Genomic DNA, 144,179 nt, shown 5'->3' with positions numbered 1-144,179 from the left:
ACCCTTTTAGGGATAGATTTCAAATAGCTCTGATATAGCAGAAACCACTAAATTATGAAATTGCTAAATTGGGAATTGTACTTCAACCCAGAACAAAAAATGTGCTTTGACGGACACTAAATATCTTGCCCAGCAACAACAGTACAGCGGTGGGTAACGAGAGATTTAGAGGGATTTAAATTTGAGGCCTAGTATTTAGGCGCTGGGTCACCGGTATGGATTTAGTGACAGAATTAGACTTGGAAATGCACAGAAGCGTGTGTGTGAAGTTATTCTGAATGACCCAATGTGCACCTTCAATATTATATACCCTTTTTGGGATAGATTTCAAATAGCTCTGATATAGCAGGAACCACTAAATTATGAAATTGCTAAATTGGGAATTGTACTTCAACCCAGAACAAAAAATGTGCTTTGACGGGCACTAAATAACTTTCCCAGCTACAACAGGACAGCGGTAACGAGAGATTTAGAGGGATTTAAATTTGAGGCCTAGTATTTAGGCGCTGGGTCACCGGTATGGATTTAGTGACAGAATTAGACTTGGAAATGCACAGAAGCGTGTGTGTGAAGTTATTCTGAATGACCCTATGTGCACCTTCAATATTATATACCCTTTTAGGGATAGATTTCAAATAGCTCTGATATAGCAGAAACCACTAAATTATGAAATTGCTAAATTGGGAATTGTACTTCAACCCAGAACAAAAAATGTGCTTTGACGGACACTAAATATCTTGCCCAGCAACAACAGTACAGCGGTGGGTAACGAGAGATTTAGAGGGATTTAAATTTGAGGCCTAGTATTTAGGCGCTGGGTCACCGGTATGGATTTAGTGACAGAATTAGACTTGGAAATGCACAGAAGCGTGTGTGTGAAGTTATTCTGAATGACCCAATGTGCACCTTCAATATTATATACCCTTTTAGGGATAGATTTCAAATAGCTCTGATATAGCAGAAACCACTAAATTATGAAATTGCTAAATTGGGAATTGTACTTCAACCCAGAACAAAAAATGTGCTTTGACGGACACTAAATATCTTGCCCAGCAACAACAGTACAGCGGTAACGAGAGATTTAGAGGGATTTAAATTTGAGGCCTAGTATTTAGGCGCTGGGTGACAGGTATGGGTTTAGTGACAGAATTAGACTTGGAAATACACAGTAGCGGGTGTGTGTGAAGTTATTCTGAATGACCCTATGTGCACCTTCAATATTATATACCCTTTTAGGGATAGATTTCAAATAGCTCTGATATAGCAGAAACCACTAAATTATGAAATTGCTAAATTGGGAATTGTACTTCAACCCAGAACAAAAAATGTGCTTTGACGGACACTAAATATCTTGCCCAGCAACAACAGTACAGCGGTGGGTAACGAGAGATTTAGAGGGATTTAAATTTGAGGCCTAGTATTTAGGCGCTGGGTCACCGGTATGGATTTAGTGACAGAATTAGACTTGGAAATGCACAGAAGCGTGTGTGTGAAGTTATTCTGAATGACCCAAAGTGCACCTTCAATATTATATACCCTTTTAGGGATAGATTTCAAATAGCTCTGATATAGCAGAAACCACTAAATTATGAAATTGCTAAATTGGGAATTGTACTTCAACCCAGAACAAAAAATGTGCTTTGACGGACACTAAATATCTTGCCCAGCAACAACAGTACAGCGGTAACGAGAGATTTAGAGGGATTTAAATTTGAGGCCTAGTATTTAGGCGCTGGGTGACAGGTATGGGTTTAGTGACAGAATTAGACTTGGAAATACACAGTAGCGGGTGTGTGTGAAGTTATTCTGAATGACCCAATGTGCACCTTCAATATTATATACCCTTTTAGGGATAGATTCCAAATAGCTCTGATATAGCAGGAACCACTAAATTATGAAATTGCTAAATTGGGAATTGTACTTCAACCCAGAACAAAAAATGTGCTTTGACGGACACTAAATATCTTGCCCAGCAACAACAGTACAGCGGTAACGAGAGATTTAGAGGGATTTAAATTTGAGGCCTAGTATTTAGGCGCTGGGTGACAGGTATGGGTTTAGTGACAGAATTAGACTTGGAAATACACAGTAGCGGGTGTGTGTGAAGTTATTCTGAATGACCCAATGTGCACCTTCAATATTATATACCCTTTTAGGGATAGATTCCAAATAGCTCTGATATAGCAGGAACCACTAAATTATGAAATTGCTAAATTGGGAATTGTACTTCAACCCAGAACAAAAAATGTGCTTTGACGGACACTAAATATCTTGCCCAGCAACAACAGTACAGCGGTAACGAGAGATTTAGAGGGATTTAAATTTGAGGCCTAGTATTTAGGCGCTGGGTGACAGGTATGGGTTTAGTGACAGAATTAGACTTGGAAATACACAGTAGCGGGTGTGTGTGAAGTTATTCTGAATGACCCAATGTGCACCTTCAATATTATATACCCTTTTTGGGATAGATTTCAAATAGCTCTGATATAGCAGGAACCACTAAATTATGAAATTGCTAAATTGGGAATTGTATTTCAACCCAGAACAAGAAATGTGCTTGAACGGACACTAAATAACTCGCCCAGCTACAGCACTAGGGACAGATTTAGCTGGATATAAATTTGAGGCCTAGTATTTAGGCGCTGGGTGACCGGTATGGATTTAGTGACAGAATTAGACTGGGATATGGCCAAAAAATAAACAGACTATTGCTGGTTAAATGCACTTGGTGTGACAGCTTCACCCTGATGTAGGCTTTAGCCAAAAAACAACCACACCATTGAGGGTTAAATGCACTTGGTGACAGGCGCAGCTTGCCCCTGATTTTGTATATGGCCAAAAAATGAACAGACTATTGCTGGTTAAATGCACTTGGTGTGACAGCTTCACCCTGATGTAGGCTTTAGCCAAAAAACAACCACACCATTGAGGGTTAAATGCACTTGGTGACAGGCGCAGCTTGCCCCTGATTTTGTATATGGCCAAAAAATGAACAGACTATTGCTGGTTAAATGCACTTGGTGTCACAGCTTCACCCTGATGTAGGCTTTAGCCAAAAAACAACCACACCATTGAGGGTTAAATGCACTTGGTGACAGGCGCAGCTTGCCCCTGATTTTGTATATGGCCAAAAAATGAACAGACTATTGCTGGTTAAATGCACTTGGTGTGACAGCTTCACCCTGATGTAGGCTTTAGCCAAAAAACAACCACACCATTGAGGGTTAAATGCACTTGGTCGCAGCTTGTGCTGGCGCACCACAAGACACAAAATGGCCGCCGATCACCCCAGAAAAATGAGACTGACAAACGGTCTGTGCAGCCTAAAAACAGTGAGCAATTGAGGATCAGCAGCTCAATGATCCACAGCTGCAGATCGATCAGTTAATCAAGTCCTTTGGAGGAGTTAATCTGCCTAATCTCGCCCTACTGTCGCAGCCGCAACCTCTCCCTACGCTAATCAGAGCAGAGTGACGGGCGGCGCTATGTGACTCCAGCTTAAATAGAGGCTGGGTCACATGGTGCTCTGGCCAATCACAGCCATGCCAATAGTAGGCATGGCTGTGATGGCCTCTTGGGGCAAGTAGTATGACGCTTGTTGATTGGCTGCTTTGCAGCCTTTCAAAAAGCGCCAAGAAAGCGTCACAAAAGCGCCAAGAAAGCGACGAACACCGAACCCGAACCCGGACTTTTACGAAAATGTCCGGGTTCGGGTCCGTGTCACGGACACCCCAAAATTCGGTACGAACCCGAACTATACAGTTCGAGTTCGCTCATCCCTAGTTAAGACGTATAACACTCACATAGTACAGTTCTTTCTTTCCTTCCTTTCTTATCTTAAATAAATTGTGTAATCCACAAGCATAATATATATTCAATCGTGACTTAATGTGCTGTCAGTAAAAATGATGAAAACTTAAAAATGTCTTAGTACCCAGATATCTCTCTCATATACTATAAAAATAGCTGAACTTCTTCAATACAAATTCATATTTAAAGGGGTTATCCTATGGTTAACTCATTAGTGACCACCCATACATGTTTTTATGGCGTGTTTTTATGGCCGCTTTTTTACGGCCAACCAGTCTAAGCACTCCTCGGGTCCGCTATGCAGCGGGGAGCGGGGACCTGTCTCTCCCATGAGATCCGCGGCCCTGCTCTAACAGCCTGGACTTCCGATTTGGGCTGTTTAACACTTTACATGCCGTGGGCAATTACTCCCACCGCATGTAACAGCGGACTCCCTCTGTCTCCCATTGGCAGTCCGCAAATGCGATTGTGGGGTGCCGATGTGTGTGAAGGCTGCCTGGGGTCTGATGTAGACCCCAGACCAGCTTTCAGTAATTTCAAGCCAGGCACAGCCTGCTGGTCAATGTTAGAATAGCATTGTCAATAAAATGCAATTCACTATAGGGATAATATAAAAGCAATCAAAAAGCTGTCTCTTATAGTCCCCTTGTGGGACTATTAAGTGGTAAATAAAAGCAAAAAATAAATACAAATTGTTTGTTCTATTAAAAAAATCCCATAAAAAATATGCTTTTTTTTTCTTATGAAAATACGCTTTTCCCTGAAAAAATAGCAAAAAAATAATCTTCCCTGTATGTTTGGTATTGCAGCATCTGTAATGACCCGGACTACATAAATATAATGTAAATTATTCCCTACGATTAATGCCGTAAAAGATTTTTTTTTGAACAAAAGACAGAATTGCTAATTTATTCTTAGTTGCCATCGAAAAAATGTAACAAGTGATCAAAAAGCACAATTTACTCCCAAATGATACAAAAGTCACACAACTGCATAGAAATAAAATTTATAAAGTTATGGGTCTTTGAAAAAAGGCGTTTTATTGCAAAAAAGTAGTAAACCGTAAAATAAACACTATGTATTTGGTATCACTGTAATCGTACTGACCCAGAGAATAAAGATATTATATTATTTATACCAAAAATGAACACCGTAAAAAGTTATAACTCTAGGAACGCGACAATGAAAAAAGGAAGAAAAACGCTTGGTCAGTAAGGCCCAAAACAGGCTGGTAACTAAGGGGTTAATGTAACAATGAAAATCCTATAAAATCTAGTAAATGACAACCTTTTTCTAACAAAGATAGTACCAGCCCTGTACCTCATATGGATCCAGAGATATCCTCATTCATTGCTCCAATGGCTGTGCTAGATTTATTTTAATTTGTCAGTTTAGGGGTTGTGTCCCTTCTCGGGGATGTGTCCTTTCTGTTGCAGCTGGTTGCAGATAAGGGATGGAATGAAGCATGTCCTTTCGTATCAGTCTCAGGACAGAGAAGACAGAGAAATTATAAAAAGAGCAAACAGCAGGTGGCGCTATAGAGAGAGAGTTCATTGAATAACTCAGAAGCTATAATACATTTTTAATTACATGTAATTGTGAAAGTATTCAGATCCAGGCGCTGACTTAAAAACTGTAGATTATTTTTCGTGGGACAACCCTGTTAAGCCTATAATTTCTTTGTATCTGTTTTATTTGTTTTTCAATTTTTTTTGGGAGGTATATGGATAGTCTTTGTGGTATAGAGAGCATTAGTACATGATGCACTATATCACTAGACTATTTTTTTTACATAAAACTGCAGTACCCCAGTATAAGAAAAAAGAAAAAAAATCAGCTTCCAAAAAGTGACAGCCTTTATTCCAAGTGCTCAGTAAAAACCAGTTCAGACTCCACGTCTACGTGTTTCGGATCATGTGACTGTGAACCTTACTCATGACAAAGTGGAAATGCTAACCTGGGCTTATGTACTTAGTACCACCAATCATGTGTGGCCAGAAGGGATACGCCAATAAATAAGTGCAAAGAGTATTCATGAAATAACATATTTAAATAATCCATAAAGAATGAGGGGATCCATAGTGTAATATCAGATCATGTTTGCGATTTAAACCTGCAGGCATACAGGATCCCATTTGAAAAATCCAAAAGGACTACCTGTTCAAAAGCTTGCGTTTATAATCCCTATTGGGTGGATTAACTATCTTCAAGCCTTGGTGGACAACAGCATAATGTAAACTAACAGCTACATTCCTGCTTTTTGTATGCTGTATGTCAGACAGATGCTTGCAAATTCTTACTTTAAGATCATTTGTAGTGCATCCAACATATTTAGGACGACATATAGAAAATATACACTGAACAAAAATAGAAACACAGCACTTTCAGTTTTGCTCCCATTTTGCATGAGCTGTACTTAAAGATCTGAAACATTTTCTACACACACAAAAGACCCATTACTCCCAAATATTGTTCACAAATCTGTCTAAATCTGTGTTAGCGAGCACTTTTCCTTTGCTGAGATAATCCATCCCACCTCACAGGTGGCATATCAAGGTGCTGATTAGACAGTATGGATATTGCACAGGTGTGCCTTTACACTATAAAAGTCCACTCAGAAATGTGCAGTTTGATCACACAGCACAATGACACAGATGTTGCAACGTTTGAGGATTGGCATCTGATTGCAGGAATGTCTACCAGAGCTGTTGCCCATGCAATGAATGTTCATGTCTCTACCATAAGCCATCTCTAAAGGTGTTTCAGAGAATTTGGCAATACATCCAACCGGCCTCACAACTGCAGACCACATGTAACCACACCAGCCATGGACCACATCCAGTATGTTCACCTCCAAGCCACCCGAACAGCTGCAGCAAGAATCGGTTTGCATAACTAAAGAATTTCTGCACAAACTGTCAGAAACCGTCTCAGGGAAGCTCATGTGCATGCTCGTCGTCCTCATCGGGGTCTGTACCTAACTGCAGTTCATCATCGTAACCGACTTGAGTGGGCAAATGCTCACATTCAATGGCATCTGGCAGGTTGGAGAGGTGTTCTGTTCATGGATGAGTCCCGGTTTTCACTGTTCAGGGCAGACAGCGTGTGTGGGGTCGTGTCGGTGAGCGGTTTGCTGACGTCAACATTGTGGATAGAGTGGCCCATGGTGGCGGTGGGGTTATGGTATGGGCAGGCATATGTTATGAACAACGAACACAGGTGCATTTTATTGATGGCATTTTGAATGCACAGAGATACCATGACGAGATCCTGAGGCCCATTGTTGTGCCATTCATCCACGACAATCACCTCATTTTGCAGCATGATAATGCACGGCTCCATATTGCAAGGATCTGTACACAATTCCTGGAAGCTGAAAACATCCCAGTACTTGCATGGCCAGCATACTCACCGGACATGTCACCCATTGAGCATGTTTGGGATGCTCTGGATTGGCGTATATGGACCAACATTCTACAGGCCACAATCAACAACCTGATCAACTCTATAAGACGGAGATGTGTTGCATTGCGTAAGGCAAATGGTGGCCACAGCAGATGCTGACTGATTTTCTGCCCCCTTCAGTAAGGCAAAACTGTGCACATTTCAGAGTGGCATTTTATTGTGGGCAGTCTAAGGCACACCTGTGCAATATTCATGCTGTCTAATCAGCACCTTGATATGCCACACCTGTGAGGTGGAATGGATTATCTCGGCAAAGGAGAAGAGCTCACTAACACAGATTTAGACATATTTGTGAACAATATTTGAGAGTAATGGGTCTTTTGTGTATGTAGAAAATGTTTCAGATCTTTGAGTAAAGCTCATGCAAAATGGGAGCAAAATCAAAAGTGTTGCGTTTATATTCTTGTTCAGTGTAATAGAATTCACTACTAGGGTTGAGCAAACCCGAACTGTAAAGTTTGAGTTTGTGCCGAACTTTAGAATTTTTGGACCCCGGACCCGAACCCAAACATTTTCGTAAAAGTCTGGGTTCGGTGTTCGGCGCTTTCTTGGCGCTTTTTGAAAGGCTGCACAGCAGCCAATCAACAAGCGTCATACTACTTGCCCCAAGATGCCATCACAGCCATGCGTACTAATGGCATGGCTGTGATTGGCCAGTGCAGCATGTGACCCAGGCTCTATATAAGCTTGGGTCACGTAGCGCTGCACGTCATTCTGCTGTTACAAGTGTAGGGAGAGGATGCTGCTGGACTTGTGATTTCAGGGAGAGCATAGGAGAGAATCTAACTCAGCGATCTACAGACAAATAGTTGTGTTGGTGCAGGGCACTATCGTTTTATCCTGCTCTGAGCTTATTGACCAAAAATACTAACTTTTAGAATTCTGTTAGATAGGTGGGTGGCAGCGGCGGCCATTTTATGCATGCTCAGTGCACCAGCACTGCATCTGAGCTTTTGGGACATTGCAAATCACCATTTTTGGGGGGCAAACTACAACATCTGGATTAGTCAGTGTGCAATTTAAGGTAGAAATACACCCATCATTTTCTGGGGTTTGAAAAACACACTATTTTTTCTTCAAAAAACAGTATTTGCCAGATCTGCAAGTGTTAAATTCAAGTTTAATATATACAGCATACATATTCTGTTAGCAAAATAAAGATGTTTTGGGCAATCTACAAAATCTGTATTTTTGTGTGCAATTTGTGTGCAATTTAAGAAAGAAATACACCCATCACTTTCTGGGGTTTGAAAAACACACTTTTTTTCTTCAAAAAACAGTATTTGCCAGATCTGCAAGTGTTAAATTCAAGTTAAATATATACAGCATTCATATTCTGTTAGCCAAAAAAAACTTTTTGGGCAATATACAACATCTGTATTGTGATTTAAGCTAGAAATACACCCATCATTTTCTGGGGTTTGAAAAACACACTTATTTGACAAAAAACTCTATTTTCTTGCCTTGCAGTATCAGCACGTGTGAAATTATAGGCTTATATACTGCTGTCAAATTCAGTTGCTAAACAAACAGTTGTTTGGGCTCCAAAAATTTAGTTGGCAGCCTTTGATGCAGATGTCATTGTTAGATACACCCTTAGGGTTACATTCAGAGATTTTAAATACCACAGCCATTTGAAATACAGCCTTTTTGTGCAAAGATATATTTACTTCAGGCCTACACTGATTCAGGGAGTGTGAGATCCCCTCTACATACAGGGGTTTGAATTAGGCATTTGAAATACAGCCATTTGAAATACAGCCTTTTTGTGCAAAGATATATTTACTTCAGGCCTACACTGATTCAGGGCGTGTGAGAGCCCCTCTATACATACAGGGGTTTGAATTAGGCATTTGAAATACAGCATTTGAAATAGAGCTTTTTTGTGCAAAGATATATTTACTGCAGGCCTACACAGGTTCAGACGGTGTGAGATATCCCCCTACATACAGGGGTTTGAATTAGGTATTTGAAATACAGCCATTTAAAAATACAGCCTTTTTGTGCAAAGATATATTTACTTCAGGCCTACACAGGTTCAGACGGTGTGAGATATCCCCCTACATACAGGGGTTTGAATTTGGCATTTGAAATACAGCCATTTTGTGCAAAGAACTCTTTAATTGAGGCCGTGTGAGCTACACCCTTTACATACTGTCATTCTTTTTTACTATTAATTAAACACCCATTTAGGGCAAGATCCTAAATTCGAAAAATATGAGGAGAGCGTCTAATAAGGGACGTGGCCCAGGTCATGGTGCTGCTGGTGGAGCTCCTGTTGCTGGGAGAGGATGTGGTAGATCTGTGCAAGCTACAAGCAAAAATGAAACCCCTTCCTCAGGTGCAAGTAGGCGACAAAACCTGCAGCGGTATTTGGTCGGGCCTAATGCTGCTCTACAAATGGTGAGGCCTGAACAAGTACAGGCGATAGTAGATTGGGTTGCTGACAGTGGATCCAGTTCCTTCACATTGTCTCCCACCCAGTCTCCCGCTGAAAGACCACAGTAGGCACCTGCAGCCGATGTCCATCAGTCTTTCACCTCACCTCCTTGCAAATCAGCCAAGCAGTCTGAGCCCCAAATCATGCAGCAGTCTCTTCTGCTTTTTGATCACTCTGTTATCAGGGTTTCCCAGGGCCACCCACTTAGCCCTGCCCCAGAAGTAGAAGAGATTGAGTTCACCGATGTCCAACCACTTATTTTTCAAGATGAGTACATGGGAGGACCATCACAGCACGTCTCGGATGATGACGAAACACAGCTGCCAACTGCTGGGGCTTTCGAAAACGTGCAGACAGACAAGGAAGTCAGGGGTGAAGACTGGGTGGAAGATGATGTGGAGGACGATGAGGTCCTCGACCCCACATGGAATCAAGGTCATGCGAGTGACCGATGTAGTTCGAAGGAAGAGTCGGTGGTCACACAGAGCCACCAGCACAGCAGAAGAGGGAGTAGGGTGCAAAAGCGGAGCAGCCGTCCTCTAGACAGTACGCCTCCTACTGCCCACCGCAGCAAAAGACCGAGCACACCAAAGCCAGCTCCAAGGAGTTCCCTAGCGTGGCAGTTCTCCAGACAATGTGCTGATGACAAGACACAAGTTGTTTGCACGCTGTGCAATCAGAGCCTGAAGCGAGGCATAAACGTTCTCAACTTGAGCTCAACCTGCATGACCAGGCATTTAAGTGCAAAGCACGAGCTGCAGTGGAGTAGACACCTCAAAAACCAGGTCTCTGGCTCCTCCTGCTTCCTCTTCTGCTGCAGTTGCGACCTCTTCATCCACCTCTGGAGTGACAGTGCCACCTGGCACCCCACAAACAGAGGATCTGCCAGCAACACCAACACCTGGGTCACCAAGCATCTCCACAATGTCACACGGAACTGTTCAGCTCTCCATATCTCAAAAGCTGGAGAGGAAGTACCCCCCTACCCAACCGCGATCCCTAGCCCTGAATGCCAGCATTTCGAAATTACTTGCCTTTGAAATGCTGTCATTCCGTCTGGTGGAGACGGATAGTTTTAAAGGCCTTATGGCGGTGGCTGTCGCACAGTACGTCGTGCCCAGCCGCCACAACTTTTCCAGACGAACCATCACTTCACTTCACAACCAAGTAGGGGACAAAATCAGGTGTGCACTGCACAACTCCATCTGTGGCAAGGTGCACCTGACTATTAATACGTGGACCAGTAAGCACAGTCAGGGCCGTTATATCTCCTTAACAGCACACTGGGTAAATGCAGTGGCGGCTGGGCCTGAGGCGGATAACAGTTTGGCACATGTCCTGCCACCACCGAGGATTGCAGGGCGCTTCAGTTTGCCTCCTGTTGCTTCCTCCTCCTAATCCGCTTCCTCATCCTCTACCATCCCCTCATCCGGTCAGCGTAGCACCTTCACCACCAACTTCAGCACAGCCAGGTGTAAACGACAGCAGGCAGTTTCAAAACTTATCTGTTTGGGGGACAAACCACAAACCACGCAGGAGCTGCGGACAGGCCTTGAACAACAGACCAATGAGTGGTTTGTGCCAGTCAGCCTCTAACCTGGCCTGATGGTGTGCGATAATGGGCGAAATCGCGTAGCAGCTCTGGGACTAGCCGGTTTGACGCACATCCCTTGCCTGGTGCATGTGCTGAATTTGGTGGTGCAGAGATTCCTTAAAAATTACCTCGACATGTGGGTTCCGGCTACCAATGTTAATGCTAGCAGCCTTGTCAATGCCTTTCACAGGGCACACCCGGATAAAGTTGAACCTGGGTGTCCGGAGGGTCACCCGTAGAGGGGGGGTACTGTCACGCCCTGCCCTGTGGGTGTTCTGAGGAGATTTGTCAGAGTTGCTGCACGTGACTCGATCTGACAGTTTGTTTTGTTGTGGGTTTGAACTGAATCCCACCTCCTCCAAGGTGTTGTTCTTTAGGTAATTGGTGAGGCAATTTATTACTCCCTCTTCCAATAGCCTCTGTGGGTTATAGTTCTGCCTTGTGTGAGCTCTGGAAGTTTGGTGGATCATCTGCTCCAACACATCTCTAGATAAGTCCTTTTCCCCTTTTTCCTTCTGTGTCTGTTTTTACTAGTCCCCTAGGGTGACGCTAGCTCCTTTGGTTGTTGAAAGAGCTGGTTGTCTCTTTCCCTCTTCCCTACAGCTGAGGGTTTGGTGCAGTTATAGTCTTAGGTATGTGGGCATGTGTGTATCTACCATCAAGATTAGAGTTGAGCGAACACCTGGATGTTCGGGTTCGAGAAGTTCGGTTGAAGTCAATGGGGACCCGAACTTTTCGGCACTAAAAAGGCGGTAAAACAGCCCAGGAAAGGGCTAGAGGGCTGCAAAAGGCAGCAAAATGTAGTTAAATCCCCTGCAAACAAATGTGGATAGGAAAATGAATAAAAATAAAAATAAATAAAAATTAACCAATATCAATTGGAGAGAGGTCCCATAGCAGACAATCAGGCTTCATGTCACCCACCACTGGAACAGGCCAACGTCAGATATTTAGACCCCAGCACCCAGACAGAGGAGAGAGGTTCCATAACAGAGATTCAGGCTTCATGTCAGCAGAGAATCAGTCTTCATGTCATAGCAGAGAATCAGGCTTCACGTCACCCAACACTGGAACAGTCCATTGTCATATATTTAGGCCCCGGCACCCAGACAGAGGAGAGAGGTCTCATAACAGAGATTCAGGCTTCATGTCAGCAGAGAATCAGTCTTCATGTCATAGCAGAGAATCAGGCTTCACGTCACCCAACACTGGTACAGTCCATTGTCATATATTTAGGCCCCGGCACCCAGACAGAGGAGAGAGGTCCCATAACAGAGATTCAGGCTTCATGTCATAGCAGAGAATCATGCTTCATGTCACCTAACACTGGAACAGGCCACTGTCAGATATTTTTAGGCCCCGGCACCCAGACAGAGGAGAGGTTCATTCAACTTTTGGTTGCCCCGCAATATAATGGTAAAATGAAAATAAAAATAGGATTGAATGAGGAAGTGCCCTGGAGTACAATAATATATGGTTAAGGGGAGGTAGTTAATGTCTAATCTGCACAAGGGATGGACAGGTCCTGTGGGATCCATGCCTGGTTTATTTTTATGAACGTCAGCTTGCCCACATTGGCTGTAGACAGGCGGCTGCGTTTGTCTGTAATGACGCCCCCTGCCGTGCTGAATACACGTTCAGACAAAACGCTGGCCGCCGGGCAGGCCAGCACCTCCAAGGCATAAAAGGCTAGCTCTGGCCACGTGGACAATTTTGAGACCCAGAAGTTGAATGGGGCCGAACCATCAGTCAGTACGTGGAGGGGTCTGCACACGTACTGTTCCACCATGTTAGTGAAATGTTGCCTCCTGCTAACACGTTCCGTATCAGGTGGTGGTGCAGTTAGCTGTGGGGTGTTGACAAAACTTTTACACATCTCTGCCATGCTAACCCTGCCCTCAGAGGAGCTGGCCGTGACACAGCTGCGTTGGCGACCTCTTGCTCCTCCTCTGCCTTCGCCTTGGGCTTCCACTTGTTCCCCTGTGACATTTGGGAATGCTCTCAGTAGCGCGTCTACCAATGTGCGCTTGTACTCGCGCATCTTCCTATCACGCTCCAGTGCAGGAAGTAAGGTGGGCACATGTACCTTTGTACCATGGATCCAGCAGGGTGGCAACCCAGTAGTCCGCACACGTTAAAATTTGGGCAACTCTGCTGTCGTTACGCAGGCACTGCAGCATGTAGTCTCTCATGTGTGCCAGGCTGCCCAGAGGTAAGTACAAGCTGTCCTCTGTGTGAGGCGTATCGTTATCGTCCTGCGTTTCCCCCCAGCCATGCACCAGTGATGGGCCCGTGCTGCGTTGGGTGCCACCCCGCTGTGACCATGGTTCATCCTCATTCTCCTCCACCTCCTCCTCGTCCTCCTCATCCTCGTCCTCCTCATCCTCCAGTAGTGGGCCCTGGCTGGCCACATTTGTACCTGGCCTCTGCTGTTGCAAAAAAACCTCCCTCCTTCACTTCTAAGAGACTGGCCTGAAAGTGCTAAAAATGACCCCTCTTCCTCCTCCTCCTCCTCCTGGGCCACCTCCTCTTCCATCATCGCCCTAAGTGTTTTCTCTAGGAGACATGGAAGTAGTATTGTAACGCTGATAACGGCATCATCGCCACTGGCCATGTTGGTGGAGTACTCGAAACAGCGCAACAGGGCACACAGGTCTCGCATGGAGGCCCAGTCATTGGTGGTGAAGTGGTGCTGTTCCGCAGTGCGACTGACCCGTGCGTGCTGCAGCTGAAACTCCACTATGGCCTGCTGCTGCTCGCACAGTCTGTCCAGCATGTGCAAGGTGGAGTTCCACCTGGTAGGTACGTCGCATATGAGGCGGAGAGCGGGAAGGCCGAAGTTACGCTGTAGCGCAGACAGGCGAGCAGCGGCAGGATGTGAACGCCGGAAGCGCGAACAGACGGCCCGCACTTTATGCAGCAGCTCTGACATGATTTTATCGGATACTTGGTTGTGCAGGGAAGGCACGGTTCTCTTGGAGAAGTAGTGGCGGCTGGGAACAACATACTGTGTAACAGCAAGCGACTTGAGCAGTTTGAAGCTGTCTGTGTCCACCAGCCTGAATGACAGCATTTCATAGGCCAGTAGTTTAGAAATGCTGGCATTCAGTGCCAGGGATCGAGGGTGGCTAGGTGGGAATTTACGCTTTCTCTCAAATGTTTGTGAGATGGAGAGCTGAACGCTGCCGTGTGACATGGTTGATATGCTTGGTGACGGAGGTGGTGGTGTTGGTGGTACATCCCCTGTTTGCTGGGCGGCAGGTGCCAACGTTCCTCCAGAGGCGGAGGAAGAGGCCGAGGCGGCAGCAGCAGAAGAGGTAGCAGGGGGAGCCTGAGTGAGTTCCTTGTTTTTAAGGTGTTTACTCCACTGCAGTTCATGCTTTGCATGCAGGTGCCTGGTCATGCAGGTTGTGCTAAGGTTCAGAACGTTAATGCCTCGCTTCAGGCTCTGATGGCACAGCGTGCGAACCTCTCGGGTCTTGTCGTCAGCATACTGTTTGAAGAAGTGCCATGCCAGGGAACTCCTTGAAGCTGCCTTTGGGGTGCTCGGTCCCAGATGGCGGTGGTCAGTAGCAGGCGGAGTCTCTTGGCGGCAGGTGTTCTGCTTTTGCCCACTGCTCCCTCTTTTGCTACGCTGTTGGTTCGGTCTCACCACTGCCTTTTCCTCTGAACTGTGAAAGTCAGTGGCACGACCTTCATTCCATGTGGGGTCTAGGACCTCATTGTCCCCTGCATCGTCTTCCACCCAGTCTTCCTCCCTGACCTCCTGTTCAGTCTGCACACTGCAGAAAGAAGCAGCAGTTGGCACCTGTGTTTCGTCATCATCAGAGACGTGCTGAGGTGGTATTCCCATGTCCTCATCATCAGGAAACATAGGTGGTTGTGCGTCAGTGCATTCTATGTCTTCCACCGCTGGGGAAGGGCTAGGTGGATGCCCTTGGGAAACCCTGCCAGCAGAGTCTTCAAACAGCATAAGAGACTGCTGCATAACTTGAGGCTCAGACAGTTTCCCTGATATGCATGGGGGTGATGTGACAGACTGATGGGCTTGGTTTTCAGGCGCCATCTGTGCGCTTTCTGCAGAAGACTGGGTGGGAGATAATGTGAACATGCTGGATACACTGTCGGCCACCCAATTGACTAATGCATGTACCTGCTCAGGCCTTACCATCCTTAGTATGGCATTGGGCCCCACCAAATATCGCTGTGGCAGAACGGCCACGTCCTCTCCCAGCACCAGAGGGTCCACTAACACCACCATGACCATGTCCCCATCCGCGTTCCTTACTAGATGTTTTCCTCATTGTTACCGTTCACCACAATAAGAAAAAAATTATTTGGCCCAATGTATTAAATTCAAATTCAGGCCTTTTTTTTACAGACACCTAACACTATCTGGCTATCTATTTAGGTACCATATTACACTAATACAGGCACAGCAGTAACGACAGATTTAGCAGATTATAAATTGTAGGCCTAGTATTTAGGCGCTGGATGACAGGTATACGTTTACGGACAGAATTAGACTTGGAAATGCACGGTAGCGTGTGAAGTTATTGAGAATGACCCTATCTGCACCTTCAATCTAATATACCCTTTTATGGATAGATTTAAAGTAGGCGTGATACAGCAGAAACCACTGATTTAGGGAATTGCTAAGTTGGGAATTGTATTTTAACCCAGAACAAAAACTGTGCTTTGACGGACACAAAATACCTAGAACAGCTACAGCAATAACCACAGATTTAGCTGAATATAAATTTTAGGCCTGATATTTAGGCGCTGGATGACAGGTATATGTTTACGGACAGAATTAGACTTGGAAATGCACGGTAGCGTGTGAAGTTATTGAGGATGACACTATCCGCACCTTCAATCTAATATACCCTTTTATGGATAGATTTAAAGCAGGCCTGATACAGCAGAAACCACTGATTTACGGAATTGCTAAGTTGGGAATTGTATTTTAACCCAGAACAAAAACTGTGCTTTGACGGACACAAAATAACTAGAACAGCTACAGTAATAACCACAGATTTAGCTGATTATAAATTGTAGGCCTAGTATTTAGGCACTGGATGACAGGTATACGTTAACGGACAGAATTAGACTTGGAAATGCACGGTAGCGTGTGAAGTTATAGAGAATGACCCTATCCGCACCTTCAATCTAATATACCCTTTTATGGATAGATTTAAAGTAGGCCTGATACAGCAGAAACCACTGATTTAGGGAATTGCTAAGTTGGGAATTATATTTCAACCCAGAACAAAAACTGTGCTTTGACGGACACAAAATAACTTGACCAGCTACAGCAATAACCACAGATTTAGCTGAATATAAATTGTAGGCCTATTATTTAGGCGCTGGATGACAGGTATACGTTTACAGACAGAATTAGACTTCGAAATGCACGGTAGCGTGTGAAGTTATTGAGGATGACACTATCCGCACCTTCAATCTAATATACCCTTTTATGGATAGATTTAAAGTTGGCCTGATACAGCAGAAACCACTGATTTAGGGAATTGCTAAGTTGGGAATTGTATTTTAACCCAGAACAAAAACTGTGCTTTGACGGACACAAAATAATTTGACCAGCTACAGCAATAACCACAGATTTAGCTGAATATAAATTTTAGGCCTATTATTTAGGCGCTGGATGACAGGTATATGTTTACGGACAGAATTAGACTTGGAAATGCACGGTAGATTGTGAAGTTATTGAGGATGACCCTATCCGCACCTTCAATCTAATATACCCTTTTATGGATAGATTTAAATTTGGCCTGATACAGCAGAAACCACTGATTTAGGGAATTGCTAAGTTGGGAATTGTATTTCAACCCAGAACAAAAATATATCCTTTGCCAGACAGCAGACAGTATTACAATTGGCTAGCCACAGCTGAAACACCAGATTTAGGGTACTGCTATTTTGGCAATTGTATTTCACCCCTCCATAAAATAGCAAGCACAGCCAAGCCCCTGATGTAGGATATAGCAAAAAAAATAACCACACTATTGATGGTTAAATGGACTTGGTGGCAGCTTGTGCTGGCGCACCACAAGACACAAAATGGCCGCCGCTCATCCCAGAAAAAAGTGACTGAAAAACGCTCTGGGCAGCCTAAAAACAGTGAGCAATTAAATAGCAGCAGTTCAATGATCCACAGCTGTAGATCGATCACTGAATTGTGTTTTTGATGAGTTAATCACTGCCTAATCTCGCCCTAACAGTCGCAGCTGCAACCTCTCCCTACACTGATCAGAGCAGAGTGACGTGCGGCGCTACGTGACTCCAGCTTAAATAGAGGCTGGGTCACATGCTGCACTGGCCAATCACAGCCATGCCAATAGTAGGCATGGCTGTGTGTCATGGTCTTACCTCCTTGCTGTTCCCTTCGTTTGACATGTGCTGGCGGCCATCTTGGTTTCTGGGTTTTCTTGTAGCCTCCCACCCTGCGGCTCCTCCTTCCCACTGGGAGGAGCTGGATGCCTAGCTCATATATATAGGAGGTCTGTGGCTTCAGTTCCTTGCTTGGTCCTCCTGTGTTCACATGCTTCCAAGACTGCTGCTGCTTCTGGTTCCTGATCCTGGCCTCGTCTGACTACCCCGTTGGTTCCTGATTCCGGCTTCGTCTGACTACCCCGTTGGTTCCTGATCCTGGCTTCGTCTGACTACCCTTCTGGTTCCTGACCTCTGTCTCCGCAAGACCCTGCTTCGGTTTAGCCATCCGTTTGGACTTTGCTTACGGCTTGCTCTTCAATAAAACCTTCTTATTTTCCACTTATCTCTTGTTGTACGTCTGGTTCATGGTTCCATGACATTAGGACCAAGCCATGAATTCTGACGGTACAGGGCCACCCTCGCTACCTACGCTGGTTGCCAGACTTGATCAGCAGGATCACCTGTTGGGTCGGTTCGCTGTGGCGTTGCAAACCCTGCTTGAACGCACGGCTCATTTAGCTTCCGTTGCCGATGGGTCGGTTGTCGCTCCTGGGCCCGCTCCTACTGCCGCTCCGGTTGTTGCGCCAGAGTCTACCCTGACACCTGTTGCTGCGCCTGTGGTGTTTCAGGGTATGACCGGTTCTGCCCCCCTTCCACAGCGCTTTGGGGGAGAGCCAACTCAGTGCCAAGGTTTCCTTAACCAGGTGGGCATTTACTTTGAGTTGCTGCCACATGCCTTTCCTACTGAGAGATCAAAGGTGGGCTTCTTGATCTCGCTGCTCTCGGACAAGGCCTTGGCCTGGGCCAGCCCTTTATGGGAGAACAACAATCCGGTGGTTGCCGAGTTTTCCGGTTTTGTTGCTTCTCTTCGGAAGGTATTCGATGTGCCGGCTCGTGCTGCCTCTGCTGCGAAGCTCCTTATGTCCATCAGACAGGGTTCACGATCCGTAGCTGAATACGCCATTGAGTTTCGTACCCTGGCAGCAGAGGTGGGCTGGAATAATGAGGCTCTGGTCGCTGCTTTCTCTCATGGTCTCTCGGATGCCTTGAAGGATGAGGTTGCAGCTAAGGACCTACCAGTGGAGCTCGAGTCTCTTATTTCTTTCCTGATTTTGATTGACACCAGACTCAGGGAGAGACCTTCCTTTAAGGAGAGCCTGCGGAGGCCTTCTAACAGATTGGCGCCTACGTTTGCTGTCCCACCCGTGCCTCCCTCTCCTCCCACGCCTCCTGGGGATGACTTGTCTGGGGGTGAACCCATGCAGCTGGGGTTTTCTCGCCTGTCCGAGGGGGAGAGGGTACTCCGGAGACGCGAAGGCCGATGCATGTACTGTGGTCTCGGTGGGCATTTTCGGTTGGCATGCCCGAACCGTCCGGGAAACGCTCGCACCTGAGATCCTGTCGGGGGCAGATCTTGGGTGGAGTCTCCTCGTCCCCGGTTTCCCGTGTTGACAAACCACTGATTACTGTTGTCCTCTCCTGGGTCGGGGGCTCGGTGACGACCCAGGCGTTGGTGGACTCTGGTGCTGGTGGTTTGTTCATTGATAGTGTGTTCGCTGCCGCCAATTCCATTCCTCTGCAGCCTCGAGGTTCCCCACTGGCTCTTGAGGCGATAGACGGCAGACCCCTTCTGCCGCCACACGTGACTCATGAGACTCTTCCAGTGGGGATGGCCATTGGTGCCGTTCACAGAGAGTCGGTCTGTCTCCAGGTTATTTCGTCTCCACACTACTCGGTGGTCTTGGGGTACCCCTGGCTCCAGAAGCATAATCCGACTTTCAATTGGAAATCGGCCGAGATCCTCTCGTGGTCACCGCAGTGTGGGGCTAGTTGCATCCATGGGCCTGTCAAGTTGCTGAGTACTTCCTCGGACTCTCTGTTGCCTCCTGAATACGAGGAGTACCGGGATGTATTCGATAAGGTGCGTGCGGTTGCCCTACCTCCGCACCGCCCATACGATTGTGCCATAGAGTTACAATCTGGTGCCGTTCCTCCTCGTGGCAAAGTCTATCCACTGTCGGTAGCGGAGAATGAGGCCATGGAGGAGTACGTGAGGGAGGCGCTTTCACGCGGACACATTCGCAAATCCTCGTCCCCGGCAGGGGCTGGATTTTTCTTTGTGAAAAAGAAGGGCGGTGAATTGAGGCCTTGCATCGATTACAGGGGTCTCAATCGCATCACGATAAAGAACGCTTACCCGATACCCTTGATTTCCGAGCTGTTCGATCGCCTCAAAGGGGCCACGGTCTTTACCAAACTCGACCTGAGGGTGGCATATAACCTGGTAAGGATCAAGGCGGGCGATGAGTGGAAGACCGCGTTTAACACCAGGACCGGTCATTATGAATCCTTGGTTATGCCCTTTGGGTTGTGCAATGCGCCCGCAGTCTTCCAGGAATTCATCAACGATGTTTTCCGTGACCTGTTGCAGCAGTGTGTGGTGGTCTATTTGGATGACATCTTGGTATATTCTGAATCCATGGAGGCCCACATTCTGGATGTCAGACGAGTGTTGCAACGGTTACGAGACAACAAGCTGTTCGGTAAGCTTGAGAAATGCGAATTTCACCGATCCCAGGTAACCTTCTTAGGTTACATCATTTCCGCTGAGGGGTTCTCCATGGATCCTGAGAAGGTTTCGGCTGTCTTACAGTGGTCCCAGCCCAGTGGTCTTCGTGCCCTGCAGCGCTTTTTGGGCTTCGCCAATTATTATCGGAAGTTCATCAGGGACTTTTCCATGCTAGCCAAGCCTCTCACGGATCTGACCAGGAAGGGCAGCAATCCCCAGGTCTGGCCGCCCGAGGCCATCCGAGCTTTTGAGGCTCTAAAGTCCGCCTTTGTGTCGGCTCCGATTCTGTCGCATCCCAACCCTGGGTTGCCGTTTGTCCTTGAGGTGGACGCGTCTGAGACGGGAGTAGGCGCCCTCCTGTCTCAGCGTAGAACACCGGAGGGTCCTCTGCTTCCTTGTGGGTTTTACTCCCGGAAACTGTCTTCCGCGGAGTGCAACTATCAGATTGGTGACAGGGAGTTATTGGCCATCGTGCAGGCCCTTAAAGAATGGAGGCACTTGCTCGAGGGCTCGGTGGTTCCGGTTCTCATCCTGACGGACCACAAGAATCTGACCTACCTCTCTGAGGCCAAGAGATTGACACCACGTCAGGCCAGATGGGCTCTGTTCTTGTCACGTTTTAATTACGTGGTCTCCTACCTACCCGGTTCCAAGAACATCAGAGCGGATGCCTTATCACGGCAGTACTCCGAGCTGTCCGGGGAGGAGTCGATTCCGACTTCGGTCATACCTCCGAATCAGATCCTGGCCGCCATTCGCACCAGCCTGACCTCTCCCCTGGTTGAGCAGATTTTGGCGGCTCAATCTGGTGCTCCCTCTGGGAGACCCAACGGCAGGTGTTTTGTGCCTGAGGAGTTGCGCACTCGGTTGTTGCGAACCTACCATAACTCCAAGGCCTCGGGGCATCCTGGAAAGAATCAGCTGTCCTGGGCTGTTTCACGTCTGTTCTGGTGGCCTTCCCTACGTTCCGACATCGCCGCATATGTAGCGGCATGCTCCGTTTGTGCCCAGAGTAAGTCCCCTCGGCACCTTCCGTTGGGCCTTTTGCAACCCATAGCCACCGGGGAGCGTCCATGGTCACACCTGGGGATGGATTTCATTGTGGACCTCCCTGCATCCCGAGGCCATACGGTCATTCTCATGATAGTGGATCGGTTTTCCAAAATGTGCCACTGTGTTCCTCTCAAGAAGTTACCCTCTGCACAAGAGTTGGCCTCGATTTTTGCCAGGGAGGTCTTCCGGTTGCACGGTTTGCCCAAGGAGATTGTGTCGGATCGGGGGAGTCAGTTTGTGTCCAGGTTCTGGCGCGCCTTTTGCTCCCAGTTGGGGATTCATCTCTCTTTCTCCTCGGCCTACCACCCTCAGTCCAATGGGGCCGCAGAACGATCCAATCAGGCCTTGGAGCAATTCCTTCGTTGCTATGTCTCCGATCACCAAGACAATTGGGTTGACCTCCTGCCTTGGGCTGAGTTTGCCAGGAACACGGCGGTGAACTCTTCCTCTTGGACGTCTCCCTTCATGGCCAATTATGGGTTCCAACCTGCCGTGTTACCGGAGGTATTCTCTCCCCAGGATATTCCGGCTGTGGAGGATCACCTTTCCGTCCTACGTGCTTCTTGGGTACAGATCCAGAGGTCCCTTGAGGTCTCTGCGCAGCGCCAGAAACTCCAGGCTGATCGCAGACGAGCGCCCGCTCCTTCCTACCAGGTCGGAGACCGCGTATGGTTGTCCACCCGCAACCTCAACCTTCGAGTGCCCACTCCCAAGCTGGCGCCTCGCTTTGTTGGTCCCTTCCGAGTGCTTCGCAGGGTAAACCCGGTAGCCTATGCCCTTGCGCTTCCTCCTGGCATGCGGATCTCCAACGTGTTTCATGTCTCCCTGTTGAAGCCACTGGTGTGTAATCGTTTCACTTCCTCGATTCCTCGGCCTCGTCCGGTCCAAGTGGGCAATCGTGAGGAGTATGAGGTGAGCAATATCCTGGACTCACGCCTGGTCCGCGGCCGGGTGCAGTTTTTGGTCCATTGGCGTGGTTATGGTCCAGAGGAGCGTTCCTGGGTTCCCTCCGCAGATGTCCATGCTCCTGTCTTGCTCCGAGCCTTCCACGCACGCTTCCCTCAGAAACCGTTCCTTACTCCGCGGAGGAGGGGCCCTTGAGGGGGAGGTACTGTCATGGTCTTACCTCCTTGCTGTTCCCTTCGTTTGACATGTGCTGGCGGCCATCTTGGTTTCTGGGTTTTCTTGTAGCCTCCCACCCTGCGGCTCCTCCTTCCCACTGGGAGGAGCTGGATGCCTAGCTCATATATATAGGAGGTCTGTGGCTTCAGTTCCTTGCTTGGTCCTCCTTTGTTCACATGCTTCCAAGACTGCTGCTGCTTCTGGTTCCTGATCCTGGCCTCGTCTGACTACCCCGTTGGTTCCTGATTCCGGCTTCGTCTGACTACCCCGTTGGTTCCTGATCCTGGCTTCGTCTGACTACCCTTCTGGTTCCTGACCTCTGTCTCCGCAAGACCCTGCTTCGGTTTAGCCATCCGTTTGGACTTTGCTTACGGCTTGCTCTTCAATAAAACCTTCTTATTTTCCACTTATCTCTTGTTGTACGTCTGGTTCATGGTTCCATGACACTGTGATGGCCTCTTGGGGCAAGTAGTATGACGCTTGTTGATTGGCTGCTTTGCAGCCATTCAAAAAGCGCCAAGAAAGCGACGAACACCGAACCCGAACCCGGACTTTTACGAAAATTTTCGGGTTCGGGTCTATGTCATGGACACCCCAAACAGTTCAGGTTCGCTCATCCCTAATCAAGATATGTACATGGACATAGCAGCTTAGGGAAAGTTCTTTAGGGATTGCTAGGACCCCTTTGTTCCCTAGCATTTGGGGCCTAGTCAGTTGTTTTGTTTGCCTTGTCGTGTTCTGTTTCCTTCCCTTATCTTACCGACAGTGACAACAAGGTATTGCAGCGCAGATCTGCCAATTCACGGATTGCACCGTTGACAGCAAAATTGTGGATAGATTATGGGAAATAAAATAGTGTATTCTTTATTCTAATTTTTCCCCTATATATGGCAACCACACAAGGTATTGCAGCGCAGATCTGACAACTCACAGATGACACCGTTTACAGCAAAAATGTGGATAGATTATAGGGGGAAAAAATAGTTTTCACTAATATTCTTCTTATCTCTGACCCTGACACACCAAACGTATTGCACAGATGTCACAAGTCATTGCAGACACCCTCTATATAGAAAAATAATCGCTATTTTGCAAAGATCAAATAAATTGCTGCCAACCACACAAAATAGTCCTTAAAAGGACTTTTGGGTCTTTGAAATGTTATTTACTTGAATAAAATACGATCACAAACTCCCTGCACTATCTGTCCCTTCCTAAGCGCATCTCTCCTTGGCTCGCAATGAGCCAAACCAACGTCATCGGGTGCTATATAGCACCCGATGACACGTTCCGGCCAGCCAATCACTGTAATGCCAGCAGCCAACATAGCTACTGGCATTACAGTGATGGCAGTACTTACCTGCACGTTAATTGGCTGCTTAGCAGCAGCAAAACATGCGGGGAGGAGAGTACAAGTATTCGGCCGAGCATGCTCGCTCATCACTAGTGTGTGTGTGTGTGTGTGTGTGTGTAAGGCCCAGATATTGGTAAAACTATTAGCGAAAACAATTATACTTTTTCCATAATTTATCCATAATTTTCCTATAAATGGTCCGGGCAGTGAATTTTCACATCTGTGCTGCAATAGCGTGTGTGTGTCAGGGCCAGATATTGGGAAAAATATTAGAGAAAACAATTATATTTTTTCCATAATGTATCCACATTTTTCCTATAAATCGTCTCTGCAGTAAATTGTCACATCTGTGCTGCAATAGTGTTTGTCAGGCCCAGATATTGGGGAAAATATTAGAGAAAACAATTATACTTTTTCCATAATTTATCCATAATTTTCCTATAAATCGTCTCTGCAGTAAATTGTCACATCTGTGCTGCAATAGTGTTTGTCAGGCCCAGATATTGGGGAAAATATTAGAGAAAACAATTATATTTTTTCCATAATTTATCCACATTTTTCCTATAAATGGTCTCTGCAGTGAATTGTCACATCTGTGCTGCAATAGCGTCTGTGTGTCAGGGCCAGATATTGGGAAAAATATTAGTGACAACAAATATATTTTTCCATAATGTATCCACACTTTGCCTATAAACGATGTCTGCAGTGAATTGTCATATCTGAGCTGCAATAGCGTGTGTATGTCAGGAGACGAGATAATAAAAATATAAGTGAAATCTATTTTCCTTTTTCCATAATTTTATGTACTTTTTTCATATACTGTGCTTGCTGTGAACTGTGACATCAATGCCACATGTTGTGTGTCAAGCGAGCATATAACATTTAATATGAAGAAGGCGAGCATTAAGGGACGGGGAAGTCGCTGTGATGCTGATGCCGTAACCCTGGGCACGGTGAAACTGTGCCTGCTGCCAGAGCACAGGCAAAACAATCATCCAAGATACCTAGCTTCATGTTTAAGTTTGCAGGGCGGTGCAGGACACCACTCTTGAAGTCAGCCCAGTGAGAGCAGGTGGTGGGTTGGATTGCAGCAGATAGTGCTTCTAGTCAGTTAAGCACCACCCTGTCTTCCACAAAGTCCAGTCTCAGTAGCTAGGAGTCTGGTTCACACAATCCTCATCCCGAACCTCCTTCCTCCCACCCATCTACAGTCTAGCCAAACAAGTGATCCCACACTCGGATATTCTGAGGACCTCTTTTCTTGCCAGTAATTGATTTGGCCCTATCACCAAGCATGCTGGAAGAGGGACCTGAGATCTTGTGCCCCGATTCCAAACCTCTTGAGCATTCAGAGTAACAAGAACATGACGCTGGGAAACGGCAATTCGTGTTTAATGAGGTGGATGATGATGAGACACAGTTGCCAATGACTCAACCGCAATTACTATCTCAAGAGGTTGAGGAAGACACATAGTTGTCAATCACTGATGCTGTGGTTAGGTCAACAAATCAGGAGGATGATCAGAGTGAGAAAGTGGAAGAGGAGGTGCTGGACGACGAGGTCACTGACCCAAACTGGGAAGGTGGCAACAAGCCGAGTAGTGTTGCGCGTGAATATTCAAATAGCGAATATTAATCGAGAATATCGCAACTTCGCTAATTTGCGAATATTTCGAACATAGTGCTATACTGTATATTTGCTATATCAAATATTTGTCATTTTATAATATATAGGGAACATATTCCTTATTTAGAATATTTGCATGTTTTTTTCCAATCTGTACAGTTGTTCACAAACTCCTCCCCGACAAACAATCCAGTCACCATAGGAACGCCTGTGGGTTAGAAAATACCATCGGATCTGAGTTTTCCCCTGAGATTGTGAAAACTCAGATCCGATGGTATAATTTAACCCACAGGCGTTCCCATGGTGAAGGGGACGCTTGTCGGGGAGGAGTATGCTGAAGTGGAATAACAGTACAGATTGAAAAAAAAAATAAGACAAATATTCTAAATAACGAATATATTCGCTATATTGCTATAACTTAGTTTTTTAGAATATTCGTCATATTCTAGAACAAGAATATATAGCAATATAGCAAATATTCATAAAATACACATATAGACTGGAATTTAGCTAATATAGTGCTATTATATTTTTTTTTATAGTATACATTTTTTCCAAATCTGAAGTTCAGAAGAGACAAAAAAAAATTAGACTATAAAAAAAATATAGCACTATATTAGCTAGATTACAGTCTATTTGTGCATTTTATGAATATTCGCTATATTGCTATAACTTAGTTTTTTAGAATATTCATAATGTTCTAAAAAACTAAGTTATAGCAATATAGCGAATATTCGTAAAATACACATATAGACTGCAATTTAGCTAATATAGTGCTATAGTATTTTTTCAACAGTGTAATTTATTTCCAAATCTGAAGTTCAGAATAGACAAAAAAAATTCACTATAAAAAAAAGATTATAGCACTATAGTAGCTAAATTGCAGTCTATATGTGTATTTTACGAATATTCACTATATTGCTATAACTTCGTTTTTTTGACTATTTGTCATATTCTAAAACAAGAATATATAGCAATATAGTGAATATTTGTAAAATACACATATTAGCCATAGCCAACCAATAGGAAAGTTGCCTTATACAGTTAAAATCACAATACACAAATAAATAAATCACATATTATTAGCGACAAATAGAATAATGAAGAATATTCAATTTCGACGAATATAAGACGCAAAATCGAATATGGCACCTCCCGTTCATCACTAAAGCTGAGCAAGGAGAGCAGTACAGAGGGAGGTGGATCTGCAGCACTGCAACAGGCTGGGAGAGGAAGTGGGGTGGCAAAAGGCAGAAGGCGGGCACCACCAAACAGGCCCGCAACTGTCCCACGGAGCACCCTCTTGCGTAAATCTCCCTAGCCAAGGGGTAGGTGTTCGGCAATATGGCACTTTTTTAAGGAAAGTGTGGACAACAAAAGAAGAGTAGTTTGCAACCTGTGCCACACCAAAATGGGCCGGGGCGTTAACACTAGCAACCTCTCCAGCACCAGCATGATCCGCCACATGGCATCAAAGCAACCTAATAGGTGAGCCGAATGCCTGGGTCCACAATCTGTGTCTGCGGGTCACACCACTGCCTAATCTTCCCCTGTGTTACGTGCTGGTCCAATCCCTTGTCAAAGACACAGGCTCGGATGCCACCCTCTCTGCACCTGGACATTTGCCTTCTGCCCTGAACCATCAGCGACCACATCCACTTCCCAGTCCCAAATGTCATTACCCCAGGCATTTGAACGCATGTGCAAGCACCCAGCCACCCACCCACAGGCCATAGCACTAAATGTGCAGCTTTCCAAATTACTGGCCCTGGAAATGTTGCCATTTAGGCTTGTGGACACTGAGGCCTTCCGCAGCCTGATGTCGGTGGCCGCCCCTCGTTACGCAGTCCCCAGCCATCACAATTTTTCAATGTTTCAGCCTTACACATATATGTGTCCCTTAACATCACACGTGCCCTGAGAAATGCAGTTACTGGAAAGGTCCACTTAACCATGGACACATGGACAAGTGCTTTCAGCCAAAGGCACTAAATTTCCCTGACGGGACACTGGGTGAATGTTGTGGAGGCCAGGAGCGACTCATATCCTGGGATGGCACAGGTGCTAACGACGTCAAGGATTGAGGGCCTCAATTCCATCAAGGTCTCTGCCACCATCTACGTTAGTGGCTCCAACCCCAACTTCTCCTCCTCTGCCTGCTCCTCCTCCACTTCCACCTCCGAATTATCCACATGCAGCATCAGTCAGTCAGCAGTTGGATAAGGGGCATAAGAGACCAGACTGAGCTGTGTTTCTCGCCACTCAACCTAGAACCATGCATGGTTTTGTCTGATATTGGTCGCAACTTGGTGGTGGCTTTGGATCAGGGCAACCTTAGACACATCCCATGCCTTGCCCACGTATGCAATCTTGTGGTTCAGCGGTTTCTAAAGCATACACCAATTTGCCTGAGCTACTGGTGAAGGTGTGCCGTGTATGTGCACATTTCCGCAAGTCACCGACAGCTTCAGCCGATCTGTCAAAGCTGAAGCAGCGCTTGAAATTGCCACCTCTCCGGCTGTTGTGCGACGTGACAACATACTGCACCTCAATTTTCCACATATTGGCCAGGCTTTGTGAGCAGCAGAGGGCAGTTGTGGAATACCAGCTACAACATGGTCATCGCCTTTCCAGTCAGCTTCCGCTATTCACAAGCGAGGCGTGGGCATGGATGTCTGACCTCTGTGAGGTTTTGCGCAACTTTGAGGAATCAACACAGATGGTGAGCGGCGATAAAGCTATTATCAGCGTCACCATCCCACTTCTGTGTCTTCTCAAACGCTCGCTGCTCACAATTAAGGACGATGCTGTGCATGTGGAAGAGGTGGAAATGGGGGAAGACATTACACAGGTTGATAATAGCCAGACCATCCTCAGTTCGTCTTCTCAGCACGAATTGGAGGCTGAAGAGGAGGAGGAGCAGGAGACAGTTGCCTCAGATACAGAGGGAAGTACCCATGGAAGTTTAATTCCATCTGTTCTGTGTGGGTGGGCAGAAGAGGAGGAAGAGGAGATTGGGAGTGATCCTCCTGACGATGACAGCAAAGTCTCGCCTGTTGGTTCTCTGGCACACATGGCTGACTTCATGTTAGGCTGCCTTTCCCGCGACCCGCTCATTATATGCATTTTAAACAACACGGATTACTGGGTGTTCACCCTTCTCGACCCCGCTACAAAGAGAACTTCTCAAATCTCATTCCTGTAGTGGAGAGGACGAGCAAAATGGTGCTCCATACTTCCTTGGCCAACCAATAAAGGAACACACAGCAGTTCCACCAGAGGCAGAGCAACACAAAGCCTGGGACAGTTTCATGACACCCGGCCAGCACCCTCACCCTGATGTGCAGCCTACTGCCACACGGAGAGAAAATTTTTGGAAGAAGGTAAAGGAATACATAGCAGACCATGTCAGTGTCCTCAATGATCCCTCAGTGCCTTACAACTACTGGATGTCCAAGCTGGACACATGACACGAACTGGTGCTCTACGATTTGGAGGTGCTGGCCTGCCCTGCTGTCAGCTTTTTGTCTGAGCCCGTATTTAGTGCTGCTGTTGGCATCATAACAGATAAGCATATCCGCCTGGCAGCTGAAAATGCTGACAGGTTGACTCATATAAAAATGAACAAGGCCTGGATTGACCATGACTTCTTGACTCCCCCAGAGGAATGCTGGTGAACATAAAGGCACTTTATATGTGTTGATTTTAATTTAGTTAATAGACTTTATTCCCATGCACCTCTTCCACTACAAACAAAAGTATATGGTTGAATCTTCCTTTTCTCCTGCTCCTCCTCTTTCTTCATATCAACATGCATTGCTTATTTGTCACATATAATGCCCTCGCATATATGGCTCACCAGCAGGCCCTCACATCAAATTTTTTACAGCGTCCTCTCACCAGCAGGCCCTGACATATCATTTTTTAGGGGGTCCACTCACCAGCATGCCCTCACATCTAATTTTTTATATGGTCTGCTCACCAGCAGGCCCTTACATATAATTTTTTAGAGGGTCCGCTCACCTGCAGGCTCGCAACTCAAATCTTTTACAGGATCAGCTCACCCACAGGCCAAAACCTAAAATCTTTTACCGAGTCAGCTCACCTGCAGGCCCGCAACTCAAATCTTTTACAGGGTCAGCTCACCTGCAGGCCAGCAAATTAAATCTTATACAGGGTCAGCTCACCTACAGGCCCAAACCTAAAATCTTTGACAGGGTCAGCTCACCTGCAGGCCCGCAACTCAAATCTTTTACAGGGTCACCTCACCTACAGACCCAAACCTAAAATCTTTTACAGGGTCAGCTCACACGCAGGCCTGCAAATCAAATCTTTTACAGGGTCAGCTCACCTGCAGGCCCGCAACTCAAATCTTTTACAGGGTCAGCTTATCTGCAGGCCCACAAATGTGAATGAGGCCCTCATTTATGTGATATACAGGTTGTATCGGAGTGCGTCTTCCTTGTAATTTTTAGCAGCACTTGCATTTTATATACAAGTAAAGATACAGCAAAGAATGTTTTCAATCAATTTTTTCTATAAAATCTATTTTTTACTTTGGTTTTGTGTGTAAAACCTTAATTAGATTGTGGGCCTGGTGATCAGTTTAAGGCCTTTTAAGCAGCATCAGCAGCAGCATAGTGATAAAAATGAGTGGCAAGGTGACATACTGTGGAGATGGCAGCATGAGGAGACCACATAGTGGCACAATGACTGGATAAAAGACTAAGGCTACAGATTGTTTAGAAAGATGCAGATGGAAACAAATCTGTGGAACTGTATGACGGTCACCTGCAGATTAATGCTATACAGTGACAGTATAGACAGTGTATAAAACGGATAAAAAAAAGCTGCTGGCCCTGGTCTGAGAGAACGATCTTTACTAGCCACAGGAATGGTGCGGCATGAATGGAAGGGGTCGCTAAAAAATTACTGTGGGATGGAGCCCCATTTAAAAATTTGCTGTGGGGCCCAGACATTTCTAGCCAAGCAACTTATACAGCCCACAATTACAAAACCTTAATTAAATTGTGGGCCTGGTGATCACTTTAAGGCCATTTAAGCAACATCAGCAGCAGCATGGTGATAAAAATGAGTGTCAAGGTGACATGGTGTGGAGATGGTAGCATGAGGAGGCCACATAGTGACACAATTACAGAGTCTGGATAAAAGACTGAGGCCACAGATTGTTGAGAAAGATGCAGATGGAAACAAATCTCTAGAGCTTAATGACAGTCATCTGCAGATTAATGCAGCCATCAAAATCAAGTTGGGTTTGTCGGTTCTACCTCAGCTCAACAGCAGGTCTGCAACTCAAATCTTTCACTGGGTCAGCTCACATGCAAACCCGCATCTAAAAATTTTTTAAGGGTCAGCTCACCTGCAGGCCCATAACTCATATCTTTTACTGGGTCAACTCACATGCAGGCTCACACTTAAAATCTTTTAAGGGGTCAGCTCAACTGCAGGCCTGCTACTCAAATCTTTTACAGGGTCAGCTCACCTGCAGGCCCGCAACTGAAAGCTTTTACTGGGTCAACTCAAATGCAGGCCCGCAACTCATGCTGCCTTGCTTTGAAGTAGTATCCGTAGCCGTTTATCAGGCTCTCTCTCCGAAACCGAACAATGATTCCCTGTTTCCGGTGGTCACCATGTTAGGCGCATGAAAGAACTTTGAAAGTTGATAGGGAAGATATCCAAATGGATCGTGGAAGTCACAGGGAAATGCAATCAGGCAGAAATTATCAACAGGGCAGCAGGGCCTCTCCTGTATAACGTTTCCTCATCCAAAATACCGCAGTGACATTCCCTATAATTTTTTATTACTCATTCCAATAACAGGGCATCTTAAGAGTCCTGTATTGGTATTTATCGTCACTACCTCCACGAGTCGGGAGTGTGTGATCTGCGCGCCACCCGCTTGCCTTCCTTGGATGTGTTAGCCATTTTTCAGACTCCCTCTCTGGAATCAAACACCGATTCCCCGTTACCTGTAGTTTACAATGGTTTTGAGCTGACAATTAAATCGAAAGTTGATAGGCCAGACAGTGGATCGTCACCGTCACGAGGATGTACCATTGGCCCCAGGTTAACTACAGTCACCAAAGCGGCAGCAGGCCACCGCCCATAATGTTTTAGATGGTAAGATCAGCAGGCCCTTGCTCCTAATGCTTTTGAGGGTCACCAGCAGGCCAACAATCATAATTTTTAAAGGTTGTGCATGATGCCTTCCTTTATTTGTAACTAAGGGTGTATCGGAGTGCCTCTTTCTTGAAATTTTTTGCAGCACTTGCACTTTATATACAAGTAAATGTTCAGGAAAGAATGTTTTCTATAAATTTTTCCTCTAAAATCTATTTTTCCCTTGGTTTTGTGCATATTATTGTCATTATGTAAAAGTGGCATACTATTTGGATAACATACCGTATTTTTCGCCCTATAAGATGCACCGGCCCATAAGAAGCACCTAGGTTTTTGAGAAGGAAAATAAGAAAAAAAATGTTTTGACCAAATGGTGTGCTTTTGGTGAGCTTTGAACTAATGGTAGCCTGTGAGACACTGTTATGAGGGGTCTGTGGATGACACTGTAATGGTGGTCTGTGGATGACACTATTATGGGGAATCTGTGGCTGACACTGTTATGGGGGTCTGTGGTTGGCACTGCTATGGGCGTTTGTGGATGGCACTGTAATAGGCGTCTGTGGATGGCACTGTTATGGGTGCATCTGTGGATGGCATGACACTGCTATGGGGGGATCTGTGGATGACAGATAAATAGCATCTTATGCTATGTGTCATCCACAGATCCCCCCATAACAGTGTCCCTGTGTATTGTGAATGACCCCCAATACAGGGGGTGGGGGCTGGCATCTACACTAGTTTTTTAATGGCAGCAGGGCCCAGTGCAGTCATTGTATTCTATTGCACCGGGCCCCGCTCACTGTACTAATCGTATCTAACTGCAGGCAATGTTTAACTATAGAATATCTTCAATCCAGCAGCCTGTACTTACGTCCGTAGTAGGCAGGAGGCTAGGCAGGAGGCAGGGCGGGTGGGCGGGCAACTGGCAACGTAACTCACTAGTTACATGCTTGCGCCACTTGCTTCATTCATAAAGTGGGCAGAGCAGCCGCGTGACGTAGTGAGTTGCGCTGCCAGTGCCAAGCCTCCTGCCTGCTATGGACATAAGTACAGGCTGCTGGATTGAAGATATTCTATAGTTAAACGTTGCCTGCAGTTAGATACGATTAGTACAGTGAGTGGGGCCCGGTGCAATAGAATACAATGACTGCACCGGGCCCATTACAAAACTAGATGCAAGGCCCCAGCCACTCCTCCCTCCTTGCTGATACACCGCCGACCGCGCTGTGCAGCATGCGGTCGGCGGTGTATCAGTGCAAACTACAGCATTCGCCCCATAAGGCGCACTGCCATTTCCCCCCACTTTTTTGGGGGGGAAGGGGAAGTGCGTCTTATAGGGCAAAAAATACGGTAGTTCCCAGCAGTGACCAGCGAGTATATAATGTACCGTAGGATTCATACTGACCTGTAGAATAAAAGTAAATGGTCAGTTTTATCGCACATCGAACGTCGTAAATAAAAAACCTGCAAAACTGTGTTGGAATTTTATTTTTTGGGCAATTTTACCCCTACTTGATTTTTGGAGGATCCACGGACATGAAAAAAAAAAATATTTTGGTGTCCGCCTGGCCGTGCGGAGCCAAACGGATCCGTCCTGAATTACAATGCAAGTCAATGGGGACGGATCCGTTTGATGTTGACACAATATGGTGCCATTTCAAACGGATCCGTCCCCATTGACTTTCAATGTAAAGTCTGGAGTTCTGTTATACCATCGGATTGGAGTTTTCTCCAATCCGATGGTATATTTTAACTTGTAGCGTCCCCATCACCATGGGAACGCCTCTATGTTAGAATATACTGTCGGATATGAGCTACATCGTGAAACTCATTTCCGACAGTATATTCTAACACAGAGGTGTTCCCATGGTGATGGAGACGCTTCAGGTTAGAATATACAAAAAAACTGTGTACATGACTGTCCCCTGCTGCCTGGCAGGTGCTGCCAGGCAGCAGGGGGCAGACCCCCCCCCCCTGTTTTTAACTCATTGGTGGCCAGTGGGCCCCCCCTCCCCTATTGTTAACTCGTTGGTGGCCAGTGTGCGCACCCCCCCCCTCCCTCCCTCTATTGTAATAATAGCATTGGGGCCAGTGTGCGCGCCCCCCCCAACCCCCCCCCTCCCTCCCTCTATTGTAATAATAGCATTGGGGCCAGTGTGCGCGCCCCCCCAACCCCCCCCCCCCTCCCTCTATTGTAATAATAGCATTGGGGCCAGTGTGCCCCCCCCCGATCATCGGTGGCAGCGGAGTAGAAGATTCATACTTACCTGGCTGCTGGCTGCTGCGATCTCTGTGTCCGGCCGGGAGCTCCTCCTACTGGTAAGTGACAGGTCTGTGCGGCGCATTGCTGTCACTTACCAGTAGGAGGAGCTCCCGGCCGGACGCAGACATCGCAGCAGCCAGCAGCCAGGTAAGTATGAAAATCTTCTACTCCGCTGCCACCGATGATCGGGGTGGGGGGGGGGGGGGCACACTGGCCCCAATGCTATTATTACAATAGAGGGAGGGGGGGGGGGGGTTGGGGGGTGCGCACACTGGCCCCAATGTATTAAAACAATAGAGGGAGGGAGGGGGGGGGTTGGGGGGGCGCGCGCACACTGGCCCCAATGTATTAAAACAATAGAGGGAGGGAGGCACTGGCCACCAACGAGTTAACAACAGGGGAGGGGGGGGGGGCCGCACAATGATATTCAAACTGGGGAGGGGGGGGGGGGTCTGCCCCCTGCTGCCTGGCAGCCCTGATCTCTTACAGGGGGATATGATAGTACAATTAACCCCTTCAGGTGCCGCACTATCATATCCCCCTGTAAGAGATCGGGTGCTGCCAGGCAGCAGGGGGCAGTCTTGTACACAGTTTGTAGTGTATTCTAACTAGAAGCGTCCCATCACCATGGGAACGCTTCTGTGTTAGAATATACTGTCGGATCTGAGTTTTCACGAAGTGAAAACTCAGCTCTGAAAAAGCTTTTATGCAGACGGATCTTCGGATCCGTCTGTATGAAACTAACCTACGGCCACGGATCACGGACACGGATGCCAATCTTGTGTGCATCCGTGTTCTTTCACGGACCCATTGACTTGAATGGGCCCGTGAACCGTTGGCCGTGAAAAAAATAGGACAGGTCATATTTTTTTCACGGCCAGGAAACACGGCTCACGGATGCGGCTGCCAAACGGTGCATTTTCCGATTTTTCCACGGACCCATTGAAAGTCAATGTGTACGTGAAAAAAAACGGAAAACGGCACAACGGCCACGGATGCACACAACGTTCGTGTGCAGGAGGCCTTAGTTGCACTTTACACCAGTCTGATAAATCTCCTGCCTACATCCTGGACAGTGCTCTTCACTTGGGTGGTTTTCCATGGAAGTCTAGGCTTTTTTGAGTTCCCAAGCTCACCAGTGGACTCTTTTTTTACCAGAATGTACCAAACTGTTGATTTGGCCACTCCTAACATTTCTGCTATCTCTCTGATGGATTTCTTCTCTTCTTTTTTACCTAATGATGGTCTGTATCAATTCCATTGAGACCTACTTTTGACCATATGTTGTGGGTTCACAGCAGCAGCTTTCAAATTCAAATGTCATATCTGGAATCAACCTTTTACCCGTTTAATTGATGATAGATTAACAAGGAAAAAGCAAATGCAGCCCATTAAATATCTTTTGAGATAATTGTCAAATTATCATTGGCCCATTAAAGAGATGTAATTCCTAAACTCCTCCTCAAATTAGGGTGTGAATACCTCCAAATTAAAGCTGATAGTCTGTATATAAGCCCATATTGATTATATAACAGCATCTTGCATATTTTTTTGTAAAAAGCTAAAATGCGAAAACTTGTCTCACACATATTTTTGGACCGAACTGCATTTAACGCCTGGTTTATGTAAAAGAATACAATAATTTTCAAAGAATAAATACTTTACCCATGGTGTAACAAAAGTGTAAGGATATTGTTGTACCATTTTCCGGATTGTTATAAAAGGAATGTGTCATCAGAAAATTACTTTTTTTAAATCACTTTTTATGTTCAACATATTTATACAGATAACACAGGATCCACAAATCACAGTTGATCTACTCCATCCAGACCCATGCATAGGTCACATAGCATGCCTAGAAAACTGTCACATAGAAGTCAATGAGGTCATCTCTTATCCGTTATGTATATTCCTCATGTGGCTGCTCTCAAAGAAAGAGAAGTCGTGAAATGCTGTATTTATGTTATAATTATAAAGATAGTGGCTTATTTACATATGGATACTGCCAGGCAAAACGGGATTAGGCTACTTTCACACTGGCGTTTTGGTTTCCGATTGTGAGATCCGTTTCAGGGCTCTCACAAGCGGTCCAAAACGGGTCAGTTTTGCCCTAATGCATTCAGAATAGATAAGGATCCATTCAGAATGCATCAGTTTGCCTCAGTTCCGCTGCTTGCAGCGTTTTGGTGTCTGCCTGACGATGCGGAGGCAAACGGATCCGCCCTGGCACACAATGTAAGTCAATGGGGACGGATCCATTTTCTTTGACACAATGCAAAACGGATACGCCCCCCATTGACTTTCAATGGTGTCCAAGACGGATCCGTTTTGGCAATGTAAAAGATAATACTTGACGGATCCGCACGAAACGCAAGTGTGAAAATAGCCTTACTTTTGCAAGATTACGAAACAGGGAATGGGGTTGTCATAAACAAAAGCATGTATTATATTACATCAAATAAAGATTTTTAAACAAGTTTGAGTTCGCAAATTCTGGCCACTTTGCAAGTTCAGCAAACCATGGCAAAAACCACATTATGGAAACCAAAGTGGCCACAAAGTGCGAACCCAGCCTTATAGTTGCACTCAATGGCCGCTGTGATTAGTAAACTGAAATATGAGTACCCATGGACTTCAATGCAATTAGTTGTTAAGGAAGGATGACCCTGCAGTTCTCTGATGGGGATCTTGAACATGTTAATTATCATGCACTAAAAGGCCCTTTTAAAGGAATAGCTCTTTAAATCTATCGTCAAATCAGTTGCACAAAAAGGAACAGATATTATTTGTAATTAAGGCTACTTTCACACTAGCGCTTGATCGGATCCGTTCTGAACGGATCCGATCATATTAATGCAGACGGAGGCTCCGTTCAGTACGGATCCGTCTGCATTAATAACTTAAAAAAATTTCTAAGTGCGCAAGATGCCTGAGCGGATCCGTTCAGACTTTCAATGTAAAGTCAATGGGGGACAGATCCGCTTGAAGATTGAGCCATATGGTGTCATCTTCAAGCGGATCCGTTCCCATTGACTTACATTGTAAGTCTGAACGGATCCGCTCGCCTCCGCACGGCCAGGCGGACAGCTGAACGCTGCAAGCAGCGTTCAGCTGTCCGCCTGGCCATGCGGAGGCGAGCGGAGGCTGAACGACGCCAGACTGATGCAGTCTGAGCAGATCCGCTCCATTCAGACTGCATCAGGGCTGGACGGAGGCGTTCGGGTCCGCTCATGAGCTCCTTCAAACGGAGCTCACGAGCGGACCGACGAACGCTAGTGTGAAAGTAGCTTCAGATGATGTGGTTAAACTCTTATTAGTTAGTAGATAAACCAAATTATGGCGGGCTCAGGGTACTTTCACTCTAGCGTTATTCTTTTCGGGTATTGAGTTCCGTCCTAGGGGCTCAATACCAGAAAAGAACTCAACTGAGTTTTATCCTAATGCATTCTGAATGGAGAGCAATCCATTCAGGATGTCTGCAGTTCAGTCTTTTTGCCTTTTCAGGACGGAGATAATACCGCAGCATGCTGCGGTTTTATCTCCCTTCAAAATTTCGGAACAGATTGCCGGATCTGGCATTTTTTCCCATTGAAATGCATAAATGCCCGATCTGGCCATGAGTATTCCGGCAAAACTGATCCGTTTTTGCCGCCTGCGCATACTCCGACTGCAAAAAAATTGAAAAAAATGAATGCCACATCCGTTTTTTCCGTATGACACCAGAGAGACGGATCCGGAATTTCAATGTATTTGTCATACGGATCAGGATCATGATCCATCTGACAAATGTCATCAGTTTGCATACATTTTGATGGGTCCGGCAGGCAGTTCTGGCGATGGAACTGCCTGCCGGAATCCTCTGCCGCAAGTGTGAAAGTACCCTTACACGGGGCAATTTGTTTGAGCAATGATCTGGAACGAACGTTTATTTAATCTGACGGTAATCACCCTGTGTAAAGGTGCTGCAAATCACCCGAAGAACAAGCAAAACACTCGTTCATCAGGTAAAGTTTATAGTTCATGCAGACACCTAAATCATCATTTACGGGCAGCAGATCGTGCTCTGTAAACATTAATCTGCTGCCCAGAAACAATAAATCTATATGAGGACGAGTAACTGCAGTAGCCATCACTCACCCCTCTACATTGGGCTGATTACTGCATGTAAATGCAGCTCTTTCCTCCACTGATGAGCAAGCAGTTATAGGAAAGGAAAGGTCCCTTCTCAACAATTGCCTACTTGGTCGTCACATGTAAAGTGTCCTTTAGTCTAGAATGGCTGAAGTCTTAGTTTTGTTTGGAAAGTGGAAGTAAAAGGCGCCGTGTTCCATAGGAGCTAGCCCCTCTCTAAGCAATGATGGGCACTGCACACAAGCACCTGAAAGTTTTGTTCACATTTTTTAATAACATGGCACAATTTACATAACACAAGTCTTCGCCGATGAGGAACATGCTGAAGATTGAGTCGCTTCATTTTTATGCTTGTTTTTTCCTTTTCAGTTGTCTTTTTTTCCTCTTTACATATGTACTAAAAAGGAATTTCTTACATACAAGATAAACAGCAAAAGGTTTGTATATAACAATCTCTTTACAATACTGAAAGCTACCACTACTGTTCCAGTGTACATATTCTTTTGGGAGAGTTTGCTCCTTAAAAAACACTGCACAACATCTGGAGTTCACAAAATCTGAAGCTCACAACTAAACCTTCAGTTGACTACTAAAATAGATCTCTGCTTATTAGAAACAACTGTTGGGAGTTTTGTTCATTGTTTTGCTTTTGTCAAAACAGGGTAACAACTTAAGATCACTTTAATACACTAGAAGACCAATGAACTATGTTTATTTCATACATATAATTTACAACCCAGTAAACCAAATGTCTATGGTATTTCTTCAGGTAAAGTCATATCCTCTCCAATCAAGGAAATGTAAACAATATCTACGCTGAATAAGTGACAATGGACTATGGATTATGTTACAAAATCTTGGTAAATGTTAATATTTCATAGATCAGCTTGGCCAATAACTGTCATTATACTTGGGTAGGCACAACAGGTGGACGCAAGTAGACAAGTCTACCAGTTGACAGTAACCACTGTAATCTATGCTATGACCTAGCATGTATTGATATTGTTTTCAATGTCAAATGTGTTAAATGAGCCTTATATTGATAGGAAGATTTATGTTAATCAAAGATATATAATTTCATAGATCAGCTTGGTCAATGACTGTCAATATACTTGGGTAAACACAACAGGTAGATACAATTTGACCAGTCTACCAGTTGACAGTAATCACTGCAATCTATGCCTTGATCTAGCTCTTACTGACATTGTTTTCAATGTGACATGTGTTGATAGGTAGATGTATCTTAATGTATAATTGTATTCATTGATACAGTGATGGTACAGGAGAACCAAAATAATAAAATAAGGGATGAGTGAAAAAAAAAATTGAATATGTCAAAACAAAAGCTTCTTAGGGACAATATGACTTTAGTTGTGTAAGTGTGGCAAATGTTCCATTTGTGTTACAGTGGCTTTATAGTAAAAGCCTCCACAATAATTGCATAGTTGAAGGGGTTTAGTTGTCTCTAATAATATACACTGCACAGTATGAACAGACTGTGTTTTAAATAGTAACATTGTAAACTGCACAGTTTAAGAAGTATTATTGTATTATGTTATGTCTATTTACATTTGTACACAGTAAAGCTTTCATCCTATCCTTTTGCATATATGAACCAATACCCAATGAAACAAATTGTTTTTACATTAATATTTACATGTTCTTTCAATATCCTCAGTCTGATACAGTCCATATGAATGTAATGAATTATTTCCTTCAGTTCCAACCAAATGCTTTACATTAGTAAAATAAACCAGTTAAAGAGAAACATTTGAATTGGCCAAAAGATCTGGAAATTTGCAATATATCATATACAAAAAGTGAAAATCATTGCTCTTAGAGATTTTACATTTGTACAAATATTGTATCTCAAGTCTTGCACTGATTGAACTCTAATCAGGCTATTTGTCCATAATCATATTTTGTTTATCGTGCTTCAATATCCTTCAGTGTGTGAGAAGGAGGTCTATCCCTTATCTCTGAGGTCAATGGAGTAGTCCTCCTGGGAGAACCTGGTCGCCCTCCCAGTGTAGAAATAAGTGGAGGTGGGGCACTTAGTGCTGCTGTTGGAGGAGTCTTATTTAGAAGTCCATTTTGATGTCCTGCTGTAGGACTGACCCTGGGAAAATGCATGTTAGGAAGTCCTGGTGTGATTAAACTTGGATGGGGCAGGTGACCATCTAGTGCAGCTGGATGAACTGCATGTAGGCGAGCATGTTCATAGTCCTCTCGAAGCATATGTAACCTCTCCCTCTCTTCCAACTGGCTTACTCTTTCATGCTCCCTTCGAGGGTCAACAGAAAGATGATGATGGTGGTGATGGTTATAGTCATGGGGTTCTCTGTCCCTGAAAGACCTGTCTGATTCATATAGTCTTGGTGTGGTAAAACGGTGAAGTGGATCATTTCGCAACAAAAAATCTCGCCCAAGGGGATCCCGCCTATGAATATCTAGTCCTCTGTATGGGTCTCTTAATGGATCTCGCATAGGATCCCAGTGAAATGATGGGTAAGGAAAACGTTCACCTCCTGGAATGGGGCTTATGCCCATAAAAGGATTCATCATGCGAGTCCTATCTAGACCACCAATACTGTTCATTGGGTGCATTCCTGTGACACCCACAGCCATTGGCATGGAAGCTAAATGACTTGGATGAACATTTGAAGTAGATATTGGAGGAGCTTGTTCAGAGGATCTATGTACAGTAGGTACTTCGGAGACCAAAACATCATGATCTTCCTTCCTTTCTTCTTTTACTTTCACATCATTATTTTTCTTTTGAGTATCATAAGTCTCACTTTTTCTTTCATTTTCTCGATTAGAAGTGCTATTGGGTCTCGTGCTCTCCACCACTGGTGCTCTGACATAAGGTGAAGGCACCCTTGATAACTGTTTAGGGTCCTCCACAGCTCTTTCATGTACAATATTTTCTTTCTCTGAAATGTGGTTATCCTTTGCTTTGTGCTCTTCCATATTATTTTCTTTCCATGAGTCAGAGTGTTCCCTTTCTCGTTCTTTAGGCTTTTCCTTATCACGTAACTCATTATTTATGTGGCTTCTACCTTGTTCAGATAAACTGCGGTTATGTCCTAATGAATTTACTTGGCTAGCAGGTGCTGGGGAAGGATGACTAGAGTGCCTTTTGTCCAGACTTTCCCTAAAAAAAAAAAAAAAGTTTATTGCAATTGCAAAAAGAAAAATATTTTTAAAATGTAAACACCCTCATTGTGTATTCTGTTACAGCCAAAACTAAAGTGATGTTGAGATATTGCATCAAGACTCAATTATCATTATTTAGAATATTACAGGCCTTGTCCCATCTGGTCTTCTGCTGTTGATAACAGCTAATAATTGGAATTACAGATACCAGTAACAAACTGATCACCTGGTCTAATTCTGATAAGTGTCTGTCAGAACACCATCTTTAACTATCATATTAACTAAAAATGGTTCTTTGATCAATATATATATATATATATATATATATATATATATATATAACAGAAAAAGGGATTTGGCGGCACCAGTCTGTTGGCTCAGGTGCTGTATCCAAAGGAATGAGCTTTCACCTTCTTATATATGTAGAGAATCGGACAGCACTCCAAGACTTGAAAAAAGTAGAAATCTTTATTCACCCATGTGAAAAATAATTGCAACGTTTCAGCTCACAAATAAAATATATATATATATATATATATATATATATATCTTGCCCAAAAAAAAAAAAAATATATATATATATATATATATATACAGTGGATATAAAAAATCCTATATACACCCCTGTTAAAATGTCAGGTTTCTGTGATGTAAAAAAATGAGACAAAGACAAATCCTTTCAGAACTTTTTCCACCTTTAATGTGACCTATAAACTGTACCACTCAATTGAAAAACAAACTGAAATCTTTTAGGTGCAGGGAAGAAAACTAAAAAAAACTAAAATAATGTGGTTATAACTGGGGATGTAGCTGTGTTCACAATTAAGCAATCACATTCAAAATCATGTTAAATAGGAGTCAGCATACACCTGCCATCATTTAAAGTGCCGCTGATTAACACCACATGAAGTTCAGCTGCTCTAGTTGGTCTTTCCTGAAAATTTTCTTAGTCACATCCCACAGCAAAAGCCATGGTCCACAGAGAGCTTCCAAAGCATCAGAGGAATCTCACTGTTAAAATGTATCAGTCAGGAGAAGGGTATAAAAGAATTTCCAAGGCATTAGATATACCATGGAACACAGTGAAGACAGTCATCATCAAGTGGAGAAAATATGGCACAACAGTGACATTACCAAGAACTGGACGTCCCTCCAAAATTGATGAAAGAAGAGAAGAAAACTGGTCTGGGAGGCTACCAAGAGGTCTACAGCAACATTAAAGGAATATTTGGCAAGTACTGGCTGTGTGGTACATGTAACAACAATCTCCCATATTCTTCATATGTCTGGGCTATGGGGTAGAGTGGCAAGACAAAAGCCTTTTCTTACGAAGAAAAATATCTAAGCCAGGCTACATTTTGCAAAAACACATCTGGAGTCTCCCAAAAGCATGTGGGAAAAGGTGTTATGGTCTGATGAAACCAAGGTTGAACTTTTTGTCCATAATTCCAAAAGATATGTTTGGCACAAAAACAACACTGCACATCACCAAAAGGACACCATACCCACAGTGAAGCATGGTGGTGGCAGCATCATGCTTTGGGGCTGTTTTTTTTTTCAGCTAGAACTTGGGCCTTAGTTAAGCTAGAGGGAATTATGAACAGTTCCAAATACCAGTCAATATTGGCACAAAACCTTCAGGCATCTGCTAGAAAGCTGAACATGAAGAGGAATTTCACCTTTCAGCATGACAGCGACCCAAAGCATACATCCAAATCAACAAAGGAATGGCTTTACCAGAAGAAGAGTAAAGTTTTGGAATGGCCCATCCAGAGCACAGACCTAAATCCAATTGAAAATCTGTGGGGTGATATGAAGAGGGCTGTGCACAGGAGATGTCCTCGCAATCTGACAGATATTTTGTGTTTTTGCAAAGAAGAGTGGGCAAATCTTGCCAAGTCAAAATGTGCCATGCTGATAGACTCATACCCAAAAAGACTGAGTGCTGTAATAAAATCAAAAGGTGCTTCAACAAAGTATTAGTTTAAGGGTGTGCACACTTATGCAACCATATTATTTTTTCAATTAAGTTGTACAGTTTATAGGTCACATTAAAGGTGGAAAAAGTTCTGAAATTATTTATCTTTGTCTCATTTTTTTACATCACAGAAACCTGACATTTTAACAGGGGTATGTAGACTTTTTATATCCATTGTATATATATATATATACAATGGAGACAATGGAGATATATATATAATAAAGAAAAATGGACAGCACTCCAAAGACTATAAAAATATGAAAAATGTATTTACCCATGTGGAACAATTCAGTAGCAACGTTTCGGCTAATCCATAGAGCCTTTCTCAAGCAAAAAACACATGTGACTTGTGGCAAATATATAATCCAACCAATCTAGATGGTGATTGTGATAAATATTACATAAAAACATAATTTTTTTTTTTATTAGATGACATAAAAGCAAGTGATATTCACATACTTTCATCATATTAGAGACATAACATGGGTGAAAATATAACTGTGTTTTAAGTACACTATATCCATGATACATAATTAATGTGAAACCTTGAGCAGGTCTTTGTGACCATTTCCTGTTTGAAGGTTTGACGGCACTTGGCGCAGGCGCAGTAGAATTCACAGAACGCCTAGATTTCGGCTCTTGAATACATGAGGTCGTTGTTGCACCTGTCGGTATGTACACATGTTAGTCCTCTCTTATATCCCGGCTCTTCACGTCGTTGCTTTAATTCACATCACCTGGTAACAATTATGCATATGCAAGGTTGCACATTAATTATGTATCATGGAAATAGTGTACTTGAAACCCAGTTATATTTTCACCGATGTTATGTCTCTAATATGATGAAAGTATGTGAATATCACTTGTTATTATGTCATCTAATCAATTTTTTTTATATGTTTTTATCTAATATTTATCACAATCACCATTTATGTATTTATGAGATTGATTGATTGGATTGTTGTATTATATATTTGCCACATGTCACATGTGTTTTTTGCTTGAAAAAGGCTCTATGGATGAGCCGAAACGTTGCTACTGAACTGTTCCACATAGGTAAATCAATTTTTCATATTTTTATAGCCTTTGGAGTGCTGTCCATTTTTCTTTATTATTTTCTTGGGTTATTCGCCTATACCCTGGGACATAGCACCCATCCTTTTTACTGTCAATTTCTCTCTCTCTCTCTATCTCTTTATATATATATATATATATATATATATATATATATATATATAGATTTATATTCTTCTAATTGGTTATAATACCAATGTCAACCTAAAGTAATCAGTGTCTTGAAGGGAATCTATCATAATATATGACCCCATAAAGGCACTAACAATGTTAAATGGCACCAGTGGAGGGTAGTTCAAACATCCAAATGTTTGCTATGGTAATGCAAGTGTAGCCTTAAGTGTACTCTGAATGTTCATACTTCATTGAGATGCCCTGGTTTATTGAGGTGCCCTGGATTATTGGCAGCTACCACTCCCAAACCAACTATACTCTGGATTTACATTTTTGCATCACCTGAAGAGGCATAAAATAGTGCATTGGCACATCAATGAAGACTGAACACCTAGCCAGAACTTTAGGCTTTATTAGCACATGGTACCTGCATCAGTTTTTCAGGCATGCTTACTTTTTAACAGCAAACATGGAACTATTTTTCCAAAGACCTATGTTGTTAATGCCTTGTGGGGTTCAAATCTGCTGATGAACTCCCTTTAACAAAATAAGTTGTACTCTATTACATGGAATTAGATAACTCTAGGGCATGATGTTTGAATGTCATGTCTGTATGTGAATGTCTAAATGTACTAACATACAAACCTTTCTTTATCATCCTTAGATGAGGATTCTCTTTTCTCAGAATCTCTGTCATGAGCTGTAGCAGAAGAACTGCGTTCCGGTTCACCTGGTTTTAGCCAAGGTGGAGGTGTAGGGAAAGATGGTGGTGTCCGGTGAAGTCGATTCCATGGTTCATGAGGATTGTTGAAGCTCTGCATATTTGGCCCTTCCTTATGGCTGAACATTGAGTTGGAGGCTATGAAAAGACACAGTTAAAGTGTTAATGTGTTTGCATGGACACTAAAATTTGCAAAACCCCAACCACATATTTAAAAGGCAGCAGAAAGTGTAAATGTTAATGGTACTAACCCATAATGAGGGGGTGGTTGAAGGGTCTGGTTGTTTCTTAGGAGAAAAGACAAAGAAAAATGACAGCTTTCCTATATTTTGTCCCCATTCACATATGCACTTAGACAACTATAAGGAATATTCTATAAAGTTTGGGAAAATATTTAAAGGTTTTTTTCAGGTTCAGCATATTAATAGACTATCCATATAAGATAGGTGAAGGTCTGACTTTTGTCTCCCCTGCCAATTACTTGTTTGAAGGTATTGTGGTGCTCATGCCAGAGTTGCAGCCTCTTCAGTCTTTACCTTGGCCCATCTACTTGTACACCATCTTCTTAGTAGCAGCAGTGCAGGATATTTTACCTTCATCCCATTCACTTGAATGGGATGAAACTGGAATATGTTGCAGCGTGAAGGTAGATGAACCAAGATAAATAATGAAGAGGTGCTTGCACAATCACTTTAGTCCCTTCAAACTGTTATTTGGAGGGGGTGGAAAGAGTCAAACCCCCACTGATCTGATATACTGTTCCAGTAAAACCCCTTTAAATGAAAAATTAAGGGAACACAATTTAATACATTCAGAAGATTATGTGGGGAGAACAAACAATAGTGGTGACCTCCAATTTTCTATTACTCTGACCGTTTAGTGATTTTTTAAAATGTTATTTTTCCTTTTACATGAATGTCAATATTTTTCTAAAATCTATTATTTACTGTCTTTAAATTGAGGTTGTAGTTTTCAAGATGTTTGGCCTCAATATCATCTAAAAAGTAGATTATATTTTTGTTGGAAAACTTTTTACTTTATAGTAGTGTTTGCTTAGGTAGTAAGTGTATATGTGACTTTCTCCAACTTTTTTTATATTTTCCTAGCAATAAATGGTTTTTGCACAGATTTCTTGTGATAGTCAAAAACACCTCTATATACACATGAAAAATGTGACAGCATGCAAAATGTCACAGATAGTGCAATACATTTGAAGGTAATGTACTCCACGAGATTATGATCTTTCAATAACATTTTTTTTCCTTATACATTGAGTCACAGCCAACAAAATGCACTTCTCAATATGATGAGCTAATCAGGAGTTCTCTGAAAAGGGAGAAACACTACTTTATTCAGAAACACCACTTATCAAAGGTCTGTTACACAGATCTTTTGTTGGAAAAAGAAAACTACTGTTTTATGGCAGTTTTGGGGCCAAAAGTAAAAGGGAATATAAAGGATAGACATATACTTCTCCCTCCTGCCAGAATTACTTCTAGCTTTGGCTCACAAAACTGAATGAAATTTGGGAAAACTTAGAAAAAAAGCAAAAAAATGTGTTTATAATTCAGTTTAGCTTAAATGTGAATGAGTTTAACATTTTTATTTTTTTATTTTTTACTAATCCTAGGCGTGGTAACCATACATGATAATGGTGAGCTTGCACATTACATTACACAAGTATATTTTATCGCATATCGAAAATTCCCCTGGTGATTATCCAAACTACACAAAACAGAAAGGGAAGACCCCATGGTGCCATCACAACTTCATATACATGGTTATTTATTCTCAACTACAAATGGAATTATAACATGCTATACTTACTAACTGAAGGATTACCAAGGCCCCCAAAGGCATTTCCACCCACAGAGCCAAGACCACTGAATGTTGAAGGACGATTAAAGGGTTCTATAACAACAAATGTTTGATTTAGTTTCAGCATACGGAAATAGTAATCATATCTACCTTATATATAACATAAGGTAATATAATAAAATATAGCATGATAAAATCAATATACACTTTTCAACATTGAAACTGCAACATCAAGAAGGACAAACCTTCTGGTTAGTCAAATCGAGAAAGTAGCAGGTGTTTCTAAGATTTGCAAATGATCCAATTTTCAAGCACCTAACTCCAATCTGTAGCATGTCAGAGGGGCATAAAAGCAAGATTGAAAGAAATTTTTTAGGCCACATGAAACCTCAAAAATCATATCATATGATTGTGTGATGCCTCCTTTTTATTGATGTGCCAGTCATTAACACGTCTCATGAACTGAGAGGGACAGAACCCTTGAACTTAGAGACCTTGGTTTATCACTTCAGCAAATCACTACACTCCTAGGCTGAGATGTCAGAGATGTTAAACGTTATGTTTCCAGGTGAACCTCTTAAAGACAAATCATCTGATTATAAGAGTGGTGCATAGTGATCCATTCTGTACTGCAAATGAAATTGGACATTACATCTCAAGCTTAGGGTGGTAAACAATATCTACACAAACCATCATAAGTCATTTGGATAGCATTAGTCTATGAGCCAGACATCCAGCTACAGTTCCATTGACCTCCCGCCACTGCTGTCAAAGGCTATCAAGGTGCACAGCAAGATGGTAATAGAGGCTGGAATTTAAGTTTAATTTCTTAAGCAATGAGTCTTGCTTTTGTCTTGGACACAATCATAGCCAGAGATTGGTCTGAAGACCACGTGGGCAATGGCATGAAGGGGCCTTCATAAGGGAACGTCCTACTACCAGGATTATGGTGTGGGGTGGCATAATGTACGGTAGCCAGACCCCTCTTGTCTTCCGTTCAGGTACACTAACAACCTGGAATTACATTGAATGGTCATGGAACCAGTGATACAGCCATTTCTCCAAAGTGTCCCAGGAACCATTTTTCAACAAGACAATGCCAAGCAACATGTTGCGTTTACTACTGTGAGCAATCTGTATGGCCTAAATGTGCTACCATGGCCTGCATCTAAATGTGCTACCATAGCCTACAGTGTCTCTGGACTCTGCACTCCTATTGAGCACTTTAGTGGCCAGCAATTGCAAAAGGAGGTGCCAGCAGTGCAACCTGACGATTTGCGAGCCCAAATGAATTCACTGTGGCATAACATTCCTTAGACAACCTTTATAACCTCATTGATAGCATGCCAAGGCATGTAAGTGCATGTATTTTAGCATTTGGAACTCATACTAGACACTGACTATATAGAGATGCTTTGAATATTTTCTTTCCATTTTTTACCATTTGCATATTATTAACATGTCTATTGATCGTGTGGTTTCCAAAATTCCATTACTTTTCCTTCCTGATGTTGCAATTTCTATGTTAAAGACATTACACATAAGTTGATAAAATAATATCAAATGCACATTTTTTATTGAGTAAATGAGCACTTACCAAGATGAGCAGATGGATTGAGAAAATTGCTGTGATGATGTGGAGGACCAAAAGGTGCTCCTGCAGGATGTGCACCACCTACAAGTTAACAAAAAAAAAAATTGTGGGTGAAGACATCTTTGCCACTTTGGATATCGAAAGCAAATCATACCCATACAATGTTTTTCCAAATCCCTTACATTCTATTTTCGTAAATTTTGAAAAACTTTTTAAAAAGTTTCCCCATTGTTTTTGTAAGACACTCTCCTGTTTTGTGGACCACTGGAGCACCCAGGAATTATTGTGGGGCTCTGCCTTCAGGGAACCCCATTGGAGTGCGCAGGGCAGGTCACGCATGTGCCTGTGGAATCTTCGGTTCTGACTCCTTTGCGGTCGGACGCGGTTACCATGCTGGTCCGCTTGAGTGTCGCACTCATGCACGTTTGAGAAGAGGTTCAGAAAGGGTTACGCGGCCGAATGTACGCACATGTTATTCGCTACGCTGGCCGCTAACGGGGAATATACTTGTACATAAACTCTAGTAGATTAGAGGGCAGGCATGGGTTAAGTGATCAATGACAAGCCAAGGCTGCACAAGTGTCAGGGATTAGGATAATCATATGGCCTATGAGGAATTGACATATGGCACTCTGTGATTGGCTAGCAGGTGTTTAAGAGGTGATCTCCCTGGCTGGTCAGTGCCCACTGTTGTTTGACACCAGGTGTATGTTGCTGTTCACATTCTTCCAGACTACCTGTGCATGACCTCTGACTTCCTCAATCCATCTATAGAGACTGCCTGTGGGAAACTTCTATGGGTAACAAAATCGTAAATCGAATACAGCGGCTAGTCCTACACCAAGAATATTTTTACATTTTTATATAAAAATCTTCTATATATATATGTCTACAAATATATTCTTATATTTTTTTATATATATGTCTATAAATATGTTTTACAATGAATTAATGAATGGGGAGTAAATATTCACTTTGTATTTATTAAGTATCTTTTTAACCATGTTTTAAACTTGAATTCAATATTGAAAAGCAGCAGTAATTAAATCCATCCCACATATTGAAACAAGCAGAAGAAAGTGCTATTGTGGGAGGGTACACACCATATATAAGGAGTGAGAATCCACTCACTCGGTGGCCACTGAGGAAGGGGCGTAAGACCCCGAAACGCGTCTGGCATTGTGGAGTGAGCGTGGATTCAAGGAAAGCAAAAGAATAAAGAATAAAGAAACTGAATATCAAGTCGCCAGCACAAGAGATCCGCTATCAGATTTGAAATTACCGCCGCATAGCAGTGACGTCATCTAAGCGTCCGCCCGGAACCCCAGAGCATCAGGTCACGTGGGACGCCACAGACGGCCGTGTTCGGCTACCTGGAAAATCAGCGCTACAGCCGTGCAACAAGGAGGGGTGAGACCGGGTGAGACCGGGAGACTGCAAGCGGCTGGACACTGTGAGTAATCTGAGGATCTGTGCAAATATTCACATATGCAATTCTTAATACTGGACATTGCTATATAGTCAGCAGTATTGTTCCATCGCATTTGAATTGAATACACCCGTTGGTGCCATCTTCTGGATACTCCGTACTATTTTGTGCTATCATACATCTACATAGCACCGTACGAATTGGGACATTATTTGGATGAACTTTATTTTATTGTACCCACAGCAGTATCCAGAGCACTGCAGCTGAACAGTGGACATTATTATCCATACCAGTGGATTTATATGCACATGAATTATAGGTTGCTATCAATACATTTTATGTATGTTTTATATATATCTTTTTAGGGGAGTGTTTTTAGAGTAATAAATATTAATTATTCATCCATCAATTGTTTCCCTGGTGTGTGTGCCCCCTCATCTCACCTATTACCTTTTGAATTCTATGGGTAACAGTTTGTCTCGTGTTGGACCCCGGATCGGACCCTGGAAATGTCTCGTCCCTAGATACTACGTTACACGGACTATTTCTGTGCATATGAACTTTGGCATGGTCTGGCTGTCCCTTGTGAGTTTTCCTGCACCAGTTATTATTTGGATTGATTACCTGCATATGATTTCTGGTCTGGACTGTACTGCCATCATTTAATAAATCCACCATTGTTTAAACTCTGTCTGGTTGTTTGGCGTTCTGCACCATTACAGTATTATTCATTATTCTCTATAATATTGTATATAATGGACCGATTAGTTTATTTGTTTAGTAAGCAAATGAACTCTTTACTTCATTTCATTACATAATGATCACATAATGGCAATTATATTAAGCTATTATCTACAGATAACATAAAAGTTATTATAAATTAGTATTTTCAATCTACCTAATCACACATTGGTATTATAGTAAAACTAATGGGTAACCAAATCCTAGCCTGGATATAAGTGACAAGAGGTTAAATCAAGAGTCAAGCAATCCTTATTCAAGGATTTGCCTTCATATATAAATGGACTAACTGGGCACAAAGCTCCAAGAACTTTATACTTAGCGATCCAATTTCAGATAAAAGATGACCACACAGTGCCATACGTTATGATCAGTTGTCATTTCAGTAAGGGTGTTCAACCCAGTGTGATAATTGTTTCTCCAAATAAAAAAAATATAGTATACATTGTGCATATTCTTAGTGATGACACTCTAGAACAGGGTTTCTCTAACTGTTTTTTACTTCCTAAATCATGGTGGTTCCTGTGCCTTGATCAAAACTTAAAGGGGTTTTCTGAGAATACTGTGGCTTTAAAGAGATCTGATCATGTAGTTGTCTACCTCATTTACATCTTCCCCATGCTTTTTTTCTAAATTGTAATTCTCCTAACTAGTTTCTACGATGTACACAAATCACTCTGGTTTGTTTCCATCCTGTATATAGCACTTCCTGTTGCTGTATCCAACGAAATTAATGGTGTACTTCTCCTTTCTCCAACACCCCTATTAACAATGTCCAGCTAGTTTATAGGTCCTCCAAGCTAATTACAGAGAGACTCATGTTACTGCTCTTGTTGAGGCTTTGACACATCCATGGACATAACAGTACAGAAAAAAGGAAAGAGCTACATGGTAAGGTGACCACAGCCCAGAATGGGAGATATTAGCAAAAAAAGTTAAAGAAATACATTACAAAATTACAGCTACCTTCATAAATGATTATTTTAAAGGATGTTGATGCAAACCAGAAAACCCCTTTAAGCTAAAATAAAAAAAAAAACACTTTTGAACACACTATATAATATTATAATAAGCAGAAAAGGAATCAGTTCTTATTTTAAACCAAAGAGTAGCTTGGATAACATCTAATTACTTCAAATCTGCCTCCCTTGCTGTGTCTCACCAATACCTGAGGAAATAAAGGTACAGTCCATGCAACTGTAACATCACTTATTGAAAAGTAAATGTTTGTATCACTGCTATACATAACAGAACATTGTTTTCCTTCTAGTAAGTAACTAAAAATATATGATAAATACCCACCAGCAGCAGAGAACAGAGTTGAAGGGCGTGCCAAATCATGAGGGTGCGGATGGTGATGGATTGCTCCAAAGAGGCTCGGACCTGGTGGCCTGCTCAAAAACTCAGGCTTTAGGCCAAAATCAAGCTTGTGTGGATCTGTCTGCATCTGTTTCTGAAATATAAAGCATTACTGGAATTGAGATTTCCCCCGTGGGTAGATAAGAAAAGAGGCTTCAAAGACCGTACAAAATGCCACATTCACACCTTGAAATTGCAAAACTGATCTTTGTATGTGCTGTAATTGAAATTACACTTTTTTTAAATCTGATGTTATCAGAAGTGACAGACAGAGCTTAGTCTGGATAAATGGGAAAGACATGACTTGTAGGCAAAATTACAAAATACATCTTACAAAAACTGATCCTCTGCACCAAAACTGGAATACAAGGAAGTCCTAACACTAGACAATGCTATTAGGTAATTATAACATTAGCTGTTAATGCCTGCAAAATGGCTCAAATAATTAAAGAAACCATTATCCATTTCCAAAGTACAACCTTCATCCAGAGGCCATTGTAATTAAATGTGTAATTACTGAAAATAATTGCATATTTATCCTTCTAAAGTCAATGGCCTGTAATTCAGTAATGTCTTAAAAACACACCAGTGACTCCTTAGTGGCAGATTTTATCTATCTATCTATCTATCTATCTATCTATCTATCTATCTATCATCTAATCTATCTATGTTCATAGTTTTTCTTTAGTTTTTTTATGCTTATTGTGTGCCTGGTAAATATAGCGTGAATAAACTTTGAAGAGGAATACAAACTGAAAAGAATGATGTGGTATTAAACAAGCAGGAAGTGCTCAAACCCACATGCAGTTGTGCATATATATAGGGGAGCAAAAATGCATACAGTGGAGGATGCTCGCAGCGAACCACAAGTATCACAATAGGCATCCTACACAAGATAGCAATTGTGTGGATGTGATAATCAATATAGCAATATAACAAAATAATAGCAAAGACAGGTGCACTCTGCGGTCTTACTAAACCCTCAAACTGATTTTAAAATTGAGAGATTAGCCAACATGTCCTACGGTGTAGGACATGTCTGAGCCCGAGCACCGCGCCAAGGTTTCTCAATTAGCTCGGGGACCTAACACTCACCTACCTGTGCCGTATAGGCATTACCAGGAGCCAGTGGGCAAATTACAGGAGCATGAGGCCGACTCACAAACAACTCACTAGTTACCTCCAGCGTGTAACCATGCTAGCAGACTCCTCCCTCCTCCCATTGCAAGCATGGTTACATGCTGGAGGTAACTGGTGAGTTGTTTGTGAGTCGGCTTCATGCTCCTGTAATTTGCCCACTGGCTCCTGGTAATGCCCATATGGCACAGGTAGGTGAGTGTTAGGTCCCCGAGCTACTTGAGAAACCTTGGCGCGGTGCTCGGGCTCAGACATGTCCTACACCGTAGGACATGTTGGCTAATCTCTCAATTTAAAAATCAGTTTGAGGGTTTAGTAAGACCGCAGAGCGCACCTGTCTTTGAAGAGGCTCCAAAGATCGTACAGCATGCCATAGTCACACATTGAAATTGCAAAACATATTTTTCTCTGTGCTATAATTGAAATTACACTTTTTTTAAAAAAAATCTGATATTTTTATAAGGGATCTTTTTATTGAGTGATGACTGTATCTTTTTGAGTTATGTTCCTGGACTTAGTGGTGTGGTATTCAGGGGCACTACTATGTCCTGTCACAATGGCTAATAGCAAAAATGATTAATCTCTCAGCTGTGAACTAAAAATACAGGACACCGGCATCAGTGCATGACCAGGAAGAGCCTGACACTGACAGGGGCATAAAGTAGCTAGACAGGTTGGACTGACATGGGCATGAGTTGTGATGCTGGAGTGCTATGCCTCAAAACTGATTAGTGGTGCACAAAGAAACCAAGGGGCAAAGTCAGTGGATTGTCTGCATGTGGAATCAATTTGACCTATTGTTAGCCTGCAAGATTAATTAGGCTTGTCTTTTGAGTTTTAGTGAACTGGAGGCAGGTGTAGGCTTATATGCTAAATAGAGTGTGGTTGGACTGAGAGTTTGTTGTGGTATTTCCATTACATAAAATGTAATGAACTACATTGTGGTATTCATTATCCCATTTTATCTGTAATAGGCAGTGGGTTTGGACCCACTGTACTAGCTAACTTTATTTTTTGTGAAACTAGTCCGAGATCAGGGCAGTCAGAAATTATTCAAAATGGTAGTCAGGCTATAGTCAGGATAGGCAGCAGATAAGCAGTCAAAGAACAGGCAGAGAAGCCATACAAAGGGCAGACAAACAAATAAGCACACCTTCACTGGAACACCAGGATGCTAGGCACCTAAGCTCAGAAACCCTCCCACTAGGGAAGGTACATTATATATATATATATCCAGGGACAGCCAGCCATAGGCTGGGAAAGAATTTGAACAAGTGCATGCTGGCCCTTTAAGAGGCCAGTAGGAAGCATGCATGTGCCCTAAGAGAAAGGCCAGGAAGAAGAGGCAGGCCCTTCGACAATGGCGTGGGGCAGCAAAGGGCACCTGGAACATTGGCAGCTGGACCTGTTACAGGTGGCAAATGAGAACACATGGGTCTGGGGCACCAGCCAGGCAAGATTCAGGACAGGGTAAGAGATGTTGCACCCATTCCCCCTCAGGGGTGCAGGACAGCGTCAGGCATAGGCCACGATCATAACATTGTCAGACAAAATAGCCGAGCATGCTGCATTATTTTAGTTGGCATTGTTGATAGTTTCTGTGGAGACACATAATGTAGCCTTCCATAGCAGTCGGCCAAATGAGCTGACAACTATTCTTTCCAACCTCCCAAACGCATGCATCTTTTTAATTGAGATTAGGGAATCTTCTGTTGTCATATTCCTCTGGCAGTGACCAGCAGTTTCCTGCTTTTCCTGCTGGTACAAGGGATCTAGTAAGTAGAAATACAGCCATCTGAGGAGAGCCAGGACACCCCTGCATACATTAGATAATAGCCACGTCTAGATAGTCACCAACACATTTGTCTTACAGTATACGTCATAAGATTTTGGGAGTGTGTTTGCCAAGGAGGAAGTAATACCTATTGAGCCCTACTGAGAAACATGTCTTATCAATGGTATGTTCTGTGCTTTAAGGTGCAAATTCTCATTATGCTGCAGCTTAATAGTTTCATTGGACAGATAAATGAATGGAAACATTCAGATCTGGTAACAAGTGATAAATCATTACAATCTAAACATCACATGGTTCTTAGAAAACACATGTCAAATGTAAAAATAAGCAATAAATACAAACTGAACCTTGAATTTGTCCACTCCTGACATGCCTATTTCAATTGTTCCATGCATTCTGCACATACTAACAATTTTGGAGCGTCTAATCGTATGTCTCTATGTTGTGCCATTCCTTTATTATTTGCACTAGAAGTTATGAATGAATTGATATTAGCCTTCAGCAAGGGTACAGAGGGGAGGTAACCAGTTGGGGGTGTGTACCCTGCACAGTCTGAAAATGGCAGCACTGATTGGATAGAGTCAGTCTGTGAAGGTACACCCCCCCCCCCAACTGGTTACCTCCCCTCTGTACTCTTACTGAAATAGTAGAAATAAGAAAGAAAACAGCACATCATAGAGCCATAAGAATTGATGCTCCAGAATTGTTAGTACGTGGGGAATGCATGAAGCTAATAAAACAGGAATGTCAGGAGTGGTGAAAGGTCCCCTTTAAGCACCGAGAGGCATTTGCTCAGGTATGTGATACCATTTATGAAACAATGTTTATTTTATTAAAAGCAGGTAGCTGGCTTAATTTCTTGCTTCAGGGAAAACATCATAGTGATCATTGGAGTCTATTTACAATGCCTCATGTGGATTAGCAGTTATTCTAATAGTTTTTCTCATTTGGTTACTATAGTCTCTAAGGTAAAATTCTCCTCACTTAAAATAACAACTTGCATTGCGGTGTTGGGCAATCAAACATTACATGAGATTAATTCAAATACAATGAAGTTCAACAAGGAATGTAAAAAAATTAGGGGCTGAGAATACAACTATTATGAGATATGGACCACATTCAGGGGCGTAACTACCATAGCGCAGACCATGCGACTGCTATGGGGACCAGTCTTAGTTGGGATTATCTCCTCTTCTACTCTATCTTCTAAAGCAGGGATACCCAAAATGTGGCCCTCCAGCTGTTGCAAAACTACAACTCCCAGCATTCCTGTACAGCCTACTGCTATCAGACTGCAGCAGGGGATTGTGGGAGTTGTAGTTTTCCAACAGCTGGATGGCCGCAGGTTGAGCACCCCTGCTCTAAAAGAAAAACTTTTAGCAAATGAGTCAATGGAAAAATGTCCCAGGGGTCATTGAAAAGGGTTTAGGCAGAAACCCTTCTGTCCTGTCCTTACTTCTCTATGTAAGCCACTGACCACATTTATTAAATGCAGTTTTTTTGTTTTTTTTGGTGTGTCTAAATTGGGATTAGAGTTTGGAACAAGGTAAAATTAAGCAGTCTACAAAGATATCCTATCTTTGTGTTGCATGGATATGAGGTGTTTTCCAGTAAGAGATGCTCTCTGTGTAGAGCACACTTGGTGTTGTCTTCATCAAGGGCCATACTAATAATTCATAGGGAGAAATATTAGTGGTGCTCAAGTATTAAATAAGTTTATGCATGTCATACAATGAAAACTGTATTGTATAAATAAACTACACAATGTCTAAAGACATCTCGGTTTGTTGGTGGTTTGAAGTATAGTCAAGCTTTGGGTCTACTAATTCATAGCTTTCATAACCCCTCTTTGAAAGTCAGAACTGACTGATATTTTATTATGTTGGTTTGGTTCTCTGATGCTGACATCAGCCAATAAACATGCAAGTAAGTACTGCCACTCACTGTAATGCCTGTAACCCACATGGCTAAGGCATTACAGTGAGTGGCAGTACAGTAATTGGCTGGCCGAAACGCATCATCGGGTGCTATAAAGCACCCGATGACATGTGGTTCGGCCAGTCTTTGTCAGGGAGAGCTGTGCTGTAGAAGGGACAGATAGTGTAGGGAATTGAATTTTATTTTTTTGTTAGGCAGGGTTGGTGTTAGAGACCCAAAAGTCATTTTAAGGACTATTGTTGTGTCTGGCAGCAATATATATTTTTAGCGCAACCTGCACTAAATTGTGTGCAATTGTTTGGCTGCTGCATTACTGCTGCAACATTACCTGCGATACATCTCCAGCATAACGTTAGCACATGCAAAATATCTGTGACATTCAGTGTAATTTTTTCGCCGCTGGTGACAGCGACATTTGCTGTGCTGCATCTTCTATATAACATTAGCGCATCCGAAATATCAGTGACACTCAGTGTACTTTTTTCGCTGCTGGTTTCAGCGACACTACCTGTGATACATCACCAGTATAACGTTAGCACATCCGAAATATCAATGAAGTTCAGTGTAATTGTTTTGCTGCTGGTGGCAGCGACATTACCTAAGCTACATCTCCTGTATAACGTTTTCCCATCCTAAATATCAGTGACATTCAGTCAAATGTTTTCATTGCTGGTTGCAGTGACATTACCTGCACTGCATCTCCAGTATAATGTTTGCGCCAATCAGTGACATTCAGTCTAATTTATTTGCGCAAAACCTGCGCTACTGTACGTGTGACATACTTGCAAGCATATATGCCATTTGATATGCGGAAGGCGAGCAGTAAGGGATGGAAGTGGCCGTGCTGCTGATGGTGCACGCAGATGCTGTGACCCTGTGCCTGCTGCCAAAACACAAGAAACACACTCATTCACGATACACAGCTTCATGTCCCAGTTTGCAGGGCGGCGCAGGACACCATTCTCGACGTCACACCAGTGCGACCAGGTGGTCGGTTGGATTGCAGCAGATAATGCTTCTAGTCGGTTAAGCACCACACTGTCTTCCACAAAGTCCAGTCTCAGTAGCCAAGAGTCTGGTCAACAGAATCCTTGCCCTGATTCTCCTTCCTCCCACCATGGAGACTCTTTGCAAAAAAGTGATCCCACACTCGGATGTTCCGAGGAGCTCTTTTCATCGCCATTCCTTAATTTGGGCCTCTCGCCAAGCCCGCTTGAAGAAGAACATGAGGAGATCTTGTGTCCTGATTCCCAAACTCTTGAGCATCCACAGTCAAAATAAGATGGCGGTGGGGAATGGCAAATAGTGTTTCACGAGGTGGATGATGATGATGAGACACAGTTGCCAATAAGTAAACCGCAATTAGTGTCTCAAGGGGTTGATGATGAGGATGAGACACAGTTGTCAATAAGTGAGATTGTTGTTAGGCCAACAAGTCAGGAGGATGACCAGAGTGAGTAAGTGGAAAAGAAGGTGGTGGACGATTAAATCACTGACCCAACCTGGGAAGGTGGCAAGCCAAGCGAGGACAACAGTATAGAGGTGGAGGGATCCGCAGCAGCGCAACAGGCTGGAAGAGGCAGTGGGGTAGCAAAATGCCAGCCACACCAAACAGGCCCGCAACTGTTCCCTGGAGCACCCCCTTGAGAAAATCTCCCTTATCAAGAGGTAGGTGTTCCACAGAGACAGGGCAACACTCTCCAAGGCCTGGGACAGTTTCATGACACCCCGCCAGCACCCTCACCCTGATTCGCGGCCTACTGTTACACGGAGGGAAAAATTTTGGAAGATAGTGAAGGAGTACGTAGCAGACAGTGTCTGCGTTCTAAGTGATTCCTCAGTGCCTTACAACTATTGGGTGTCCAAGCTAGACACATGACACGAATTCGCGCTCAACGCCTTGGAGGTGCTGGCCTTCCCTGCCGCCAGCATTTTGTCAAAGCTGGTATTTAGTGCTGTTTGGGGCATAATAACTGATAAGCGCATCCGCCTGTCAACTGAAAATGCTGACCGGTTGACTCTTATAAAAATGAACAAGACCTGGATTGCCCCTGCCTTCTCTACTCCACCAGAGGAAAGCGGCTGAACATAAAGACACTTTAAATGAGTCTTTTATGGTGTATTGAATACACTGTATTCCCATGCACCTCTTCCACCACAAAAAAAGGTTTGGCAGGCTTCCGTTACTGATAATACAACCATCTACATCCGTTATGAACAGATCCGGTTATATTATCTTTAACATTGCCAAAACATATCCGTCGTGACCCCAATGCAAGTCAATGTGGATGGATCTGTTTTCTCTGACACAATTTGACACAATAGAAAACGTATGCAGATGGTTGCATTATCAGTAACGGAAGCCTGCCGGATCCAGTAAAAACACTAATGTGAAAGTAGCCTAAGCCCCATGTAGCCATATTAATTATATTTTTGTCATGCCATTGATACAGTCATTTAATGAGTGTACCTGCAAACTGCAGGTAATAATTTTAATTTTGTACTTACCTTGACTTTTTGTTGATGATGATATATTTGCCAGGCGATATGAACATGCATAGCGCACCATTTTCCAGGTTTCTAGGTGAAATAAAATAATAAGATTTAAAACATTGCACAGTATAGCTACAATGAACTAGTAAATGGCTAGGGGGCTATTTACGAAAGGCTGATGCAGCACTCTGAACTACTAAAACTACTCTGATTTTGTATTGATTACTACTGTGAAATGTTGTGCATCTCTGCATAGGATGTTGAGAAATCGGTAATGATTTTTTAGTACAACAAAAGCACTTTGGGAAGAGAATTTATCAGTCTGAACTGGCGCACTTTGCACCGAGTCATATATTGTGTGATGTTTGTTAAATTGGATGCATCTTTAACCCTAATTCTTTTGTTTAGAAATGCTACACCAGTTTGTCTATACCCCCCTTACTAGAGTGAGTTAGCAACTTTTTGGTGACTCACCGTGATAATTCTAGACTGGGGTGAAACTCAATAACACAGTTAATCATGCCCACCCACTTAAAACTGAAGTGAGTGGTGTAAAAAAGGCAAAATGTTACTCGATTTTTGAGCAGGTATGCCCAAAAAGCCAGAAATTATATTTCTGCAACTTTTCGAAGACAGAATTCTGGAGTGTAGAGCTTGATTAATCCCCCCTTTGCATTATTGTTCCTTAAGACAGTAGACATGAGCTAAGAGTAGAGTTAGTTTGTTGAATAGTATAGGTTGACTTCTGTATAAAAGATAAGACACCTAAACGGTTCTCGCTGAATTTTCTTTAGGGGTCTGCTGATCATCAAAAGGGAAACAGATTCCACTAGCATCCATTTCTGTGCAATTTGGCAGTAGATTAATCCTAAGTCAATCTGTGTATTTAACCAACACGGGCAGGGAGTAGCTGGAGGGGAGACAACTAGACTATTTTCCACATTTCTTGCTAATTTTAAATCCATGTTTTCTCTTAAAAGTTGAATCCTTTTAAAGTAAAGCATAGCTGTTTGTAAAGATAGTGTCTGTCAGTATTTCGTGATGTCTGTGGTTAAGGCTGCAAGAAGCTCCTGACAGGCTTCCTCTATTGTAGGTTTGTAAATTATGAGTCCTGTCCGATTCTTGTCCGTTTTGCGGACAAGAATAGGCATTTCTATAATGGGCCTCCTGTTCTGTTCCGCAAATTGGGGAAGGCACACAGGCGGCATCCGCTTTTTGCGGATCCGCAATTTGCGGACCACAAAAAATGGCACGGTCGTGTGAACAGACCCAAGTGTCAAGTAAATGACAAAACAAAAAGTCAGTTTCAAGGAATACATTCACCTTGTGATTTTGGTGTTTGTTCACACCATGCAGTAAAGAAGAAATCCTTGGAAAAAGAAGAATCCACCTGATTTTACATCAAACAAGGTAGCAGGCCTTAATACAGGTCCCAGCACAGAGACTGACAGAGCTCCACTGTCAGAGAGGAGTAATCCACTCTCAGCTGACACTGCTTGCTGGGTTTTTATAGGCCAGTCAAGACTCAGCCTGGGACGTGGGGAGTAGTCACCCACCCATCACTATGGCTACTCCCAGTAAGAGCCGTCCCGTATCAGCTATACAGCCATACTAAAATAGCCAAGTGTCAATCGGTATTAGCTGCCGCTGACACCTGAAAATACCGGCTCTTACTTCAACGAGGCCAGGAACGTCGGTGACACATACCTTCCGTCAACGACGGACCCTACATACCCTACCTAATAATTGTCAATTATGCCCTTGGCTATTCAACAAATATTATAAGAATAAATATAATCCCATATTAACAGATGATCAGAAAATATATTGTTAGCAAATGCTTTTACACTGTTTTATAATCTACATGACAAATCAATCAAGCTATTATGTTGGCTTCATATGCTTAGAAACATTAAAATAGACTCTTACCCTCAGCATAGGCCTGAAAGGATCAGTCAACTGTGAAGAGAAAATGACAACCCAGTTACATGCCTGTCACTCAGACAATCAAATTAATTAACACATGCTTATTGGTTTTTAATGAAAAGGTACTGAAATGTAGAAATTTTACTTTCAAATTAAGTCCTTTTATAAAATAATTAGTCAATTTGTGCATCATCACAACCAATATAAATCCATTTTGTAACATATACAGTACATATGCCAGTATATATACACGCCCAACTATGTTGAATACTCTTTTAAAGCACTCATCCTGATTTCCCATTGTCCTCTATTCTATTCTGCCTTTGTATGACAGCCAAGGCCACTTGCTTGTTTTCTACAACACATCTTTTTTTTTTTTCTAAAATACAATGTGGGATATTTTGGCATTGACAAGTATGACACTTCGCATTGCCAACATTTGACAGCTGCTGTTTTGATATAGTAAAATGCTTCTTCTTTTTTATTGGGATTTAGCTGTTCAATGTCTTAGACAAGGCCAAGCTTTCTTGTATGAAACACAAAGCTTTGCAAGGGAAAAAACTGATTAGCAAAAAAAATAAAAAGTTCTAAAACGTAAGTAACACAATGTATATAAGTTAATAAATGTGTTGAGGCGTTTTATTCAGACACAAGTGGTTCTGGGTATAATCATTGTTTCTGAGTCTTATTTATAAAAAAAAAAAGAAGGTAAGAATAAAAATGTATTTGTCCTTAAACTTATAATAACCTGAGTTTTGCTGATGCAGTCCAATGAAAAGAACACGAGCTCTGCTAAATCTGTGTATGATAAGTGTGTACATAGTAGGGAGGCATTTATACCTCCTCCATATGCCTCTAATATCATATGCTGTATTGCACGGTATCTACTGTGGCACATATCATACCGTAATACACAGAAGCCCTTGCAGCCCTGTAGGAGGCAGCTTCACTGGGCAGCCTTCTGCTACCCAGCTCTGCCATGTGAACAAAGCCTAGAGGCATTATCTGCAAAGCATCAGTTGACAGAAGTAACAGATATCCATGTAAAAGGGTTTCAACATTAAAAAAACATTTATGGTAGATAGTAAAAACTGAACTCATTTGAGTTGAGTGTCATTTGAGTGCATTTTTTGTGTTATGTCTGCTGGAAATAATATCCCATACATGTGCCATTTAACTTTTAGCCTTTGATTTAAAGCATAATGCCTTCTGACTATTCCCACTGATATCATTTACTATAAAGGTATTATTTGAGATTATCTCTGCACTTGCCTGACAGGGTGTGTCACCCATGGTGAAAATGTAATTGGTAACAATATGACGACAAAAGCAATTCAAAATTCCGACAATGCTACTGCCAACAGATTCCGGATTTTACATTCCCACACTGGTTACCGATTAAACAGTGCAACCAGATATCTGGCTATGAAATATATGCATAGGGGGAAGGGGGGCTCCTTGTGGATAACACACCCATCACAGTATCTTGTATTATACTCTAAGTGTATCAGGGTTAAGGATACCTGGAAACCTAAAGAACATGGAGCTCTTTTGTAGTGTATTGGAAAATGGATGTAAATATCACATGCCGTTGTCTGGTCTGCATTGCTAAAGCTTTCGATATGAGTTCCTGTTTGTTCAACCCTGACTTGGAAATCAAGAGACTCCAATCCACCAATTACATCAATATTTCATCAGCGCACTCAATAATACAGCAGCTCGGGGAATATGGGACTGTATTGTTATAACAACAAATGCCTACATTTCATGCACAAACCCTCTCCACCACATCGCCACAGGGAAAGCTGTATTGCTTTGAAGAGGGAATTGGCTGCTACCTTAAAGACAGTGGATGTGCTCTCCCAATCTAGATTTTAAACATAACTTTTTTTTTTCTCGTACAAATAAAGATTTCTTTGTTACCCTAATACTGATCATAAACTGACACAATTATGACGGCTCTCCTTCCTAGCTAATGAACTGACATCCATGCCGAGACAATCCCAGGATTAGTCTAATACATGTGGCACAAAGCATATATCTTGGTGCGTGAAACGGAAGGTTAGAAAAATATTACTTTAATTAACTTACAATTTAAAATCTGTGCAAAAAGAATAAAATGCAGCATAAAGTATGGCAATAAGAAAAATCATAGTTGATCATAGTAACATACAAATAAGAGAGGAGAGAAATAAAATTAAAAATTGCATAAAAATTGTCGGAGACTGACAAAAAATAAATGAATATTTGTGTTGTAGTTTTACCCTACTTAAAGTGAATCTGTCAATAGATCTAACAATGAAAAACTGCTGACAGATATACTGTAGGTAGAGGCAGGATGGGGTGATGCATACCTCTGTCAATGCAATCAATGGAGTGCTGAAAAAATGGGTTATGAAACCCATGAGTACTGTTCACACAAGTGCATCGGGGAGGGGGAGGTCCGCAGGTTGCAGTGGTTCAGGCTTAGTGTACGAGCCACTCTAAGCCCCACATCACTGTGGTGATAGCTGGTGTGCCCAACAAGGAGACTGCTGCAATTGTCACTCATAGCAGAGAGGAAGGGATTTGCAATGGATCATACACTGAGCCTGAAGCACTGCAGCCTGCGGACCTGCCTTCTGTGCACTACCAGTACAATTGTAGGAGCAGTGCCCATAGCAATCAAAGCTAAGGTTTTAAGAACTATGTTGAATAAAAGCAGGGACAGAGGTATGCATTACCTCCTGTTCCCTGATCCTAACTATACCAGTCAGCAGTTTTGCATTGACAAAACTGCTTACAGACTCCATTTTAATATTTAAATGATCTATCCAAAGGTAGGTCATCAGTAAGAAAAAGGCCAACAACCCCTTTAAATATTATTTGCTTATTCTATAGAATTGCATTCTTCTCAATGCATAGAATGAAGCCACAAGACAGAGAGTAGATTTCAGGAATCACTTCCTAGAAGTTACGATGAATCACACTCTGTAAATACTACATATTTTATAACAATGTGGTTTTCTTTAGTATAATAAATCAGCATTGTCGACTAATATTGAATTAATCTTGACTTAAACTCAAGAAGAGCATAATATTACAATCAAATAGGGGCCTGACTTGAATACATTTAGATAGTAGATGTTTAATATAATTGTAAAATTGTTGAATTTCCAGCTCCTCATGGGATTAATGGGGAAAAATTTTGAATATATCTGATCATAAGGGTAGGAATGTAAATTCAGACTCAAGAGGGAAAGTGGAGTGATAGAAAGAATAGAGAGAACATAGGAAGAAAATGACCAAGTATGCTAAAATTTGTCTTTTCTATCTAGGTTTATTTACCATATACCAGGATTCAGGGTATAGGAGGTGATTATATTGGGGATGCTCAATTCAAGGGATAGAGAACTCATTTGCATTGATAGGCAAAGCCGACTGGAATCATTTGTGCCTCTAGGCCATTACCAACCACTCTAGCTATTAATACTTAATTTTGGTTAGTAAACTGTACCTTAGGAGAATTTATTGCATGACTATCTTTATTTTGGTAGACTTAGACTAAAATTAGAGAGATTATGGATCTTCTCTATCCACGGATCGGGGTCTGCTCAAATAACCAAATAGTTAGGCTGCTCCCAACTGTTAAATTATGAGATTTTATGAGGACATTTTAAAAATCATTAAATTCACTTATACATTCAAAAATGTATAGTTACCACATTAAAATATGCTGCTTTTGGCACTGGCTCAGCTTGCCCAAATTTCTTATACTGTATGGATTTCTATTACATGTCTACATGGTTTCTGGAACTAGAACACAACAACGTGCATATTGCATCTTATTATGCCCTTCAAAACATCTCACATCCACTTTCTTCACGTGTAATCATTTTAACATAACGTGACATCTTGGGGACATGATCTGATGGCAAGTGACAGGCCTGATTTTTGGGTTTCTGACAGCTGACAAAAGGGCAACAAACAAATCACAACATTTTGCTGCAAACTATCTTCTGAGATAACTAATGCAGATTTTCTGGCAATAACGATTCTTCAGTGATGATATTTTTAGAAATTAAAGCGTCTTTCAAGTTAAACATTCCCTCTGTAATAATGTCATTGCCTTCAAATGTTTTATTATACACTTTTTGAAATGGTTGAAAGCTGTCTATAGAAGATCCCTTTATATGGCTCATATGATTATTGGATGAAACTCTTCCCAGTAGGGATGAGATGTCAACCTTTTCATTTAGTGATAAATGCTTGTTTTTGCACAAGGAGATATTTGTCCTTCTCCCCTCACATAGGAAAAGATAAGGGAGGTGGTGTTCACACCTCAAGGACAGCCTCAGTGTTCTAGAGTAATAAGATATGTACCCATTATAGTCAACACTGCAAAGCAGTTGAGTAAACCAGTTATTTAAAGGGTTATTCCAGTTATATTAAGTTATCCCCTATCCACAAGATAGGGATTAACTATTGGATCAGTGGGGGACCTACTCCGTACTCCATGGATCTACCTGAAATGAATGGTTAATCCAGTCAGGTTGCTCCATTAATTTCTATACATCTGTGTTGCCACCAGTCACAGATATTAAGTTCTGGCTGCCATACATTCGTTGGCTATGGTGCCCGTTCCGCTCATGAGTGGAGCGGGCATCATCTTCAAAGTCCTAGCCAGCACCATACATGTACACCGCTGGTCAGGAAGGGGTTAAAGCATGCCATGAAAACAATATGAGGCACCATTCAGATCACTCTTATTTATTTCCATTGTTCTGCTCCATTCTAGGGGTCCCACATAGCTGACCAGAACCACACAAATCTAGAACTATAATGGATTGTCTGTGGTTTCCTTTTCAGGGTCCTGAATTAACTGCATAAAAAGTCCTGCATGCATGAATAATATTATAACTGGTTTTATATGTATTGTCCCTTTTCTAAATAGAACATGTAATAACTGTTCCTAAGATAATGTAGTCTTACAAAATGCTTATTCAAATGAGTAGTTGGCCATGTAATACATAACTGTGTCAAGTCTGCCAGGTTGGAGCTTCTCTTAGCAGCTGTTTTTTACTCAAAGAGGGAAGTCTGAATCTCTGGACTCCCACTTTGATGTTGTATCAATAAAGTCCCATGGTCCAGATACATTTAGGTATAGACGAGCATCTATACCTAAATGTACCAGCAACCCCAAAAAAAAGCTATTAGATGCATTTATTTTGTAGGGACCACAAAAAGTGGGTGTTTGAGAAACATACAAAAGAACAGTGACCACTATATTGGATTTCCGTATTTGCAAATAAACAAAGTGGAACACATTTTAGGATCAGAGGGAGGCCAGAAGCTGTGTCACTATGACAGCTGTATTTTCTATACCATTCACCTAACAAGCCTACTGTATCCGATAGTAATGACATGCAATTTACAAGCGCCATCTCTTTAGTGAATCTAATTCAATGCCTGCCATCAGTATGAAGTTATTTACCATACCAATCCTTGTGGATAAGCTCTAAATTTAGAGGGATGCTTGTCCTTTGAACATGGATATAACATTATATCAGGGTATGTCAGGCAGCCTGTAGGAGCTCCCTTCTGAGATCTGGGACTAATATGACAGGTTCTGAAATATGAGTTTGTCCTGCAGCACATAACAAGAATGCTATGGAGAATGACAATACAAATGATCAAGAAAAAAATAGTTAAGATTCCATGCACTATAGCATGAGGAAATGTCCCTTAAGCAACAAAATGACATCATAGTCCAGAGAAAGCATAAGGTGTAAGATTAACTAGCTTTTTGTGACAAGGGCATTTATCACTCCCAGGAGGGTTAGAAACATGTTGACATAATGGTGACACTGTGGACTGTGGAGTTGTTCTTCTTCCACTTACCCTTGGGTCCTTCTGCAACAGAGTGTGAGGGACAGTTCCAGGTCTGGCTGCAACATCAATAGGATTGGAAGTCTGAGAAGAAGACAACGTTTGAAATTAATTGGATGTGACAAAAGAGTTTTCTTCTCTGTGCTACTTTGTATCTTTTTTAGCTTTGTGTTTGACAAGCCTCTGTGCCTGGCCGTTTCTTTTTCATTTTCAGGCAGCTTAGGCCTAATGGCCTGTGACTTCCCTTGATAAGTGAAGCTAAACATCATCAACTACGACAGTGGAAACAAGGGGCTATATTAGCAGGAATCTTTCTAGTGTTCACCCTTTTGTCAACCTTTAAGTTGTAACTTAAAACCTTGTCCTTCTAAAAAGTAGGGTATAAGCAGGTTAGTATTACCATTCTACAGGTTGTAGGCCAGTGTCACAGTGCAATTCTTTATTTCAAGTGTCAGTAGGCTGAGTGTCTTAGACAATATTCCCCTAGGGACAGTGATAATGAGAAAAGCTCCCATCTCTAACTTGGATGAAATTACACACGGATTCTTCGGCGATACCACAAAGTTATCAGTAGAGCCTGCTCTGCTTCTGAGCTGCCCTGTGTTGGCAATTATGTCTAGATTGTATGCTCAGTTGCATGTTCCTCTGGTTAACTGTCATTCATTTTTCTTTTATAAAATGGAACTTTAATCCTGCCAGTCATTATACAAAATGCTCCGTCAATAGTATCTGTACACATACAATGCAAGGAGCTAATGTATCATTAAACATGTGTACACTGGTTCCTCTTCACAGTTACACTTTAGAATAAAGGAGAAAACAATACCTTCCCATATGCTGCATAATTTATGATGAACTTTGACCACCAAGCTTAACAGGCTGCTATTACATTCACAAACCATTAAGGATGCACACTGACTTCAAATATCACATCACAGAAGCAGGTTAAGTCAGTTACAATGACCTTGGGTCAGAACTATATTAGATTGCAAGTGCAGATTATCCTTCCAGAGCCACTTAACTATCTTACGATAGTGCAATGAAGAAAAGAAACCACTTGAGCTATAATGCACTCAACAATTAGGAAAAAAGTAATTAGTGTATGGATGGGCAACCGCTAATAAAAAGCCATTCCGGGAAAGGATGTTATGTTACACTATTACAGAAGAAGCCACCGGGGACCATCTATGGAAAAGAGAAAATTCTTTGTACCATAGCGTTGTACAAGAAATTAAAAAGTAAGCTATTCATTCAAAATTTTGTACCATGTAAATTTATTGCTACAGTGTAGCATATTTATTAAAGTGTACAAAAACATGTCTTAATTGTAAATTTTTGTCACAGTGCATTTGGAAAGTCTTCAGAGCCTTTAACTTTTTTCTCATTTTGTTATGTTGCGGCCTTGTGCTAAAATAAAAATGTTTCCTCATCATTCTGCACTCAATATTCCATAATGACAAAGTGAAAGCACAATATTCAAAATCTTTGTTAATTTATTGAAAAGTAAAAACTAAAATATTGCATTGACATAAGTATTCAGACCTTTTAATTAGTACTTAGTTAAAGCACCTTTGGCAGTGATTACAGCCTGTCATCTTGGGTATGATGCCACAAAGTTTACACACCTGGATTTAGGGACTTTCTGCCATTCTTAGGCCTCATGCACACAACCGTTGTTTGGGTCTGCATCCGAGCCGCCGTTTATTTCAATGGGACAGCAAAAGATGCAAACAGCACTCTGTGTGCTGTCCGTATCTGTGCCTCCGTTCCGCGGCCCAGTTAAAAATAATAATATGTCCTATTCTTGTCCGCGCTTTGCGGACAAGAATAGGCATTTATATTGCCGACGCCTGTTCCGCAAATTGCGGTTTGCGGACCGCAATAAATGGCACTGATCATGTGCATGAAGCCTTATGTGCAGATCCTGTGAAGTTATCTCAGATTAAATTTGGACTGTTGGTAGACAGCCATTTTTCAGGTCTCCCCAGAGATATTTGATTGGATTCAAGTCAAGGCTCTGGCTGGGCCACTCAAGGACATTCACAAAGATGTCTCTAAACAAGCCCTGTATTGTCTTGGCTGTGTGCTCAGAGTCATTGTCTTCTTGGAAGGTGAACCTTCAGCCAAGCCTGAGTTTCAGAGCAATCTGGATCAAGTTTTCATTAAGAATATCTCTGTACTTTGCTGTACTCTTTTCTCTTCAGCCTTCCTTCAATCTGACCATAAAAAACACCACCACAGCATGATGCTGTCACCATTATGCTTCACTGCTGGGATGGTATTGGGTAGTTGATAAGTTCAAAGTTCAATTTTGGTTTCATTAGACCAGATAATCCTGTTTCTCACAGTCTGAAAGTCATCTTTGTGCAAACTGCAAGCAGGCTTTCATGTGTATTTTACTGCTGCAGTGATGATTGACCTTCTGGAAGTTTCTCCCATCTGCACACAGCATCTTTAGAGCTCATCCAGACTGACCACTGGATTCTTGGTCACCTCTCCTACCAAGCCCCTTCTCCCAATGATTATTTAGTTTGATGGGGCAGCCAGCTCTAGGAAAAGTCCTTCTCCAGAACTTTGCCTCCACACAATCTGTCTCTCAGCTCCACAGGCAGGTATTTTCTTCATAAGGCTTGGTTTTTTATATAATATCATTGTCAGCTGTAATACCTTATATAGAAAGACAGCGTTTTCCTAATGTTGTCTAATAAACTGAATTTACCATCAATTGACTCTGCTCAAGCTGTATAAACACCTCAAAGATTGTCAAGAGAAAGATAACTTTCAGGTGTTATATTATAGGGTCTGAATATTTATATCCAGTTGAAAATTTAGTTTTTCCTTTTTAATTAATTTGCAAAAATGTCTACAATTCTGTTTTTATCTTCTCATTATCGAGTATTGAGTGCAGATTTATGAAGGATTTTATTTTAGTACAATGTTGCAACATGACCAAAAAAAGAAAGAGTAAGAAAAACAGTGCAGTTTGCCTCAATCAAATAGTGATGGACGAACATCGACGGGGACGGTTTGCGAACGCGTGTTCGCGATCAAATGTTTGTGAACCTCGTGTTCGCGGCGGGCCCAATTCAGTTTAATGGCAGGCGAACCTGAAAAACCTTCAGGTAATATTTGCAGGCAGCAAACACTTACTAGAAGTACACAAATAGTCCCACAACATGGACAGTGATATACCAGAGGGGGATCATTGGCAAAAATTCCCACAAAAAATATGTATTTAAATCATTGGCCATTGTGGCCGGAGCCTAGTGGAATTTTATTTTAGGCCACTGGAGTACGGGCCCCAAAAATTAGGCATTCACCTGACAGAAAAGAACTTGTGATTATGTGGCTGGAGGTACATTAGCTGGTCACTGGCTAAAAATTTTACTGTCGGCAAATACAGGCCCCAAAAATTAGGCATTCACCTGACAGAAAAAAGAACTTGTGATGATGTGGCTGGAGGTACATTAAGCGGTCACTGGATAAAAAATAGAACTGTAGGCCACTGGAATGGAGGCCCCAAAAATTTGACATTCAACTGACACAAAAGAACTTGTAATTCTGTGATCGGAGGTACATTAGGTGGTCACTGAATCAAAATTTTACTGTATGCCACTGGAGTACAGGCCCCAAAATTTGGGCATTCACCAGACAGAAAAGAACTTTGACTGATGTGGCTAGAGGTACATTAGGCGTTCACGGGATAAAAATTTTACTAGTAGGCCACTGGAGTACAGGCCCCAAAAATGAGGCATTCACCTGACACCAAAGAACTTGTGATCCTGTGGCTTGAGGTACATTAGGCGGTCACTGGATAAAAATTTTACTGTAGGCCACTGGAATAGAGGCCCCGAAAATTAGGCATTCACCTGACAAAAAAAAACTTGTGATTCTGTGGCTGGAGGTACATAAGGTGGTCACTTGATAAAAATTGCACTGTAGGCCACTGGAGTAGAGGCCCCAAAAATTAGGCATTCACCTGACAGAAAAGGCCTTTTATGCCGCTGTATATACATAAGACAAGGACCATTTTTTGTTCTGAGTGGTGGCGAATATGTGTGGGCTGGCATGAGGAAATTCAATTGCACGTGGTCATCACAGGTGTTGAATTCCTCCAAAAACCATGCCTCATTAATTTTTATGAATGTGAGGTAGTCCACACTTTCGTGAGCTTGGCGAGTGTGCTTATCGGTCACGATCCCCCCTGCTGCGCTGAAAGTCCTTTTGGACAGGACACTTGACGAGGGGCAAGCCAAGAGTTCCATGGCAAATTGTGCCATCTCTGGCCACAGGTCAAGCCTGCCCATCCAGTAGTCCAGGGGTTCCTCACTTCTTAGAGCATCCACATCGGTCATTTACCCAATGTAGTCAGGCACCTGTCGGTCTAGGCGTTCCCTGTGGCTTGATCTGGAGTGCGGCTGTTGATGGGTTGGCTGCAAGAATGATCTCATATCCGTTATGACCAACACATCTTCAAACTGCCCTCTTCTTGCAGGTGCTGTAGGATAGGTACCCGCACTTGTTTCAGCTGTGGGTATGCAGAATCTCTTGTAGCAAGGCCTGGAAATGCTGAATTCTGCCAGGCCTCTGTGATGCTGGTGACATGTCTGCCATTTTGTGTTTGTACCGAGGGTCTAATTACGTTGCCACCCAGTACTGGTCTTTGCCCTTTATGCTTTTTATACGGGGGTCCCTCTGCAGACATTGGAGCATGAAGGCCCCCATTTGCACTAAATTGAAAGTGGTGAAGTACCCTGGCTCCTGCTCATCGCCCAGGAGAATGTCGTCTTCGGTCTCCTCCCCCCAGCCACGGACAACACCAGGGATCCCCGTAAGTTTGAAGTCCCCCTCAAAGCCTGCTCTTCTTGCTTCTCCTCCTCCCCCCAGCCACCATCCTCCATTGACTCCTCTTAAGACTCCTGCTGACTTGTCTCTGATGGAGTAGCCCCCCCCGGTAATTCATTCAGCATTGCGACTTCCTCATCTTCTTGCTCCTGCTCCTCGAAGGCTTGATTAATGACACAACGCAATGCACGCTCCAGAAAGAAGGCGTAAGGCACGATGTCACTGATGGTGCCCTGGCTGAGAGTGACCAGTTTGGCCGCAGAAGTCTGCATGTGTCGTGCATGAGCAGCCACTGGCATGGTGAAAAGAAACCAAGCTCCCCAAAACCTGTCCTGCTGCAGAGTTCATACAGGTAGTCGTTAAAAGCACGTTGATTCTGGAGCAGCCTATGAAGCATATAGAAGGTCACGTTCCAGCGCGTTGTTCTGTCACAAACCAGATCTCTGATGGGAAAATGGTGTCGGCGCTGAACGTTAGCAAGGCGAGCCATGGCAGTGTAAGATCTTCTAAAATGGCCAGGCATGCTGCAAGATGTCTTGGACCCCAGGGTATTTGGCAACGAATCGCTGCACGACTAAGTACAGGACGTTTGCCATCCACGGCAAGTGTGTCATTTTGCCCTGTTTCAGCGTGCTCAGCAGATTAGCACTGTTGTCGCACACCACCTTACCAACTGTAAAATTGAGCGGGGTTAGCCACTGATCGGCCTGTGACCGCAGAGCTGAAAGGAGTGCAAGACCAGTGTGGCTCTTGGCTTCCAGGCACAACAGGTTCTGGGGAGCTTGGAGGGGCACAGTGGAAGAGACGGTAGCAGTGAAAAAGGAGGAGCCAGCCGATGAGGAGACAGAGGATGCATGCAATGCGTGGCAGTAACACCAAATCCACATGGGAGCCAAAGGTTGCATGCTTGACAACCGTCAGAAGGATCACCCAGTGGGCAGTAAATGTTATGTACCTTCTCTGCCCATGCTAGACCATGTGTGTGTGGTTAGATGTATCTTGGCACTGACATTGTGTGCCAGAGATATATTTACTTGCCACTGAACGTGTCTATATATAGCTCTGGGATGCCCTTCTGGGAGAAATATTTCCTTCCGGGAACTTTTCATTGCAGTATGCCAATAGCCAGAAATTTTCTAAAGGCCTCCGAGTCACCAGTTTATATGGCAGTAGTTGGCGGGCTAGCAGTTCTGACAAGCCAGCGGTCAGCCGTTGGGCAAGAGAGTTATCCGGCGTCATCATCTTTTTACACTCAAACATTTGGGCCAGGGAAGCCTGCCTTATGCCAGATGAACGCGACAATGGCATGGTGGAAGGTGGAGTGGAGGACAAATGGGAGGAGAGAGGAAAATGAGAAGAGGCAGGACGTGGGGCGCCAGGAGAGTGGATTTGTGGGTTCTGATGCCGTTGCTCCCACTGGGCTCAGTGATGGGAGGCCAGGTGCCTTCTTAAGGCGGTCGTCCCTAGGTGAGTGATAGGCTTACCGCGACTTATGCGTTGACAGCACAGGCTACAGATGGCAACACTATTGTCAGCAGCTGACACGTTAAAAAAATAAAACACACTGCGGAGCCATGTGACAGCGTCCTGGAAGCGCCAGAAGTGACCGTGCATGGTGGATGGCTAGCTCCAGATACATTTGCAGTTTGTTGCCTCCTGTGCCCTGCAAGCTGTCTGCTTCTCCTCCTTCTCCTCCCTCTCTGCTGCTCCGTCTCTCTCTCTGAACTCCCCTCCTCTTCCTCTCTAGTGGGCACCCGCGTGACGTCCATCGACACGTCATCATCCTCACCTTCACCACCACTGACATTTAAGATCTCGGAGTAGGCAGCAACAGCAGGGACCTCCCTCCTTGGGCTGTTCTGGGTACTGTCGTCAGACCGCTGGGTGACAGCTTTTGCTACCTCCTCTTCCTCATCCGATGTCAAGTATGGCTGTGCCTCTGTAATTTCTGGGAATGGATGGGAAAATAATTCCTCTGACTCGTGTGGAGGGGCTATGGTGGTGGTGGTGTTGGTGGTGGATTTGGGGGTGCACACAGCTAAGAGTGAGGAGGTTGCAGATACAGAGGATGAGGAGGGTGCAGAAGCGGAAGGATGAGTGAGCCACTCAACCAACTCTGGTGCACCCTTTGAAGTAATTGCACGTGCCTTCTCCAAGTTCCCACTTAGGCTTTGGCCTGGTGCACCTGCCCGACCCCTACCACCCCTGAAAAATGGCCTGCCTCTTCCTCTGCCTGTCATTTTCAAAATGACCCTGTGCCTAAGTCCCTAGAGAAGAACAGTATTTGTGGAAGCAGGTATATTGCAGGCCTCAATCAATATTTGGTGGAAGCAGGTATATCTAACCCCTTAATCAGTCTTTTGTGGAAGCAGGTATAACACACCACTCAATAAGATTTTTTGGGGGGCAACTGGTATATCACAGCTGTTGCAATTAGTTGTTGCAATAGCCTTTGTCCCTATATATAGCTGCGGTATCACAGCAGAACCGCACACAAGTGCTACACATTTTAAATGCACTATATAGAAAGTATATTAAAGGTATATCACACCCCTGCCTAAATCTGTTTTTTTGAGGGGCAACTGGTATATCACACCCGTTGCAATTAGTTGTTCCAATAGTGTTTGTCCCTCTATATAGCTGCGGTATCTCAGCGGAACCGCACACAACTGCTGCACAGTTTAAATGCACTATATAGAAAGTATATTAAAGGTATATCACACCCCTGCCTCAATCAGTTTTTTTGGGGGGGCAACTGGTATATCACACCTATTGCAATTAGTTGTTCCAATAGCGTTTGTCCCTCTATATAGCTGCGTTATCTCAGTAGAACCTCACACAACTGCTGCACAGTTATTAGCCAGTGTTTGGTGTCCCTAACAGCCTGTCCCTTCTCCACAAAGCAACCTCTCCCTACACTGACAAAATACAGAATGTAAAATAGCAGCCAGATCAGGTTCTGTTATAGGGTGGGGGTGTGTCCTTGTACTGAAAATTCTCAATTGGCTGCCCTGTCCCACCTGATAGATGTGTCATGGGTCAAAGTTCAGCGCAATGAAAAAGTATATGGCGCGCACAAACATAGCCATATGTTTGCATTTTCAGCAAATTGTGAACGCTCAAAGTTCGCTGCGAACCGACCACCGGGCAATTCGCAAGGCCATCACTACAATCAAACACCAACAGAGAATATTATGGAAAGAACAATGTGTGAGCAGAGCCTTATGATCTTATTTTTACTCAGATCTTTTGTACTTTATGCCAAAACCTTTGGGCAACTAATGTGCTCATAAAATGGATTATAATTATATTTTCCGATTTGTCTGTGATAGAACCCTATGCCGCTACTTCTAACTATAACATATTTTCATTGAGAGGGGTCAAATGTTATATATTGAAACTGAATTATTCAAAACGTTCTTACCTTAGGCTGGAATGCCCCTTGAAGTGATCCAAAGGGGCCAGTAGGAGGGATCATGGGAGGAATACCCGATACAGCTGGAGGATATGAATGGAATAACTGCAAAAAAACAAAAATCAATTAATGGATAGAAGAGTAACTCAAACAGCACGACACAAAACCACACCACAAGTACAAAGCCAAAAGCAGACATTGATGCGGGTAGACTAATCGGTTCTCACTGTCAAATCAGTTGTGGTTTAATGTATGTGGAAAGGAGAACTTTAAGGGCGTTCAACATTAATTAGCACAGAAATGATACCCTTGATGAATTCCTTTATTCCAAAATAAAAGGTGATTTTGTAATTATGAATTATTAAACTGGATTGAATGCCTAAGTGGTTTCAGAATTTAGAGTACATCAAAAGCAGGAGGGATGTTAAGCCAAATAAGTCCAAGGGAAATACAGCAAGCTAATTAAAAAATGAAGCTTTAAGAGTGCCAGGATTTCACTCCATTAAAACTCAATTACTTTGTTAAAAGGTTTAATGGTGTTGTGTAAGAAATTAAAGAATATGCACAATTATGACTTCATTACTCTGCTTTACTGGCTATGCTATCATTCCTAATGCTAATCTATTGGTCATTTAATAAGCAGATATAGCTGTATGATCTTACTACTAGTAAACAATAAGAAATGTAAGCTAATATAGTTTTATCCATTTTAAATGAAAAATAGATACCAAGAATCCAGTTTCTAGAAAAGTGATATATACATGGAGCCTAGCTCTTCAACTTACCAAAAATTACATTTTATTACAATTATCTATTATTATATGTATCATTTGGGTACACATACTGTCCGCTATAGTGGTTTACTGCCCGTTTACTTGGAAAATCACAAACTTTGATAAGGTTTTTTAGGCATATGAGGCATATGCTATACTCTATACATGTAGTAGGGCTGAGAACATTGCCATGAAATTAGCACAGACAAAAAACTATGTTTCAGAAATTAAGATAAATATGTGCATCTTTGAATATGTTACTTTGAACCTTTATTTCTTCATTTTAGCAGACAGGTATGGAAGTTTGAATATCTATGGAAGCTATTAAAGGAACACTTATAGCAAAACCCATATACTGTGTTATGCTTATTGCAGTGTCGCAGGGGTGGTGCTTAAATCAGGGATTCATATTATCATAAAAGAAACTCTGTGTTATACACCACTGCATCAGACCCAGCACTAGATATAATGCAGTGTTCTTGTGTTGCCCAGTGTGTTCCTTTCACTTAGCATATTACAGGTGACAAGAGCTGTTATAGCTACAAATTATTGGAAAGACAAGGAAAATGAATCGTGACATAATTAAATGTCTTGTCCTCTCTTGGCAATGCCATTTTGTTACAGAGGTCACCTGAAAATTAGTTGACTGAGGAAGTGTCCTCAGGACCATTGTCCTGTAGCGACACACCAGGGCAAATGAAGTGTAACATAATACTTACTAAAATCAATGGGCTGTCCATGTAATAAAAAAAATAGGGAAAACACTCCAGAGAGCCTTTAGAGATTTTAAAAAGGGAAGCATTATAAACTCAAGGCCCAACAAGGAAATTATTGCCCAAACCCAATATCATCAATAAAGTCTAATCAATGTTGATTCAAAGAAATAGACCCTATTGGTAAATTACTACCTTCAAAGGCAGTTCCAAAGCTTCTTTTTTTTCCTGGACCTTTGGGACCCACTATGGTTTCAGAACCTGGGCCCATCAGAGGATCATCTGGTACTCTGGTGGGTCAGTCTAATGCTGTATAAACTCTAAACCAAACAAACCCTTTTATGGTCTTGAACCTCAAGCTACATTTATTAAACCCTGCAAAATATTTCCAATTGGCTAAAAGTGTTGAACAGTAAAAAGCTATATAAGCTATATAAGCCATTTTCCTTGTGCAGTTTATATGTATGAAACTACATACTTTCACTAAATGCCTCTGTAAAATTACACTTAACACATGGAGATCAATAAGTTTATAAATACAAATACCAAATATAGCTAAAAAAAAGTAGATTTTTTCAATTTTCAATCTGAGGAACAGAAAAAGATGGGTTTGGCCAGCCACCATTAAGAAAATAAAACTATAATACTGAAAACTAAACCAAGCAGTTTCACATAAGATAATTCATTTGGCCATACACATTTAATAGCTTTTGGCCAAACAAGGTACATTTATGTGTATTTATTGGAGATAGTGGCTGCTGCCAGAACCTTCTAGTGGAGGCTTATCTCATGGGCGAACAAAAGTATGAGGTGAAAATAGCCACTTTCTCTGGTCCTTCCCTGGGACATCCCAATACACAGTATACTGTCGGCTGAACTGCCTTTCTTGCCAAGTTTGGCTGACAATATACTAATGTGTATGGGAGCTTTTAGGGACTAGTTGAAGTGTCTTTTTAGATAGATTCACCTGTTAACAAATAAGCATCTACACAGATATTACTACTACAATAACTATAAATCTACATATGTGAAACAGTGTTATCTATCTATCTATCTATCTATCCCCGTACAACTTACTTTAGGGAAAACTGCTATAGTATTCTGCAAAAGAAACTGGCATTTCAAAAGATTGTACTAGCATGTTTTAACATAACATTTAGGGCTCATGCACTTGAACGTGTTATCTTTCTGTGTCCATTGCTTTTTTTTTTGCGGATCGTATGCGGAACCATTCTATTCAATGGGTCCGCCAGAAAAAAAAAAAATGGAAGTTACTCCATGTGCATTCCGCTTCCATGTGTCTGTATTTCTGTTCTGCAAAAAAATAGAACATGTCCTATTATTGTCCGCATTATGGACAAGGATAATACTGTTCTATGAAGGGACAGCTGTGTTGCTCCGCAAAATACAGAATGCACACAGATGTCATCTGTATTTTTTGCGGATCTGTTTTTTGTGGACCGCAAAATACATACGGTCGTGTGCATGAGGCTTTAAAGTGTACCTCTGGTTATAAGCTATTTGTAATACATCTTATTAGAAAAAAAATGGCACTTTCTTCATTTATTGGCGAAAAAGGCATTTTACTGATAAATACAAAAGTTCTTTATCTTTGCTTATACTATTGGTCTATGGAAAGTTTTTATAATCAGAGGTACACATTAATTTTTTGTGCAAGATTTTTTTATACTAAACCAAATATGAAAAATATATCTGCCTGGTAATAAACAATCAGACACGGATCCCATTGTTATGTTTAATACACTATTTAAAAATAATGCCAAGCATGCCAAAATATATTTAGTCACAAATTCCATTGTTCGAATGAGAAGAACATATTGTACGTCTTGTCTAACTTGGACCTCTCTGAGATCCTTTTTTCTTACTAGGAAAACATGTACAAATATGGTCACATGACTTTTCTAGTATTACACGGTTGCATTTTTTATATCATAGGTTACAATTTAAAATATCTGCCAAAGTGAATCTACCAAATACTGTTACAAGTATCTGGGACTATGCTGTATTATGACTAATATAGGGCAGGAGGGGTAGTGTATTACTCAGGTATACAATGAACCACAAAGAGAGGCACCCTACGCCTTTCTCCAACCCCCCAGTCTTTTTACTAGGCATACACTGTGTATCAGTTTCAAAGTCGCAGCTGGGCTTTCCTTTAGCTTGGGAAAACACACAATTTGCTGCTTTAGCCTTGTATTTAAATTCTCTGTCCAAGGAAGATGGTATTGTTGCTGCTGTCTCTGGCACACAGTACCTGTGGAAATACATCCCCCATTTGCAGCAATACCGCTGATCAGTTTGCCAAAAGTGGTCTTTATAAGATCACAATGCACAAATAAAATACCCAAAGAATTAAATAATAAAGATAGCTTTGTTACATGTATATAAATAGCAAACATAACTGACTCCTTTAAAATTTGATATAAAAATGTGGTTTCTGAGTGCTTCATGAACGGCCTGGTTGCAATAAGATGATCACAAAGTGTTCCCCTGTGATTAGCTGTAATCTGCTTGGAAACCTGGCAGCATGTCTTCCATTTCCCTGTAGCATGACCTCAGGAGAAGTTAAGAATTACTCACTGGCCATTCACCTCAATGGGTTGTTGTGTAATGCAGGCCCGGACATTTTCTTCGGGATGAGAGATGCACTTTGTAACTGGTCTCCACTTTGGCCAAGAAATAAGGATGCCAAACAGATCTCCCATTATTACCTAACAATCCCGTAATAGGGGCTATGAAAACTGACAGACAACAACTTCCCCAGTACTATAATGCACGGATGTATTGATGCATATAGTCACAATAAAGCTGGACAAATGTAAAATATATGATTGCCAGAAATACTCATTGCAATTGGACGTTTCGGTCGTAAGACCTTCTTCAGAAAATGTTTTGTTCTTTTTGTCTTTCCATAGTGTGAACATTCATCTATCCTGGGCACCACACCTCTTTATGGACTGCAGGTGTCAATGCTATATTTTATACTTTATGGATAGCTATTAGCCGTGTATAACTGTAACTAGATATAAATCTAATTTTAGCTTTAGTAAATAGCACTTTTCTATATTCTATATCTATGGTGACATAGTATAATATACGGCACATATTCAATTGTTCATCACCTTCAGCTTCCAACACAAACATAGGTGATATTAATGGCTTTTAAATGATTTGTCAGGCATTGCTCTTGATTTCTCCCGATCTCAAAATATCATAGCAAGCACAGTACATTAGCTATAAATGTTACAATAAGTGGATATGTTATCAAGGCAGAACTTTAGACTCAATGTACCAAACATAACAGTCAATCTGCTGTAATTTGTGGCTTTATAAAGGTGATAAGTTGAACTACAAATGGGACAAACAACCTAGGTAAAAAAAAAAATAAACTAAATAAAAAAAAAGTGAACAGAGAACAAAAAAGAATCTTGAGCACCCCCCCCCCCCCCCAGTAGCTTTCCTACCTTCCTTAAACTACTTAAAGAGATTTTCTCATCCGATACATTGACGGCATATAGCTAGGGTATGCTACCAATATATGACATGTGCTAGTACCACCTCTGGGACCTGCACATGTCTCCAGAATGGGGTCCCAAAGTGAAGGAGAGCACAACATCCATGTGCAGGGTGATCTCCATTCATCGTTTTGGGAGTCCCAAAAATAGGCAAGCGAGAGCGCTTGGTTATTTTCAGAAGTCCCACAGCAGTGAATGGAGAGTGCATTGCTCAGGTACAGCCACCACTCCTTACACCACTATTGGACTGCTGGAAGTAGCGGAGCCAGTGCTTGGGTATTTTCAGAACCCTCATAGCTATGAAGGATGGCGATCGCATATGCAAGGCTGCTCTCTCCGTTCACTTTAGAGGGTCACAGAGGTGGGACCTGCACCTATCTGACATTTATGGCATATCCTAGTGTTAAGCCATTAATATATGGCTTTGCAATGTGCATAGGGCATGTGTGGCAGCACTCAAATCCTTACAGTTATATTAAGCCCATGGCTCACATATTAAGGCATCTGAAAGAGCATAGCACAGTATGCCTTCATATGAATAGGAGGTATATTCTCTATATAATATAGACACGCATCCATAAGGCTTTAGATATTAGGCACTTCAGCCCTGATTTATCAAAAGGAGACAATTTGAGGTATGTCTTCAAATGTGTCTATTTGGGTAAAGGTAACAATTTACTCCAAAATAAAGACATAATTAGCTTGATAAATCACAGACTTCTTAAAAATTTTCGATCCCTGTCTGGCACTTTGGGAATTTTCAATGGTATCAGGGAATTTCAATGGTGCCCTCTTGTACAGGTGACAGGACCCTTAAATTTATTTGCTGGAATTTCTGCTATAAACAGGCTCATGCTATATAGTAGGCACATCTAACTAGTAGGGTCTGTCCAATAACTCAGAGTAATAAACTGAGTTTCCATTTTATCTGTCATCCGCTGCACACAAGAATTATATCTGGTTCTGGAAATCTTTATCATTCTAAATACTTTGTTAGATTATAGAGTTTCCATTTGCAGCAGACATGATTTGATTTGGATCGGAATAACTTAAATTTTTTCGTGTAGGTTTTATAACACCCATGAAATCCCTATTTAAAATTCCTGGCTGATCATTACTCTCCCAGTGGGAACAAGCTCACGCTGTATGTCATCTTTCTCACAGTAAGACTTCTTGTACAGTTTATGAGCACTGACAAATTTTGATTAAAAACAGGATAGTGCATCTCTAGAAGAAATGAATCACATGAATGACGCTTGTATATTGCCAAAGCTGATGTAAGAGAAAGCAATGGGAATGCCAGGCCATATGATTAAGGGAAGCATTGCAATCTTGGCAGGTTATTGTGGGGTGATGTTTGCGGCATGCTACAGACAAGAGAGAAGCCAACATTTGAACACAGCACTTTTACACTCACACTGTGGCGGTAGAAGGGGTCAACTTTTGTAGGATATTTGTCAAACTGCAAAGGGATCAAAGCAAATGGTTATTACTGTGTCTCAGCAAAGTATCTATAAAGATCATGATTGTATCACACTGTTTAATGACCAAGAGCACTGTCTGCAGCCCATGTACAGCGCGTTGTGAACAAGCACACTGTTTAACCTCCACTGAATCTATTATCATTTCATCCTGATGCTTTTATGAGATAAATAAAATTATGTGCTGAATGCTGTGCACACAAAGACATTTTTATAGCTGCCTTGTATTTTATTTTTATGATAAAAGATGATCCCTATAAATACATTTCCCTATAATAACATTGTAATACTGCAGCGAGACTGCCACAATCACCCAAAGGGGGGGGCCTTGTAAGGAAATATAGGATCGCATTGGAAAATAAGCATCTCTTTTATTACCTGTTTACTGGTGTTGTTCAAGCACAGCCTTGCATTTATTTATATATGGAGCTAACAATTTTACTTCCATAGACAGAACTGTTCAAACACTGTAGAGAGTGTGGTTTATTATAGATGTTACTAGAGATCTTGTCAAAGGCATCCCTCGTGTCGGTGAATAAATTTGGCCACTTTTCATGATAAGCCTTGACTTTGATGTTGCAGAGTCAAGGGCAATGCCAACAATATCAAATGTTTTTATTTATTTATTTTTTAATCCATTTCAGCCACTTAACCACCTCAAAAATGTATTAAAGTGCAGGTTGACCATTGGTGATCCTATAGTAAACACTTAGAAAACTGCATAATAGTAATTGGTTAGCTTGCACTTATTATCCGAAAAGCTGTCCATAAACATACAATAGCTTTCAGCTGGTTATCTCCAACAGCCGCCTCCCCGTAAACATGCATGCTGTGCTTGAATTCGGCTAAGGTTGTGTGTTTACTTCAGAAAGTAGAGTGGGATAGTCTTCTGCCAGTGGCTTATCTTTTTCTAGGTAAAATTCCTCTATATCTGCCATTGATTTGACATTTTGGAGCCCCCTACTTATTAGAGAATCCAGCTAATATCTGAGGGATAGATCAATTATGAACAGTTAAATACTCCCTGCTGAAATGTTTCGAGTGATGTCATCAATTTTGTCTTTCATGTACTAATCCAAACAGCACTGACAGCAATGGAACTTAACATAACTTTTTACTGTCTATCAATTACCAAAGTACCCAATCTTTACTTAATTACTCAATCTTTAAGCATAAATATAAGGCTTAAAGGGGCTGTGCATCTTTGGGCTAGGGGTTGGCAAACCCCCCTCCTTGGCAGACCTGTAAAGGGAAGCACACTTTGTCTACTTTCCGGAGCTGGCTCCCGGGTATTTCTCTCCCCAGCCTCGGCTTCTCTGTTCAGCTCCCAGGATATAACTTTCTGTTTTGATATCACTGCAGTCAAATGCAGGCCGCAATGGTGACTTGATTCCCTTGAATCATGTCAAATAGTCAAATAATGCAAGGGGGGGGTCACCTTTGCATCCAGCAATTGGCTGCAGTGGCATCAAAACAGAAGTTTAGATCCTGGGAGCTGAGTCTAGGGAGAGACGGAGACAAGAGCAAGCACCAGGAAGCATGTAAGTGTGCTTCCTTTTGCAGGTCTGCCAAAGGAGAGAGTTGTTAACCCCCCCAACCCCTTTAAGAGGACAAAAAAATCCCTCTGCCCTATATAAAGATACCAGTAATATTAAAGAAGTATAAGGCCCCTTTCACAAGGGCGTCACAGATTTTGTCCGGATGCGTTGCTGGTGCATTGCGGGAAAAACACGCGAGTGCGCAAGTAATTTCAGTTTTGTCTGTGATTGCGTTGCATTGTTCAGTTTTTTCTGAGTGAGTGCACGTGCGTGATAAAAAACTGAATGTGGTACCCAGACCCGAACCAGGACTTCTTCACTGAAGGTCGGGTTTGGCTTCAGTGTTCTGTAGATTTTATTTTCCATTATATCATGGTTATCATGGAAAATAATAGAATTATTTAATATAGAATGCTAAGTAAAATGTCCATTAAGGGTTAAAAAATAATAATAAAAAATACTTACCTCATCCACTTGATTGCACAGCTGTTATCTTCTTCTTTCTTCTTGTAGGACCTGCAAAAGGACCTGCGCTGACATCATCGCAGTCACCACGTGGTGAGAGCAGTGATGTCAGCGCAAGTCCTGCTGAATGAAGATAGAAGGTCCTTCTATCTTTATTCAGCAGAACCGGCGGTGAGGTCACTGTGCTCACCACGTAGTGAGCTCGATGACGTCAGCACAGGTCCTTTTGCAGGTCCTACAAGAAGAAGAAAGAAGACTATAGCGGCTGTGCGATCTAGTGGATGAGGTAAGTATTATTTTTTATTATTTTTAACCCTTAATTGACATTTTACTTAGCATTCTGCATTAAATAATGCTATTATTTTCCATTATAACCATGTTATAATGGAAAATAATACAGTAAATGGACTTTAATGAGGTCACGGGGCTCATCTCATCATCTCCTTACCAACCATCCATGAAAATTGCATTTCACCCGCACTTGCTTGCGGATGCAATGTTATTTTCACGCAGCCCCATTCACTTTTTTGTGGCCTGCGTTGCGTGAAAAACACAGAATATAGAACATGCTGCAATTTTCACACAATGCACAAGTGATGCATGAAAAACATTGCTCATGCACACAGCCCCATTGAAATTAATGGCTCAGGATTCAGTGTGGGTGCAATGCGTGCAGGTCACACATTGCACCCGTGCAGAAAACTCGCCCATGTGAAAGGGGCCTTGGGGGTTCTGTTTTGCATAGGAACCCGGAAAACACATTGTGTAGGCCCATATACTATAAGTACTGTATCTGTGCTTGGTACATGAAGGAAGACCAAAACATAATACTGATGACTTACATAATACTATTTACTACTTTTCTCTCACATACATAGGTCTGAAACTGAGCAATATGTATAAAACAAACTAAAATGGAGCTTAAGAGATGTAAATAGCTGGAAAATGTGAAGCATCAGATTTCCTTAGCAATAACTTTTCCTGTGATGCACTTGCATAATAAATCTAGTACAGATCTATGGTTCAGTATCTACAAGAGTTTGATTAATGATGCCTATAAAACTTGTTGTTTTTATTATCTCCTTATACAACTGTAAGTTATTTCAAATTGCATTCTTTATATATATAAGCTAGCAATTGAAAGCTTCTATATTTTATGGATTGTTGGCAAGTTACAATTATGAACAACCATGATATTTGATGTATTTTACACAGTTCCCTAAAAGATAGGATGACTGTTCCCATAAACTATTTTAATGGTAAGGTACATTGTTGGTCATTTCCTGCATATTTTGTTAATCAGCCAAAAGACTTACAAAGTTGTTGTTTTTACACTGCGGTGAATAGAATTATACGAGCATTCTGAAAATAATTATACAGTGAAATCTGAAGAACCTATATTCAGATAAAAGTTAAGCTTCTATTAGACCAGCAGATGGTTGTGCAGATCATCTCTAACAATCGTTCGTATGAACGCTCGTTAGAGATGATCTGGCAGTGTAATACTGAAGCCGATTACCTAATGAATGAGCAAATGCTCCTTCATCGGGTAATTGGAAACTTCAGCGGGTTTAAAAATCATCATTTGCAGGTGGCAGATCTTGCTGTGTAATCACGATCTGCCGCTGGCAAAGATCGATTCAGTATGGGGATGAGCAATGGCATTAGCAGTCACTTCTCGCCATACTGAAGAGGAGATCGCTGCATGTAATAGTAGCAGTCTCCTCCGCTGACAAACAGGCAATTGCGGGAAAGAATGCTTCCTTTCCGACAATCGCCTTTACTTTTATATTATACCAACAGCAATTGAGCAACAACCAGACTAACAATGAATAGAGTTGTGTTCTACTTATCCTCACATTTCTGCCTGGGGTACGCACCATGGGCGGTGCTGGAGTCGGCATAATGGCAGTAGGCGGGATGGCGTGCGGGAAAGGAGTAAAGGTGTGCTGGTGTGTGTGCTGATGCGTATGCTGGTGTTGATGCTGGTGTTGGTGGAATTCTGTCCTCAGATATGGTGGCGGCCCTAAAGATGCTCCACGATCTGCACTTTGCGAAGCCAAAAAGCGTGTGTTCAGCTCTTGTCTGAGAAGGTCTTGTTCTACAAAGAGGGTAAAAAAAGAAAAATGATGTGTTTCTGATTTTAGCATATTATGGAATCCTAGGTATTCTTTACTAACAATTAACATACAGTTTTTGCAAAGTTCTAAGGGTTAATTTGATAAATTGTAAGCTTATCACTAACTTTATAATTACCTGAGTAAGTGCTGTTTGCTGGATGTCCTGGAACTGAAAGGGTCCCTGAAGTTAGTGGAGGTGGAGGAGGTAAAGCAGCAGGTGGGGCAAACATATTTGGGTGGTGCTGGTGAGCAGAAGGTTGGATGGTTGGTGTAAAGCTATGCAAGGGACTGTGGCTTGGTAAAGATAGGGGATAAGGAGAAGATGATGGATGAGTCAGATGAGATGGTGGCACTTCACGTTTGGCAGGAGTGCTGCTTCTGCTGCTGCTGGAGAAAGAAAAATGAAATTTTAGCAAAATCTGAGCATTATCACTTCTATCTCTAATAGCTGATTACTTATTTATACAAGATCAGAACCAACACAGATCTAGGTCAAATGCTACAAAAAAGAAAGAGAAGTTTATCTGACAAGCTAAAGTGCAAGGCATTGCTTACACCAAAGTTAAAGACAAATGAATAATGGAATGAACAAAGTTATCTGATACCAGGTTTTATAAGTTGTTTATATTTTCTTTACATTATCATAATTAGAGATGAGCCAAGTTTTGAAAATTTTATTTGGCAGCTTCGCCAAACTTCAATAAGAAATGTGATTTGTTATAAATTACTTTGTCACAAATCGCTTTCCATTGTATGGAGTGGGCCCAATGACATCAGATACCTCTCAGATGCCGCGCTCAACACTAATCGCAGCATCTGTGACTCACATTAAGCCTTTTAGGGGTTAATCAGGGGTTAAAAAAAATAATACTCACCTCATCCACTTGCTTGCGGAGAGGTTGTCCACTCCCATCTTGATTGAAGAAAATAGGCCCCCAGCATTACCACTCCCATCACCGCACACACCCCAGCATGATCACATGGTCAGTTTATCACACATGCCGCTGGTATTTTGGTGGGTTTACTTCAACCAAGATGGGAGTGGCTGGCCTCTCCGCAAGAAAATGGATAAGGTGAATATAAATTTTTAGAAAAAATTGATTAGTCACCACGAAGCTAGAGGAAATTCGGCTTTGTGGCAAATCAAATTTTTCCTAAAATTCAGATCGAAGTCTACTTCAGATACTTCAATTCGCTCAACACTAATCATAATCATCATTATCACTATGACATTGCAAGCAATTTTACATCCTTGGGGTAAAAAGTTCATGATTTTTTAGTTCAGTTATGTTTCAGTTCATATGTGCATCTGCTCCACTACTGTTCTTTAGATGGGTGTCAGTTTAGTAAAAGAGGTCCTTATAATCATGCAAACATATTGTTAAAGAGAAATGTAACCAACCTTAAACTGTTCACACTCAAGCTGCTGCTATTGTAGTTGCACAATGTCTGGGACAAAGTTTGAGAAGGAGGTCGTGCTTGTGCTACTGGTGGGCTTGAATGAATATGTGGTTGAGAGGGTGGGCGAGCCTTTGGTGGCAGTTGCACTTGGGGTTGAGGTGGCAATGGATTTTCTTGCTCTATTGGAGCATGAGGAAGCTGAAGAGGCTCAGTCTGTGTCTGTTTAGGTATTTCTGATTGAGAAATCACAATTGGTCCTGGAGAAGACAACAGAATTGGCTGTGTTTCTAATTCAGGCTGATTGGTAGGAAGTGTTGGTGGTCCTAGTTCTTTGCACACTGTAGTCTCCAACTGCAGCTCAGCAATACTGTCTTTACTCTTCTCTTGACTCCTTTCTAGTCCCGACACTTTTGGTGGAACTGGACCAGAGCCATCTTTGCATTTGCTTGTTGTCAGTAAACTGACACCCCTTTCTGAATCTGAAATAAAAATAGGTATGTGTTTTGTCATATATGCATTATTTATTGCAAAAATTATTTAAAAAAATACCTGAAATTCAAACCATTCTGTGATAATAAAATTGCTTTGAATGCAAAAACATAATTTTATGCATAAATAATGTAATTACACTGTAAGCAGCAGAACTTTGGAAATCAGCTCAAATCCTCCAGCTGAAAATAACCACAGGTGACATATCACATTGTGAGCCTCATTACCTATCTAAGACCAGATGTTAATGAGTAAAGTAGGGTTTAGAACATATTGCAATAGAGAGCAGATGTGTTCTCTTTTTATACTCTCACAAAACACCTTTGTAGCTATTCTTATGGGCTGCCCAAAATGTTGTTATGTAAATGCTAAAATATGCACATTAAATAAGCTAGAAGCGTTCTAAGCAGATTGAATGGAAACATGTATAACAACACTGAATTATTTGGTTTCTACCAGTGATGAGCGAAGCACGCTTCAGATGCTATATATCCAAAGTAATATAATGTATGGGTTCTGATGAGCCAAAGTTAGTTATTCTCGAAGTTGTGCGTGACTTCGTTGAATAACTTTGGTTCTTGATTTTTAAAGTGGAAAACCACTTTAAAGCTTGAAACCAAACTCAGCTTCTGTTCCGAGATACCAGACGGAACTGAAGTCAAGTTCAGTTTCAAGTTTTAAAGTGGTTTTCCACTTTAAAAATCAACTATCGAAGTTATTCAACAAAGTCACAGGCAACTTCGCAAATAACTAACTTTGGCACGTGGAGCCCATACATTTGAATACTGTACGGAGATGGATTTCCATACAGGATTAATCCGAACTTTTGAATGAAGCAACTTTGGATGTAGAATTCGAAGCTTGCTTCTCTCATCACTAGTTTCTACAGTTGTCATAGTAAAATGATAAAAAGCAAAGCAGTATGAAAAGACATTGAATCACATTTAACAAACTTTTTACGTCAATATTGTAGCATTAAAAAAAGTAGCAAATTATGGCCCATACAATATTTTGTGGACATGGCCTCCCACAGCCTGACAAATTTACTATAATAATATTATTTACACCAGAAACTATAGGCATATGGACTGTCTGGAAATGCACAAAATGTATTAAAAGACCTATGCATCATAATGAATTTTGAGTATTCTGCATCAATCTTTTTTATACTTAGGTTGTCAATAATAATATCATCTTAGCATCTCTGCCCAATGTGCATTATGTAAAAGAAAAAGTGTAGAAAAAGATACATAAAAAAAAAATCGCACGTCAGTGTTTTGGTCAGTGATTTCCATCAGTGATTGTGAGCACCATTAGTGATTTACCACCATTGCAGGGAAAATTGATTTGCTACCAAAAAACGTGAGGATATTTGTCTTTGTAGAAAATCAAATTTTTCCTGAAATTCGGATTGTAGTCAATTTGTTTGACTTCGATTCTTTAAACACTAATATCAACCATACAAGCAATGGCAGTCAACACTGAAGCCAGATTTCTCAAACATATTTGGCTTCTAGGCATTTCTATAGGGCTGTGTATTTCACATAATATGCATCCAATAATAATAAAATAAACAAAACATTAGATAGATGACGCTGATAAGACTGTGCTTTTTTAGTTTATTTGATTGCATTGTATATCAACTAAATAAAAATGTCTTTAGTGTAGTAGGAAATCCATCCATTGAGCCTTCTGGGAGATTATAATCTAGAAACAAGCAGTCCCTGGTGCTAAAATTGTGTTTGATTTTACCACTTAAGTCTAGTCAATTCTCCCAAGGGTTCATAAGTTGCTGTCTGTGAGAGTGAACCCATTTACCTAAACATAACATAAAAGTCTGATTATTTTATTTAAATCAGCTGTAGAGCCTCTTTACATGACCCCACCCTCAAAAAACAAAAAAACTGCCTATAGCATATTTTAAATAAGAAACATTGTCAGGCCCACAGTAACAGCCTCAGTGTTTTGCTGTAGACAGCTATTATAGCTATTATATGCAAACTTTCCTTAGATTAGGGAAAAGGAGGATACATGCATACAATATAATTTTTGGTGCAGGACACAATTTATATCAGTTAAAAAGATAAGGTATATATCTACCAAACAGATAATGGCAGATATTAAAAGGTATGGAGCAGGTATATGAAATGTTTTTAAACCAGTGATAGCTATGGATCCCCTAAACTCTCCAATAGAGAGCAATATCAGGGGGGACTTTTTGCACATTTAGCCACTGTTTAAATATTAAAGGCACATTCTCATGTGAAGTGCAGGAAGTTTATAGAGAAGAGTATAATTTTTGGCACATGGGCTATCATGATCAACCCTTTTGACCCAACAAATATTTTAAGCCAAATACAAATCAATAATCATTTAAAATGTTAAAGATCTTTTAGAGATCTGTGTCGATTTCAGACCTCGGTAAAAAATGGGCCAGTGAAAAATTGATAACATACAAATGGCTACTGTGTACTATGCATTTTTCTCCACTGAATGACCCGCAGTGAGTTTCTCAGATCTGGCACAAGAATTTGTTAAAAAACTGATGCGTAAGTAGCGGTTTGACTTGTATAGGTCAATATGCTATGTTTTAAAAAAGGATATCACACTGAAAAAAAACTATGGTCGTGTGAATAACCACTAATAGTGAGGGAATCAAGGCAGCTTCCCGAAACATACAATTTATTTAAAAAAAGAGGGGGGGGTAGTGGGATTTCATTGCTGTAGTGCTGCCTTTCTTCAGAGCACTGATGTTCCATCATTAGGAGATAACACAATAGGGGATCTCACTCGGAACAACAAAAACTAACTCTATCAACATCACCCAAGGGAAAATTGTCACTTTCTGCTGCTGTCATGTAAATATAGCTTTTTCAGGACATATCATTAAGTCACACACCATAAAGGGATTAGCAAATAAAAAAGCAGAACAAACCAAATATATTCAGCAGTAACAGACAGAAAATAGCAGTGTTACATGGGCACAAAACAAAACCTCTCCATCAAATAACTGGAAATATTAAGAGGCAGTCAAAAACCTAATATGAGCAGAAGCCGTTGGGCTCCCAAAGCTCCTTTCTTGCAGTCCCAAAAGATACGTTCTAAATCTGCTTACACAGGTAAAGAATAATGAAATACATATCCTAGCTTTAATTAAGACTCCAGGGCTTTCCGAATGAATGTAGTCTATGCATAAGTGGAGTCTCATGGGATTTAATTTGTCAGTTTTTCAAATCTCCATAAAAAGAAAATATGGTAATGATAAGCCTGCTTGACAAAAAAAACTTGTGCTTTCCCCTCCCCAACTACATAATCTTCTGTCGTTATGAAACAACAATGTACGCCTTCACATCTATGTATCAAAGAGCAGCTATGTGCTAGATTGACAGAACATGCAATTACATTTTATGTAAGTGTTCACGTGTAAAGAGTACATATAAAGGCAGGGCTTGCCTTTGATATTCCATGCAGTAATTGAGTTATTCTACCTTCATGGTTCCCATGCTTGCTGAAATTGCTATTGTTGCCTATTCTTGTACGGAAGGGACAATAGAAGAGACTGTTTGGCATGCTAAGACATAAAAAACAGAAACAAAGACACAACACAGAAAATACTAACAAAAATGTAAAACTATATAAAAATGTAGCTGGCATTACATTATTATAACAAGTCTCTTTTAATGTGTTGTTACCACTAGTGTTGATTGAACATCAAAGTGTTTGTGTGCTCGGGTGCTCTGGCTGAACACATCGGTATGCTCGTGTGCTCTACTGAGCACAGTCAAAGTCAGTGGGAGAACCTCAGGCACCCTCTGCTCGGAAGAGGGTGTCTGGTTCATAAAAAAGGTTGAAATTGATGGAAACCCCATCAAAATGGTTTGGAAACAGCATTAAGAGGATGGCTGGATGCGTCTTGGACTCCTATTATCTATGACATACAATAGACAACCACACAAAGGCTATATGCCAAAAGCTAGGTATGTGCAAACCAACAATCTATCCATGAGACAGATGACAGGCTTAGTCAGCATACCTTACAATGGCAGCCTTGTACACTATGAGACATACAAACCAGCTCTTATCTGACTGAGAGCCAGTAAGCCTCAAATTTACTTCACATCTGTTGGATGGCTTGGGTGGACCTGCGCACCTAGATCAATATCATTAGGGTGACAAAAAGTTTTCTGATTGTCCTAACATAATATTAAATAACCTTTTAAATGACCTTATATTTCATGCTCCTACACCCAGTAGTTTGCCAATAAAATAAAGGTCTGTCCCTGTATCACCATTATTACAATGAACTGTTTATCAGTCATTTCTCAGCATTTCTATAGATCCCTACTCCTGAATTCATGAACGGTTATTACTTTTAGAGCAAATATTATTCAATGTGGAAAAGGGAGAAATCGCTTATTTTTCTATTCATTCTTCTAAGAATCATGAATACATTAAATAATCAATAGCAGAGTTTATGTGTTTGTGTGAATTCCTCTAGATAGAGGCAGTAGATCCCGTTCAGTTTTGCATAGATACATTTTGTATTATTCCTTAAACTATCCATTTAACAACTATAATTTGCTGTCAGCTGTGCAATTCATGAGCACTTTGTTTTGAGCAGTAACTGTACTGTAAGTGTTTATTAAAGCAGACTTCTTGTATTAAATTGGCTGGCAGCGTTCCCAATATACAGGCTCAAGGCACAGAAATTAATGCGATGACATTTAATGTTAATAAAGGGTCTGAACAATATGCGCCTCTTCAAACTCCTTGTTCATTTGGAATTTAATTCACAGAGAAAATGTGCTCCTCCGGATCAGCTGTGTTGGTAAACATGCATTAAAATTGACAGTCATATAGCCTCTAATCATTTAATAAACTTTTAACCGCTGATAATATGTGACAGGATGGATATTTCAAAGAGAACCTTCCTATAAAGCTTTGTCTGGCTTCAAGCTGAAAGTAGTAGGCAATGCAAAGATGGGTGTTCATAGATTGCTATGGAGTTGAGCCAAATGTCATTGAAAATCTAATGTCTATAAGGTCAAGAACCCTAGATTGCCTTTCTATCCTGCAGACCACCTACATCAGCTACATGCACTGAAGAAGTAATAGAAACAATACCTGCATTTCAAATACCATATCATATGGCAGGAAGCTAAATATAAACTAATCATAGAACAATTTTTTTCAACTGAACAGTGGTGCCAAAAAGTTGAAAAAGTCCTGTTTTTGGCCATTTTCTTGGCCAGACAGACCCACAGATCTTGCTCTCTCCAGTAAAGGGGATACTCACTCCTCACTGTATGTACCAGGAAAGGACCGGTGCTCCCAGAATAATGATGCCATCATGCTGGGAGTGCAGGTCCTTTCTTGCTACATCCAGCGAGTGAGTGTCCTGATGCATTCAAGTAGATGAGTTTTTGTTTTGTTTTTCATACAAGCAGAATGGGGGCAAAAGAGGAGCATTAATAATACCATGGGGCACTAATGGGGACAGAACTAATACCGAGGGCCACTAAGGGAGGCATTATTAATAATAGGGGTCCCTAAAGGAGGCATTAATAACATTAGTGGGGAACTAATGGGAGCAGTATTCATACTGGAGGTGCTATGGGGGACATTAGGTAAACAGATGACACTGAAGGGGTTGTGGCTTTAAAAAAAAGGCTATTTAATTCATCCATGTATAATTTCATTTTTTACTGGAAAATGGCTGTTAAAAACATACAGACGGACAGAAAGTGGATGCAGTAATGGTAAAAAAATGGCCATGATAAAATGGGTAGTGTGTCCATTTTTTTGGCTGGTTGTTTTTACTGTCGTATGAATTATTACCAACACTTTAAATGGGTTACACACTTTAAAGAGGTTGTCCGGGTTCAGAGCTGAACCCGGACATACCCTTATTTTCACCCAGGCAGCACCCCTGAAGTTGGCATCGGAGCATCTCATGTTCTGATGCGCTCCCTTGCCCTGCGCTAAATTGCGCAGGGCATGGGCTCTTTTGTTTACAATAACACACTGCTGGGCAGAGGCTTCCGCTTGGCAGTGTGTTCGCTGACATCACCAACTCTGATGAGCGTGCTTTAGCACTGCCCTAGCCGTTTTGCTGCTCCCTGTGTCCTTACAGCACGCACCACGTGCAGTAGCCGGGTCAGAATACCCCAGCTACATCAGCCTCACCACCGCAACAGCATTGCCTAACCAAGTATAATAGCAAAGCCACAGCGCTTCAACCACATCTAATTCATCTCTGGCAAAGCATTGTACTAAATTGTCAGTAAAAGTGACTGGGGAGCATTAAACGATCAGCAAACATCCAGCTGCAGCTGCAGCACACCAGACTTAATAAAGGGGTCATGCGCACCCCGAAACGCGTTGTCTCTCAATAAACCTGTACTTGTCAAAACCAATTGTGATTTGCGCCTCACGTCCACCAGCTCATCAGACCACAAAGGTCGTGACGGGCACTGTCAGTATTTCTAGTAATTAACGAAGTGGCGACTTGGGCCTCGCCCTTGGTTCCTTTGGATGCGGCAGCTCCAACCTGATACCTAGCTAATCCAGCAGACCTTCATCGCGGTTGCACCCAATCGGTGCAAGCTAAACAGGTGAGCAGCACATATTGACCTTAAATTGAAGAACGCTGTTTCATCTTTACCTATTTACCCTATAAGCGCCTTTCTCATCCTGTGGCCACGTACTAGCCGTTTTACTGGCTAGGGGAGCGCTAAAGCCCACCCATCAGTGCTTGTGACATCACCGGGCTTTCTGGCAGTGCCATGGAAAGCTCGGTTCAACACTGGAACTCCTGAAAATGCCTTTTCCCTGCGTGATTTAGCGCAGGGAAAAGGAGAGCATCAGAGCATGAACTGCTCCAATGCTCAAGTCAGGGGGGCTGCCGGGGTGAAGATTGAGGTATGTCTGGGTTCAGCTCTGAATCCGGACAACCCCTTTAATCTTCATATTCAAAGATAATTCATGTAGAGTAGAATTCAATGGTCTTGATTAACTTTAAGTTACAGCACTCACATACATCTATCAGACAGAATTTACTTTACAATGATGGATAAGGTCAAAGGGAATTACATCTATTTAGATATTATTATACAGATTGACTGCTTAGTCTGGGTAAGAAAGGAATACAAAGTCAATGTCAGTGAAAATTAGCCCTGTCAATAAAATGTTTATTTCCACTTACAAAGTCAGCCTGCACAATTGCTAAAGAAAACTATTCATGTCTAGACCTATTCTATTTGATGGGGCTCTAACATCTGCCATCAGTCTATCTTACTTTCTTCCTTTGGAAAGAACAATATTCTTTCTGTTTAATTTCAAAATTTAATTAAAAGAAATGCAAAGCTGGAATTTCGATTTAAAAAATAAATAAATAAAATTAACCAAACCCTGTTTGTTCAAGTTACGTTAATTTTAACTTTCTCTAAAGGAGGAAAGCGGGGTTTGGCACAGTTTTTATTACAGAATTGACATGGTGTGTAAACACTAATTACATTCATCTTGAAATTTCTAGAGTTGGTTTTATTTTTCTAATAAGAATTGGATTTATTAGAGAGGTTCATGGATTGGTCGAAGTTATGGTAAAGAAATGTGTATAAAAACAGATGTTTGGCTGTTTGAAATTCTCTTAGTCAAATCAGATAACCACTGAAAATAGTATTTTTCACTATGGAGGCCTCAGAATGACAATATATTTGATTTGACTGGGTAATATATAACGCTTCATTCCCTTGTAGCCAGATGTTTTAGCTGCTGTACCCGTTATGTTCTGCTTAATATCTTGTTACTTTGTAAAATTTCGATCTCATTGGTTATCCATTTTGTAGCTCTACTGTACCTCTGCCTCATATTCGGTTATTATTTTAGTTAACAATATTTATTTCTGCTAAATTTCAGCTATCCAATTTTAGAGAACTGTAGCATAACTATGCCCAATGTTCTCAAAGGGATGGTTTCTACAGCTATGCCACATATTAATTTATGTTATAATTTATAATATTCTAGGTTTTTCCAGCTCTAAAATAAATATTTAAGATAGGTAAATATACAATTCACTTTTTACCTCTGATTTGCATTTCCTCTTCCTTTCCAAATTAGATCGTTACCAATTTTCCTGTATTTGCATCCTCATTTAAACAAACAAGCAAACCTGTCAAACTAAGTGTCAAATTTAGATCTGTATCTTAGCAAAAGGCCAGGCTAAGTTTGTATAACCAAATACCTAAGTAGGTCAGTCAATACTCATGTAACCTTATTTGAACTGATCAACGTGTTTTTCATTAGATAAACATTAGGCTCCTTCCTGTTCCCTATAGGTAAACCACAAAATTGGCATAGTATTGACATAAACCTGGCAATAAATTGTGAGAGCCAATAGAAACAGAAAAGTAAAATGTTTCTTTGATGGAATGAAGAATCATGTAATCTCTGTTTTGCATGGGTTTAAAAAATTTCTGTTTTCTATAAAACTGAGCCATGCATATATTTTGAGTTTTACTTAAAAAATTAAATAAAGAACAACATAGATCTTTTGCCCTAGCACAATTGTTAGATGTCAATACAACATTCTGTATCAAAGGCCATGTCTATAATATAGTCCATAACATGATAGTCCTAGTCTTATTGTCATTGACCAGAAACTTAAAGGGGCAGTCTAGGTAATAAAAATAATTTAGAAAATCTTCAGAGTAGTGTAAAAAATAATACTCGCCACACTGATATCTTCACCGCTTCTACTCTGCTGCTGAAGAGCAGCCGATTGTTGGGAAGGAAGCATTCCTTCCCAACAGATAGCTGCTCATTCAGGTGGGGTGAAACGTTGTATTTAAATGCAGCTATCACCTCCACAGTATGAGGACAAGCAGTCACTATTGTGATTGCTTGTTGTCACATAGCTGCATTGTTTCTGGGCAGCAGATCACTGTTTAGACTGCACAATTTAATTTCTAGAAACAATAATTTATGTGCCTGCATGAATGATTGTGATCGGCTGCACCTTTAGATGGGCAGATTATCAGGAACGAACATTCGCTTGAACGTTCATTCCTGATAATCTGCCCGATTATCCACCTTAATGCTACTCGGTCCTCTCCATTCTCTACTTCTTGGTGCCTCTCAATATGTAGGAAATACCAGTCACAAGGTCACCACTGCAGCCAGTGATTGGCTTAGTGGGCTTTCTCTTTCTTTTAAGAGACAGACAGGAAGTAGAAATTGACAGGGAAATGGGTAGCATTGGCATTGGAACAGGGGGATTCAATGGAGACATATTTTTTTTATTTTGTTATGCCATTCTGAAGCTTTTCAAAATGATATTCATTTCCTGGACATCCCCTTCAAATACAGTTTGTTCTGTTGTTCATTATTTTTGTAACAGAGACATGGCTGACACATCCTATGACTCATTACAAAATGAGATGGTTGTCCTATTTTAAAATAACTACCAATATATTATTGAGAGTAACTTTCGGTATACACTACAAACTCAGCAATTAGAGTTAAATCCATTGCTACAAAGTGTAAGTTACAAAAGTGAACACAATCCAGAGATTTTTGAATGATTTTCTTGGATGATACTGTGATGTTGCCCAGAAATGATCAGAGCATCAGCAATGCCAGAGATCAGGTACAGTAGCAATAGTTTTTTGGGTTGGAGAATGATAAAATATCAACTTTGAATTTTTGACCACTCAATTCAAAACAACTGCAAAGGAAATCTTAAGAGGAGGGCTTAAATGACAAAGAACTATTTGAATTATCCATATGGAATTGAACTACCATACAGTATATCCTAAATGCTTTTTCTATAGAACAGAAAAACCAAATAAATTCTGATCTGGTATATTCTAAAAATGTGATGAATGCAATATTGTAAGTGATTGGGAGGAGTGAACTTCAATTTGAAGCACATTAAAGTTGTATAAGTGAAATCTTACATTTCTATCTCGTTTGGGTATATGGAACTTTTTTTTTAAGACCAAAGAGAGTTGTTAATTTAATGATACAGAAAAGTATAAGTGGCTAAACATATGTATTTTTTTTAAGATAAGCAACGAGTTGAATTGCAATAGCTTTGTGGCAAAGCTGTAGTTCGATTTTATTGTGTTATATTGAGCGTGCAAAATCAAAACACATTATGCTAGTCACGTCTGTATACCGATTTAACTTGTGGCAGAAAAAAATCGGAATACATTTTATCAAAGAATAAATAGAATTGGACTTCTGCTTTTAATCTTAAGTTTTTACTTTTGCAGGATATTTAGTATACTGTACCGAAGCGGACACTATAAGCCTCATTCATATGTCAGTGTTTTGGTCAGTGATTTCCATCAGTGATTGTGAGTCAAAGACAGGAGTGGAGTCTACACAGAGATAAAGCGTAGGGGAAAGATCTGCACCTGTTCTGTGTTTAGAGCCGCACCTGGTTTTGGCTCAAAATCACTGATGGAAATCACTGACCAAAACACTGACATGTGAATGAGGCATAAAGCTATAATGATAAATAACTGTCTAGGCTAATGAAAAACAGGAGTTCATAATGAGACTTCGAGAACATTTAAATCTATCCTATTTTATTAGAAGCATACATATATGCTTTTTTTAACTATTAAAGGCCTAGTGAGCATAAAGGAGTCAGTCACTTTCTAGCTACTGTTAATCAATATGTTTTTAAGATTATTATATGGCACTTACTAACATAGCCTTTGTTGAAATTCTGCACCATTTTCTATTTTTACTAAGGTATGCCCCCTTGTTTGCTGTCTTTTGTGCTGTCCACTCAGAGATCTTTTCTATAAAATGGCTGCTGATGGAGGATCACGTGACTACCTAAATCACTTCCATGTGATGTCTCCTTTGTTCAGAAACACTGAATCTACTGTCTGCACTTGTACTGTTGGGAGTTTAGTGCAGATGCACTGTATTAGAATGCTTCTGACAGTGACATTACCAGCGCCACATCTCCAGTGTAATAGTGTGCGCTGAAAAAATGTATCTGTGACATACAGTGTCCTTTTTCTATAGACGATGTCCGCTGCGGACAGTGACATTAGCTACGCCACATCTCCAGTGTAAAGTGTGCGTATTCAAATAATATCTGTGACATCCAGTGTACTTTTTCCGTAGATGGTGTACACTGCGGACAGTGACATTAGCTGTGCCACATCGTCAGTGTAATGTGTGCGCATCCAAAAAATATCTGACATCCAGGGTACTTTTTCCGTAGACGGTGTATGCAGCGGACAGTGACATTAGCTGTGCTACATCTCCTGTGTAAAGTGTGCGCATCCAAAAAATATCTGTGACATACAGTGTACTTTGTCAATAGACGGTGTCCGCTTCTGACAGTGACATTACCAGGGCCACATCTGCAGTGTAATGTGTGCGCTTCAAAACTTTATCTGTGACATACAGTGTACTATTTTGCGTAGATGTTGCGGACAGTGACATTACCAGTGGCGCCTCTCCTGCATAACGTTTCCTCATACCAAATACCCGTGACACTTTCTGTAATTTTTCATTAGCCGCTGGTGACAGCATTGACATTACCTGCGGAATATCTCCTGTGTGACGTTTCCATATCCAAAATACCTTTTTAAATTTGTTTGTGCATAAACTTCCAAATACTACACTACTGTACGTGTGACAGACTTTCAATCATATATAACATTTAATATGAAGAAGGCGAGCAGTAAGGGACGTGCAGTGGCTTTAAAGCTGATGGTGCACGCAAAAGTCGTGGCCATGGGTGTGGTGAAACTGTGCCTGCTGCCAGAGCAAAAACAGAACAACAATCATCCACGATACCTAGCTTCATATCCCAGTTTGCAGGGTGGCGCAGGACACCAGTGCGACCAGGTGGTTGGTTGGATTGTAGCCTATAATGCTTCCAGTCAGTTAAGCACTACCCTGTCTTCCACCAAGTCCAGTCTCAGTAGCCAAGAGTCTGCTCAACCCAATCCTCACCCTGATCCTCCTTCCTCCCACCATGGAGGAAAACAAGTGATCCCACACTCGGATATTCCGAGGAGCTCTTTTCAGCGCCATTCCTTTATTTGGCCCTCTCGCCAAGCAATCTTGAAGAGGGACAGATCTTGTGCCCTGATTCCCAAACTCTTGAGCATCAACAATCACAAGAAGATGACGGTAGGGAACGTCAATTACTGTTTAATAAGGTGGATGATGATGAGACACAGTTGCCAATAACTCAACGGCAATTACTGTCTCAAGAGGTTGATGAAGAGGACAGCAGTACAGAGGGGGAGGAATCTGATGCACCGCAACAGGCTGGAAGAGGCAGTGGGGTGGAAAAAGGGAGAAGGTGGGACACCACATAACAGGCCCACAACTTCTCCACGGAGCACCCCCTTGCAGAAAGCTCCCTTGCCAAGGGGTAGATGTTCTGCAGTATGGCGCTTTTTTGAGGAAAGTGCGGACGACTAAAGAATAGTAGTTTGCAACCTGTGCCATACGAAAATGAGCCAGGGTGTGAACACTAACCTCAACCACCACCAGCATGATCCGCCACATGGCATCCAAGCTCCGTAAAAAGTGGGACAAATGCCTGGGTCCACAATCTGTGTCTACGGGTAACACCACTGCCTCCTCTTCCCCTATGTTCCGTGCTGGCCAATCTACTGTCAAAGGTAGGCCCGGAGGCCTCTCGCCCTGCACCTGGACCTTCACAAGCACCATCAGCGACCACATCCAAATCCGTGTCCCAGCACAGAGTTCAAATGTTCAAGCGAAAATACCCAGCCACCCACCCACAGACCAAAGCATTAAATGTGCAGTTTTCCAAATGTTGCCATTTAGGCTAGTGGACACTGAGGCCTTCCGCAGCCCGATGTCGGCGGCCATCCAACGTTAAGCAGTCCCCAGCCGCCACTATTTTTCAAGGTGTGCCGTGCCCGCCTTACACCAACATGTCCTGTAACATCACATGTTCCCTGACCAACGCAGTGACTGGGAAGGTTCACTTAACCACCGACACATGGACGGGTGCATTTGGCCAGGGACGCTACATTTCCCTGATGGCACACTGGGTGAATGTTGTGGATGCTGAGAGTGAGTCGTACGCCAAGGATTGCGGGCCTTACTTTGATCAAGGTTTCCGCCAGCACCTACATTAGTGGCTCCAACACTCACTTTTCCTCCTCCTCCACTTCCACCTTTAGTCATCAGTCGGTAGCTGGAAGTAGTGTAGCACTGCAGTGGGGAAGCGGCAATAAGCCCCGCTGAAGCTGATATGATTAGGGGACAAACACTTTGTGGAGTTAAATTAGCTCAACACTAATTACAGCTGATGACAGTACTTTAGTAAGTGATTCAACTCACTGCATTTAAACTATTTGCACAACAATTTTCAGATCAGAAATACTTAAGAAACAAAAGTTAAGTTTATGTGCAAAACATTTCACTTTCAATAAGACCAAGTGCTTTACTTGCAAATGCAAGTACATTATGTACAGTTCTACTATTTAAAATTTAATATAGCTTGTATAACATATGTCAGAATTATAATAACAATGTTGGTCTGAAAATACTAAAGGTGAGAATTATACACAAAAAGAAGCAAGACTTGATTTGTGTCTGATGTACAATTATCCTCAGTAGACATGAGCAAATTTGATCTGGAAATTAGATTTTGGGTCCGATTTGGAAGAATCAGCCATTTGATTTGAGTCCCAATAAATTGGACCCAATTAAAAAAAAGCTCTGATTGCTTTTAAAGGTCTCTCTCTCTCTTTTTCTGTCTCCTTTTATTACAATATGATCTCTAAAAAAATAAGTCAAAGTGTTGCCTATTAATCTTATACAGTATTTCTGTAGTGTCTCAAGTATAGTGTGTGCTACATTTGTCATATCATATTCAAATGAATAATACTTGCTTTTTGCAGTATTTGTACATTTAAAAAATGTGGATACATAACAGAGACACATGATCCAACTGGTATACCATCAAGTTTGAAAACTATTTTAGCACTTTTCTAATAAATGTTATTGTTTTAAGCAATTATTGTGTATAAAGGAACAATAAAAAGTCATTGGCAAATACCACATGCTAGCTAACCAAAGTGCCCCGAAATTTTATGTTGCTGTCTGTGTTAGGATATGCTGCTTCTTAGTAATCAGTAAACATATCACCCCTGGACTCCTCATCGATTTGCTGGAATGGATATAAAATTTGTTCCTGCATATCACTACTTCATCCAGTGACACTTGAATGAGAATAAGATGCAGTTCTCTTTACAGCACCTTAATGAGAGGAAGTAAAATTGTCTAGAGATATAAAAAATTATTTGGTTGGTTTGCAAATGCATAAAACTTAATATAATTAAAATATGAAATCCACTTAATAATCCCCATTTCAGACCCTATCTTGCAATCCAGGAAGCTCTAGTTCTGCTTTTCAGAGAGCTTCCTCCTCTCTCTCTCTCTCTCTCTCTCTCTCTCTCTCGTGTCATTGATGTGATGAAACAATCTATCTATCTAACTCAGCTGATTAGCTAAGTCAGACCCTTTTCTGTCTCTGTATCAACCACAACTGAGAAGAACTGAACCAGACAGAACCAGACAGCCAGCCCCTTCATACACATCACTAATGCAGAGAGGGGGTGGCAGCTCTTTGCCTGTGTCAGAATGAAAGCAGAACTGGCACTTCCAGAAACACAAGATGGTGTTTGAAGTCTGGACATCACTGCTGATTTAATAATTAATGTATATTATTATGATTTATTGATTGATATTTGCAAACCAGCTAAAGAACTTTTAATGTCTCCGGACAACCCTTTTAGTACAGTCATACAGTATTATTGTCTTTGTGGTTACTACTGGTTAGTAGTTACAAGTCAATTTGTGCCTTCTTTGTCTTTTAGGTTTATTAAACTGATGAAAGTTCAGTAATTTTTTTAGACTTTACTAAAAGCCATTGACCTTTAATTGACTACCTGCCACTCGGTATTATGTATGTGTAGATTATCCTATACCGTAGGTCAGCTATGAAATAAAGCTTTAAAGGAGAGGTATGGTAATAGTGACAACACTTATCTACAAAATGCTTCCTCCTAGCGTTCGGTAAATGACCTAAACCTGCCAAGCATGTAGCGCTTAATGGCCTAATCCGTCTACATTTTTACAAAAGACAGATTAGCTTTTACTTAAATACTCTTGTTCTTTAAATTTCCTCCTTGTCATTTTGCCAAAGGAAGCTCTTAATCTTGCAAAAGAACCAGAACACTTTCCGATGTCTTTAAAAAAAAAGGACAAAAAGCAACCCCCGAAACACTTTAAAATAATCTCACAATTTTTGGTGCTTTCTATGTGGTTGGATCACAACTTATATCTGCAATTAGTCTCAACAAGGCAGCGGAAGAATAACCTTAACAAGAAACAAAGCTTCTTTCCCTGAAAACTGTCAGACTTGGAACAACTTACTTTTCTCCACTGACCAGTCCTAAACACACTTTCTTAATTGCTATTTTCTATCTGCAATCTCCATTTGGCAATTGATGAAACAAATCTGACTCATGTTGGTGAGGTAAATTCCTTACTGTCACTCCCTATTTCTTGAAGGGTTAGATTACAATAATAACCTTAAAAAAAATGAAAGGTTTTCTAAGTAGTTTCAAATGTTGCAGGCTGGTCTCCAGTTGGCATTCTTAAGTCATGAGTGGAATTACTATGTGGATGGAGAATTTATTTTGATACTAGACAGACTTTCTTAATCTATGTTTTGTTTAAAAGGCTTAGAACCAGTATGATAGTACCAAGAATTTTGAAAGTGAGCTAGCTGAGAGGTATTCTAATTTAAAAAAAAAATAAAACAATGATTCCTTTTGAAAGCATATTCATGCAATTTAATAGGATTTAGCTTTTATATAGCTTTAGCTTATAAAGTGGTGTGATCAACTTTGTTTAGTTTCAATATAGCTGATTTATAATATTTAGCTGCATGCAAGTCTTTAGGCTGCTAGCTCTTTTTTTAATTAAAAGAAAACACAATAGTATGGCTATAAATGTCCACTTTAGAGGCGGTACTTCCAAAACTAATTACGCATTTTAATAGATATTACATTATTTCCTTGTTCATACAAGCATGTGGGAACATTCAAACATCCCTAGGAGCTACTAGGATCTATGTGTATCATATAAGGTGTCTTGGGACAGGTAGTGCAGTAGCAATCAATAATAGATTTTGAGATCTCACTCCAGGCCTGGTCTATAGTGTGCACTATGAAGGTGGGAAGTATTACAATAGCTTGTTAACAGTGTTATAGTATAACAACAAAATTAGTCAGTTACCTCACTGTCTCTTCTAAACTCATACTAGATGGTAAAGCATTCTGTAAATGATTCACATTGCCTAGTGAGATTTATAAATATTGGCTGGAGCATGTATTCCAAATTCTATATGGCGTGCATTATTGACACAGTTCCCTTTTTTTACTAAAAAAATAACCAGTATAATAAAAAAAACTTGGTGCTTTAGGCCCCCCTTTGTTTATGAAAAGGATGATAGTCATCACTTGGGCATACTTACGAATTTTAACTTAATTTAAAAGTACAATAGTGCAATAACTTTTTAATAAAAAAAAGTTGTGAGGAAACCTTATGCCTTCACTAGCATGCACGTATAGTGAAACCTTTAAAACTAACAAGTCTTTGAGAAAATCAACCTCTAGATTTTCAGTTCCACAATATATTATGAATACTATGCAAACTTGGGTTTTAAGATATGCCATTCAAGCTCTTTTGAAGAAGCACAAAAAAAGCAGACAACGTTAAAGTCCATAGACTCAGTGGTTGGCCATGGAAACTTTGTGACAGCAGGTGAGAAATACATCATGCTTACTTCCCTTTGAAATTTGAAGATGTCCAGCAGTGCCAACATCTCAGAATTAGCAAAAACCAGTGGGACATCCATCTATTGTTCGGAGATGTTGAGACAGAAGTGGTCTTAATGGAAGAATTGTGGACAAAAAGCCATGCCTTCAATGTGGAAACAAGGCTAAGCGACTCAACTATGCATGAAAACATAGGACATGGGTACAGAAAAATGGCAGCAGACTGAACAGTTAAAATTTGAAATATCTGGCTATAACAGAAGACTGTTTATTTCACCAAAGGGTTGGAGTACAGTACAATAGTGAGTGTATTCTGCCAAAAGTGATAAAAATAAACTATTAACACTATTTTTAAAGCATTCTTACTTTGCAGCATTTTTTCCACACCTCACTAAATTGTTTGCACAGTACTGTATATTTTACACAATGGCTTGCTGCTTCAGCCCTGTAGGACTAATATATCAAGTTTATATTATCTTTCCTGATTTTTTGTATAAACATTATAATGTCACTATTTTAAGTTTTTGCTTTTACCTGTATATAGAATTTTTGTTGCTAAGTTCCACTGCTCAAAAGGACTTGCCCATGAATGCTTGGACACGCATGAATTGCATCAATATGACAGCACTTAAGCTGGAGAAGATGTTTAGTGGTTCATGTATCCTGCTTCAAGTCAACTGTCCATCATACACCAGCCTAAAAATGACAGCCAAATCCACATTCATATCCTAGCTTATGGTAAGTCAGCATTTCTCTTGATCACTATAATGAATGTCGTTGGATGGCTAGATTGTGTGAAATACCATACAGTGGACTGGATTATGACTACCTAGTGTGTCATATACTCACACTTGGTTAGTACATTCTTTCACATTCTTTCTGCCTTTTTACACCTCCACTTTTTACATTTAGATTTAAAAGTGAGAATATTGTAGTATGTTACAGTTTACATTGTTGAGCCATAGCCTTAGAGAAAAGTTATGAATCTGTTAGGGTTTAATAACATTGGACCTTTTGTTGTGTCTCTGTGATATCCTCTGTCTATAATGGCTGCATTGGTAATAAGGTAGTTTGCATGGCCAATTTCCCTTGTACTTTGATTGAATATTTATCTGATGGTAACTGAAATCCACTGTGCACTTTTATTTTATAGAAGCCAAGTGTCAATGTAGTAAATCCCTAGGTGTCAGCCTATTCAATAGAAAAACGTTTTAAATAGCTGTCCATGAACATTAAGTTCACTGATAGTCTTTCTACCTCATGGCATTGACTTAGCGTGGAGATGAGATTATAATTTCAGAGTTTTGGTGTCCCAGATTCTATCTGTGTTATTATGTGTTTTCTGAAGGCAACTCATGGACAATTAATTTAGGAGAATAGTCATGTTAACAGAGTTGCCATTCATTCAAAAACTTGTATTGTTGTTGATCATCTCTAATAAAATATGTTTGCAGAGAAAAGGACCATTAGAAGGGACCCATTTCGATTTTAACACACATCTGCAGTCCTCCAGACCAGGAAGTCCTCAAAAGGCAGGGAAGGTCCCCCGAAAGGTATTTTGAAAATTGGCAGAATCAATATCAATAGGTACCCTTTATCTGGATTTTGTTTTCTCTTTTTTTGTTTCCTTACTTCTATCACTATACTCAAATGTATTTTATCTCCCTCCTATCCATTTTTTCTTTTGCACATTAAAATACAGACTCATAACCTATAATGCTAAATTATGGGTCACCTATACAGGGGGTGGTACTGGTTCTCCACTGGGGGTGGAGCTGGCATGTATGGAGAATAATATGCAAGTTTGTCCTCCTCTAGAAGAAAGGGAAAAAAAATCTTCCTTCTGGAGAAGAGCTAATTTGCTTAATGTCTTATACTGGTAATGGATATGAAGTGCAGATGAAACATGCCAATTTTGGCAGGTCCAATGACCATCTAATGTGTTTGAGTATGTAATGACTTAGCCTGGTGGCAGATGCCGGGCAAGAGAAGGAATGGTCAGTTGGAATATAGCATGCTCAATACTTTGCTTTCAAGGGAGATAAGCTGCTGCCAGAGGTATATGCAGATATTTATTTCCCTCCTTGTATGAAGAACACAAGCTCATTCAGTCCAAGCTGAGCATACATGTGTATTGAGGATTGGAAGGAACAGATATCATTCAAATGAGTGTATGGGTAGCCTCACCTTGTGCATATCTATCCTGAAAAGTATTTAAATGGTCTATTAGACACCCCAATGCTGCTAGTGATTGTCAGGAGGGAAGCGTTTCCTCCTAGCAATTGGCAGATAGCTAGCAGAGGACACCACTGCTATTACATGCAGAGATATCCTACACAACATGGGGAGGAGCGAGCTCTATGCTATCGCTCAACCCCATGCAGCACAGCGATGTGACGGTGGCAGATCGCTATTAGACAGTACAATCTGCTGCTGGCAAATCAACATCTTTTAGCATGCTAAAAGATCTGGACTGCCCGATGAACGAGTTTCCTCATTTATCAGGCATTTAGAGGCAGTATGAGACTGCAGGTGATCACTAATGAGCATTCATAGGAATACTCACTAGCAATTATATATCTATTATACCCTTTAGAGTTCACCAATAAACAAATGAGAATAGTGGGCAGTTATCAATCATTCTATCTGTCTATCTATCTATCTATCTATCTATCTTCTTTCTATCTATTTATTTATTTATCTATCTATCGGCAGGTAAATGCATTGAAGATCTGTACAACTGTATTTGCATAAAGTAATTTTAAAAATGTCATGAAATACAAGAGCCGATGTTATCTTTAGTTATTTTACTAATACGTTGTAGCATATAAATGCTTATATTATTCTTCCGTTCAGTCGGTCACTGCAGATCTATAAACACAATCATTTAGATAACGTCCTAGTCTGCTTATAGTATTTTCCACGTTTTCAATTTAGTGTTAGGCTAATTAGGTAATAAAGTGGTAATAAAAGTTTACTTAAAAGACAGATCAATAAACTCCTCACAGATGGACGGTTTATGAACAATGATGAGGACAGCTGTATAATACTAAAACACATTCTCCATTAGGCTCCAGCAATCTTAATCTCTGCTGTATGCCTGAAGTATGCATTTACACTAAATAAAGTTACTGCGTCATTCAAATATCGATTATTGAAATAGCCTTTGTCTATAACAGTGCTCAGTCTATTGCATTTTGGCATGGCGCCATTAACATATTGACAAGTATAGTGCCAAACCAATTAGTAGACCACTTTCCTTTGCTACTTCTATACTAACTGATTTAGGAATTGCAGAGGTAAAATTTTACACAGTAGGAAAAATGAAGATTGTGAACAGAGCTTTAGATCCTCCATTGCTTGATGCCTCTTAGAAACTGCATTTTAAAGTTCTGACTAAACGTTTGGACATGATTGAGAGCCAAAACCAGGAGTGGAGCCTCCACAGACACAAGATATAAGGGGAAGATCTGCACCTGTTCTGTGTTTAGACCCACATCTGTTTTTGCCTCATAATCGCTGATGGAAATCACTGACCAAAACACTGATATGTGAATGAGGCATTACATTGGACCTCATTTTAAAAAAAAAGGCCTTGTCGCCCATAGCAACTAATCACCATGAGTGTAGATAAACTGCAGACTGTTTCCATTGGTAACCAGCAAAATTTTGAAGCCTGCTAGAACAGCAATGATGAATGATTGATGGCACTCAAAAATGGTACAACAGTGAGTAAAATTTTCAGATATTTTGGGGAAGACATATTAAAACCAGAATTTTATATGCTGGTGATAAGCTAAAGTAAGAGATCATTAGATGCACCACATTCATAATGAGTCACATGCTTTATAATAAATTGGGTGCATCTATGAAGTAGCATAATTCTTCACCACAATGTATGCCAAATACTGGTATATATATATATATATATATATATATATATACATTGACTTGCATTATGCTTTGCATTGAGGCTCTGAAGCATTCACATGAATGGGGCTTATTTGCGCCAAGGCCACGTGACCAATGAAAGTGATGAGATGGCCTCATAAAGTGCAGCGGCCTCATCATACAGCTGATTTTGAGACTAGGTCATCAATATGTAAGTACCAGAGAACCCCTTTAAGGTAAATCGGTTGGGCCCTCTATCTAAATCTGCCCAGTTTCTCATTCTTTTTTAATGCAGATATAAGAATGTGTAAATGCAAAAAATGTTTAGAATGGTATATGACAAGAACAGTCCAGGTTTTAATATATCAACACAACCAATAAAAATGCAACTATAAATCCTAATCTCTGTAAATACTGTAAATTTACAGAATGTTAATCTTTCTGCCCCAATCATGCATGGTGACAGATTTGATGGGTCTATAATGAACATTACTATGGAGCATCCTACCTAATACACTGTAATAAATGAACTGATGGCTAAGTGCATATAAAATATAATACAATTTTTATGTGGTGCTGAGATAAAGCCCAGTGAGTAGGAGAGTAAAGATTTTTTATTTTTTTTGCACCCAATCCCTTCAAATTAGAAAATTGCCAGAGGCAAAGATTAAAAGATGAAGCTACATAAAAATCAAGCCATTAGCGAATTACTCAGAAGCTTCAGCTGGAGGTTTCTGTATAAGGGACTGGTCATACAACACATTTTCAGAAAATATAGTTAATTAAATATAATATATTCTTAAAACTACTATCATATACTGTATATTCTATTTCAAAATGTAAACACTAAATCATAAGCAGCAATTCAACATCAGAATTGCATTTTACGTATAGTGAGATTAATGTAACATATACTAAGATACAACACGGTCTGAAACATTTCAGAAATGTGACAGTAGATCAATCTGGATACAGTGAGGCAGGTTTATCAATGTAATTTCTCCAATCGGTTGAAAAAAAAAGGATGGGTCCTGCCTGATATTAGCAGACAGTGGGACACAGGCCGGTTTGGCATAAAGTAATAAAATAACTATCACTTACCTGATGAATCTGGCCACTCCAGCGTGGCCATTCCAATATTCCCCACCAGTCTTTGTTTACAGATCTGCAAAGCTGACATCACGTCCATAACATGTGACCACTGCAGCCAATCAGGTATGCTGATCAGGACAATGATTGGCTGCTGTGTTCATATGTCATTGATTTGATGTTAGTGCTGCCGCCTATAAACAAAAACTGGCAAAGAGGATCAAAATGGTGTGGCTGGGAACTCAACGAGAGTGCTTATTCTATTATTTTACAATATCCTCTCAATTTAGAGAAGTAACATTTTCCATCACTTTTCCAAGCCGATATGGTTTCTAGTCTATGGCAGTTTCATCAGCAGGACATGTGCACACTGTATTGAGAGTAAAATACTGGAATTCTGCTTGTACGGTGTGCCAGTTTTCTTAAATTAATAAAAATGACAAATGGGGTCATTTACTAAAAATGGTGTTTGACACACTAATCTTAGTAAAGTACTCCCTTACTGAAAGGTGCAAATTTGTTGCATATTCTGCTGTCCATGCACCAGAGCTGGAATTTACTCCAGTCATGTGCACTGGTGCACATGTTAAATGGGTCGGGCTGCAAAGCACCCACCAGCAGCCTACCTCCTACCACCCCCACACCCTGACCATTTTTTTTAAAACTGGCAAGGGGCATCAGAGACAGCTATAAAGTAAAAAAATTCACAAAGCAACACTTCGTGATTTTATTACACCAGAAAACTGGCTTAGAGCAATACTAAATAAACCCTATTGTGTTTGTTTGAGTGACAATATGTTTCCAGGTGTGTATGGTTGGGGATGTATGTGTTTGTGCATGTGTATGGGTGAGTGTATCTGCAGATATCAGAGGTGTACATAAAAGCTTGTGCCAAATTAGAAAAATTCAGTGGTCTAGGATAACGGTATAATTGCACCGTAATTATTATAGTATCTCCCCCATCATCCTGACCTTTCGCAGACACTAAATTTACAACCACTTTTTCTCCCTGCTGATGTTCCTATTTAGGGGAGATGAAATCTGCAGCCTTCTGCAGGCCCATTTTGTGCTAAAGTGGTTAACGTTTCTGACAAAATGGAAAGGTGATAGGATAATTAAAAGTAAACAGACGACAAATCCAGCCAGATGGCAATATGCCTTGTTTGCACTGTGACTAGATCTTCTCAAGGTAATACTTGAACTATTATTGTTGATAGTGAGGTGATGCAATGTTAATGCAATATAATTGCCTGTGCTCTTATGTTACAGCCAGGTGTTCAGCAGAGCATCCACTCGGCAGTTTATTTTATCTCCTATGACAAGCCAAGTTAATATAGATTTCTCATACCTGTATGTCTAGCAATTACCAAGTGTTAAACAACGTCTAAAGTGATGTCAATAGCATACTGTATATGGCAACAATGGAAGGCCTCAGACTACTGTAGGGATTCTGACAATTAATGTGAGGGAGAAGAACGCAGCTGTTGGCCGACACAACTGCAAAACAAGGTCAACATGACCACTTTGCTAACCCCGCTTGGCAACACAGCTGTTGTATATGTTGAGGAGCTGTGAACATATCGACGGAGCAGGAATTCGCCTAATTAGAGCTCTGCAATAGATGACAAAACAAATCTACAGAATCTTCAGAAACTAAATATATTAATGTGATGCTCACAGATTATCATTTGTCATTTTCAGTTCCTTTTTTCGCACTTTACTGTCGCTAGAAACTGCCATCAAGCTTACTTTTAGTAGTAACAATAACTTTATGTGCATAAGGGCTCATTCAGACGACCGTATATATGAATGAGTCTGCATCCGTTCCGCAATTTTGCTGAACGGGTGTGGACCCATTCATTTCAATGGGGCCATAAAAGATGAGGACGGTACACCGTGTGCTGTCCGCTTCCGTAGTTCTGTTCTGCAGCCCCGCATAAAATATAGAGCATGTCCTATTCTTGTCTTCAATTGCGGACAAGAATAGGCATTTTCTATTATAGTGCTGGCCAAGTGCGGACCGCAAAATGCGGGAAAGCACACACGCCGGTGTGCATGTTTTGCGGATCCACTATTTGCGGACCACAAAACACTATGGCCATCTGAATTAGCCCTAAAGCTGTAATGCTTTGAACAACCTATAGTTTGGATTAGTTTTAGATTGAAAATACCAATACCCACTGCATGAGGGGAAGGCTACAAGGCAACTCATAGCGGCACAGCTGTGTTGGCCAGGATCGCAGAGTAGCGCTTGCCCAATAGAAATGAATGGGGTTGTATTTCTAGTTGCAAGAAACCTAGCAGTCATAGATTTCTTGTATTAATTTCTATGGGATCACCACTACTCTGCAATCTTGACCGCCATAGCGATCAGTGACGCCGTGCCGTACCCTAATAGTCAGTGCAAGTACTAGGTATTCATATATCATCCAGACTAGTCAAAAGCTCATGCTTAAAGATAATCTGTCACTACAAAATGCAATGAAATCTACAGGCAGTATGCATAGAGCTGGAGGAGCTGAGCAGATTGATAAATAGTTGCAGGATAACAAGCCGAACTGGATGGACAAATGTCTTTTTTCGGCCTTATATACTATGTTACTATGTTACTTACACAGTGAATGCTATCAATCACTGATAACACCTCCCCTGTGTACAACTCTCAGGGACTGACAGCTATCTCTGTATACACACTTACACAGAGAATGCTATTAATCACTGATAACACCTGTGTGCAGCTATCGGTGACTGACAGCTATCTCTGTATACACACTTACACAGAGAATACTATTAATCACTGATAACACCTCCCCTGTGTAAAAATATCAGTGACTGACAGCTATCTATGTATACACACTTACACAGAGAATGCTATCAATCACTGATAACACTCATAAATAGCTGTCAGTCACTGATAACTGTACATAGGGATGTGTTATCAGTGATAGCATTCTCTGTGTAAGTGTGTATACATAGATAGCTGTCAGTCACTGATAGTTTTACACAGAGGAGGTGTTATCAGTGATTGATAGCATTCTCTGAGTAAGTGTGTATACATATATAGCTGTCAGTCACTGATAGTTGTACACAGGGGAGGTGTTATCAGTGATTTATGGCATTTTCTGTGTAATTGTGTAAACATAGATAGCTGTGAGTCACTGATAGCTGTACACAGAGGAGGTGTGATCAGTGATTAACAGCATTCTCTGAGTAAGTGTGTATACATATTTACATCTATCAGCAGTCACTGATAGCTATACATGTGGGTGGTGTTATCAGTGTGTATACAATCATAGCTGTTAGTCACTAAGAACACCTCCTCCATTAACAATGAAATCAGAATATTATTATTCTTTATTTTCATGTATCTTTTCCTGCATCAGTATCAGTCTATTACTGTGCAACAGATGAGCATGTGATATTCCATAATGAGAAACATAACAAATGAAATTTTACTGTCACTGAGCATCCCAGTTTTAAAAAAAAAGATGTGCAAACCAAGTTACAGAAAAGCCTAAGTAACGCAAGCAGTTCTTAAAGAACTAAGCCCCACTTCATTTATACAACTACTAGGGTTCCTAGAAAGAAACACCACCAATCTAAATATCACTCAACAAGCCAACCCCCACAATATGTACCAAGCTTAATAATAAAAAAAATATGGCATAAGACACAAGTGCTAAGGGATACTTACTCTGTCATGGATCCTTACTTCCTGTATGTGATGTTTACTGTTGGTGTGTCAGTATATCAGGATCTAATATTCCATGAAATGACAGATGTGGCATCAAATAAGAAACTGTTTTAAACAGATGCTGACGTAACCCTGATGGATGGCACGGTCGCTTAGTATCTAATACCTCTTTTGAAGGTTGCTTCAATTCCTTTCAGTATCAGGTAGCAAAACAAGATACATCTCCCCTCTTCTTTGCATTCTCATCTCCAACCACCTTCACTTCCCCAGCTTACAGCTTTGCAGCTCGATTGCTTGATCGGTTTTGTTGCCTGAGGCGTTGTATAATTGACTTGGCTCAATCAGTGCAGCATCAGCTTGATCTGACACATCTACCAGAATGCCTTGCAGCTCACTTCTCACATTGTCACAAGGTTTTGATGTGCCGCAGGACAAAACCTTGCTTTCTTGGGTATATAATGTTATAAAAGTATCTCAACAGACATTATTTATGTATTTTAGCTGCCAACCAACAACCCTGACTACAGTTTACATGCAATTATGACGAGGCCCTGCCAAGAGCGTGCCGCTGATGATAATCTTGCTATTTAAATGCATGCGCTGGATATGAGCTTTGCATCTAAAGTTACATAAAACCTAATAGAAAAGTAATAAAATTGAATAACTTCTAAATGTGTGATTAATTTTAAGGCTTACAAGTTAGAGCCTACCCATATTGATGGGTCCTAGTAAAGATGAAAAAGGCTGTTCTAAGGAACTTTCCATATTTTTTTCAAGACAACATGATGTGACAATAATAAAAAATAAAAAAACTATGAAATTAAAAGGGTTGTCCAGCCTTTGCTTTTTTTAAACCTTTTTTTTTTAAGCTCATAGTCAACTCATACTCACCTGCTCACTGCTGCTCGGTTCTAGCTCTCTGCCTTCCTGTCCAATGCATCACTGAAGCCAACAATGTGACCCTTGGAGATACATCACCGCTTAGACCAGTTATTGGCTTTAATGGTGCATGTGACCCTTAATCCAGAAGTTTGCAAGATAAGGACTGGGGAGACCAGGGAAGGAGGCAGAGAGTCAGGACAGAGGGGTGAAGAGCAGGTACATAGGATTTTTTCAACAGGTACAACAACCTTCTGACAGTTAAAAAAAAAAAGAAGCTGGAAATCCCTTTAAGCCTCATTCAGAATGTCATTTTGTGACTTTCCATTTTCCAGTCAAATATGTCTAATTGTTACATTTTACACTTGTGAAGATAGGGAGAGGGGAACAAGCCACTGACAGGCACCTCTGGCTGTGGCTTATATATCTGGAGAACAAAGGAATCAGGCATATTAAAATCCAATATGCCCAGCATTTCTTTCTTCCAACATTGTACATCCAAAATCTGAGTGTTCCATTCATTCATTTTATATATATATATATATATATATATATATATATATATATATAGCTACATTTAGATTTTCCAGCCCTGATCCAATTATCGAGTAAGAAAGTTTTAATACAATCTTTTGTTTATGGCATTAAATTGTACTAACAAAACCATCTAGGATGATTGAACTAAAAAAAGCTTACTGTAATTTTCCTACCAAATCAAGTGTAAGACCATTTAGACCATTGCCCATTTAGTTTCTATTATATCTGGGTCAATCAGTGAAACATGGCTAGTAGTTTAGGAACTAAGGCCCTCACTGAGGGTTGTTCTACTATTTGTTTTATTTTGGGTTGGGGGTTAAGGGTCCTCAAAATCCATATTTTGAATTAAATTCCATATATTTAAACTACCATAATTTGAGTTGTGGGTACGATACAAATGTTGGTAATGAACAGTATGTCAACAAGCATAAAATAATCAAAATGTATATCCCATGCCAAGTATACACATTTCTTCTAGGGACTTCTCTTAAAAATATTAGGCTACCTATGTATTACCAGTCAGAGGTTCACTATTAAACACTATGAAATATGTTCATGTGACTGTAAAAATAATCTCCCCAGCATATTCAGCACACCAGAAACAATGTGCTATCACAATATATGCAACTGCCTGATAATTGCCCTGCTATTAGTTTTGACATGTAACTGAATGCTTTCCGAATATTAATTGTACTCTATTAACACAATTTTATTTACAATTGCTATTTTCGCTAGTCAAACCTACTGTGATATAAGGGAGTGGCCATCAGAATCCATCATTCAAACCAGAGAAGGTTGTCATAAAAGCACTTTTCTAGAAATGGGCTTCACCAGTAAAGGGTCCCCCAGTTAATAGTCAGTGAATATATCCTGGTCTCTGCTGATGTACAGGACCTTAAAGATATTTTCACGCAATAAAAAATTGTCACCTATCCACAAGATAATAAATATCTGATCACTGAAGGTTCTCATTAAAGATAAGAACTGGCTTTGTGTACCCTATACAGAGATAGTGTTGGCAGCAGATTTGAAGTCCATGAGAGCAGCAATGCACATGTGCAGCCACCATTCCATTCATAAGCGAGACACAAGACCTCCAGCAATCAAACACCTATCATCTATCCTCTGGGTAGGTTAAAAGCATTAAATGTAATTTAATATTATGGGTTAGGAGAAAAATGAAATATTAATATTTGTACGATAGAGAGGTCTAAGTATTACCAAGTTCTTGCTGGTAAGGCCCGGTAGAAAAAACGTAGGAATCTTTTGTATAGTACAAGGGCAAAAAATAACATATGCAATATTATCTTATTTAGTTTAATGTCAATGGGTCTTCTGTAATGTTGAGCAAATCAAATTTAACGAAGTGGACTTCGATCTATATTTCATGAAAAATTTGATTTGCTACAAAGCCGAATTTCTTCGCACTTCGTGGTAACTAATCAATTTTTCCTGAAATAACAGTTAAAAAAATACATATTCCCCTTAAAGATTTGGTCTTGGAGGTGCTGTTGCATCCATCTTGAATGAAGAAACCATGCAAAATCTTGCGCTGTGTGACATATGATGTTACCACATCAGTGTGCTGGTGTCATCAGTGATGATGTCACTGCACCCTGCCAGTATGACCGGGTAGTGAAATCATTACATTAGTCTGTGCGAGATTTCACAAGGTTTCTTCAATCAAGATGGCCGCAATGTCCTCTCTGCAAGCAAATGGATGAGGTATGTTTTTGTTTACCCCTGATTAACCCCTGAAAGTCTTCAATGTTACTGTCAGATGCCATGAGAAGTGTTGAAGGAGGCATCTCAAGGGTTCAATGATGGGGGCGACGCAATCACTGCTCCCCATCATTCTGCCCAATGCATACAATGGAATGCAATTTGTGACAAAGTAATTCGCAACTAAACAAATTTCTTTGTGAAATTTGGCAAAGCAGCCAAATAAAATTTTTGATAACTTTGCTTATCTCTAGTGTTGATAGAGCACCATAGTGCTCGGGGGCTCGGGCCGAACACATCAGGATGCTCGGGTGCTCTACCGAGCACCTGAGTATAATGGAAGTCAATGGGAGAACCCGAGCATTAAACCAGGCACCCCCTGCTCTGAAGAGGGGAGGGTGCCTGGTTCATAGGAAAAGGTCAGAAATTGATGGAAACACCACCAAAAAAAGTCTGGATGCATCTTGGACTCCCAGGTTGCTGCTCGGAATGATGTTGTCCGAGTAGTACGACACTTTTACAGACTGACAATAATATGCACAAAACCAAAGATAAAATCAATTTTAGAGGAAAAATTGTTAGGAAACATATTTATATTTGCTTGTATATAAAGTGCAAGTGCTGACAAAAATTACAAGGAAGAGACAGTCTGATACAACCTGTATATCACATAAAGGAGGTCCTCAGGGACTCCGACACGCATAAAGCCTATGCACTAAGTGAAAGGGCTGCCAAAAATTACAAGGAACTGGCACTCCAATACACCCTTTGTTACACGTAAAAGAGGGCATTATACACAGCCTTGAAAAATTATGATTAATGGCATGCTGGTGACCCTCAAAAAACCCTTAAAAAAAATTTGGAGCAAGGGCCTGCTGATCTGACCATCTAAAACATTATGGGCGAGGGCCTGCTGCTACTTTGTTGACTCTAGATAACCTGGGGCTGAGAGCACGTCCCTGTGACGGCGAAGATCCATTCGGATATATGCCCTATCAACTTTTGATGTTATTTTCAGCATAAACCATGGTGACCACGGGTAACGGTGAATCAGTGTTCGATTCCGGAGAGGAAACCTGAGAAATGGCTACGTCTACCATTTCCAAGCAAGGCAGCATGTGCGCAAATTACCTATTAGGTATAATTAGGTGAGGGCATGCAGGTGAGCTGACCCAGTAAAAGATTTTAGGTGCGGGCCTGCATGTGAGCTGACCATATAAAAGATTGTAGGTGAGGGCCTGCAGGTGAGCTGACCCTCTAAAACATTATATGCGAGGGCTTGCAGGTGATCTGACCCTCTAAAAAATTATATGTTAGGGCCTGCAGGTGAGCTGACCCTCTAAAACGTTATATGTGATGGCCTGTTGCTGAGCTGACCCTCTAAAACATTATTGTTGAGGGCCTGCTGCTGAGCTGGCAATTAAAACAATTATGGGAGAGTGCCTGCTGCTTAGCTGACCATTGAAAAAATGTACAGTGTATAGGACTCCGGTTCTATTTTGTTGGTTTTCAGAACTGGGGCCATGATTAAGAGAGACGGTCGGGGTCATCCGTATTGCGCCGCTAGAGGTGAAATTCTTGGACCGGCGCAAAACGAACCAAAGCAAAAGCGTTTGCCAAGAATGTCTTCATTAATCAAAAACGAAAGTCGGAGGTTCGAAGACGATCAAATATCGTAGTAGTTCCGACCATAAACGATGACGACTGGCGATCCGGCGGCGTAATTCCCATGACCAGCCGAGCTCCTTCCAGGAAACCATAGTCTTTGGGTTCCAGGGGGAGTATGGTTTCAAAGCTGACAAAGTACACTGTATGTCACAGACTTTATTTGAAGCGCACACGTTACACTGCAGATGTGGCCCTGGTAAGGTCAGAAGTGGACAACATCTGCGGAAAAAATACACTGGATGTCACTGATATTTTAGGGATGCGCACACTTTACACAGGAGATGTGGCACAGCTAATCTCACTATACACAGCGGACACCGTCTATTGGAAAAATAAACTGGATGAAGATATTTTTGGGATGTGCACACTGTACACTGGAGATGTGGTGCAGCTAATGTCACTGTCCGCATTGTACAACGTCTATTGAAAAAGTACACTGGATGTCAGAGATATTTTTTGGATGCGCACACTTTACACTGGAGATGTGGCACGAATAATTTAACTGTCCGCAGCAGACACCGTCTACGGAAAAAGTACACTGGATGTCACAGATATTTCAGGGATGCGCACACTTTACACTGGAGATGTGGTGTAGCTAACCTCACTGTCCGGAGCGGACACTATCTACTGAAAAATTACACTGGATGTCACAAATATTTTTGGATGCGCACACTTTACACAGGAGATGTGGCACGGATAATTTAACTATCTGCAGCAGACACCATCTATGGAAAAAGTACACTGGATGTCACTGATATTTTAGGGATGCACACACTTTACACAGGAGATGTAGCACAGCTAATCTCCCTGTCTGCAGCGGACACCGTCTGATGCAAAAGCACACTGGATGTCACAGATATTTTTGGGATGTGCACAATTTACACTGGAGATGTGGCACAAATAATTGAACTGTCCGCAGCGGCCTATTACACAGTATTTAGAGCAGGATGTGCTAAAAATATATATTGCTGCTTTCACACAAAATAGTCCTTAAAAGGACTTTTGGATCTCTGAAAAGTTTTTTGTATAAAAATCTTCCTATCACACTCCATACACTCTGCCCCCTCCTATGCACAGCTCTCCCTAACACTGAGCAATGGAGCGCAGGTTGCGCTACAAACATATATTGCTGCTGTCACACACAATAGTCCTTACAAGGACTTTTGGGTCTCTGAAACTTTTTGTACCCCAATTTTGTTTTTATTACACTATATAGCACCCGATGACACGTTCCGGCCAGCAAATCACTGTAATGCCAGTAGCCAACATGGCTACTGGCATTACAGTGAGGGCAGTACTTACCTACATGTTTATTGGCTGCGTAGCAGCCAAGAAACGTGCGCAGAGGGGACTCGAGCATGGCGCTCGAGCACATGCGGTACTCGGCCGAGTACCGCCATGTGCCGAGCATCAAGATGCTTGAGACGAACAGGTGTTCGGCCGAGCATGCTCGATCATCACTACTCATCTCTTGTCATCTGAATGAACACCAAGATAAAAATTAATGGTATACAATATAAAATCACGAGCAATCTTGAGTATGAAAAAGACCATTGTATCATAACAGAGTACTTAGAGTACTGAGTCTATATTCTTACATTCATTTGATTCATTTGTTGACACCATTGTCAGTCAATTCACAGTCAAGTCTCTTCTTGTTTCCACAATGTGTTTTTTTTTACTATAAAAGTATTGCATCCTGACGGGGTTAATTCTGAGAAGGAAGCAACTTAAATGCTAAGCACGACTCCTGGATCAAGTTAAAATAACAGCCATACAGCCAAGGGTTAATCCATTCATTCAGCTATGTAATCTTCTAGTGAAACGGGCAGGAATGTTTTATACTGGGATTTAATTTTTTTTTTTTCTTCTTTGTTGTCATAACAGATGACAGAGGCCTAAAAGCCTCCCCTTACACTCTGATGTGACACATCACAGGCTGTTAATCCTGCCCCGGGGTCAGGCTAAATTCATCTTTCATGTTCATTTTTATAGGGAAATGGCAGCTGCGGGAGTAGCCAGAGCTCCTTGGGGAAATGTAAAACAGTCTTTAATCATAGAGGATTGTTAAGGAAAACAATCTGTTGTGAGTAAAAGTTGATGAATCAGTTTGAATTCTAATACATTAATATGTATCTGTTAGGCACAAGCCTGGAAATGCAAATCCTTTATAAGTGACCAGTGAGTACTGAGACAAAGGTGGGGGATGGGGGATATGTCCTCTGGCATTACTCTATTTATGCAGCGTAAGAATTACATGAATATTTAATGAAAACCAAAAGAAATATTATTATCATTGAGTCAGTTATGCCTCATACTAAGAATAAATTGTCTGCCCTTCATTGTTATCACTAACATCAGAATTATACATACATACTGTACCTTATATTACGTAATACTGACCAAATATGACATAGGTCATTATATTCTTAATAATCCAATGCCTAGGGCACCAAATTATATGGGAAACTCTACTACTAACCAACACCTAGTCTAAAGCAAAACCTACACCTCAGATAGACCGAATGCTTGCTTGGCCAACAACTATCGCTCCATACTCCCCCCTACCCCTATAAAGATGCACCATCCATGCATGTGTTCTCAATATGGAGAGGGAAGTAGGCTGATGGCAGACACCTCTAGAGGTGGCTTATTTCCCTTGAGAAGCAAAGAATTAGCTATGTTGAAATCCAACTGCCCAATCCTTTTCTCCCCAGACATCGGTCATCAGGGAAGAGCCAAGAGGCCAATCATACACATTAGATGTATTAGATGTTCAACAAATGCTACTAAAATGTGTGTCTTCTGTCAACATTAATCTAGTTTTAACAGTCATCTTAAAGATGACATCTCTTGCTGGTGCAGTCTTCTAATAAACCTTTATCCTGGTTCCAAGGAACCTGGATTTGGAAACTGAGGTTTATGGAATATGGTCATTATTATTAGCTATAGTTTTAGTGAATGTGGACATTATGAAATTAAATAAATACCAATGTTTGCTGCAAAAACATGTCTGCCAGGATCTGTAGCTTTTATAGGTTCAATGCTTAATAGATGGAGCTAGCAAGAGCTAATCTCCCCATCTTACTCATGCACCTGCTACTCTAAACAAAGGAATCATTTTGTTTGCATAATTTAGGGTGCTCAAATGGTAGTGTTTGAGACCTTTCTTTCTTGCTTTGCTGACTTGATCCTTTAAACAGTATGATTAAAGGGATTTTGGTGCAAGAAGATAGCAGATATCTAATGTTTGCAATTCTATGGGATTTTAAAGTTTAATACCTCCCTATCTCACGGAAAGTATCCAACAAAGCTTTCAACTCATCATCGAGCTATTTTTGTTTGGGGGGGATTTCTCAGTCCACACTGGATTATCTCAGAATAGACAGCTGTTAAAAGGAGATGAATGAACTACAATTTTTCTTCTGAAGAGGTAAGGATAATGCTACAGTGTAAACTTAACAAAATGTATACCTTCATTTTAAAGACAAAAATAAATGGAAGAAATGTCTTGAGATGGTCACATTTGCATTAACACTTTATGGTAGTATGCAGCATTTCACAATAAAAGTAATAAATTGTGAGGCCAAAAGTGAACTGTCAAAATAAACTGTAAGGCTGTGTTATATAAGCCAAGTGCCTGCTTTAATCTCTCACACTGGAACAATCAACAATTCAAATCAACAAAACGTAGAATTTATTAATGAAGATAACTGTGAATGAAGTAGTTGAAAGGTAGAACCACACAGCAGATCCACGTGCATGGAGACTGTACACATGGAGGCAAATGGAGAGCCTATTACAAATATATAATTCTCTAAAGCAATTTTCTGTGTAGGACCATATGATGTCTGTGCAGCATTTACTCTCCTCTGACCTTTTTCTTTTTTGTTGTCCAACGAAACCTGGATGGATCAGTAATATGGCCTAGAAGATAGGTAATCAGTTAAAAATTCTCAAAAAAAAACTTTTAACTCATGGAGATAAGACACCTCTGGCAGTGGCATTCTCCTCTTTCTGTTTGGGACACATGTATGTATGAGGTGGTCAGGATAGATAGCCGTTGACCAAGTGAGTGTTTGGCTATGTATTTAAGACTATAAATACAATAAAAAAACAACAACATAGGCCCAAGCTACATGGGATTCCTTTGAAACCTGAACTAACATGGTTTTTGTGCCCATAGGGGTGGAAAATTGTAGACCATACTAGTCAAATCACTCCATAAAGCTTCTTAACTTTTTTGTGGCCTTGTAATAAAGCTTCAATAGATATAAAAACAACCCAAAAGTACTTTGGTAGAAAGATTAAGGCCCACTGGATAACAGAATCCTGGGATTTGCTGAACCCTTGCTACATGCTGCCATACACATTTAACAACTTTCAGCAGAACAATTGTTTGGCAAACAGCTACTGTATCTCTCCCGGCTCCCCCCCGACCCCCCCCCCCCCCCCAACACACACACACACACACACACACACATGTTCAGTTCAGCCAAATATGTATGTGTACTCAAGGAATAGAGGGAAGAAAGCCTTTGCCAGACACCTCTGTTGGCGGCTTATATCTCAGGAGAACAAAACAATCGGACAAAAATATTTAGATTCTTCTATTCTCAGACATGATCGACCAGGGAAGAGTCAGGAGCTCCCCACGCATATTAGAATTTTGGCCAAACCCACAGTTCTTGGTGGGTTCAGTTGACATTAAACTAATGTGTATGGGTCTTTAAATCATTCCAAATTATTCAACCAGATAAGGTTGTGGAGGAGGGTAAAGAAAGTTATGCAGATTAGGAGCTCCCTATACATACACTTGTTTTGCTTAGTGTTCGGCAATCAGGCAACAAATGTTCTGTTACTTATCTCCATTTCACCATTACCACTTGTTCATCTCATGCATCAGACAGAGAATATCTCAAGTATCATCTTGATCTCAGGATGACATTATGTGTTCTACCTGGCCAGATCCCAAACATACATCAATGGCTTTAGCATGATTAAGGTGATTGACAAAGGCTTATTTCATGACTGTCTGCTTAGGCTTTTATTTAATAGGACGTCAATTACTAAACACATAACTTGACAGCCATCAGAAGATGAGCAAATGTATAGTGAGCAATGGAAGAAAATCAAAATGATGGGATTCTTTCACCATAGCCATATACAGTATGCTTCTCAACCTAAATATTTCACGCAATGTATAGAACAATCTTATAAGGCTGTATTCACAACTGGCATTAGATTCTGTTCTGGCACATTTCTGCTACTTTTTGCTATTCTTATTGCCAAGTTCTTATGCTTCAGGGTCCAGAAGGACCTCATTATAAGTTAATGGAAGCTGTACATCTGTAATGATATTGTGTTCACTCTGACAGCTCAGTAACCAACAACTTGGGTATTTTTTCCTGTACTTTTTCAGGCATGTGTAAATTTACATATATAAATAGCTGAATAAAAAAATAAAAATAAAAAAAATAACTGAGTCATATAAAAGCTAAGGTTCATTTTAAATGACACAAGCGAGTAGTACCTCCTGAATCACTTGTCAACGTTTTCTAGTGTCCATTTCACAACCGACAAGGCTCTTGACAAGGCTTTCAAGTTCTTCAGTTGATCTCTGGCTACTGTCATCTTGAGAACGATTTCCAGACAGTACACTCTCTACGCTACAAAAACTCAAATCCTCATTTCCGACTCCAGGAAAAGAGAGCACTACCCTTAAATCAGGGACATCCATTTCTCCTATTTCATAATGTTTTTATATAAAGCCAATATGCATGTCTCTAATGCATGGCTGATTACTGGCAGTGAAATATTGTCCCGTATAAAAATATATTTAAATGGCCATAGCGAGACAGGAACCAACAAAGCAATAACTAATAATAAACATCATACTAATAAGTGACAATTTTAAAATCCCCTGCTATGACTGCTCCTTTAAGGGGGAAAATAAATGTATGTATATACCATGTATAATTTATACACCTTCGCACATATGTGAACAACTGACTGAAAAAGTTTGACATTTCAAAAGGCTCCCTACCCTTCAATTTACTTTGCCATGTATCTTATCTTATTCAAACAATCTAATTGCCACCCAATCTTTCAACGGCACATCATCTTAGCACCTAGCTGACAGGATCGGCATTCACCTGAGGGCCTCATTAGACTATGGCAGTTCAGCGGGACAAAAATACCTCAACAATACCTGCTCAACACCCAGGCTGCTGACTGACAAGCAAATAATTGGGCTAAACAAACCCAAAAGCAAAACGCAGCTGCCAGAAACCAGTGTGTGCTGCAAGTCTTCCACAATAACAGTCAGAGTAGTGACTGGTTCACGTCACTGTAAATCTTTGAACAGCAGAAAGTGGTGACACATAGCAATGACAGCCTTAGAAATGTCATGCTAGTTACTTCAGGGATTGAAGTCTCTTATTCACAGCGGCTTCACGAAAGTGGGAAAATTATGTAGTAAGTCAGCAAAAGCAGCAAATGGTTTAAAATATGGATGTATTCTATTACCAGATCTTTTAATTTTAGGATTAAAGGGGTTCATCCAGAATCTGGACATTTTTTATAAAAACCTCTTGGACATGCAAAAAAATATAAAACCAGAAAACATCACAATTCTTCTCTGGCCACCAGCTGTGTCTATTGTGTCCCAAATAACATTAAGTGACCTTGCCATCCAATTGCAAGGATGTTTCAGCCTTGGTGGCATAGTGTCCCCTGTCATTGGACAACATGATAATGTGATGTTACTTCACTGTGGCCTAATAAACATAAAGTACTAACAAAGATTGACAACATAATAATTCAGATTGACAGTATTTTTACCAGGTACAAAGGATTTTAAATGTCCTAGGCAACCCCCTTGTATATTGCCATATTAGTCTATGTGGAACAGATCCATAATTCGTCACCCATACACTGCAAGGGGCTCATGCTGTACCTCTGTGTGCCTCCAATTTTTAGGGTATTACTGCATGTGGAGGTTTTTTCTTGTATACTCATGTGGAATACATGCAAAAAATGAGGCTTCATAATGGATGCTATATTATGGAGTTATTTCTCACTAGAACTGTCAAGGAAATAATATGGAGCGGCAAGTAGGTAGCAGATGGAGTGTCTATGACTTTGTGGTTCTGTGTGTCATTGTACTTGGTCAGTAGATATGACAGATTCCATAGGTACAGCCACACGAATGGTGAGAGATACTACTGCATGGGTACGGCCACATGGTCAGGTTTCTGCATGCAGTTTTGGAAGCCAAGTCACGTCTGTACTGTATACATTCTCTCTTTTTATGATCCACTCCTGATTTTGGCTTCCAAAACTGCATCAAGAAACCTATGTGGCCGTACCCATGCAGTGGCATCTTTTACCATGGGGATCAATTGTAAAAATAAAAAAATATCCGTTAAAGTATAATTTTTTTTTGTTTGTTTTGTTCTGTGCTCTGCAGGATGAAGAAGCGAAGTGTACTATGCCTTTGCTTCCCCTTCCCCCAAAGTACATGTTATACATAGGGCAAAAACATGACATTGGCGCATTACCTTTTACATCCTACAGGTGGAGTCTTGTACCTTACAACTAGTATATAGTATTTTACAATAGCCTTTGGTTTGTGGAGTGCAATATAACACCACCAACACATTGAAGCACACAAAATGTTTTTTTATATTTATTGATTATTTATTAAGAAAATCCATTAAAATGCACCTGTATATTTAGAACCAAGGGACTCGATGAAAATCAAAATGAATAATCAAAATGATAATCAAAAAATAGGTTATATAGGCTAAAGGATAAATGATTATGACATACAACTGTTAATACAAAATTAAGGAAAGAACATACATAGAAAATGGATGTTAAATAGTTCTACCTGATCTGCAATAGTACATAGTGATGCACTATTTCTGGGGTAGAAGGGGTTATTCACAGATGTATTGAAATTAGTGTAATTAAAAGAGCATTGTTAATCTGTCGCTGTTAATCATCTACATATATTGTATATCTAATACTGTACTTGCAACTAATGCTTTGAATATCTTCCAATCCAATTATTCTCAACCTATGAACCATGACAAATGCCTTGCAAGCTGTATTCATACCCTATACTATTGTAGTTGTATGTTACCATGTCTCAAGCTGTAACCAAGATGCCGAATATTCAGATGTTCTCCCCCCTGTTAACGGCCAGCCTAAGCTCAATAGGCAAGTCACTCTTGAATGTTCCTCTGGAGCTTGTTTCCAAGGAGACCGTGCCCTCAGAGAATAAGTAACCTGAGCTGTACCAGCCCCCTATTCTCTTTTGACAAGATGTTGACTGTTAGAGAATGCCATATCCCCTGGGATTAATAGCTTACTTAGAGTTGAAAATAGTGGTGCCAAACAAGTCCTCCATAGCTGGCACCCACTTCAACATAAAACAAGAGTGACAATTAATGGATTTACAAAGCTTATGGAAATTATGTCTGGAGCTGCCCGCTTGTCTCCAGTTGAAAGAAATGACTGTGTTTGTTTTAATCTTAGATTTCTGTGCCAATATGTCACTAATTCATGAAACAAATATACTTCCTCGCACTCAACGAATGCAAGCAGCACCAACTGGACCTTCAATATAAAGGCAGTGAAGCTATTGGGCGATAGAGAAATAAACCAAAGCAAACCTGATCTAGTTACTTATTTTTGGCCAGTATGCCTAATAAGATATCATAAAGGAAAAAAATATTTAACAATACCCTCCAGTCCAAACTGAAAATTTGATATCACAGCATGTATGTATGGACAGCAGAGAAACAGTAATTCCTATCACACTACCTAACACCCTGCACTGAAACCTTTCAGCTACACTATATCACTATCTAACCTACGCTGACTATCTCCACTAACTATGTGAATTGTGTATATCAGCTAACTAAGTATCTAATGTAATTGAATAAGGAATAGGATCCAGATGAAAGCGCAGAAGACAGCAATGTCACTGCTTTCTTTCTCAGAACTGCAAAAAAAAACAGCAGAAAATGGCTGCTGGGGAGTTTCTTGTATAGTAAAGGCGTAGGCAACTTTCCTATTGGTTGCTAGGGATGTTGCTAAGCTCTGACAGAGATATTGCAGCCTTCTCATTGGCCCACAAGCAAGAAGGGAGGTTACTGATGAAAATCTAGAATATCCACAATTACCAATATATAGCACTATATTCTACATCTTTGCAAATTCTCGAGGTGCCAATATTCTCGAAGTGCCCTTCGTCTCTGTTTCTCCATAATAGTTTTATGTTGGATTCAACCATCTCAGACTTCATCATTCAGAGTGCTTTTGTTAAGTCTAAGACACGGCCAACCTTGGCACTTCCATAGGATGGACATATCACCCCCACTATTAGCACTGTGTCCATCTGAGGAAAGGGGGATGTAACTCTTACTATGCTACAGTACTCTGTATGGAAAAGTCTGAGATGGCAGCCATCATTTAAAAAAATAACAGCAACCAGTTTATAGGAACGGATGCACCATGGGCATCAGGTATAACAATGGCAAACACTTGTAATGTGCTTTACTCATAGGCACTCAAAGTGCAGGGATAGATTTGAGGCTAAGGCAACTCAGTAGAAAATCAATGGCTGCCATATAGGCACTCAAACCAAACACATGCACACTATGGTCAATTTTTTAGGAAGCCAATTTGCCTATTTTGTTGGAGAATCTGGAGTACCAGGAGCAAACCCACACAAATATGGGAATAACATACAAACTACGTGCAGATTTTGTGCCTGGTTGGATGTGAACCAGGACCCCAGCACCACCAGGCACCAGTGCTAACCACTGAGATATGTAGTTACATGTGACATGTATGGTCAAATTTTGGACTTGGTCACTTTACTTCAGTGACCTAAGGTCAGTCTGTGATACTGCAGATGAAATGTGGCAGATAAGTGAGAATAGAATTTTCAATAGACTCTTATGTGCACTTCCTGCAATCAGTCAATTAATATATGCACTTAAAACTATTCCCCTTCCAAAAGGGTACTTGAGAACAATTTGTTTGCTCTCCAGCTTGCTATCTTTTAAGCAAAAGTTTGCACTAAGCATTTAAACAGCTCATTCAGGACTTTATTCAACGCACCTTATACAAACAGATATTGTATAGAGCTCACTCATCAGTTGATACCGTGTGCGTGTCAAAGTGCATGTATTCCCAGGAACAGCAACAGTAAGAAAAAAACTTCAGGGTTATGCTCATTTATAAAAAAAAAAAATAACAAGCCATAGGGAATCTGACCCTGGTATATAAAATGATTTAAAAATACTCAAACCTATGTTTACTTACAACCAAAAACTAGTGTTGGTCAAGCACCAAAGTGCTTGTGTGCTCTGGTGCTTGAGTAGAACACTTCCCGATGCTTGGGTGCTCTACAGAGCACCCGAGCACAATGGAAGTCAATGAGAGAACCCGAGCATTAAACTAGGCACCCCCTGCTCTAAATAGGGGAGGGTCTCTGGACTCTAATTTGGCTTAGGAGTCCCTGCTCTGACTCCTTATATATATAGCTATGACCATATATGGAGTCAGTGCTTGGGGACACCCAGTGTATTTAAATCTAATTTAGCCTCTATTTCTGAAAAGTTTCTGGCGAGATTCAAACTTACTACCTTCTACATTACAGCCAAGAATATCAACCACTACACTATAGAGCTGAACAGTTACTTAAAAAAAAAAATGAGACTTTGGCTATATAGGAATTCTTACTAGTTGTAAGTATTCCTATACAGCAGAAGTTAAGTTAAACCCATAATTAAGTTAACATTATGGGCTTCCTCTCTGTGAAGCTGCAGTATTGTAGCAAGACTGCAAGATGCCTGTCACATAAAAATAAACAATAAGTAAAAGAATCTTGATACCGCGCTCTAGCAGTCAGTTTTAGCTGCAATGTGAATAAGCCCCCCCTCACACCCTCCGTACGGACTAAGCTGTGGGATGTCACAAATCTGAGTTACCTTTACTCTAGATGTTTTCTCCCAAGTCCTAGACCCTTTTGGGATGTGTCTGGAGTTTTTCTGAAGGCACAGGTCAAGTCAGAGTGTCTTGAACCTGGAGGTGCGCACCGGCCGGCAGCCCAGCTCCTTTAGTTCAGTCTCGTGGTTCACACTCATACAGAGCAGGAGTGACGTCACTACTGTGACTACGGGTAGCACAGATACCACTAAGCCGCAATCCTTCATCAGGCCGTAGTGGTATCTGTAGTCACAGTAGTGACGTCACTCCTGCTCTGTACAAATGTGAACCACGAGATTGAACTAAAGGAGCCAGCTGGTGCCAGCTGGTGCGCGCCTCCACGTTCAAGACACTCTGACCTGACCTGTACCTGCAAAAAAACTCCAGACACATCCCAAAAGGAGCTAGGTTTTGGGAAAAAACATCTAGAGTAAAGTTAACTCAGACTTATGACATCCCACATCTTGGTCCGTACGGAGGGTGTGAGGGGGGCTTATTCAAATTGCAGCTAAAACTGACAGCTAGAGCGCGGTATCAAGATTATTTTACTTAATATATATATATATATATATATATTATTATTTTTTATTACACTTTTTTTTACAATTACAAAAAAATACTAAATATATACATTTAATTCAGCCTCTATTTCTGAAAAGTTTCTGACGGGATTCAAACTCACAACCTTCTACATTTCAGCCCAGAATGTTAACCACTGCATTGCCAGTTACAAAAAAAATCTAATTATTATTATTATTTTTATTTATTTTTTTAAAGCAATTGGTCATGCAGCTCTGTAGTGTAGTGGTTAACATGCTTGACTGTAATGTAGAAGGTTGTGAGTTCAAATCCCGCCAGAAACTTTTCAGAAATAGAGGCTAAATTAGATTTAAATACATTGACTCGAGCACATGCAATATTCGGCCGCGCATAGAGACGCTTAAGCCGAAAAAACTGGTGTTCAGCCGAGCATGCTCACCCAACACAACCAATGACTCAATATAAATTCTGCTCCTATTTAATGTTCCTACGCATTTTGGACTTACAGATGTATTAAATATACATGTCATATTGTATGGTCCAATATTTCATTCCACATAAATGATACTCTGGTAATGTATCAATTTTGTAGAGACTTCAGCAAGTGCATAGGTTGTTAACATTCTCGCCAACTGACCTGCAGGGCAAGAGGATAATTTCTATAAAAGAGGTCAGAATAGTCTGGCATTTGAAACTAACACCTTGTCATGTCACCATCCCTATCTGACCTAACCCTGTCCCATTATGCTTGGACCCTGCTCTTGAAAGGACAATGTTGTATTTATCAAACAGCAAATACAATTACCCTTCATTAAGTTGACGACCTAAGCAGCAAAATATATTTGTCTAGGATAATGGAGAAAAAAGGAAAGAGGACAGAAGTCTTGTGTAAACAGGCGAACAATACAGCTTTATCTTATCTGAAGAACGTATTGCTGCTTGTCTGTAACTGTGTGCTTTACTGCCAAAATAAAATAAATTGAATCAGCTCACACATGATAGCATGTTCTTTCCTAAGTCATACTAATTGCCTGGCTAATTGATGTTTGTTGAACTTTCTCCATTTCATTGAGTGATTAGGTACAAAGCTAACAGTTGACATCTGTAGGCGCTTAACTGGCGTCTGTAATTACTGTTAATGTTAAATAATTGTTAGTTAATTGGAATGGTAACTGGCTGAATGGAATCCAGATTGTGAAGCAACAAAAAGAAAAACCTATTCAAATAAACATACATCTTCCACAAAATCATTTTACTATAGGTCTGATAAACTGCCATCAGCCACCATATTGAAGAGTGAACTCCACGGATGCATGTTAGCACATGCATAGTAAGGTTAAAAGAAGGATGCATACCCATAAGTTCATCCTATGCTAGATCCAAGCAGTTGTGTTGATCCAGAGGTACATTAAAGGTGCCCATACACCATCTATAGCTGTTAGCCAAAGGCTCATTTGGCAGATAGCTATTCCTCCTGACCCCCAATAAACATGCACATTTGGCTCTGGTTTTGGCTTATCTCCCTTGAGAACAAAAGAATCAGGGATTGAAGTTCAGAATGCTTAATCCATCCAACCTCATCTGTCATGGAGAGTCAGCACTCCACCATACACATAAGATAGTTAGCTGGGTGCGGCAAGCTTTGCCATTTTGGATATGGGCACCATAAACCAAACTCTCTGGTAAGGTAGCTGCCAATTCATCCTTGCCTTTGGAGCATAGAAAATCACTCCAGATCAGAAGAACAGCAAAGGAAAGTCATAGACTGAATGCCAATCACATCACTGGACATAAAAAAAGACCAAACCCATTTCAACCCAAAACCTCACTCAACTACTACTTCCAGTGGGAGAGAAGCATTATCTGACCAGATTGTCTACCCTTCTCTGTGTTGATAACAAGCAATGCTCAGCTGTCCCTTATTTTAGACTTGCTGTTTAAAAGATCATTTGACTACTAAACAGCTTGATTTTCGACATACACATACAGGTGTATTGCCAAGCTCAGATGTCGTTTTGTGACAGCAAAACCATTCATATTACATCAAAGACCCTGCGGATCAGAAGCCTTATTCTTTACTTTGCAATCACATGTTTCAAGAAACTCAGATATAAAAGTCTTGTGTCTGCTGTCGATTTAGAGATTATCATATGAACTCTAGATACATTTCTCACATACCTTCACATATTTTTTTCTCCAACTCGCCCAATTTTAATCACATTTTTAATACACCTTCAGTCTTTTCCCATCCATATAACATTATCATAATTTAAATGCAAGAATTACACTTTTTAAAAAATATCTAAAATCAAATGTTATTGTAAATTGTATGTTGAAATCCTTATGAATTGTAAGACATTTAGAAATGCAGGCTATATGTTCCTATACAATAAAATGATGTCTACTGAGAGTCAAAGCTAGGCTTGGTTACACATAGGTTAAAAATTCAGTTTGCTGCCCTAGCTTTGTCTGTGCTTTACAGCCCAATCAGTAACTAGGGCAAAAGTTCCACCAGCTCTCCCTCCTAGATGCACTCCTTTAACCACTACACATTTTTTAAGCATGGACATAATATTTATCTCTAACAAACAATAACTACAACTCCCAGAGATAAGTGATACAATGTAATAAATCCAATCACCAAATTTTAATTCATATTCATCAAATTGGGTCAAGGCTTTTGTAAATATTGTCCTATAACAAACTATGAAAAATATGACCAAGTAATACAATTAACGACAATGATTCTTTTAGTAACCATACCTAAACAAGTATAAAGGAAGCTCTATTGTAAATGTTTACACCATATGGATTGTTGTCTACAAGATGTTGAGAAATGCTGATACAGCAATTATCTAGTCTACAGATTCTCTGGGATTAAGGAGTGTTAAACTGCTAATCTAGGAAATCTCATTAATCATACATAATGTATTGTTCTAATTGGATATCGATGTCTAAATCCCATTTACAAACCTTGTACAATCAGACTGCTGTGTGAATTGGGGCTTTTAAAAATGCAGATATGGTTCAGAGAGGAGAAAATTGACCTTCCTTTCAGCGTTTTCTTTGCTCTTGGCAAGTAACACTACATAATGTGTAAAGGAGCACTGACTTTTAAACACAGGAGGACCTGCTTTGTTTAAGAATTGAAACATGACGTTCATCAAACTGACAGCTTCTTGACAGCCTTGTCAGCCACCTATCCACCCAATCGCTAAACATATCACAGCCAAAACCTTACTAGACTCTCACACACCAGAGGTCTTGCACCTGTTTTTAGCTCCTATTGACATTATCCAAGAACTAAGAATCCTCTTTCAGGTTGAGTTATACTTGATGTTTAGAAAACTAATTCCCCCCAAAAAACAACAAAAGGCCTCAACTTAGGCTTTTTTTTACTCCATCCTTGAAAATAAATACCAGTCGGCCTAGTTTTTTGAGCATCTGGGTTATGTATTGAGCCTTGGCTTGATTCATAGTACCAGCATGAATTAGCATATGGCAAGAAGGGGGAGACTCGTGAAGGGAGAAGAATGGGTCCATTTTGATGGAAATAGAGGCCAAAAGAATAATCTACCATCCACTAAAAAACCTATTTGTGTATGGATTCCCAAGCAAAGCCCAGAAGAGCTGATGTTGATTTTAGAATACACAAAGAGGCTTTAATCCTTTCAAGGGAACTAAATCACAACAGAAGAGACCCTCACAAGAAATTCTTGCTGTCAAGGATGCTTATTCAAAACCAAATAGCCACAAATCAAACCCTGTAAGTAAACACAAACAGAAATATGGGAAATGTGGTCGAGAGAATAAAAGGGAAGAGAGAGGAAAGGGACAAGGAATCCTCTTGATCAATCTTGCCTCATTCTTGGTGAAGTGGGCTCTTCACCCCAGAAACAAACTATCAGGTAGGAATGTTGATGGACTCGGCCACAGCATCTTCTTCTGGCCTTGTCCTCACAAGTTCATATTTAAGAACCATGCTGTAATTATCCATGTTATAGTCATTCTAATAACTATATTGTGTGAAATTATATTACATTCTTCTGTTATTCCACATTATACTATTATATTGCCCTGGTACTATTTACACAGAAGACCAGTTCTTAGCAGTATGTAGTCTAGTAGATGCTAAATAGCTCCATATAACATATATGATTAAAAATACATCTAAAGTGGAAAACACATTAAAATGTATAAAAATAAGAAATTATTTTTGATGTACAAAGCAAGAGCTTCTAAGTTCCATTATACAAGTCCGTTTTCAAGAGCAGACACAAGCACAGATCTTTTACTGTAATATTCTTCACAGAATACTTCACTGCGCCACAATTTACCGCTCCATATTATGCAGAAAATTCTGTAGGGATAATATCTTAGATTCTTTGGATTATTCCCAATGTATAATATTAAGGTTTGGGCCCTAATTTGATCACATGGCAATAATATCAGTTTAGGATGAATGCATTATAAGTAATGTCTCTTAAGATCTATCGTTCCCCTATGGCCCTGATCTGGCAAGTCATAATAAAGGTGGCTGCAATTCCTTGTACAAGCCGGACTGCAGGCTAATGTTTTCTTATGACCCTCTGACATTTTATTGCCTTCACAATTAACACTTCATCCAATCCAGACAAAATCAGGCCAAAGAAGATACGTAATGATAGAAAATATATGACAAACTTACCATTATTTGTGACGGCACTAAAGAATTTCTCAGAGCTGGCATCCGAAACCTAAAATATAAAACAGATTTAGTAATTTGCTTTCTTGGACAAATTGCAACATTTGCAAAGCATAGTAATGATTTTACTTCAATATTGTACACACTCCGGAGATGAACATCACCGCTCGTGAAGGCAACACAATCAATTTCTATATAAGTATAGATATTTGGTGGAACAATGCGGGGATAAAGAAACTGAAGTTGCAATAGCAAATGCATTTCCACTAGATGGTGCTATTTAGCTATAAATTTTCATAAAGCAATTTTATTCCACATAGGCCAAATGATGCTGTTTCCATCCCATGCACTTTCTTGATGTGCTGTGTTACCAAATGTGATACAGCTCAAGTAGTGCAGTGGCATTGTGGTCTCATAGACACATTATTTTTAATCGCTCTGTGTCTCTTGGCTCAGCACATTGCTGATAGAGTGGGGTGTTTCTAAACCTACATTGGTTATGTCAGATACCAGTTATTATTGTGTATGAGTGTGATCTTATAAACACTTTATATTCACAAACTGGCTAAATCCATTGCAATACAAAGATTAGATGGCACACGTATACTATAATATATCGTGAGAATATGTATTAAAAGTCACATAAGCTTGGATGCCTTATTACTTTTTTGAGGGGTGTCTTTCGTTTATATCATACATGCAGCATATTGCACCGTAGGTACTGTATGATGTTTATTTACTTGTTATCCATTGGGAATAATGCTCTTATAAATATTCTATGCATTTGCAGGTTTCCTAACTGCATGTAATTCCTATTTTATGTGTTTCAATCAAAAAGCAAATAAGCTGGAAAATGTGGTCTTAAAACGTCACAATATACTGAGGCGACATCCTTTCACAACTGCAAATGATGGCCGGCATCATCAGCAGTATTGACTTGCTCTGATCTCCTGAAGGTCAAAGGTCAATGACCTGACCACAAACAGTGCAGGATAAGGCTGCCAGCAAGGGTCTGAAAATGCTATGCATGGTGCTGCATGCCAGGACGAACCTGAGCGAAGGAGAAGAACAAGACTGAAACAGTTTTTTGTATATGGATCCTACCGTTTTTTATTTTTTATTTTACCTAACATTTTGTTAATATTATAATTTATACAGCCTTAAAATTTATCAGAAGTAATGTAAATGGGATATTAGGAATAACATTCATTCAGATCTAGAATCTATACCTGTGCTTTATATATGTAGCATGATATCTATTGGTAAATATGCATACGGGATGTGTAATAAATAGCTTCCAAGAGGCCAAGCAAATATTTGGGTTGGTAAAATTGCGTATTTAGATTTCTTGCCAAGATTAGCATAATATTAAGTTTGCTAATAAAAAAAATATAGTCACACATTCACATTAAATACAAAGTGACTATTCATAATTACACAATGCAGTTACTTTATAGTAAGTCACCACATTATATACATATATATATATTATTCTGAATACATTCTACACTGGATATAGCAGACATTCTTGTAATCATTTGACTTATTTAAATAATATTGGAGATGGTAGATAGATAGATAGATAGATAGATAGATAGATAGATAGATAGCTAGGAGAGATAGATGTGAGAGAGAGATAGACAGGTGGAAGGGGTCTGTTAAACAACGGAAATACATTTGAAGCAAATTCTTTCTTAAAGTAATTCTGTAATTTAGGCCTAGGATAAATGAATATAATGGAGGAAGAAACTTTAACCGACCTAGAAAACGGGTAATTTTTATGTTTATTTTTTTATCTAGATTTTATTTTAAAGTAAACTTCAAACAAACTCTACCACTTAAATAGGTCATGGAAAGAAAAATGACACAACGTGACATAATAATCATATTTTATTTGATGAATTGTACAACGGGAGTGTAATCTTTTCTATGTAGTATTATCATATTCATATTTTTTAGTAAATAAATGTCACAGGATCAACATTCAGGGATTGGCACCTATAGAGCCAACAATCAAGCCTTTGGAATTCAGGACTCTATAACTTTCTTCAGCCTTTATTATTGTTAACTAAATAAATATGCATCTTTTCCCTGAGCGTTGGTGGAATATTATATCTAGGAATATTATATTAATGTTCTATCTATTAATTTTAAGTACTTAGGAAAACCGTCTCACATCGCACATTACATCACAGTATGCATTATATTATGTTATATACATTTGTACATTATATATCCACAATTGTAATGTTTTTAAACCTTTACTATATAACAACTGAGACTTAAAAAAAATAATCATTTTCTGGATATTACAGTTTTATCAATGTTGAGCTCTCAGTCTGCAGCCCATGCAAATTGCAGTTGTTGAACTGATTGTGACTATTCTTCCACTGTCAGTTGATATTAATGACTACATTGACAATCTCAAATTCATATAGCCAAAATGAGACTCCTTAACACAATCAGGGAATAGAGTAACCTCATTTTATTCACTATTGTTCTTATAGAACTTTTCATCGTGATCATAATAAGCGGAAAAAAGACGATTATTTTACGGTGACAAATAATAAATGGAAGGCGACGTGTTATCCTTTATAAATTGCCGTTCTTATTGAAACACATCAGCACAGACAGGGACTGCTTGTATATTCATATGTCAGAGTGTTATTCCATGTCCTCATTGTTGGCAGATACATAATTAATAGCAAACACTGACCTTCTATGACCTAAAAAGCACCCCACACAGGTACATGTACATCATGTCTACATCATATATTTGCATGAATATAGTGTCCCGGGCATGCATATGAGGGTCCAGTACATTGTCAATCACTGTATTACCTATGTATTAAGTTCTTTGTTAGGCATTGGTATACAATATGGTGCCACTTTTAGGACAAAAGATAGCAACAGTATCCACAGAGGCAGTCTTTTTTTGGTGAATACGTATATATGGAGATAATAAATACATATAGATATAATATATAAATCCACAGTATAACAAAAGCCTTGTCTTCCATAGAATTGTCATAGGAGAGCCGAGAAGAGAGCTTGTGCTGATATAAATAGCTGGCTGAGGGCAGAGGAGTGGGAGATGTTAAGGAGGGCAGTCAGGGATACAGGGGGCAGCTGCCTAGCTGCTTAGCTACATTCTGCCTTTCCTGCCCAGTTGGGACTTAGATCAAAGCAATCTTTCCAACATATTGTTTTCCGGGAAGTAAGCTTCAATGGAAAACACAAAAGGACGTGGCAGGGAAACACACAAATGAAACAAATGATAAATAAAAGAAAATAAATAGTAAACAAGACAATACACATTATAGCCAGTCAATGGCATATGTCAAAGTAGAAACATATACAACTGGTACTTGGCGCCATACATTGTGTGTTTTTTTTCCTACATTGTTTCCTACACTATGGCTTGTACATCTAGAAATATCACACACATAGGGTAACTACATCTTCTTTCTTCTGTACCTAGCTCCTACGTTAATAGATAAGGAATGGTCTCTGAATGAATGACATTTCTTGTCACATTTCATTCATTTTCGGGACACCCTCTAAAGCCAGTAAGGTGCCACCAGCTCTCATGAAGGTGCCACCAGCTCTCATCCTGGAAGTAAACAATAGCAACAAGCCAACATGACAATCACAAGCTATGGGAGCATTAAGTGTGATGGAGAGGACACTGGCATAGAATGACTGATACGGTACCTGGAGAGTGATTCATCCACTGACTGGGATCCGGATGGGACTTTAGATTTGCTCTCCACGTAAACAATACACTATTTTACCTTGGCAGTAATAATCCACGTGAGAAGGATCCTTTGCAGCCATTAAAGATACATCCAGAAATCCAGGGCAGGGAGAGGATGTTGTGTGTGTGTGTATATATATATATACATATGTATAAATAGTATCTATGTATGGAGATAAAGTAACAGTGATGATGAGCTCCAGATCCTGGGTGCTGCCTGCACCGCACGTCCAAGGGTTAATGATACACACAGAGGAGAATCACAGCAGCTGCAGCAGCAGCAGGACAAAGGAAGCAGCCATGTGCCCGCCAGCTCCTGATCCCCCTTCAGCAGACAGACAGCAGTAGCAGCAGCAGCAGCAGCTTCCCCTCCCTCCCTCCTTCCCTTGCCTGCTGCTCCTCCTCCGACTCACACTGCTGATCCCTCACCCTGCAGCTCCTCACAATCCCGGGACACCCCCTGTGAGGGAGAGCAGCTCCTCCAGCGCCCAGCGCAGTGCTCTAAGTGAGGGCATCAAGTGAATTCCATTGGAATAGATCCTTCCAGGGCAAAAATCCCTTCAGGTTGCTGCTGTTATTATAAAGAACTAGATATATTCCCTTTATTAGGTGCAATCCTCCAGTCATTCAGTGGGTAGCCAGGCTGGCAGGCAGTAGTCCTCCTCTTCTTCTGGTGGTAGTCCTGTCTGCTCACTGGCACATAGATAGATCCTTGCTCAGCTCCAGCAGTCACACTAGGCTCTTTCTATGTGTGTGTCTCTCTGTATTTCCAGGCTGAATACAAGTGCTTATTCATAGACTGCATTCCAGAGCTGGGGACATCCCACAGGCTGGGCCTGCCCCTCCTCTGACTTCCTCCATCAACCTGACAATCACTGAGCCACCTTCTCCTCACCCTACAGCATGATCCCTTTCTGCTGCTGCAGCCAGCTCGCATTTCAACTTTTCATAGGGTTATTGTAGGATTTGGAATTGTTCCCCTTGTTTTACCCGTATCCCTCAATCACCTTGTTATAAAGGGGTAGTAGAATTGATTCTGGTGTATTTGCATCAGCACGAGTCAGTGGGCACTTTATAAATATGCGCTCTTTTGTATGTAAGCCAGGTAACTGCACTGACCAGGCTGAAGGCTGATGTTCCCTCTACGCTGCACACTCTGGTAAGGTTAGGGTTAAAAATCCAAGACCCTGGTGACTAGGAAAGCAGTTGTTCAAGGTGCCCTGTGATTGAGATTGCTCGTTTAACCCTTTCATGGCCAGAGCACAGAGTATACAGGGAACATTTCACCAGCAGAATATTCACCTAGTCATGCTTTACTCTCGTAGAGACAAAATATTTGCGTATAAGATGGCGGAAATGAGATGCTAGCTTAACAATTCCCAGGGAATGGGACTAAATCAGTGGGGAAGAGAATCTCACTTTACCAGATCTCTTCTGTTTGGCAATGATGGTGTTAAATGCACCAGCCTGAAGACTGCAGGCCCCATTAGAATGGCTTTTTAACTATATCCTTTCCAGCATTGCAAGCTTAGAGGGATCTCTTTTCACCACATTCAAGTTTTGCAGAGGATCAGTACAAGTCATATGGAGAAGAGGACTGGTAAAACATTCTTCATTCAATGTGATAACTGATTCTCCAGGTTTACTCCGTCATCCCTGTATCCCCATGATTTAAATAAAGTAACCTATTATAATGAATAGGTATGTGATCCTCTACATATATGTTGCATAGGTGTATGGGATTTTAGCTACTGTATTTGAAAATATTTGAATAGTAGCAAGGCCGATTATTGATGTGAGCTGAGCACTGGGCATGAAAGAAATTGTTAGGAGAATGAACTGCCTGCCACATTAGCTTAAAATGGAAGCTGCTTTACTAATATATTCATTCAGACAGCACTGAAAGGAGGGAGACTCTTTGTATGCTGTGCACTACTGCAGTGTTATAACGGTATCGGGAAGAATCATTAAAGCGGGTTTTACCGTCTCAGCAAGTGATGACATATCACAACAGTATATCATTGCTAGCTAATTGGTAGGGGTCCCTGTGGTCAAAGGGACTAAGATGTGGGTATAAGATTGATGGCTTACAGATAACTGCAACTCAACCCTGTTCTAGTTAATGGAAATGGGTTGCAGTACGTGGATGGAAGTGGTGCTGTATAGGAAAAATTCTGAAACATGGACGATGCAACTCTTTTCCTTGCTATTCCCACCTATCAATCAGCAAATGACAGAATAGCCATCATTTGCTAAGTTTGGTAAATCATATGTATTTATATTGGAGGTGAGCAAATTGATTCTATAAAATCAAAGTTCAACCAAATTTGGATTCATCAGAATGAGAATTTCTTCTGAAAAACTTTGGGGGAATCTAGATTCTATGGAAGAGTGGAGGGATAGAGAGAGATGAGAGAGAAACTAGGGGTATGAAAATAACAAAGTGTTATCCTCAGCAACCAATAACACAGACCATGTTTCAATTTTCTGTTTGGTTTAGAAAATGAGAGATGAACTGTGATTGGTAGCTGTGGGTACCACAGTTTGTATCCTTGAGCAAAATCTATAATACAACCCCAAATCCCAGAAAGTTGTGATGTTGTGTAAAATGTTAATAAATATAAATAAAAACCGAATGCAATGACATGCAAATCTCATAGACCCATATTTTATTGACAATAGAACATAGAACACATATCAGATGGTGAAAGACATTTTAAGATTTCATGGAAAAAATGAAGTCATTGAACTTAATAGTAGCAATGCATATCAAAAAAGGACAATGATTCTGTACTCAAAATCACTGGGCTCAGGAGCAGTTCCAGAAACCATTGTCTGTAAACACAGTTCACTGCACAATCCACAAATGCAAGTTTTGCAAAGGCAAAGCTCATTTAAAATGGACTGAGGCAAAATGGAAAACTGTTTTGCGACAGGATGAATACAAAATGTAAATTCTTTTTGGAAACCATGGAGGCCGTGGGCTGCAGACTCAAGAGGAGAGGGACCATCTAGCTTGTTATCAGCACACAGTTCAAAAACCTGCATTTCTGATAGTATGGGGTTACATTAGTGCCTATGGTATGGTCAGCTTACACTTCTGGAAAAGTACTATCAATGCTCAGATTTTAGAAAAACATGTGCCTCCATCCAGACAATGTCTCTTTCTGGAAAGGCCTTGCATATTTCCAAAAAGACAATGCTAAACCACATACTGCATCCATCATAGCATGGCTAAACAGTAAAAAAAATAGAAACAGCTTAGAAACTGCAATTTGCAGGGCAGGTTAATTTGTCAATGCACCAGTATGTCCACCTTTGCAGCAACATCTTTTATTTTTCTGGTGCCAACAGATTGAAAAATTAAGATTGAAAATAAGAAACATTGCAATTTGCAAAAAAGTCTTCATTACACATGTGTCTACAGCTCTTATTCAGAAGTCCTGTGTAGTCTAATATTGACCTTCTGTACTCCTTTTCATTTGTCTTCTACTCTGGCTCATGGAGAAGGTCTTGAGCAGATAGGGCATATAGGCAGGAGTCACCTTTATGAGATAACCCCTACAATATAAATTACAATATAATTAAAATTGTTATCCATTGCTAAGTAAGAATGAAAAAATACTGTATATGTGATATTGCTATTAGCAATGCAAAGGTAAAAGATGCTCTCTGCCCCCTAGTTAGGAGGCAAAAAACATTATCTCCATAAAGAGCAAGCGCCATACATGTATGGTGCTTGGTGCTAGGCTTTAATCCAGAGTGCCATACATGTACAGTTCAGAATTTAAGCTCCTGCTCCTGCCAGGAACTAAAAGTGGCCCTGGAGAAAAAAAAAACTCTAAATAGACCCATATTGTAGGGTCCAAATTGACAGAAGACATGGAAACATAAGTAGGAGAAGCCAGCAATACCTGAATGCAGCACAAAATACCACCCCAACAGAATGAAATACCACGGTACAGCATAAAATACTGCTGCCCACGCTGCAGTATTCAACTGTATCACTGTTCTGAAAATGGCAATATGGTTGAATTCAGAATTGGACCTATAACTGCCAGGAATGTGCATAAGTTCCTGATGCTTCTAGCATTAACCCCTTAAGTCCCCGACCCATTTTCATTTTTGCATCTTAATTTTTATTCTCCCCATGCTCTAATAGCCATAATATTTTTAATTTTCCATTCATACAGCCAAATGAGGGCTTATTTTTTGCAAGATAAGTTGTATCTTTTAATGGCACCATTTAATTTACTTGTAAAAAACTTGTGGCTGAAGAGGTTAATTAATGCTGAGAACATTATGTACCCAGCTGACAGCTGTGAGGAGGGATTGCTACCCTGGGCACCCAATTTTTTTTTCTGTAGCGCCTGTTGCTCCTGCAGTCTAGCAGGAGCAGGTTGGGTCCCTGGCTGTGAGTGATAGAAGCAGTTTGTTATGCAGTGAATAGTGAAAGTGGATACGCAGCTTCTTCTATTGGACCTAGCAATCAGGTGATTGCCGTGTATCTCGTGTATAGCAGAGATGCAATGTCTTAGCAGACCCTGATCAGCACTGCTTGTGTACTATGACCCTACAGGGGGCTGTTTTCCACTATAACTTGGTCTTCTTTGGATGCCCCAGTAACATATATTGTGTCTTTTGATGATCTCTTGGGGGATATATTATGTGACAAAAATATAGTTAATTATCAATAAAAATGCCAACACGAACCAAAACCATTGCCCTATTCATTCAAAACTACAGGGAGTGCAGAATTATTAGGCAAATGAGTATTTTGACCACATCATCTTCTTTATGCATGTTGTCTTACTCCAAGCTGTATAGGCTCGAAAGCCTACTACCAATTAAGCATATTAGGTGATGTGCATCTCTGTAATGAGAAGGGGTGTGGTCTAATGACATCAACACCCTATATCAGGTGTGCATAATTATTTGGCAACTTCCTTTCCTTTGGCAAAATGGATCAAAAGAAGGACTTGACAGGCTCAGAAAAGTCAAAAATAGTGAGATATCTTGCAGAGGGATGCAGCACTCTTAAAATTGCAAAGCTTCTGAAGCGTGATCATCGAACAATCAAGCTTTTCATTCATAATAGTCAACAGGGTCGCAAGAAGCGTGTGGAAAAACCAAGGCGCAAAATAACTGCCCATGAACTGAGAAAAGTCAAGCGTGCAGCTGCCAAGATGCCACTTGCCACCAGTTTGGCCATATTTCAGAGCTGCAACATCACTGGAGTGCCCAAAAGCACAAGGTGTGCAATACTCAGAGACATGGCCAAGGTAAGAAAGGCTGAAAGACGACCACCACTGAACAAGACACACAAGCTGAAACGTCAAGACTGGGCCAAGAAATATCTCAAGACTGATTTTTCTAAGGTTGATGAAATGAGAGTGAGTCTTGATGGGCCAGATGGATGGGCCCGTGGCTGGATTGGTAAAGGGCAGAGAGCTCCAGTCCGACTCAGATGCCAGCAAGGTGGAGGTGGAGTACTGGTTTGGGCTGGTATCATCAAAGATGAGCTTGTGGGGCCTTTTCGGGTTGAGGATGGATTCAAGCTCAACTCCCAGTCCTACTGACAGTTTATGGAAGACATCTTCTTCAAGCAGTGGTACAGGAAGAAGTCTGCATCCTTCAAGAAAAACATGATTTTCATGCAGGACAATGCTCCATCACACGCGTCCAAGTACTCCACAGCGTGGCTGGCAAGAAAGGGTATAAAAGAAGAAAATCTAATGACATGGCCTCCTTGTTCACCTGATCTGAACCCCATTGAGAACCTGTGGTCCATCATCAAATGTGAGATTTACAAGGAGGGAAAACAGTACACCTCTCTGAACAGTGTCTGGGAGGCTGTGGTTGCTGCTGCACGCAATGTTGATGGTGAACAGATCAAAACACTGA

The 144,179-nt window shown here is 40.9% G+C and overlaps 1 protein-coding gene across 2 annotated transcripts; it reads right to left on the bottom strand.

Annotated features, from left to right (window-relative positions):
• Positions 1–38,113: 38,113 nt before the first annotated feature.
• On the bottom strand, positions 38,114–139,031 carry AUTS2 (activator of transcription and developmental regulator AUTS2). 2 transcript variants are annotated; one of them, XM_044286790.1, is made up of 16 exons: positions 138,233–139,031; positions 134,522–134,570; positions 87,455–87,932; positions 86,189–86,439; positions 85,792–86,033; positions 81,866–81,910; positions 75,436–75,531; positions 67,179–67,250; positions 61,302–61,331; positions 59,388–59,459; positions 51,953–52,103; positions 48,484–48,561; positions 46,896–46,979; positions 45,320–45,355; positions 44,993–45,206; positions 38,114–41,176 (listed from the first exon to the last, which is right to left on the bottom strand). In XM_044286790.1, the coding sequence occupies exons 4-16, from the start codon at positions 86,280–86,282 to the stop codon at positions 39,946–39,948; spliced, it is 2,445 nt and encodes an 814-aa protein (XP_044142725.1). In that variant the 5' UTR covers positions 86,283–86,439; positions 87,455–87,932; positions 134,522–134,570; positions 138,233–139,031; the 3' UTR covers positions 38,114–39,945. The 2 variants fall into 2 exon arrangements, with proteins under 2 accessions (XP_044142725.1, XP_044142724.1); XM_044286789.1 differs by lacking the exon at positions 138,233–139,031 and having other exon boundaries at positions 86,189–86,436; positions 134,522–134,566.
• Between the last annotated feature and the right edge of the window lie 5,148 nt (positions 139,032–144,179).

Source organism: Bufo gargarizans, chromosome 3, assembly GCF_014858855.1.
Source record: "Bufo gargarizans isolate SCDJY-AF-19 chromosome 3, ASM1485885v1, whole genome shotgun sequence".
Classification (NCBI taxonomy): Eukaryota; Metazoa; Chordata; class Amphibia; order Anura; family Bufonidae; genus Bufo; species Bufo gargarizans.
Note: the sequence above shows the minus strand (reverse complement) of the source record. Positions and strands in the feature narration are given on the sequence as shown.

Excerpts from the sequence above, each read along its gene's own strand:
- AUTS2 (XM_044286790.1), bottom strand. The coding sequence starts at position 86,282 with ATGTTTGCCCCACCTGCTGCTTTACCTCCTCCACCTCCACTAACTTCA. Across the intron at positions 48,562-51,952 it reads AACTCTGTTCTCTGCTGCTG|GTGGTGCACATCCTGCAGGA; the intron begins GTGGGTATTTAT and ends GTTAACTTGTAG. Across the intron at positions 46,980-48,483 it reads CAATCCATCTGCTCATCTTG|AACCCTTTAATCGTCCTTCA; the intron begins GTAAGTGCTCAT and ends TTGTTGTTATAG.